Source organism: Bufo bufo, chromosome 3, assembly GCF_905171765.1.
Source record: "Bufo bufo chromosome 3, aBufBuf1.1, whole genome shotgun sequence".
Taxonomy (NCBI): domain Eukaryota; kingdom Metazoa; phylum Chordata; class Amphibia; order Anura; family Bufonidae; genus Bufo; species Bufo bufo.
In genome coordinates this window covers 118,032,207-118,176,385 of record NC_053391.1, presented here as the reverse complement: position 1 = coordinate 118,176,385, position 144,179 = coordinate 118,032,207, and the positions used below count along the sequence as shown (strand labels likewise).

The following is a 144,179-nucleotide window of genomic DNA, read 5'->3' as shown; positions in this document are numbered from 1 at the left end:
TCATTCTCTGCACACCTAGTTTAAATGACAAGCTCCTAACAGAGTATTTCATTCCCTGATGTCTCACAATGTTCAGTACAATCTGCAACTTGTCAGTAAGGCTAGGTGGATAAAAATTTTGTTTAGCTTATGAATACACTTAGACTCATAAAATGCTCATCTTAATATTAGGTGGGAAAGCTTTCAAAAAGGATTATAGATCCATTCTGACATGGATTATTAAGGTAAGTACACCTGCCTCATTAGGTTTAAGGCTGAGTTCATATCAGCGTTCAGCCTTATAGGAGCGTTATAGAAGCAGGAGAACGGAAAGGACGGAGCCGACCGGAGTCCATGGGCTCCATAAAGTATAATGGGGTTAGGTTTCTGCTCGGAGGAAGATTTTTGAAGCAGAGACAAGTCGTGTATGCAGGACTTTTGTCTCCGCTTCAAAAATCTTCCTCTGAGCGGAAACCTAACAGACTCCATTATAGTCTATGGGGCCCGTAGGCTCCGTTCGGCTCAGTTATTTGTCGAATCAGTCCTTTCCGTTCTCCTGCTCTTATAGTGGAGCAGAAGAACAGAAAGGCTGAATGCTGGTGTCATGGATGTTCTCGCAACAGGTGGCAGGAGATCGAAAGACTGGCAACACGTGTTTGATCTGACAGGTTTTCCGTTTGGATCAAATGATGTCTGTGTTGTTTCTGGTGCTTGCCACACCTTCTTTCCCCAGGTGTGGTTATTAGGGTCATTTAACCTTCTCTATTTATAGTTGCTTCTCCCACAATGCTGTGCGGTTTATAGCTTCTTTTTGGAGCTTTGGATAGATTGTGGTTGGATCTTGGCTGAGTTCCTGGTGCTTCCATTGCTACTTTGAAGTTAAGTCTTTCCTTTCCCTTTTGTATTTTGTTTGGGTTCTGTGTGTTGCATTTCCCTAATGTTTGTATTAGGCCTGAAGGAGACTCCTATTTGTCCTTTGTTTTGGAGGAACAAGTAGTCTCATCCCTGCCATTAGTACCAGGGTCCTATAGGGCTTGATATGACTCTAGATATTCCTGCGTATGACCTCACCTACCCTTGGGGTCGGTTCATACTGGTAGTCAGTTAGTATTTTGGTTAGGGTTTTCACTAGCAGGTGTCCATTTTCCTTCCCTAGTTCTCAGGCCTGATTCCCTGTTACCCCCTTCCCTCCTATGCTTCCCTCTCACACCAAAGAGTGACAGCTGGTGTGAACTCAGCCTAAGAGATGTATATCTGTCTGAGCTCTGTCGTGTCATACACCTGTGTGACTGTCACTTTGGACTATGGATAGTGTTTTATCTACTGGAAGCTAACAATGAAGGTTTTTATTCAATGCCTATGGAAGCCATGAGGAATTGATACGGAATGTACAGTATATTAGAAAATTTAACTTTTCTTTATAAATTTCATTAAAATAGCATTTATGTTCCTAAAACCTTCTAAGTGTCTAGAGCTAAATTTGACCTTTCATACATAAATATCTCGTTACACAAAATTCGAGTGTTTCGATTGTGGTTATATCTTTTGGATACTTAGTACCAGCACATTGACCAATATTTTGGCCGATAATTGCTAACAAGCGTTTACATGACAGTATGGGGATGAGCGATGGCTCCTCCTCATGCTGCAGAGCAAATCGCTGCATGTAACAGCAGCAGTCTCCTCCTCTAGCTAGAAAGCGATTCCCTCCCGTCAATCGCTTGCGGATCTGCCTGTCTAATACAGGCTTAAGTGCGAAACTAGTTCACAAGTTAATACCCGGTCTCTTACATAGATATCTCCGTATAAAGGTATTTAATATCAGTGATCAGTGGACTGAGAAACAATACTGCAGATTATACTGGCTGCTCCAGTCTTCTGTCTTGCTTAATGGGAAGCGCTCCTTGCTCTTTCTTGTAAGTGTGGAGAGAATTATCCAAGTCAGTGCACTTGTCTGCCTCACACATGTCCACAGGGATTGTCCTTCCCTCCAGGCTTAGACGGCTATTATATTTGCTCACTTTCCTTTCTTTAGATTTCCTTGCCAATATTTCCTGATTTATGACCCACAGTTCACTTTCATCTTTTCACACTCTTATCTGTAAAAATTACCAAGAATTTTGTGGAACTCATTCAATATATGTCAAGGATGCATCAAATGAATCCCCAAAAGATCTGACAAAGGTTGTTTTGGTGTAAATGTATCTAATTAGAGATAAGCGAATCGATTCATCTCATCAACGAGGGTTCTTCAGCTGTGAGAAGCTGTCCCCACTGCTTAAGAAGCTCCCCCTGACCCTTGATTGACAGGGCCAAACATCTCGCCCGGCCTTAAAAATCTTGGGCCTGCACCGCTACTCCGAGTTGAAGAGCAAACACAGTAGCTCTGTTTCCGCTTACGAATCAATAACTCTTCATGAACCACTACATTGAAGTGTAACAGTGCATGCACAGTCGCTGCTCCAGAAGAAGAAGAAGAGCATCTGCCATGGGCGGACTGGGAAATTAAAGTGGCCCTGGAAAAAAACCTAAAAGTGGCCCCATGCTGATGCGACCCAAATTGACAGAAGATGGGGCAATACAAGTAGGCGAGGTCAGGAATACCATAATGCAAAATACATTCCTGTTAGAACCACAGTGCATAACAATATATTGCTCCAAAAATTGTCCCTCTGTGGTGGCCATCAAGTGCTGCCATTTACTGTCCTTCTCCTCCTCCTCCTCCTCCTCCAGTTGTCTCTGAGATATTGAGCAGGGGGCTTACAAGATAAAGATATATGGAAGGATTGCGCTGCAGGAGAGAAATCTTTTCTGTGAATAAAAGTTCCTTTTATAGATCTTCAACTAATGTGATCACATGCCCACCTCACAATCCGACACTGGTATGGAAACCTGTAATGTAATGAAAAAGCGCACTATTGTGTAGCAAGTTCCAGGCACTTAACGCACCATGTGAATAGATTATACTCACAGGATTTCTGATTAGTGAATGCGTGTAGAAAACTGGATGGTATCTTCAATAGGACTCTACTTCTCGTCTCTTCTCCTGTCAGCGCCGCTCACACGCTGACAGGAGAAGAGACGGGAAGTAGAGTCCTATCGAAGATACCATCCAGTTTTCTACACGCATTCACTAATCAGAAATCCTGTGAGTATAATCTATTCACATGGTGCGTTAAGTGCCTGGAACTTGCTACACCATAGTGCGCTTTTTAATTACATTACAGGTTTCCATACCAGTGTCGGATTGTGAGGTGGGCATGTGATCACATTAGTTGAAGATCTATAAAAGGAACTTTTATTCACAGAAAAGATTTCTCTCCTGCAGCGCAATCCTTCCATATATCTTTATACAGCGGACTTTTCCCACATTGTCTTTGGATTTGCAGCGCTAGAGAGGACAAGTATTTTTAACAGAGACTTTATTTTATTTTATTTCTGGCTTACAAGATAAGATGTGGGCAACAGCAGTTAAATTCAGGAGGGCATGTGTGGTCGCTGGGTGGGTACACGAGAACCTGATTCTCACAGCCAGCGACAGATGAGGGATTGGTTTGCCCTCTGGGCATTGGCCCACCGGGAAATTTCCCTATTGGGTCTATGGCCAATCCACCCCTGGCAACTGCGCTTGCGCTGCTACTCGGAGAACACATATCAGATCTGAATAGCACATTGGTGCAGAGTGGGGCAAAGACAGGCAGCAGCTGGTGTAGCACATCGCTGCTCCTGCCTGCTCTTGCTCCACTAAAGTCTGGCATAGCACATATGTGCAGGGTATCTTCCACCAATGTTCTGTGCAGAGCTTTCCGCTGAGCGATCACAGGCAGAACTGTGCTCCTGCTGCGCTGCAGTGAAAAGTGCTGCAGAAAGGCCCGAACTTTGGGGGCTTGTTTTGCCAGTTAAAAAAATTAAATCAAATAATAAAATATATTCAAAAAAATATTTTAGGGTATTTGTAACAGTTTAAAAACAACTAACAAACTTTAAAAAAGTTCGGGTACACTTTAAAGATGAGCCAAATATAACAACCACTGTGCAATGTTAGCCTCAGCATAGATAAAACTGACTTCAAATATTACCCTCATTTTAAACTCTCCCAGAAGTACCTGTCCATGTGCAGGTCAACACTGAAAGGAAAGAAAGAAGAATGAGGATAAGATACTAGAGAATAAAGAAGAGAAAGGTGAGTAGTGATTGAGTTACTCACCACCTCCAGGGAAATCAGAGTTCTGAAAGTCCACTAGATATATCTGTACCTAGATTAACCTGATTAAAACCCACAATAGGTGAACTCCATAAACTAAGAACTGTTATGTCAGTGCCATCGGCTTACATTGGAGAACCGTATTGAGGACAGGAACCAATAGAAATTCATCTGTAAATTGCTTTGGCATATGATGATGCTATATAAATAACAGGAAATAAATGGATTAAAAAAATATACCACTTCTGAGAGACATTAAGGCCCCTTTCACACGGGCGAGAATTCCGCGCGGGTACAATGCGTGAGGGGAACGCATTGCACCTGCACTGAATGCGGACCCATTCACTTCAATGGGGCTGTTCAGAAGAGCGATGATTTTCACGCATCATTTGTGCGCTGCATGAAAATCGCAGCAGGCTCTATATTCCGTTTTTCACGCAACGCAGGCCCCATAGAAATGAATGGACATGCATGAAAATCGCTAGCATCCGCAAGCAAGTGCGGATGCGGTGCGATTTTCACGCATGGTTGCTAGGAGATAATAGGAATGAAAGCAACCCCGAACCCCATTAACCCCTTAGGGACGCATGACGTACCAGTACGGCATGTTTCCCGAGTCCTTAAGGACCCATGACGTACCGGTACGTCATGAGTTTAAAATGAGATTGCGGCGCTGACAGGGTTAATCCGAACAGGATGCTGGCTGAAATCATTCAGCCGGCATCCTGTCACAACGCCGTATCGGCATCCTGTCACAACCCCCCGTATCGGCGATCGCAGCAAACCGCAGGTCAATTCAGACCTGCGGTTTACTGCGCTTTCTGCTGATTCTGATCAAACTTTAAAATGCCCCATATAAAGTTTTTTTTCAACCCCCCCTGAACCCCTGAATGATTTTTTGGTGGCGGGTGGTGCAGGGGGGGTGTTGCAGGTGGTGTGGGCGGTGCAGGAGGCGGGCGGTGCAGCAGGAGGGATCGCGATCCTCCGCCTGCCTCCTCTTGAATAATCATTTGTGTTCAGTGGGTATACCAGAGTGTCAGCACATTGCTGACACTCTGGTATAAACGGCTGACATCTGTGATGCGATGTCAGCCGTTTAACCCTTTCCATACCACGGTCCGTACGGACCGCTGTATGGGAAAGGTTAACAGTAAGAGGGGGCTCCCTCCCTCTCCCATCGGGGGGCTGCTGTGCCTTTGCAGCCCCCAGACAGTATGGGGTGACAGAGGGAGGGAGCCCCCCTCCTTACCCTTCCCCGTCTGCGAAGCTGTGGCCACAACTGAGCAGACAGGGAAGGTTCCCATGGCAACAGGACGCCTTCTCAGGCATCCTGCTGTCCATGGTGCTGAACAGATCTGTGCTAAAGGCAGAGATCTGTTCAGACAAAGTGTAAGTAAAATACAGTACAATACCCTATATAGTGTACTGTACTGTATTATACAGACATCAGACCCACTGGATCTTCAAGAACCAAGTGGGTCTGGGTCAAAAAAATGTAAAAAAAAAGTGAAAAAAGTTAAGATAAAAAAAAAAACATTTATCACTGAATAAAAATTAAAAAAATTAAATACACTACACATATTAGGTATCGCCGTGTCTGTAACGACCCTTCCCCGTCTGCGAAGCTGTGGCCACAACTGAGCAGACAGGGAAGGTTCCCATGGCAACTGGACGCCTTCTCAGGCATCCTGCTGTCCATGGTGCTGAACAGATCTGTGCTAAAGGCAGAGATCTGTTCAGACAAAGTGTAAGTAAAATACAGTACAATACCCTATATAGTGTACTGTACTGTATTATACAGACATCAGACCCACTGGATCTTCAAGAACCAAGTGGGTCTGGGTCAAAAAAATGTAAAAAAAAAAGTGAAAAAAGTTAAGATAAAAAAAACACATTTATCACTGAATAAAAATTTAAAAAATTAAATACACTACACATATTAGGTATCGCCGCGTCTGTAACGACCTGATATATAAAATGGTCATGTAACTTTCCCCGCACAGTGAACGCCATAAAAATAAAAAAATAAAAACTATGAGGAAATTGAAATTATGCCCACCTTACTTCCCAAGAAAGGTAATAAAAGTGATAAAAAAAGTTGCATGTACGCCAAAATAGTACCAATCAAACCGTCATCTCATCCTGCAAAAATCATACCCTACCCAAGATAATCGCCCAAAAACTGAAAAAACTATGGCTCTAAAACATGATTGGAAACACTAAAACATGATTTTTTTTGTTTCAAAAATGAAATCATTGTGTAAAACTTACATAAATAAAAAAAAGTATACATATTAGGTATCGCCACATCCGTATCAACAGGCTCTATAAAAATATCACATGACCTAACCCCTCAGGTGACCACCGTAAAAAAATAAAAATAAAAACGGTGTAAAAAAAGACATTTTTTGTAATCTTACGTCACAAAAAGTGTAATAGCAAGCGATCAAAAAGTCATATGCACCCCAAAATAGTGCCAATAAAACCATCATCTCATCCCACAAAAAATGAGACCCTACCTAAGATAATCGCCCAAAAACTGAAAAAACTATGGCTCTCAGACTATGGAGACACTAAAACATGATTTTTTTTGTTTCAAAAATGAAATCATTGTGTAAAACTTACATAAATAATTTTTTTTTATAAATATTAGGTATCGCCGCATCCGTGACAACCTGCTCTATAAAAATACCACATGATCTAGCCTGTCAGATGTATGTTGTAAATAACAAAAAAAAAAACGGTGCCAAAAAAGCTATTTCTTGTTACCTTGCCTCACAAAAAGTGTAATATAGAGCAACCAAAAATCATATGTACCCTAAACTAGTACCAATAAAAACTTCCACCCTATCCCGTAGTTTCTAAAATGGGGTCGCTTTTTTGGAGTTTCTACTCTAGGGGTGCATCAGGGGGGCTTCAAATGGGACATGGTGTCCAAAAAAACTGTCTAGCAAAATCTGCCTTCCAAAAACCGTATGGCATTCCTTTCCTTCTGCGCCCTGCCGTGTGCCCGTACAGCAGTTTACAACCACATATGGGGTGTTTCTGTAAACTACAGAATCAGGGCCATAAATAATAAGTTTTGTTTGGCTGTCAACCCTTGCTTTGTAACTGGAAAAAAAATATTAAAATGGAAAATCTGCCAAAAAAGTGAAATTTTGAAATTGTATCTCTATTTTCCATTAAATCTTGTGCAACACCTAAAGGGTTAACAAAGTTTGTAAAATCAGTTTTGAATACCTTGAGGGGTGTAGTTTCTTAGATGGGGTCACTTTTATGGAGTTTCTACTCTAGGGGTGCATCAGGGGGGCTTCAAATGGGACATGGTGTCATAAAACCAGTCCAGCAAAATCTGCCTTCCAAAAACCATACGGCGCACCTTTCCCTCTACGCCCTACTGTGTGCCCGTACAGTAGTTTACAGCCACATATGGGGTGTTTCTGCAAACTACAGAATCGTGGCTTTAATATAGCATTTTGTTTGGCTGTTAACCCTTGCTTTGTTACTGGAAAAAATGGATTAAAATGGAAAATTTGCCCAAAAATTGAAATTCGCAAATTTCATCTCCATTTGCCAATAACTCTTGTGCAACACCTAAAGGGTTAACAAAGTTTGTAAAATCTGTTTTGAATACCTTGAGGGGTGTAGTTTCTAGAATGCGGTCATTTTTGGGTGGTTTCTATTATGTAAGCCTCACAAAGTGACTTCAGACCTGAACTGGTCCCTAAAAAGTGGGTTTTTGAAAATTTCTGAAAAATTTCAAGATTTTCTTCTAAACTTCTAAGCCTTGTAACATCCCCCCAAAATAAAATATCATTCCCAAATTGATCCAAACATGAAGTAGAAATATGGGGAATGTAAAGTAATAACTATTTTTGGAAGTATTAGTATGTATTATAAAAGTAGAGAAATTGAAACTTGGAAATTTGCAATTTTTTACAAATTTTTAGTAAATTAGATTTTTTTTTCTAAATAAAAAAAAATAATTTGACTTCATTTTACCAGTGTCATGAAGTACAATATGTGACAAAAAAAACAATCTTAGAATGGCCTGGATAAGTCAAAGCGTTTTAAAGTTATCAGCACTTAAATTGACACTGGTCAGATTTGCAAAAAATTGCCAAGTCCTTAAGGTGAAATAGGGCTGAGTCCTTAAGGGGTTAAAGTGTATTCCCTGTATTATTTTCTCTTATAACATGGCTATAAGGGAAAATAATAGCATTCTTAACACAGAATACTTAGTAAAATGTAGATTGAGGTGTTAAAAAATAAAAATAATTAACTTACTTGTTCCAATTGATCGCGCAGCCGGCATCCTCTTCTTGCTTCTTCTTTCAGGACCTGCAAAAGGACCTTTGGTGACGTAATCACGCTTACCACGTGGTGAGCGCGGTGACGTCAGCGCAGGTCCTGCTGAATGAAGATAGAAGATTACGTCACCAAAGGTCCGTTTGCAGGTCCTAAAAGAAGAAGCAAGAACAGGATGCCGGCTGCGCGATCAATTGGAACAGGTAAGTTATTTATTTATTTTTTTAACACCTCGATCTACATTGTACTTTGCATTCTGTATTAAAGAGGACCTTTCACCAAAACACATGTATAGAAACAACTACATTACCTAACAGTGCGGTCCCCAGTGATGTATTTCCGATTATTATTTCAGAGGACCCCCCCTTTCATCCGCTGTGGTCCCCGGTAGTTCTGGCGCATCCAATCAGAGCACCCTTTTTGTTTCCTCATAGGGAACTATAACAATCAATCATCTCATTGCATTGGAGTCTATGATGACTTTACTACTTTCCTATGGAGCCTTATTACAGGCAAGGGCTCCATAGGAAATACTATGCAGCAGCCTCCTGTCATTCACAAAGACAGGGGCTGCTGCATACAAGCTCCGGCTCCTCCAATCGCTGCATGGGGGAGCCGGAGCACCACCGAAAGCGAGGTGTCTGCTATAAGAAGCAAACGGCTACCCGCGGCTATGGCGCCCAATCCTGAGCGCTGCGGGCTCTTAAAAGACCCGGCCAGCGCCGTAATAGAAAGGGTTAATGCACATCTCACTCCAGCACACAGGGAATCACTACAGGCATATGGGAATACTAGTCTTGATAAATGTCCCTCAAAGTGTTAGAAAATGTTAGTGCTATATCAACAATATCAAACACATGGACGTATAAAGAGGTGACATCAGGGAGAGGAGTCACTGAGAAGACAGGCCCATTTATATAGGGCACACCCTAACCTATTTTAAATTGAATTTACATAGTTCATATGGCCCCCCAAAATGAAGACCCCAAACTAGACCCCTAAATAAATAAAGACCCCAGACCAAACCGGAAAAAACAGACCCAGACCAGACCCAATAAGCAAATACAGATTGCAGACTGATGACCTTTAAAGGGCATCTGTCAGCAGATTTGTACCTATGACACTGACTGACCCGTTACATGTGCACTTGGCAGCTGAAAGCATCTGTGTTGGTTTCATGTTCATATGTGCCTGCATTGCTGAGAAATATGATGTTTTAATATATGCAAATGAGCCTCTAGGAGCAACAGGGGCATTGCCATTGCTCCTAGAGGCTCATTTGAATATATTAAAGGGGTTGTCCGAGTTATATTTTTGTTCTTTCTATGTTCCTAACTAAGCAAATGTAACAGCTTTCCAATTAACTCACTTTATCTGCAGTGCCTGGTTTATCAGATTTGACTGAGGGTCACATGACCTGGTATGTCAGCTTCTCTCTCTGCTCTGATAAAGTTCGTTTACAAGCCTGTAAACGAGTCACTGTGCTGGCCACGCCCTCCCTTCACTGCCGTCTGCTCTGTCCTAGGATTCTTAAAGGGGTATTCTCATCTTTAAGATCATATCTAAAAAAATTCCCCTAGTGCCATAGACTATTTTTGCAATTAGGTTCTATTATTTATAATGCAGCCATTCTGAAAAATTCTTTCCCTTTTACAGCATTGTTTACATTTGGAAACCCATAGATACGGCCACCGCTCCACGGCCGCATCTATGGGCCGCGCTTGCGCAGACCGCACTTACTGTTCACCCAGGCGGCCAGCCATTCTCACAGGAACGCGCACGCTAGCCGCGCATGCGCTGATCTCATTTCTTCTCTGCCGTGTCTGATACAGAGCCGCTTGCTCTGTATGCAGCGCGTCCTTCCAGGCGAGCGGCGGAGAGAGAGAGAGGATGTGCCCATAGGAGCGAGCGGCAGTACCAAGGAGGTCCACAGACAGCATATGTAAGTGCCAGGAGAACCTCAACCACTTATCCACCAACGATTTTATTTATTAGAACCATCAAAGGGGGTAAAATATATAGACCAGGGAAGCTGGGCACAATGTTATTTATTGCAGGGACGCTGGGGCCAATGTAATTTAGTTTAGGGACGCTGGGCACAATGTGATTTATTGCAGGGACGCTGGGCACAATGTGATTTATTACAGGGACGCTGGGCACAATGTGATTTATTGCAGGGATGCCGTGCACAATTTCATTTTTTGCAGGGACGCTGGGCACAATGTTATGTAGTGCAGGGACACTGGGGACAATACTATACTATCCACATGAACGAGCTCTCGGTGTGAGGTAATAAGGAGGCGTGGCCGGCCTTCACTCTAGCTGCCTAAGCCAGCCCAGCTTTAGAAGCCTCAAACCAGGAAGTGAGTTCTGCTGTAACTGCAACTCTGGCTGATTTAGCAGGATGAGAATACCCCTTTAACCCCTTCAGCTGCACAGACTGGCTAGCTGCACCAGTGACAATTCTGGGCACAGAAGCTGACAGACTAGAGAGAGCATTGCACAAGAAGGTAGGGGGAAGATCCTGTGTGTATTAGCAGTGTCATTATACAGCTGGGACTTGTAGTTCTGCACTTACAAGTTGCTGTTGATTCTCCCAGCACTCAGGGCAGCTCTTGTATTCACTCCCTTAGCAGTGTCATTATACTACTGGGACTTGTAGTCCTACACATACAACATGGTGCTGATTCTCCCAGCAGGCAGACATGTCACTCAGGGCAGCACTTGTATTCACTCCCTTAGCAGTGCATGGGGAGGGGCAGAGATTGTTTTTATTGCATGTAAACAAAGGGCCAGAAAAGAACCAGGGAAATTAGGAAACATATATATTTGTTTTTGCATAAAACTTGCTTAGCTTAGTTATATATTGCTGCCCATCAGATTTTCAGTGCTATATACAGTACAGACCAAAAGTTTGGACACACCTTCTCATTCAAAGAGTTTTCTTTATTTTCATGACTATGAAGGCATCAAAACTATGAATTAACACATGTGGAATTATATACATAACAAACAAGTGTGAAACAGCAGAAAATATGTCATATTCTAGGTTCTTCAAAGTAGCCACCTTTTGCTTTGATTACTGCTTTGCACACTCTTGGCATTCTCTTGATGAGCTTCAAGAGGTAGTCCCCTGAAATGGTTTTCACTTCATAGATGTGCCCTGTCAGGTTTAATAAGTGGGATTTCTTGCCTTATAAATGGGGTTGGGACCATCAGTTGCGTTGAGGAGAAGTCAGGTGGATACACAGCTGATAGTCCTACTGAATAGACTGTTAGAATTTGTATTATGGCAAGAAAAAAGCAGCTAAGTAAAGAAAAACGAGTGGTCATCATTACTTTAAGAAATGAAGGTCAGTCAGTCAGCTGAAAAATTGGGAAAACTTTGAAAGTAAGGGCTATTTGACCATGAAGGAGAGTGATGGGGTGCTGCGCCAGATGACCTGGCCTCCACAGTCACCGGACCTGAACCCAATCGAGATGGTTTGGGGTGAGCTGGACCGCAGAGTGAAGGCAAAAGGGCCAACAAGTGCTAAGCATCTCTGGGAACTCCTTCAAGACTGTTGGAAGACCATTTCAGGGGACTACCTCTTGAAGCTCATCAAGAGAATGCCAAGAGTGTGCAAAGCAGTAATCAAAGCAAAAGGTGGCTACTTTGAAGAACCTAGAATATGACATATTTTCTGTTTCACACTTGTTTGTTTTGTATATAATTCCACATGTGTTAATTCATAGTTTTGATGCCTTCATAGTCATGAAAATAAAGAAAACTCTTTGAATGAGAAGGTGTGTCCAAACTTTTGGTCTGTACTGTATATTTTTTTCATAACTTGGACAACCCCTTTAAAAATTTATTTTTCTCAGCAATGAAGGAACATATGAAGATGGAACAACAGAGATGCCTTCAGCTGCCAAGAGCACATGTAACAGGTCAGCCAGTTTCATAGGTACAAATCTGCTGACAGATGCCCTTTAGGGTACTTTCACACTTGCAGCAGAGGATTCCGGCAGGCAGTTCGGGTCCGGCAATCCGGACGCATTCGGGTGGCATCGGGCTGCCTTGTGTCGCATCGGGTCCCCGCCACAGCAGTGCAGGGACTCGATGCGATCGTTCACCTGACACAAACCTCTTCTATTTCGCGGTCAGCGCGGACCGTGGCATAGAAGGGGTTAATCTGCTGGCATCGGCTTTTACAGCGATGCCGGCGGATACAGCAGGGGCCAGGCTACCACTGACTGCCGGGCCCCTGCAGTGATCGCGCGGGCACCGCTCCGGTGTCCGCGCGATCACTATGACGTACTATTACGTCCAATTGCGGGAACTCAGTGGTTCCCATGACGTAACAGTACGTCAAAGGTCAGGAAGGGGTTAATCCTTTTAAGAGAAATAAAGTAAGAAGTTTTAACTTTGGATAGAGGATTGTAATGGGGAGCCGGCAATGCGCTTCCTCCTTGCGGCGGCGGCGCCGGCATCCCACATCTGTACAGGAGCGAGGACGCGGCCTGCGTCCTCGTCTCCTTAGGGACCAGGGGGCGGGGAGGACCCAGCCGCGCACGCCTCCTCAGCGCGTCAGGCATCCTCCTAGCTGAAAGAGGTGCTGAGTGCCTATCACAATTTATCGGCGCTCATATGGTTTGGGCTGGACTTGGGTCATGTGACGCTGGCCACATCGTTTGACCCACTTGTTCTGCTATTCAAACAGGCAGCCTGCTGGCCACAGGTTGCCTGTGAATGGTCTTGCTACCCTCACCAGCATTTTCATATTGTGCCTTCTGTGTGTTCTGGACCTCGGCTCTGTTTTTGACCTCGACCTTGTGACCTCCCTGGTATTGACGTGACCTCTTAGCTTCTGACTCTGAATTGTGTTTTGAATTCGTCATCGGATTGCTCCCTGTGTACCTGCGTGACCTCCTGGCTTTGACTTTGGCTTGTCTGACTCTATTACAGTACTTCTGTTATTCTCTTAGGCCACTGTACATATCTAAGCGAGGGACTGCCGCCAAGTTGTACGCCGTTAGTTAGGACGGGCTGTGCAAGTAGGCAGGGACAGAGGTGGGGTGGAGTTTAGAGCTGCACTTATCCCTAACCTGTGTCGTGACAGATTCACAGGCCTTTCCTATATCATGGACCCTATACAAGTCCTCACAGACCAGGTGCATAGTCTCGCCCAAATGGTGCAGGATTTTGGCGGAGAGGCTACAGCAGCAGGAATTGCACCAGGCCCCACATGTAGTGGCCTCCTCCGCTCAAAATCTTGAACCTCATGTCAAGCTGCCCGACTGTTTTTCAGGGGATAAGAAGTATTTCCTAACATTTAAAGAAAGCTGCAAGCTTTATTTTAGTTTACATCCACATTCTTCGGGTTCCAAACAGCAAAGGGTAGGCATTATCATCTCTTTGCTGCAGGGAGATCCGCAAGAATGGGCCTACTTCCTCCCCGTGGACTCTCCCTGCCTAACTACTGTTAAAGCATTTTTTCAGGCCTTAGGGGTACTCTATGACGAACCCTATAGGTCGATAGTGGCAGAGTCCCAATTAAAGTCGCTTTGCCAGGGGAACAGACCTGTTGAGGAGTACTGCTCCCAATTCCGGAAATAGTGTGTTTCCTCTGGCTGGAATGACCCAGCACTTAGGTGTCAATTCAGGACTGGACTCTCCGATAAACTGAAGGATCTGTTGGTCTGTTATCCCACCCCTGACACTTTAGAACAGACTATGACCCTAGCTATCAGACTAGATCGACGTATTAGGGAAAGACGGCGAGAACTTCTGACTTTTCCACAGGTGGTGGTCAAACCGGACTCTTCACCCTTGAGAGTCAAGTTGGAAAGTAACCCGGAAGAACCCATGCAACTTGGATTGACCAGGAGGGATCTTAGACGTCAAAAGGGTGCCTGTTTCTACTGCGGAGAATCTGATTACTGGGAACGTCTTTGCCCCAAAATTCCTCTCTCCAAGAGATACTCCAGGCCTGATGATCAGAAGGATAAGGTTCTCCCAAAGGTAGTAAAAGAAAAAGTATTATTGCCGGTGATTATTTCTTTGGGCATGTGTAAAGGGCCTGGTAAGGCGTTCATTGATTCTGGGTCCACCTCTAATTTTATCGACTATAATTTTGCCTTGTCATTGGGATTATGTCACAACCAGACAGCTGAGAAGCTCTGACAGGAGCCGTCCAGAACCTCCTCCTTGAGTTTCTTTGTTTTGGTTTTCAGTTCCTCATCTCGTTAGCCTATCTCAGCTGTCATGCAGTTGGACTGATTGCTTCCCTTTAAGTTCCTCCCCATAATGCATTAGGTTGCGGCTTATACAACTTCCTGGAGTGTGTGTGCATGCCTTTCCTAGTTCCCAGTCGTCTGCAAGATAAGTACTGTTTATGTATTTGTGATTTTCTGTTTGCTGGATCCAGGTGACCCTGGCTCCCTGTCATGGTCTTACCTTCTTGCTGTTCCCCTTCGTTTGACATGTGCTGGCGGCCATCTTGGTTTCTGGGTTTCTTGTAGCCTTCCACCCTGCGGCTCCTCCTTCCCTCTGGGAGGAGCTGGATGCCTAGCTCATATTATATAGGAGGTCTGTGGCTTCAGTTCCTTGCTTGGTCCTCCTGTGTTCACATGCTTCTAAGACTGCTGCTGCTTCTGGTTCCTGATCCTGGCTTCGTCTGACTACCCTGCTGGTTCCTGATCCTGGCTTCGTCTGACTACCCTGCTGGTTCCTGATCCTGGCTTCGTCTGACTACCCTTCTGGTTCCTGATCTCTGGCCTCTCAAAGACTCTGCTTCGGTTTCACCATTCGTTTGGACTTTTGCTTTACAGCTTTATTTTCAATAAAGCCTTCTTATTTTCACTTATCTCTTGTTGTACGTCTGGTTCATGGTTCCGTGACATTAGGACCAAGCCATGAGTTCTGACGGTACAGGGCCATCCTCGCTACCCATGCTGGTTGCCAGACTTGATCAGCAGGATCACCTGTTGGGTCGGTTCGCTGTGGCGTTGTAAACCCTGCTTGAACGCACGGCTCATTTCGCTCCCGTTGCCGATGGGTCGGTTGTCGCTCCTACTGCCGCTCCGGTTGTTGCGCCAGAGTCTACCCCGACACCTGTTGTTGCGCCTGCGGTGTTTCGGGGTATGACCGGTTCTGCCCCTCTTCCACAGCGCTTTGGGGGAGAGCCAACTCAGTGCCGAGGTTTCCTTAACCAGGTGGGCATTTATTTCGAGTTGCTGCCACATGCCTTTCCTACTGAGAGATCAAAGGTGGGCTTCTTGATCTCGCTGCTCTCGGACAAGGCCTTGGCCTGGGCCAGCCCTTTATGGGAGAACAACAATCCGGTGGTTGCCGAGTTTTCCGGTTTTGTTGCTTCTCTTCGGAAGGTATTCGATGTGCCGGCTCGTGCTGCCTCTGCCGCGAAGCTCCTTATGTCCATCAGACAGGGTTCACGATCCGTAGCTGAATACGCCATTGAGTTTCGTACCCTGGCAGCAGAGGTGGGCTGGAATAATGAGGCTCTGGTCGCTGCTTTCTCTCATGGTCTCTCGGATGCCTTGAAGGATGAGGTTGCAGCTAAGGACCTACCAGTGGAGCTCGAGTCTCTTATTTCTTTCCTGATTTTGATTGACACCAGACTCAGGGAGAGACCTTCCTTTAAGGAGAGCCTGCGGAGGTCTTCTAACAGATTGGCGCCTACGTTTGCTGTCCCACCCGTGCCTCCCTCTCCTCCCACGTCTCCTGGGGATGACTTGTCTGGGGGTGAACCCATGCAGCTGGGGTTTGCTCGCCTGTCCGAGGGGGAGAGGGTACTCCGGAGACGCGAGGGTCGATGCATGTACTGTGGTCTCGGTGGGCATTTTCGGTTGGCATGTCCGAACCATCCGGGAAACGCTCGTACCTGAGATCCTGTCGGGGGCAGATCTTGGGTGGAGTCTCCTCGTCCCCGGTTTCCCGTGTTGACAAACCACTGATCACTGTTGTCCTCTCCTGGGTCGGGGGCTCGGTGACGACCCAGGCGTTGGTGGACTCTGGTGCTGGTGGTTTGTTCATTGATAGTGTGTTCGCTGCCGCCAATTCCATTCCTCTGCAGGCTCGAGGTTCCCCACTGGCTCTTGAGGCGATAGACGGCAGACCCCTTCTGTCGTCACACGTGACTCATGAGACCCTTCCAGTGGGGATAGCCATTGGTGCCGTTCACAGAGAGTCGGTCTGCCTCCAGGTTATTTCGTCTCCACACTACTCGGTGGTCTTGGGGTACCCCTGGCTCCAGAAGCATAATCCGACTTTCGATTGGAGATCGGCCGAGATCCTCTCGTGGTCACCGCAGTGTGGGGCTAGTTGCATCCATGGGTCTGTCAAGTTGCTGTGTACTTCCTCGGACTCTCTGTTGCCTCCTGAATACGAGGAGTACCGGGATGTATTCGATAAGGTGCGCGCGGTTGCCCTACCTCCGCACCGCCCATACGATTGTGCCATAGAGTTACAACCTGGTGCCGTTCCTCCTCGTGGCAAAGTCTATCCACTGTCGGTGTCTGGATTTTTCTTTGTGAAAAAGAAGGGCGGTGAGTTGAGGCCTTGCATCGATTACAGGGGTCTCAATCGCATCACGATCAAGAACGCTTACCCGATACCCTTGATTTCCGAGCTGTTCGATCGCCTTAAAGGGGCCACGGTCTTTACCAAACTCGACCTGAGGGCGGCATATAACCTGGTAAGGATCAAGGCGGGCGATGAGTGGAAGACCGCGTTTAACACCAGGACCGGTCATTATGAATCCTTGGTTATGCCCTTTGGGTTGTGCAATGCGCCCGCAGTCTTTCAGGAATTCATCAACGATGTTTTCCGTGACCTGTTGCAGCAGTGTGTGGTGGTCTATTTGGATGACATCTTGGTATATTCTGAATCCATGGAGGCCCACATTCTGGATGTCAGACGAGTGTGGCAACGGTTACGAGAGAACAAGCTGTTCGGTAAGCTTGAGAAATGCGAATTTCACCGATCCCAGGTAACCTTCTTAGGTTACATCATTTCCGCTGAGGGGTTCTCCATGGATCCTGAGAAGGTTTCGGCTGTCTTACAGTGGCCCCAGCCCAGTGGTCTTCGTTCCCTGCAGCGCTTTTTGGGCTTCGCCAATTATTATCGGAAGTTCATCAGGGACTTTTCCCTGCTGGCCAAGCCTCTCACGGATCTGACCAGGAAGGGCAGTAATTCCCAGGTCTGGCCGCTCGAGGCCATCCGAGCTTTTGAGGCCCTAAAGTCCGCTTTTGTGACGGCTCCGATTCTGTCGCATCCCAACCCTGGGTTGCCCTTTGTCCTCGAGGTGGACGCGTCTGAGACGGGAGTAGGCGCCCTTCTGTCTCAGCGTAGAACACCAGAGGGTCCTCTGCTTCCTTGTGGGTTTAACTCCCGGAAACTGTCTTCCGCGGAGTGCAACTATCAGATTGGTGACAGGGAGTTATTGGCCATCGTGCAGGCCCTTAAAGAATGGAGGCACTTGCTCGAGGGTTCGGTGGTTCCGGTTCTCAATCTGACGGACCATAAGAATCTGACCTACCTTTCTGAGGCCAAGAGATTGACACCACGTCAGGCCAGATGGGCTCTGTTCTTGTCACGTTTTAATTACGTGGTCTCCTACCTACCCGGTTCCAAGAACATCAGGGCGGATGCCCTATCACGGCAGTACTCCGAGCTGTCCAGGGAGGAGTCGATTCCGACTTCGGTCATACCTCCGAATCAGATCCTGGCCGCCATTCGTACCAGCCTGACCTCTCCCCTGGGTGAGCAGATTTTGGCGGCTCAATCTGGTGCTCCCTCTGGGAGACCCAACGGCAGATGTTTTGTGCCTGAGGAGTTGCGCACTCGGTTGTTGCGAACCTACCATAACTCCAAGACCGCGGGGCATCCTGGAAAGAATCAGCTGTCCTGGGCTGTTTCACGTCTGTTCTGGTGGCCTTCCCTACGTTCCGACATCGCCGCATATGTAGCGGCATGCTCCGTTTGTGCCCAGAGTAAGTCCCCTCGGCACCTTCCGTTGGGCCTTCTGCAACCCATAGCCACCGGGGAGCGCCCATGGTCACACCTGGGGATAGATTTCATTGTGGACCTCCCTGCATCCCGAGGCCATACGGTCATTCTCATGATTGTGGATCGGTTTTCCAAAATGTGCCACTGTGTTCCTCTCAAGAAGTTACCCTCTGCACAAGAGTTGGCCACGATTTTTGCCAGGGAGGTCTTCCGGTTGCACGGTTTGCCCAAGGAGATTGTGTCGGATCGGGGGAGTCAGTTTGTGTCCAGGTTCTGGCGCGCCTTTTGCTCCCAGTTGGGGATTCATCTCTCCTTCTCCTCGGCCTACCACCCTCAGTCCAATGGGGCCGCAGAACGATCCAATCAGGCCTTGGAGCAATTCCTTCGTTGCTATGTCTCCGATCACCAAGACAATTGGGTTGACCTTCTGCCTTGGGCTGAGTTTGCCAGGAACACGGCGGTGAACTCTTCCTCTGGGACGTCTCCCTTCATGGCCAATTATGGGTTCCAACCTGCCGTGTTACCGGAGGTATTCTCTCCCCAGGATATTCCGGCTGTGGAGGATCACCTTTCCGTCCTACGTGCTTCTTGGGTACAGATCCAGAAGTCCCTTGAGGCCTCTGCGCAGCGCCAGAGACTCCAGGCTGATCGCAGACGAGCGCCTGCTCCTTCCTACCAGGTCGGAGACCGTGTATGGTTGTCCACCCGCAACCTCAACCTTCGAGTGCCCACTCCCAAGCTGGGGCCTCGCTTTGTTGGTCCCTTCCGAGTGCTTCGCAGGGTAAACCCGGTAGCCTATGCCCTTGCGCTTCCTCCTGGCATGCGGATCTCTAACGTGTTTCATGTCTCCCTGTTGAAGCCACTGGTGTGTAATCGTTTCACTTCCTCGGTTCCTCGGCCTCGTCCGGTCCGAGTGGGCAATCATGAGGAGTATGAGGTTAGCAATATCCTGGACTCACGCCTGGTCCGCGGTCGGGTGCAGTTTTTGGTCCATTGGCGTGGTTATGGTCCAGAGGAGCGTTCCTGGGTTTCCTCCGCAGATGTCCATGCTCCTGCCTTGCTCCGAGCCTTCCACGCACGCTTCCCTCAGAAACCGTTTTTTGCTCCGCGGAGGAGGGGCCCTTGAGGGGGAGGTACTGTCATGGTCTTACCTTCTTGCTGTTCTCCTTCGTTTGACATGTGCTGGCGGCCATCTTGGTTTCTGGGTTTCTTGTAGCCTTCCACCCTGCGGCTCCTCCTTCCCTCTGGGAGGAGCTGGATGCCTAGCTCATATATATAGGAGGTCTGTGGCTTCAGTTCCTTGCTTGGTCCTCCTGTGTTCACATGCTTCTAAGACTGCTGCTGCTTCTGGTTCCTGATCCTGGCTTCGTCTGACTACCCTGCTGGTTCCTGATCCTGGCTTCGTCTGACTACCCTGCTGGTTCCTGATCCTGGCTTCATCTGACTACCCTTCTGGTTCCTGATCTCTGGCCTCTCAAAGACTCTGCTTCGGTTTCACCATTCGTTTGGACTTTTGCTTTACAGCTTTATTTTCAATAAAGCCTTCTTATTTTCACTTATCTCTTGTTGTACGTCTGGTTCATGGTTCCGTGACACTCCCTCCGTGTCTGTGTAGGGGGCCGGTGGTCTTGTCCCCTCACTATTGTAGGGTCTTCAGGTGTAAGAGATAGTCGAGGTACGTGGATATGCGCCCATCCACCTTTGGGGTGTTCGCATAGGCTGAGCAGTCAGGGAGAGTGGCAGGTCTCATGCAGGGGTCTCCCTTTTGTTCCTTAGTTGTGGATCCAGTGACTCATAGATTATATTGTATTGTCTTGTTGCCCTGTACACCATCCGTGACAGATTACCTATTTTGTCTCTTCCCAAGCCCATACACATTATAGATATTGATTTAACTCCTTTCGTGGGCGTTACTGTGGAATACTGTACGCCTGAGGTAACCTTGACTCTGGGGGTTAGTCATATGGAGAGTTGTTCCTTTTTTATATTAAAAAATTTACCCGAAGTAGTTTTGGGTATGCCCTGGCTTCAAACTCATAATCCAATTATCAACTGGTCCATGGGTGAATTAGAGAAATGGGGGCAAAAGCGTGAGTCATGCTGTTTATCAGTTCTTCAAGCTGGAATCGCTTCTGAATCAAATAACCTGCCCCCTTACATCAGTGACTTCGGTGATGTGTTTTTCCAAGTCTGATGCCGAGTTCCTTCCCCCTCATAGACCGAATGATTGTGCTATCAAACTTTTTCCAGGATCCAAGTACCCTAAGGGTCGTATTCATAATCTATCTGGCCCTGAACGGAGGTCTATGAGGGACTATTTGAAGAAAAGTTTACAAAAAGGTCATATTAGACCTTTGGTTTCCCCTAAGGCTTTTTCTTTGTTGAAAAAAAAGATGGTGGATTAGGACCTTGTATTAATTATCTAAAGTTAAACAAAATTACTATAAAAAATCAATACCCTTTGCCATTAATTCCAGACCTGTTTAATCAGGTCCTTGGAGCTTAATGGTTCACTAAACTCGACCTCAGGGGAGCATAAATCTCATTCGTATCAAGGAGGGGGATGAGTGGAAAACTGCTTTTAATACCCCTGAGGGGCATTATGAATATCTAGTGATGCCATTTGGTTTAAGCAATACCCCAGCGATTTTCCAGAATTTTGTCAATAATAATTTTTTCAGGCAATTTATTGGAAAATTCTTGATCGTTTATTTAGACAATATATTTATTTATTAACCTGGATTAGGATTCTCATGTTAGCCACTGTAGACAGGTACTAGAGGTTCTTCGAGAAAATCAACTGTTTGCTAAAGGTGAAAAATGTATATTTGGGGTACAGGAAATTTTGTTTTTGGGGTATGTTCTCACTCCCCAATCCTTTAAGATGGATCCAGGGAAGGTGCAGGCGATTTTGGAATGGGTGAGGCCCTCCTCGCTAAAAGCATTACAACGTTTTTGGGGTTTTTCCAATTACTACTGGAAATTTATTAAAAAGATTTCGGTTGACCTAACTAGAAAGGGAGCGGATTTAGTGAATTGGTCGCCAGAAGCCACTTAGGTCGACGCCTCCGAGGATGGAGTAGGAACAGTACTCTCCCAAGGGTCATCAACTTTAACGAACCTGAGCCCGTGCCCATTTTTCTCTCGTACGTTCTCTCCTACCGAGAGAAATTATGATATTGGGAACCGAGAATTGCTTGCTATTAAGTGGGCCTTTGAGGAGTGGCGTCATTTTTTGGAGGGGGCCCTACATTGTGTTACAGTTCTTACCGACCATAAAAATCTCATGTTTTTGGAGTCTGCTAAATGTTTAAATCTCAGTCAGGCTAGATGGGCATTGTTCTTTAGATGTTTTAATTTCTGTATTACTTTCAGGCCAGGAATTAAAAATATTAAAGCTGATGCCCTGTCCCGAAGTTTCTGTGCTTTCCAACCTCCTGACACTCCACCTGAACCTATATCGCCGGCAGGAGTCATTGTGGCTTCGGTCTCCGCTGATTTGAGGACTGAAATTTCTTGGCTCCGGTACAATTTCCTAGTGATAAATTATTTGTCCCTGGTAGAGTTGAGCGGACACCTGGATGTTCTGGTTCGACGGGTTCGGCCGAACTTCACAAAAAAGTTTGAGTTCGGGACCCGAACTTAACCCCGAACCCGAACCTCATTGAAGTCAATGGGGACCAGAACTTTGGAGCACTAAAAGGGCTCTAAAAAATTCATGGAAAGTGCTAGAGGGCTGCAAATGGCATCAAAATGTGGTTAAGAGCATGGCTAATGCTCTGTAAACAAATGTGGATAGGGAAATGAATTAAAATAACATAAAAAAATATATATATTATCTTGATCTAGGAGGACGAGGACCATATGGAGTATGAGGTTCAGGAGGCGGTGGATGTGGCGGTGTAGGTGGAAGGGGCGGTGGAGAAGGAGGAGGTAGCCAACACAGTTTTTTGGTTTACATATTTATTTATTTTTTTAATTAGGGTACACCCCAAAACATTGGGAAATATAACCAGTGATAACCCCCTCCAGCCGTGCTAAACAAACATTCAGACAATACACTAGCTGCAGGGCAGGCCAGCACCTCCAAGACGTAAAGGGCAAGCTCAGGCCATGTGCCCAATTTGGAGACCCAGAAGTTGAAGTGGGCAGACCCATCAGTCAGTACGTGTAGGCGTGTGCACACATACTGCTCCACCATGTCGCAGGTCCCCGTGATGTCCACGATCCAATTGGATATCTGCTCTATCAACTTTCGATGTTCTTTTCTGCGCCTACCATGTTTATCACGGTTAGCTGCGAATCAGGATTCCACGCCGGAGAGGGAGCGTGAGAAAGGGACACCACATCCAAGAGAGGTCAATGGCTGCAATGTAATCGAGCTGAAATGTGGGACAAGTTATTAAAGTGAAAGGATCGAATGAAAGGGCCAATTAAAGACGAATTTTAGAGATTTAAGTCCCTGTCACCTATGCAGAGCAGGGGTTTTTCATCTGCAAAAATGGGTTAATGTCCCCCACCAATGAAACAGACGATTTTAAAAAATTTTGGGCCCTGTCAACTATGTAGAGCAGGGGTTTATTCACTGCAAAACTGTGTTCATGTCACCCACCAATTGAACAGACGATTTTACAAAAATTAGGTCCCTGTCACCTATGCAGAGCAGGGGTTTGTATACTGCAAAATTGGTAAAATGTCACCTGACAATGTAACAGACGTTTTTTTAAATTTAGGTCCCTGTCACCTATGCAGAGCAGGGATTTATTCATGACAAAAATGGTAAAATGTCACCCAAGAATGTAACAGACGAATTAGTGAAATGTATTTCCTTGTCCACTAGGTAGAGCAGGGAAATATCAAAGCCAAAAATTGGTAAATGTCACCCAACTATGTAACAGAGAAATTAGTGAAATTTATTAACCCGTCCACAAGGTAGAGCAGGGGTATATCACAGCCAAAAATTGGTGAATTTCACCTGACAATGTGTAACGCACCAAGTTGATCAGTTAGGATCTCAACTGCGGAGTCAATGGACATCCACTTTTACCACACTGCTTGAGTGTTGGCTGTGAGGTTTGCGGCTGCTCAGTATGAACCCCAGGCGGCTCTCTCAGTCTTAAGCGGAGAGTTTGGGGTTAGCAAAATCATTTACCGCGAACCAACTAAATAGAAATACTAATGGGAAGGAAGATCTCCCAATACTTGAAGGGGTTACGGGTTAGTATATAGCATGTCCTCAGTTCAGGGTTAATACTGCAATACCAACTCTCACCTCCTGGAGATCCCTCCACTCTGCATTCCAGATCAATAGACAAGCCAGTTAACAGGCATATACTTGCGGTTAGTAGTCCCTGGCGAGCGAGCCAGCAGCGGGGGAGCCAGTGGCTGAAGGGTGGAAGTCCTCCACAGCGTTTTAGGGTTCCAGTCCGGATTTAGGGACAGAGTCCTCTGGTTGAATGGAGCTGGCAGGGTGCGCACTCCATTAGTGGAACACCCTGTACAGCCCCTGTCTCCTATTTATCGGCCGGAGCGTGAGTGGGCGGAGCCACAAGATGGCCCGGCGGCCGCTGCGTTCCACGCTGGAGCGCAAGCCAGCGTATCATTACAGGCAGCCGCTGCATTCCACGCTGGAGCGCAACCCAGCGTATCATTATAGGCGGTGGTTGCGTTCCACGCTGGAGCGCAATCCAGCGTACCCTTACAGTACCCCCCCCTAAGGGGACCACTCCGGGGTACCCCACTAGGGGAGGGTCGGTTGGGAAATCTTCGGTGGAACAATTTTTGGAGTCTAGGAGCATGAACGTCTTGCACATCTTCCCAAGAGTCATCCTGGGGGCCATACCCCTTCCATCTAACGAGATACTGGATCCTCCCGCGTCTTCTCCTGGAATCGAGGAGCTGCTCGACTTCAAATTCCTCTTCTCCTTGGACATCTATCGGGGGCAAGGGTCGAGGATCCCTTGATGGGAAAGGCCTAGGTCTAAACGGCTTCAGTAGTGACACATGGAATGTGGGATGTACCTGTAATCGAGGAGGAAGGGTGAGTCTCACCGTGTTGGGGTTAATAACCCTTTCTATCGGAAAAGGACCCAAGAATTGTCTTCCCAATTTCTTGGAAGGTACCCCCAACCGAAGGTTTCTCGTTGATAACCAAACAGAGTCCCCGACCTGGTAGGGAGGATTTTCTCTTCTACGACGGTCGTAGTAAATCTTTTGTCTTTCCTTTGCCCGTTGAAGGTTGTCTTTCAGCGTCTTGAGGGTAGTTTGCAAAGTAGTCAGATAATCGTCTGTGGCTGGAACGTTTGTGGGAAGGCTGGTTTGAGGGAGAGACCTAGGGTGAAATCCATAATTAGCAAAGAATGGACTATGTAAAGTGGAGGAATTCGTGGAATTATTATAGGCGAATTCAGCGAGAGGAAGTAGGCCTTCCCAGTCATCTTGAAGAAATGAGCAGTGACATCTGAGAAACTGTTCCAGACACTGATTCACCCTTTCAGTCTGCCCATTAGTTTGGGGGTGATAGGCGCTAGACATTCTGTGGTCGATTTGGAGTCTGGAACAAAGCGCTCTCCAGAATTTGGATATAAATTGCGAACCCCTGTCTGATATGACCTGGCTAGGAACTCCATGTAGCTTTATGATGTTGGACAGGAATACCTCGGCTGTTTCCTTGGAGGAGGGTAACTTCTTGAGGGCCACGAAGTGTGCCATCTTAGTCAGCAAATCTACTACCACCATGATGGTGTTGTTTCCTCTGGAAAGGGGGAGTTCAACAATGAAGTCCATCGAGACCCATTCCCAGGGTCTGTTGGCGATGGGAAGACTCATTAGGAGACCATAAGGTCGGTTCCTGTCACTTTTACATGAGGCACAGGTCTCGCACGTGGAAACGTATTCCTCAATTTCTTTGGTCATTCTTGGCCACCAGAAGTTCCTGCGTATCAGGGTTGTGGTTTTGGCAATGCCAGGGTGCCCCGCGAGGGGTGACTCATGGCAGAGTTTGATCACCTGGGTGGTGAGGGAGGGTGGTATATACAGTTGACTGTCCTTGTAAAGGAGACCCTGTTGGTTCTGCAAAAGACCTGGGGGTGTGTTGGCATGGTCATTAATCAGAGCATCCTTGAGCTGGGTTTCCAACCCAATGGTGGCGAGGACGAGTTTCTTCGGTGGTATGATCCATGTGGGGGCCGTGTCTGCGCGGACTTCAGCCAGTCGTGATAGGGCGTCGGCCTTCCCATTTTTCAAGCCTGGTCGGTATGTAATTTGGAAGTTAAATCTGTCAAAAAGGAAGCTCCACCGTACTTGACAGGCTGACAGTGTTTTACTAGTCTTCAGATACTGTAGGTTACGGTGATCCGTATATATTGTGATGGGGTGTGTTGAACCTTCAAGTAAATGCCTCCAGTTTTCCAAGGAACATTTTATGGCAAGGAGTTCCTTTTCCCCTATGGGGTAATTGAATTCGGCGGTATTTAGCGTCCGGGAGTAGAACCCGATAGGATGTAACGGGGTTGAAAAGGAGCTTCGCTGGGACAGGACAGCTCCTATGGCTGCCTGGGATGCGTCTACTTCCAGCACGTAGTGATGGTTCGGATTCGGGAGGGTCAGTATCGGTGCCGAAGTGAATCTGTTCTTTAGTAACTCAAACGCTGATTGGGCCTCCTTGGACCAAACGAACTTCGTCTTGACACTAGTTAACTGGGTTAGTGGTTTAGTGGTAGCGGAGAAGTCCTTGATAAATTTCCTATAGAAGTTTGAGAACCCCAGGAATCGCTGAAGAGCTTTCCTGGAATCCGGAATCGGCCAATTTTGGATGCAAGTGATTTTTGAGTGATCCATCTGGATACCCTTGGGTGAGATTATGTATCCGAGGAAGGGAAGAGAGGCAGTCTCAAATATACATTTTTCCTGTTTGACGTATAACCGATGGACGCTTAACCGTGCAAGAACCCAACGGACGTGTTTCCTGTGATCGTGTAAGGTATCAGAATACACCAGTATGTCATCAAGATAGATGATTACACATACGTCCAGTAGGTCCCTAAAGATGTCGTTAATAAAGTTTTGGAATGTAGCAGGGGCGTTGCACAACCCGAAGGGCATCACGGTATACTCGAAGAGTCCGTACCGAGTGCGGAAAGCTGTCTTCCATTCATCACCCTGTCTGATCCTAATCAAGTTGTATGCGCCTCTCAAGTCCAGCTTGGTGTAGATTGTCGATGTTTGCAGTCTTTCTATGAGTTCGGATATTAGCGGCAGGGGGTACCGATTTTTGATTGTTACTTTGTTCAAGGCTCTGTAGTCAATGATAGGCCTTAGGCTTGAGTCTTTGTTTCTTACGAAGAACATCCCTGCTGCTGCCGGGGAGGTTGAAGGCCGAATAAAACCTTTCCGTAAGTTCTCTTCCAGGTACTGTTTGAGGTGAACAAGTTCTGGTTGTGCCAATAGGTAAATTCTTCCAGTGGGTATCTCACTACCCGGCAACAAATCTATGGGGCAATCGTAAGATCTATGAGGCGGAAGAGATTCCGCCTTCTTTGCGCTGAATACCTCAGCGAACTCTGCGTATTGGCTGGGGACCTGGTTCACTCCCACGTGCATGAGAGTCTTGAGAGGGAAGCAGGTCTCCATACAATAAGGTGAGGTAAACTGAACTCTCCCCTGTTCCCATAGGAGGGTCGGCTGATGTAATCGCAGCCATGGCAACCCAAGAATCACGGGAAACAAGGGGGAGTGTATGATATCAAGGGATAAGAATTCTGTGTGGTTATTTTCGCATGTCACCAGGAGGGGTTGAGTCTGGCTGTGGATAGGTCTAGAAGTGGTACCGTCAATGAAACTCACGGATATCGGAACGTTTTTTCTCGTGTGGGGAATTTTATTTCGCTCTATCAGATGCATGTCGATAAAATTCCCCGAAGCTCCCGTGTCCACCATGGCTTCAACGATGGTTCGGTTTTGGTCCCACTGTAAGGTGAGAGACGTGTATATGTAACCACCAGTGGTATTATTTCTATTGCCTAAGGTACAAGACGTCCTGCTCTTACCTTCATGCTTCTTTCGTATGGCGGGACATCCATCAACTGTATGGTCGGCAGACGCACAGTATAAACAGAGATTGAGGTTACGTCTCCTGGCTTTCTCCCTCTCAGTCAGAGGTCCTCGAATCGCCCCAATCTCCATCATCTCTACTGCAGGACCCGGGCTGGACGGTCTTGGGTTGGGCATGAAGCCTGAGACTCTCTCGGCTCGGCGTTCCCTCAATCGTCTGTCAATGGTGGTGGCCTTCTGCATCAAGGCATCAAGTGTATGTGGTAACTCTCCTCGGGCTAATTCGTCCTTCAGGGCCTCGGAAAGACCGAGACGGAACTGATTCCTAAGGGTGAGATCATTCCATTCAGTCTCCCGAGCCCAACGAGTGTATTCCGCAATTAAGTCCTCTACAGGTCGTCTCCCTTGCTTTAGGCTGCGGATGGCGGTCTCAGCGGTCAGTTGTTTGCTATGGTCCTCGTAGAGGAGGGCCATTGTTTCAAGGAACAGGGGGAAAGATTCCAGGACCGGGTCTTCCTTTTCTAAATATGTATTGGCCCATGCTCTGGGCTCCCCCCTGAGTTACGAGATCATGGTAAGTACTTTTGTTCTGTCGGTTGGGTAGGTCCGGGGCCGTAGTTCAAACATTAGTTTGCACGCATTCAGGAATTCCCGGAACTGCTTCCGGTCTCCTGAGAATAACTCAGGTGGGCTGACCTTGGGTTCTGGTCCATCACGGGGGTGTCCTGGGCCCTGATTGACAAGTTCCCGTAGGGTCTGATTTTCTAACTGGAGATGTTGTACGGTCACATTGAGAGTCTCCACCCTCTTGGTGAGGGTGACGAGGTGTCCTGCAATCTCCGCTGGATCCATGTGGGTTCCACTAATATATAACGCACCAAGTTGATCAGTTAGGATCTCAACTGCGGAGTCAATGGACATCCACTTTTACCACACTGCTTGAGTGTTGGCTGTGAGGTTTGCGGCTGCTCAGTATGAACCCCAGGCGGCTCTCTCAGTCTTAAGCGGAGAGTTTGGGGTTAGCAAAATCATTTACCGCGAACCAACTAAATAGAAATACTAATGGGGAGGAAGATCTCCCAATACTTGAAGGGGTTACGGGTTAGTATATAGCATGTCCTCAGTTCAGGGTTAATACTGCAGTGGCTGAAGGGTGGAAGTCCTCCACGGCGTTTTAGGGTTCCAGTCCGGATTTAGGGACAGAGTCCTCTGGTTGAATGGAGCTGGCAGGGTGCGCACTCCATTAGTGGAACACCCTGTACAGCCCCTGTCTCCTATTTATCGGCCGGAGCGTGAGTGGGCGGAGCCACAAGACGGCCCGGCGGCCGCTGCGTTCCACGCTGGAGCGCAAGCCAGCGTATCATTACAGGCGGCCGCTGCGTTCCACGCTGGAGCGCAACCCAGCGTATTATTATAGGCGGCGGTTGCGTTCCACGCTGGAGCGCAATCCAGCGTACCCTTACACAATGTAACAGACAAATTAGTGAAATTTATTAACCTGTCCACTAGGTAGAGCAGGGGTATATCACAGACCAAAATTGGTGAATGTCACCCGAAAATGTAACAGACAAATTAATGAAATTTATTAACCTGTCCAGTAGGTAGAGCAGGGGTATATCACAGCCAAAAAGTGGTTAATTTCACCCGACAATGTAACAGACAAATAAGTGAAATTTATTAACCTGTCCACTAGGTAGAGCAGGGGTATATCACAGCTAAGAATTGGTGAATGTCACCCAACTATGTAACAGACAAATTAGTGAAATTTATTAACCTGTCTACTAGGTAGAGCAGGGGTATATCACAGCCAAAAATTTGTGAATTTCACTTCACAAAGTAACAGACAAATTAGTGAAATTTATTAACCTGTCTACTAGGTAGAGCAGGGGTATATCACAGCCAAAAATTGGTGAATTTCACTTCACAAAGTAACAGACAAATTAGTGAAATATATTAACCTGTCCACTAGGTAGAGCAGGGGTATATCACAGCCAAAAATTGGTGAATGTCACCCAATTATGTAACAGACAAATTAGTGAAATTTATTAACCTGTCTACTAGGTAGAGCAGGGGAATATCACAGCCAAAAAGTGGTGAATTTCACCCGATAACGTAACAGACAAATTAGCGAAATTTATTAACCTGTCTACTAGGTAGAGCAGGGGTATATCGCAGCCAATAATTTGGGATATGTAACCCAACAATGTATTAGACAAATTAGTGAAATGAAAATAATCTTGATCTATGAGGTGGAGGTCCATATGGAGTAAGAGGTTGAGGAGGCGGTGGACGTAGCGGTGTAGGTGGAAGTGGCGGTGGAGGAGGTAGCCAACACTGGTTTTTGGTTTTATTTTTTTGTTTAAATTAGGGTACACCCCAAAAGAGTCGGAAATATCAAAAATATAACAATTAGCAATTGCGCTGTAGTATAACAATGGCTGGGGAAGGCTGATATACATGTCTATTCTGCACAAGGTACGGACAAGTCCTGTGGGATCCATGCCTGGTTCATTTTAATGAACGTGAGCTTGTCCACATTGGCTGTGGACAGGTGGCTGCGCTTGTCTGTGATAACGCCCCCAGCCATGCTAAACACACCTTCAGACAATACACTGGCTGCAGGGAAGGCCAGCACCTCCAAGGCAAAAAGGGCAAGTTCAGGCCATGTGCCCAATTTGGAGACGCAGAAGTTAAAGGGGCAGACCCATCATTCAGTACGTGTAGGCATGTGCACACATACTGCTCCACCGTGTTGCTGAAATGCTACCTCCTGCTAAGACGTTCCATATCAGCTGGTGGTGCTGGTTGTTGTGGCATGCTGACAAAGCTTTTCCACATTTCGGCCATGCTAACCCTGCCTTTTGAGGTGCTGGTGGTGCCCCAGCTGCGTTGGCAACCTCTTCCTCCTCCTTGTGCTTCCACTGTGCCCCCGCTGTCAGGTGGGAATGCCACCAGCAGCGCGTCTACCAGCGTGCACTTGTACTCGCGCATCTTACGATCACGCTCCAGTGACGGAATTAAGGACGGTACGTTGTCCTTGTAACGGGGATCCAGCAGCGTGGCCATCCAGTAATCAGCACAAGTTAGAATGTGGGCAACTTGTCGGTCGTTGCGGAAACACTGCAGCATGTTGTTAAAGATGTGTGAATTTTATTCTATATTTTGTATCTCTAGGACTCTAATGAGTTAACTTTTTCTTCTTCAAGTGCCTCCCACCCCCCTCTTTGTTTCAAGACTGGAGAAGAGAGGTGGGGGCAAAGAGCTGTGCTGTGAGAAGTGTCTGTTTTCTCATCTTTGTATAGGTGTATAGATTGTGGAGGAATACATAAGCCAATCATATGACTTGATGATATGTATACACTGCCTATAGAGAAGCACCTCCTTGAAGTGTCACATATGACGTATGCAGTATTAGTGTTAGGATAAACGCCATTGGTCCGGATGGCTTCCCAGTGGAATGGTATAGATTAGATGCTGAGTTACATTCTGCACGTTTGCTAAAATTGTTTAACTAAGCCTATGAATCCGGTGGGCTGCCTTTATCCTTTGGAGAGGCTACCATTGTGGTTATTCATAAAGCTGGGAAGTCTCCGGACCACTGTGCGTCGTATAGGCCTATTTCCCTACTGAATACTGACGCCAAAATTTTAGCCAAAGTTTTGGCCAAGCGGCTTAGTGGAGTAATCTTATCTATCATTGATCCTGACTAATCTGGTTTTATGCCTGGGAAGACAACGGATATTAACCTTAGAAGGCTATTTACAAACTTGCAGGTCAGGCATGATAATGCGGGCTCAAGGGTCCTGGCGTCTCTCGATAATGAGAAAGCCTTTGACTCGGTAGAATGGCATTTTATTTGGGAGACAATGTCCCGTCTTCATTTCCCTCTCTCCTTTATTAAATGGGTCCAACTACTGTATCAGGCGCCCACAGCGCGCATTAGAGTAAATGGATTTACTTCCCGATCTTTTAGACTGTATAGGGGCACAAGGCAGGGTTGTCCCATGTCACCGCTGTTGTTTGCCCTGATAATGGAACCCCTTACACAATTAATCAATAATAGCTCCTTGATAGAGGGGTGGTCGATAGCCGGGATACAAGAGAAGGTGTCGCTATATGCGGATGACCTGTTGGTGTACTTAGCTGACCCTGGCCCTTCCTTAGAAACCCTGCTAGACGTGGTAAATGGATATGGGAGATATTCTGGCCTGCGAGTGAACTGGGCTAAATCCAGTCTTTGCATAGTGGATGTAGATGAAGGGGTAGATATTTCTCCGGTGTCTCCCCTGAGAGTGGTAGACAGCTTTATTTATTTAGGGATTCATATTCATAGAGACCCTCGGCAATTCTGTCTTTTGAATCTGAGGCCCACTATGGAATACGTTACACGTAAACTGGAAGCCTGGGAAAATTTACCATTGACCTTAATAGGCAGAATTAACATTATTAAAATGGTGTTGTTGCCGAAGTTATTATACGTGTATAGAGCAGCTCCAGTAAAGATTCCTAAGTCCCATTTTGATGTTTTAGACAAAGTCATGTCTCGATTCCTATGGGGTCATCAGTCCCCAAGAATAGCAAGAAAGACGTTGAAAGCCTCCTACTTACAAGGGGGTTTGCAACTTCCAGACATGTATATTTACTATATAGCGACGCGCCTAATGTATGCATCCTGGTGGATTAGAGCGGATGCCAATAATCCAGCGGTAGTGTTGGAGGCGGCGCTAGTTGGGTCATATGAGGCTCTAACGAACCTGGTTTATAGGGGAGGCGGAACTCTGCTTTGTGGGAGATATACGGAGGCCATGGTGACGGTTATAGAGGCCTGGGCGAGATTTGTGAACACACACATGGATACCCAAGTAGGAGAAACCTGGTCTCCATATATCCCACTATGGCGTAATAGGCACCTCCCTGAGCTTTTACACCTATCAGATTTTGAATTTTGGCCTAAGAAAGGGCTTAAATATTTGACGCAGTTGTTCCAAGATGGGGCCTTTCGCTCCTTTGGAAGTCTACAGTCAGAGTTCCTATTACCTCGGACGAGTTTTTACCGGTTCCTCCAATTGAGACACGCCTATGAGAAGCAGTTCCAATCTTTGACTTTAAGCTTAAAGTGTGGTCTTCTTGAATCTATAGCCAGGAGAGTACAACCACACAAGCCAATTTCTTCCTTTTATGTTGAAATTATTAAAATGCAAGAATCCCCAATCCAGCGATCATTCGTTAGATGGTCGGCGGATATCCCAGAACTAGAAGACTCTCACTTGGAGGAATGGCGTCTAGGGTGGAGGAAGTCTGTTATAAGCGCTCGGGACCAACTCATTCAGGTCAAGTGGATACATAGGGTATATCTGACCCCGATGCGTTGTGCCAGATGCGGCAGTTATTGAGTCCTGGATGTGACAGATGTGGAGGGGACAGAGGTTCCTTTTTTCACATGGTTTGGAGGTGTCCTACAATGCAGATATACTGGAAGGGAGTGTGCAATTTTATTAGTGCTAAGTTGGGGCTTCCCGGGATCTGTGATCCAATAATATGCGTTATGGGGCTGGTTTCTGATGTGACCCCATGCAAGTATAGTAGAATCTTGCTACGGTTACTAATGTTTTATGGTAGGAAGAACATATTGTTGAACTGGAAACCGCCTAAATGCCCCACAGTGGATCAGTGGGTGCAACTCATTAATAAAGACCTCCAGATGTACAAATTGACATACGAAGCTAGAGGGGTGCCTGATCGATTTGACAAAATCTGGGGAATATGGGTACAAGCGGAGGGCACAGTTTGAGATTCATTGCTGATTGGGTCTGCACTACCCAAGCGTGTGAGTGTGTGTGTGGATGAGGTGTGAGCAAGTGCAGAATTCTTTTTGTGATGACAGTGATATTCTGTAATAAAGATACATTGCTGTTTTTTACTGTTGCGCAATATGATAATGACGGATTTATCTGCACCTGCTTATGTGTATGATTGTCATGCTGATTGTTTTTCCCTTTGGGATTGTTGTATTAACTGTTTTTAAAAATTAAATAAATAAAGGCTATTAAAAAAAAGGATAAACGCCATTACAAAATGGCGACGATAACCAGATGTTTACATTAGTTCACATTCCAAAGTAGTGCCCAGTGCGCAGAAGCCAGGGTGTTATCTCCTTTCTCTTATCTCTTCTTCCCTTTGAGCCAATGAAATAATGCCTGGGCCTCAGAAAGTACTACCCTTTTCTGAAGATACATATACAACTTACTTTCTGTAATAAATTAGAGATTGCTTTGACCAGCTTCTGTGTCAGTGTCCAGTCTCTCAACCATGCGTGGATATTAAAGAGGACCTTTCACCTGTATAAACTATGTGAACTTAGTATGCTGCCATATAGAGCGGCGCCCGGGGATCTCAGTGCACTTACTATTATCCCCGGGCGCCTCTCCGTTCTCCCGTTATAGGCTCCGGTACCTTTGCTTTTTAAGTTATAGTAGGCGGGTTTTCCCTTGTCCTGTGGGCGTCTCCTTCTCCTAGGCTGCAGCGCTGGCCAATCGCAGCGCACAGCTCACAGCCTGGGAGGTTTTTTTCTCCCAGGCTGTGAGCTGTGCGCTGCGATTGGCCAGTGCTGCAGCCTAGGAGAAGGAGACGCCCACAGGACAAGGGAAAACCCGCCTACTATAACTTAAAAAGCAAAGGTACCGGAGCCTATAACGGGAGAACGGAGCGGCGCCCGGGGATAATAGTAAGTGCACAGAGATCCCCGGGCGCCGCTCTATATGGCAGCATACTCAGTTCACATAGTTTATACAGGTGAAAGGTCCTCTTTAACCCCCTGGGGGTACATTGATTTGGAGCACCAGAGTGCATCTCAAATGCTCTAATTTAGGGCTACTTTATCAGATGGCACCCCAGATGGGACTCTGAGCGAAGGTAGCATCCAACAGCTGACCAGACGAGCCCTGAGCTTGACGAACGGCAGAGGGGAGAGGACTGTAGCCTCAAAAGAAAGGTGAGAAAACTTTTTTATCTCCTCTGCCTTTCTGCTATTTACTTCGTCATGCTCAGATAGCTCAGTCTGCTGTGAGGTGGTACCGATGTAAGTATAGTAGTTGGCTGTAATGCTGAAAGCTTGGAGTCTATAGAACCAATAGTCTGAATTTATAGATCACTCTGGTGTGTATATGTTTTGTGTGTGTCTGTGATTTATCTGAGGAGTGAGTTGAGCACAGACGGTAAAACCACAGACAAAGGGAGGGGACAGTAACCTCCTGGTTTGGAAGGGGGCGCTGTAGCGCCGAGGTGTGGAACAAAGTAAACTCCGGCTGACCTGGCCAGGGAGTCGCGTGGAGCCACATGACCCTTAGATAAGGGAAGACTGCGGAGATATTCTCCACCTGACCTGACCCCCATGAAGATGCGTCCGGAGCCCGCCTGACCCCTGGAGAGGGGAAGACGTGCGAGGAGTCCCAGCTGACTAGTCAGAAGTGATAGTCAGATTTGAGCCAACCAGAGGGGAGGGTGAATCCTTTGTCTGTGGAGGAAAGGGTTAAAGGTGCCTCTTTACTCCTCTGTTTTGTGTGTGTCAGTCTGAAATACTGTTGTTGAAATGGGTCAGTCCCAGTATTATGAAGAAGGAGAAAATACAGCCCCTAGCTAGTAGCGAGGGAAGAGGGAGATTATAGGATGTGATATTAATGGAGAATTGAAAGTTAAAATGTGAAAAAGAATGTTACAGAACAGTGTCAGGATGTTAATTGATGGCAGAAACAAGAAAGAAAGTGCCCCAATGTCTGCAATCAGAAAGGCGCTTGTGTTAAATGTTCAGAAATGAACTGGTTAAGTTTTGTTACCCTAATGATAATTGTGTGTTTAAATAGGGAAGATCCTAGCACTAGCATTAGAGATTACAGCAGTAAAAGATGGTCAGTTAATGGATAAGTATTGTATGTATCTAGTGTGAGCTACAGAGATTCACTTCCGCCGCCTTCACACAAAAACATTCCTGAGATAAGGGAATCATGCAGAGTAAGTGATGTGTAATATATTATACAAGACGAAGAATTGTTCAATAATTTTCTTTCTTCTTTCCCAAACAGTGTAATGTGGGAATCCATCTTTTAACAAAATTACTGTATGATTATAACATGTATATTGTCTTCTTATAAGAGTTGATTAATCACAGAGTGAAGACCAGAAGACATTGGAAAACACAGCACTACAGCGATATAGACCATCAGGAATTCTGGGTGTGGTGTGGCTATCTGTTTCCAGGAAAGCTGTGTTTGTCTGTGCTGCAAGTTTTGGGATGAAACAAAGTAAACTGTGTGGCTGGGTTGGAAGACATAAATGATTCAGTGGAATGTGAATGGGTGTGGCTTTGAGTTGTAGTTGAGGCGAATATGTGTGAAGACTGATGGATGTTTTTAGCAGTGCTGTGAATGCAATTCATATTTTATGTATAAGGGCATGGTTATGAGCTGTTTGTGAAAATAAGTACATGAAAATGTGAATGCATATGGAGTACGATATTTGTTTTTAAATAATATGCGCATTGAGAATTTTATTTTCTTTTTCTTGGAATATTTTTTGTTTTTTATTGGTGCCAACAGTTTTGATTGAGCTGTACATTTTTTTAAATTGAAGTCAATGAAAAGTTTCTTATGGGCCCTTTGTGTGTTCATGTCTGTATTGTCAGATCTGTTTGTTTCAATGTTTGAAGTTACGTGTTACATGTTAAGTGTTGTGCTTCACATCAGAGCTCTGTTCTTATGGACAGCTGGCACACTACTGACGGACAAAAGGAGGACCACAGCGTCCGACTGAAAAGGGTGGACTTAGATGACTCCGAGCGGAGGGAGGAGGATAGGGGTGGACGTTACAGACAACGGCAGCCCTTGTGACCATCCCCTAGTTATAAGAAACTCCCATGGAAGATGAGAAGTCCTGTTTTCCAGTCTATTAATTCCGCGATAGGAAAAGTTGGATACTTCTGTAAGCCAAAATGCAGAGTAACATCAAGCAGCATTGGGTGGTTCAGTGGTGCCAACCATAGGTAGTGTTCCTTTGGCATTGCTTCAGCCCTGATGTCAAACGCCTCATTGAAGTGAGGAAAAAGTAAGTCTGCCACCCTATAATGGTCCTGGGAGATGGGCCTGCAGAGTCTGTGGGACCCAGATCCCAGAAGAGAGAGTGTTGTGCTGTGTGTGGTACTCCTCGACCACACCACATGAGAGGATTGTATTCTATTATTCTATGTTGACCATGCCCGGATCACTGTCCGTCCCCACAGACACCCATGTTTTTTTTGTCATAAGGAGAACACAAAGACAGGTGAGGGGGAAGGGGGAGTTAGATCAAGATTAGGAAACAGGAAATCCAGTATCGGCTCTACTTTTAAACATTTTTAGCAGATTCAGTCTGGCCCAATGATATCCCTCACTCTGGGTGATAAAGAAGTAGTCCCGTTTTTGATTGATACTGGAGCAGCCAAGACAGTTGTGCATAGCAAACATGGCCTCCCCTGATTTACTCTCCAAGGGCACCAGTCTTTGGGTAGAAGTGGATGGGAAAGTAGTACGCTCCCTTTTCAACAGAAACCATCCATGTTAGATTTTCCCCTAACCAAGATGCGCTTGCCCGTTTGCTGGTCAGTGGTAATGCCCCTTGTTGCCTCCTGGGTGCAGATTTGCTTGCAAAAGTACATGCTGGTATCTCATATCAGGAGGACGGCACTGTGAAGCTTACAGGTGCCCTCAATGACCAGGAACTTTGTTTGTTGGCCATTAGTGATAAAATTCCCTGGTTCCATGTTTGTATCAGTACTCCCAGAAGCTGAGAAAAGCAAAACCACTCACCATTGGATGGTACATGACCTACATGCCGTTAATGAAGCCACAGTTTCTAACACCCACATCGTGCCCAATACAATCACCTTGTTGGCTCAGGTTCCCATTACCCCTACTCACTCCACTGTGATTGATTTGTCCTTTAGTCCCTACCGCCTTACAGATGAGGTGGTAGATGCTTTTTATGCCTAGAGCTGGCAATTTTGTGTTCCCCCACACTGGGCCTATCAGATTATTACATTTAGATTGTATTGTTATGAAGTGAGTGGCCATGACTCAGCTGTCCTCACCCAACTGCATGGCCAGCAATAACGCCCCGTAGTATATTATTCAGCCAGACTTTATCCCGTGGCCAGAGGTGCCCCTTTCTGCATCAGAGCTGTAGTAGTTGTACTAGCTATGCTTGATGAAAGCTCTGAGATAGTTCTGAACCACAAAGTGATGGTGATATTACATCTATCCTCATGAACATACAATCCAAATGATTATTTTGTTGCCCGTGATTTGAGAATGCAGTGTTCCATTTTGTTGCCTGACAATGTTGCTCTCCAAAGGTGTAATACTTTGGACCCAGCCACCTTGTTGCCTCTGGATCAAGGGGGGAGGGAAGAGTTAGGGCACCACACTTTAAACTTTTCTTCCAGATTCAAAGGAAGAGGCTCCTGACTGTTTGCCAATGATGTCACAAGAGGTAGTGGGATTTGGTAAATCAGCCATTAGGTAATCTACAGGGTGGGCCATTTATATGGATACACCTTAATAAAATGGGAATGGTTGGTGATATTAACTTCCTGTTTGTGGCACATTAGTATATGTGAGGGGGGAAACTTTTCAAGATGGGTGGTGACCATGGCGGCCATTTTGAAGTCGGACATTTTGAATCCAACTTTTGTTTTTTCAATAGGAAGAGGGTCATTTGACACATCAAACTTATTGGGAATTTCACAAGAAAAACAATGGTGTGCTTGGTTTTAACGTAACTTTATTCTTTTATGAGTTATTTACAAGTTTATGACCACTTACAAAATGTGTTCAATGTGCTGCCCATTGTGTTGGATTGTCAATGCAACCCTTTTCTCCCACTCTTCACACACTGATAGCAACACCGCAGGAGAAATGCTAGCACAGGCTTCCAGTATCCGTAGTTTCAGGTGCTGCACATCTCGTATCATCTGAAGGCAATCGTCTATGCTGTGAAGATACGAGATGTGCAGCACCTGAAACTACGGATACTGGAAGCCTGTGCTAGCATTTCTCCTGCGGTGTTGCTATCAGTGTGTGAAGAGTGGGAGAAGAGGGTTGCATTGACAATCCAACACAATGGGCAGCACATTGAACACATTTTATAAGTGGTCAGAAACTTGTAAATAACTCATGAAAGAATAAAGTTACGTTAAAACCAAATACACCCTTTTCTGTTTTTCTTGTGAAATTTCCAATAAGTTTGATGTGTCACATGACCCTCTTCCTATTGAAAAAACTAAAGTTGGATTCAAAATGGCCGACTTCAAAATGGCCGCCATGGTCACCACCCATCTTGAAAGGTTTCCCCCCTCACATATACTAATGTGCCACAAACAGGAAGTTAATATCACCAACCATTCCCATTTTATTAAGGTGTATCCATATAAATGGCCCACCCTGTAGATCATGTGCTCTTTGTGGATGGATCGAGGTATGGCCAGGATGGCAGGTACTACACAGGTTGGGCAGTGGTGAATAAACGTGAACTACCACACATGTCTGCTCAAGAAGTGGAGCTAAAAGACTCTGAAGATGGCTTGCAGAGATGCAGATGGAAAAACAGCCAACATTTACACTGATTCCAACTGTGCTTTTGGGATAGCCCATGACTATGGGCCCATATGGAAAGCCAGAGACTCCTTGATCGCTTCAGGTAAACCCATCGAAAATGGGGAAGCAGTGAGGTCTCTGATGGAAGCCCTCTTGTCACTAACATGAGGGGTGATGATAGCAACGAAAGGCCACTGTAAACAGATGCAGAGGAGGCAAAGGGGAAAGCCACGGCAGATCAGGCGGCAAAAATGGCTGCCAAATTACCTAAGCAGACCCCTGTCTTAAGTGGCCACAGTTCAGGTCCCTGAAATAACTCCTCCTGTCTCCCGAAAGTTCTTAAGACCTTACAGAACCAGATGGGGAAGGAGGAAAGGGACTGGTGGATGGAAAAGGGGGGACTACAAATAAGAAGGGAAACTTTGCCTTCCCAGGTCCCTCTACTCCACGATGGCACAGGCAACCCATGGAGTGATGCACCAGACAAAAACTGCTATGTGTGATTTAGTACGGAGCATATGGTACGCCCCAGGGTTCAGCACTGTAACAGTCAGACATACTCAAGGATAAATGATTTGTGCCCAGAACAACGTGGGCAAGGTGGTTAAGATACCCAAGAAACACGTCTTGCTTTTTGTATCTGTTTCAATGTTTGCAGACTACCTTCAACTACCCAAGGTGGGCATGTATGAGTATGTATTGATATGTGATGACTTGTTTTCAGGATGGCCAAAACCGTACCCAAAGAAGTAAAGAAGATTATGGTTGAAGTTTTGGGCAGGTATGGGGTACTTTAGATCATTGAAAGTGACAAAGGTGTTCACTTCACAGGTGAAGTGATGCAGGAGATGATGAAGGTTTTGGGTGTAGGACAGGCCTTACATGCTTCGTACCATCCACAAAGCAGCAGTAGAGTATGAAAAAGGAACTGAACGGGGCACTAAGTTAAAGATTCAAAAGCCTTAATAGAGTGCCTGCTGGTAGCCCTCTTTTAGTAAGGTATACGCCTAACCGTGAGACAGGCCTTTGTCCCTATAAGGTCCTTTTTGGGTCAGCCCCTAGGATAGGATTTTATTTCCCACAGCAGCTCCAGATGCAACATGGTTGTCTGACAGATTATGTGATCAGTTTTGTACAAGCATTTGACTAAAGTACATTTTCGAGTTTTTGCTTCACTTCCAGGTTTTGATAAAGTATCAGGAACCCACCCACTTGTGTCTGGAGATTGGGTGGTAGTAAAAGACACGTTAGAAAAGTCCTAAAACCCTGGTTTGATGGTCCATTCCGAGTGTTGTTGACCACAAGCACAGTGAAGCTCAAAGAAAAGCATAATTGGATTGATTTCAAGGAAGTGTTGAGACTGGTTTTCCCTTGTGTGACTGTTGATCATGACTCAAAGAATATGGAAAATTGTATGAAAACTTCAATCCAGACAAATCAGAAGCACTGATGACCTCCAGTCTCCCCCATGTGATGTAAACGCCAGTTAGGGAAAGATCATCTAACTTCCCCATGCTCAAATCCAGTGTCACGGGAGGCTGTTCGCTAGGAATAGCTTGTCGTGGAAGCTGGTGAAGAGGATGTCAGAGCATTGGGACAGATGTTTAGGTTTAGGGAGAGAATGAAATTCAAGGGGGGACTGTTAAAGATGTGTGAATTTTATTCTATATTTTGTATCTCTAGGACTGTAATGAGTTAACTTTTTCTTCTTCAAGTGCCTCCCACCCCCCTCTTTGTTTCAAGACTGGAGAAGAGAGGTGGGGGCAAAGAGTTGTGCTGTGAGAAGTGTCTGTTTTCTCATCTTTGTATAGGTGTATAGATTGTGGAGGAATGCATAAGCCAATCATATGACTTGATGATATGTATATACTGCCTATAGAGAAGCACCTCCTTGAAGGGTCACATATGACGTATGCAGTATTAGTGTTAGGATAAACGCCATTACAAAATGGCAACGATAACCAGATGTTTACATTAGTTCACATTCCAAAGTAGTGCCCAGTGCGCAGAAGCCAGGGTGTTATCTCCTCTTTCTTATCTCTTCTTCCTTTTGAGCCAATAAAATAATGCCTGGGCCTCAGAAAGTACTGCCCTTTTCTGAAGATACAGATACGACTTACTTTCTGTAATAAATTAGAGATTGCTTTGACCAGCTTCTGTGTCAGTGTCCAGTCTCTCAACCACGCGTGGATATTAACCCCCTGGGGGTAAATTGATTTGGAGCACCAGAGTGCATCTCAAATGCTCTAATTTAGGGCTACTTTATCAATGTAATCGCTCATGTCTGCCAGGCTACCAGAGGCAACAAAAACCTGTCCTCTGTGGGAGGTGTACCGTCTGTGTCCTCAGTATCCCCCAGCCACGCACCATGATGGCCATGAGCTGGTTTGGGTGCCACCCTGCTGTGAACACGGTTCCTCCTCCTCCATCTTCTCCACCTCGTCATCCTCCAGAACTTTGCCCTGGCTGGACAATTGTGTACCTGGCGTTTGTGGGTGCAGGAACCCACCCTCGGAGACACTTGTGAAGGACTGGCCTGAAACCCTATGAAATGATCCCTCTTCCTCCTCCTGTGCCACATGCTCTTCCATCATCGCCAGCAGCGTTTTTTCAAGGAGGCATAGAAGTGGAATAGTAACGTTGAGAACGGCGTCATCGGCACTGGTCATGTTGGTGGAGTACTCGAAACAGCGCAACAAGGCACACAGGTCTCGCATGGAGGCCCAGTCATTGGTGGTGAAGTGGTGCTGTTCCGTAGAGCAACTCACCCGTGCGTGCTGCAGCTGAAACTCCACTATCGCCTGCTGCTGCTCACACAGTCTGGCCAGCATGTGCAAGGTGGAGTTCCACCTTGTGGGCACGTCGCATATGAGGCAGTGAGCGGGTAGGGCGAAGTTACGCTGCAGCGCTGACAGGCGAGCAGCAGGGTGAGAACGCCGAAAGCTCGCACAGACGGCCCGAACTTTCTGCCGCAGCTCTGACATGTCGGGGTAATTTAAAGAAACCCTTGCACCACCAAATTCAGCACATGCGCCAGGCAAGGGATGTGCGTCAAACTGGCTAGTCCCAGAGCTGCTACGAGATTTCGCCCATTATTGCGCAACACCAGGCCGGGCTTGAGTCTCACTGGCACCAACCACTCATCGGTCTGTTGTTCCATGCCCGTCCACAGCACCTGCGCGGTGTGGGGTTTGTCCCCCAAACAGATAGGTTTTAAAACTGCCTGCTGTCATTTACCCCTGGCTGTGCTGAAGTTGGTGGTGAAGGTGTTACTCTGACCGGATAAGGAGGCGGTAGAGGATGAGGAAGCGGAGTAGGAGGAGTAAGCAAACTGAAGCGCCCTGCAATCCTCGGTGGTAGAAAGACATGCGCCAAACTGCTATCTGCCTCAGGCCCAGCCGCCACTGCATATACCCAGTGTGCTGTTAGAGAGATATAACGTCCCTGACCGTGCTTACTGGTCCACGTATCCGTAGTTAGGTGGGCCTTGACACAGATGGCGTTGTGCAATGCACACCTGATTTTGTCCCCCACTTGGTTGTGCAGGGAAGGGATGGCTCGCCTGGAAAAGTAGTGGCGGCTGGGCACGACGTTCTGTGGGACAGCCACCGCCATAAGGCTTTTAAAACTCTCCGTCTCCACCAGACGGAATGACAGCATTTCAAAGTCCAGTAATTTTGAAATGCTGGCATTATGGGCCAGGGATTGCGGGTGGGTAGGGTGGTACTTCCTCTTCCGCTCCAGTGTTTGGGAGATAGAGAGCTGAACGCTTCCATGGGACATTGTGGAGATGCTTGGTGACCCAGGTGGTGGCATTGCTGGCAGATCCTCTGTTTGCGGGGTGGCAGGTGCCACTGTCACTCCAGAGGTGGATGAAGAGGCCGCAACTGCAGCAGAAGAGGAAGCAGGAGGAGCCAGATACCTTTCTTTGTTTTTGGGGTATCTACTCCACTGCAGCTCATGCCTTGCACTTAGATGCCTGGTCATGCAGGTTGTGCTCAGGTTGAGAACGTTTATGCCTCGCTTCAGGCTCTGATTGTCCAGCATGCAAACCACTTGTGTCGTCAGCACACTGTCTGAAGAACTGCCATGCCAGGGAACTCCTTGGTGCTGGCTTTGGTGTGCTCGGTCCCTTGCTGCGGTGGGCAGTAGCAGGCGTACTGTTTAGGGGACGGCCGCTCCGCTTTTGCACCCTGCTCCCTCTTCTGCTGTGTTGGTGGCTCTGTGCGACCACCACCTCTTCCTCCGAAATACACAGGTCACTCGCATGACCTTGATTCCATGTGGGGTCGAGGACCTCATCGTCCTCCACATCATCTTCCACCCAGTCTTCACCCCTGCCCTCCTTGTCGGTCTGCACACTGCAGAAAGCCACAGCAGTTGGCACCTGTGTTTCGTCATCATCCGAGACGTGCTACGGTGGTCCTCCCATGTACTCATCCTAAAAACATAAGTGGTTGGGCATCGGTGCACTCAATCTCTTCCACTTCTGGGGCAGGGCTATGTGGATGGCCCTGGAAAACCCTGCTAACAGAGTCATCAAAAAGCAGAAGAGACTGCTCCATGACTTGGGGCTCAGACTGTTTGGCTGATTTGCAAGGGGGTGAGGTGAAAGACTGATGGCCATGGGCTGCATGTGGCAACTCTGATCTTTCAGCAGGAGACTGGGTGGGAGACAATGTGAAGGAACTGGACGCACTGTCAGCCACCCAATCTACTATCGCCTGTACTTGTTCTGGCCTCACCATTCATAGAGCCGCATTCGGCCCTACCAAATAACGCTGAAGGTTCTGTCGCCTACTCTCACCTGAGGAAGGTGTTTCACTTGTGCATGTAGCTGGCACAGATCGACCATGTCCTCTCCCTGTAACAGGAGCTCCACCAGAAGCATCACGACCGGGGCCACGTCCCTTATTTAACGCTCTCCTCATTCTTTGCGTATACCCACCAAACTACCAGATTTGGGTTTATGTCAGGCAAAAAATTGAACTGCCAATAGTCAACAATTAAGTTTACTGAGAGTAAGGCAGTGCCGGTGTCATAAAGAAGAAACATTTCTTGAGGTCACACAATAGTGTGACAGGCAAATTTTATACAATTACTTTATGGTCACAAAAAAATTTAATTTATCAACCAACAATGTAACTTCAGTATTCAATGGTTGTATTTCACTGTGACAAATGCAGCAAAAGCCACAAATTTAGTATCTTGCCCAAAATGGGTGTTTTTTTAATAGCAGAATATAACAGCAGTATCTAACGCTTGTATTTCACTGTGACAAATGCAGCAAAGGCCCCAAATGTAGGGTATTGCCAAAAATTGGTGTTTTTTTGAACCCAGAATATTATTGCAGTATTTCAAGCTTGTATTTGGCCTCATGCACACGACCGTGCCGTTTTTTGCGGTCCGCAAACCGCGGATCCGCAAAAAATGGAAGCCGCCCGTGTGCCTTCCGCAATTTGCGGAACGGAACGGGTGGCCAATTGTAGAAATGCCTATTCTTGTCCGCAAAACGGACAAGAATAGGACATGCTATATTTTTTTTGCGGGGCCATGGAACGGTGCAACAGATGTGGACAGCACACGGAGTGCTGTCCGCATCTTTTGCGGCCCCATTGAAGTGAATGGGTCCGCACCCGAGCCGCAAAAAATGCGGCTCGGATGCGCACCACAAAAATGGTCGTGTGCATGAGGCCTTTCACTGTGAAAAATGCAGCAAAGGCCGCAAATATAGTATCTTGCCCAAAATTGGTGTTTTTTTAATAACAGAATATAACAGCAGTATCTAACGCTTGTATTTCACTGTGACAAATGCAGCAAAGGCCCCAGATGTAAGGTATTGCCAAAAATGGGTGTTTTTTTAAACCCAGGATATTATTGTAGTATTTCAAGCTTGTATTTCACAGTGACAAATGCAGCAAAGGCCCCAGATGTAGGGTATTGCCAAAAATGGGTGTTTTTTTAAACCCAGAATGTTATTGCAGTATTTCAAGCTTGTATTTCACTGTGACAAATGCAGCAAAGGCCCCAGATGTAGGGTATTTTCCAAAAATGGGTGTTTTTTAAACCCAGAATATAATTGCAGTATTTTAAGCTTGTATTTCACTGTGACAAATGCAGCAAAGGCCCCAGATGTAGGGTCTTGCCAAAAATTTGTGTTTTTTTAAACCCAGAATATTATTGCAGTATTTCAAGCTTGTATTTCACAGTGACAAATGCAGCAAAGGCCCCAGATGTAGGATATTGCCAAAAATGGGTGTTTTTTTAAACCCAGAATATTATTGCAGTATTTCAAGCTTGTATTACTCAGTGACAAATGCAGCAAAGGCCCCAGATGTAGGGTATTGCCAAAAATTGGTGTTTTTTTAAACCCAGAATATTATTGCAGTATTTCAAGCTTGTATTTCACAGTGACAAATGCAGCAAAGGCCCCAGATGTAGGGTCTAGCAAAAAATGGGTGATTTTTTTAAACCCAGAATATAATTGCAGTATTTAAAGCTTGTATTTGGACTGTCACAAATGCACATATGCTGTGCTGGTGCACTAAACTTGCATAAAATGGCCACCGACACCCACCTAACAGACGGATAAAAGTTATTTTTCTGTGTCACTTGGCTCAGGGCAGGGTAAAAAATTGTGCACTGCACCCACAAAAAAAAATTGCTGTAGATCGCTGAGTTAACAAGCACTTCTGATAAGAGATTCTTTCCTATTCTCTCCCTCACAGCAGCAGCATCCTATCCCTACACTAATAAGAGCAGTATGACGTGCAGCGCTACATGACTCCAGCTTATATAGAGGCGGGGTCACATGCTGCACTGGCCAATCACAGTCATGCCATTAGTAGGCATGGCTGTGATGGCTTCTAAGGGCACACAAGTTAAACGCTTGTTGATTGGCTGCTCTGCAGCCTTTCAAAAAGCTCCATTAACTCGCCGAACCCCGAACCCGAACTTTTACTGAAAAGTTCGGGTTCAGGGTCCAAAAATCCGAAAATTTGGAACGAACCCGAACTTTACAGTTCGGGTTCGCTCAACCCTAGTCCCTGATCATTTACGTCTCCGACTGTTGGGTGAGTGCCACAACACTGTTTTTAGTGGACATCCGGGTATTAATGCCACCAAGGAACTTGTTTTTAGGTTTTATTGGTGGCCTTCCTTGTCTAGAGATGTCCACTTTTATGTTTCCGCATGTGAGGTTTGTGCCAGGTCCAAGACACCCCGTCCTGTGGGTGAGTTACGACCACTGCCCTTCCCGAATAGGCCGTGGTCCCATATTTCTATGGATTTCATCACCGGTTTCTGAGGGTAAGTCAGTTGTGTGGGTGGTGGTGGACAGATTTAGTGAAATGGTACACTTCAATCCCTCTGTCAAAATTGCCTAATGCCAAGACTCTGGCTTCCCTGTTTGTTGATCGTGTTATACGTTTACACGGAATCCCAGACAATTTGGTTTCGGATAAAGGTGTCTAATTTGTTTCAAGGTTTTGGAGGGCTTTTTGTCGTAAATGTAACATCTCTATGTCTTTTTCTTTGGCCTTTCATCTGGAAACCAACGGTCAAACTGAACATTTGAACCAATCTCTAGAGCAGTATTTAAGGTGCTATGTCTCTGATAATGTCACAGCCTATGGTGTACACTGTGACACTTTTGCCACACTTGCGGTTGCCTGCGGCAACGTGTTGCTGTGAGAGCATGCGGTGGCAGTATCTCGGCCTTCTGGGTGATTGCCGTGACATGGTTGCCACGCATGGTGTTGCCGGTGGTTATATGTATGGTATGCATGTGTGTGCACTTCCCCTTTAAGTTGTAGCCTCCCTCTGTCTGGTGCTGTAAGGGATAACTCCCTGACTGGGTGTGGTCACTTGGCTTATATCTTCGGTGGTTTCCTGGCTGGAGTGAGTTGTACTTCAGCTGTGGTTGGTGCTGGAGCTCTGCTCCAGTCCAGGGTGTTCCATCTCTCCAGTGAGGGCCCCCCTTGTGGTCATCAATGTCATCCCAGTAATGGAACACCTTGGACTGGAGCAGAGCTCCAGCACCAACCACAGCTGAAGTACAACTCACTCCAGCCAGGAAGTGTCACGGCCCATGGTGTACGCTGTGACACTTTTGCCACACTTGCGGTTGCCCATGGCAACGTGTTTCTGTGAGAGCATGCGGTGGCAGTGTCTCGACCTTCTGGGTGATTGCCGTGACATGGCTGCCACGCATGCTGTTGCCGGTGGTTACGTGTTTGGTATGCTTATGTGTTCCCCTCTCCTGTTCCTCCATTACTGGGATGAACAGGTCGTCTCTTCCCTGCTCCTTGGTGAGGGATTACCAGGGCGACTTAGGGTCTCTAGGAATCCTGAGTATGAGTCGTCCTACCATCAGGGTCCACTTATACGGTGAGGAGTCAGGGAGAGGATTAGGGACGCTTTAGGAGGTGACCTGCTCCCTTATTACTGTCACAGCCAGACAGCTGAGAAGCGCTCACAGGAGCTTCTCAGATCCTCCTCCTTGAATTTCTTTGTTTTGGTTTAGTTTCTCATCTCGTTAGTCTATCTCAGCTGTCATGCAGTTAGACTGATCGCTACCCTTTAAGTTCCTCCCCATAATGCAGTAGTGTGCGGCTGATACAGCTTCCTGGAGTGTGTGTGCATGCAGTTCCCAGTCGTCATTCGTCTGCAAGATAGGTGCTGTTTATGTATTTATGATTTTGTCTTTTCTGGATCCAGGTGACCCTGACTCCCTTCGTGTCAGTGTAGGGAGCCGGTGGTCGTGTCCCTTCACTATTGTAGGGTCTTCAGGTAATAGATAGCCGAGGAACGTGGATATGCGGCCATCCACCTTTGGGGTGTTCGCATAGGCTGAGCAGTGAGGGAGAGCGGCAGGTCTATTGCAGGGGTCTCCCTTTGTTCCTTAGTTGTGGATCCAGAGAGACATTGTTTATATGGTATTGTCTTGTTTCCTGTACACCATCCGTGACATTATCAGCCGCCAAAACCGTCTCAAGCATGGATCCGGTTTCACTTTTGGCTGAACGCTTTCAGGGTCTTTCTTTGGAGGTAGCTGATCTCCGTAAGACTTTTTCTCAGTTTCAAGTGACCGGTTCAGCTTGCGTTCATGGAGTTTGTGCTGAGCCTAAGATCTCGCTCCCGGATACGTTCTCCGGGGGTAGTGAGAATTTTGTGCGTTTTAGAGAGGCTTGCAAACTCCATTTTCGCCTTCTTCCCTATTCTTCTGGTGATGAAGAACGGAGGGTGGGGATCATTATATCGCTGCTCAGGGGTAACGCGCAGTCCTGGGCCTTTTCGCTGCCGGAGGGGGCACGGCCCCTTCGTTCAGTGGATGAATTCTTTTTAGCCCTGGGTCAGATATATGATGATCCGGATCGTATTGCTCTGGCTGAGTCTAGACTACGTCTGTTATGCCAGGGTAAACAATCCGCAGAGATATACTGTTCAGAATTTCGGAGATGGGCAGCAGATACGGGTTGGAATGATGCTGCACTCCGAAGTCAATTTTGCTATGGTCTTTCAGAGGGATTGAAAGATGCATTTGCCTTTCATGAAAGACCTACCTCCTTGGATTCTGCTATGTCTCAGGCTGTTCGTATTGACAGGCGTCTTAGAGAGAGAGGAGAGATCTCTCCTTCCTGTCATACTCAGTCCCGGGACAGTGCAGCGGTCTCATACTGCAATAGATAGCCGAGGAACGTGGATATGCGGCCATCCACCTTTGGGGTGTTCGCATAGGCTGAGCAGTGAGGGAGAGCGGCAGGTCTATTGCAGGGGTCTCCCTTTGTTCCTTAGTTGTGGATCCAGAGAGACATTGTTTATATGGTATTGTCTTGTTTCCTGTACACCATCCGTGACAATTACTCTTTTTGGCCAGGCTGATTCCCTTTTACCCTTTGACACCGCCAGGTGGGGGTTTTCCCCACTCCCCACCGTGACAGATAACCAACAGCTGTGGGTGAATCATCTGCCTCTAGCTGACTTTGCCATTAACAACCAGGTGAATTCATCTACTGGTATGTCTCCATTTTACTGTAATCTTGGTTTTCATCCGCGATTTAGTTATTTTTCGCCGTCCTCTTCGCAAATTCCAGAGGCTGATGTAATGGCTAGAGAACTGTGCACAGTCTGGGCCCAGGTTCAGTCGAACCTGAGAAAAGCCCAGGAGATTCAGAAAAGTAACGCAGATAAAAAGCGCTCTCGAGATTTTGGGTTGGGTGAAAAAGTGTGGTTGTCCACCAAGAATTTGTCTTTGAAGGTACCTTCGAATAAGTTTGCACCACGATTCATTGGGCCTTATGAGATTGTGAGCATTATTAATCCTGTATCTTTTAAGTTAGGATAATCCGACTCCTTTTGTATCCATAATGCTTTTCACAAGTCTTTACTTAAAAAGTATGCGTCGCCTGTATCCCCTTCACAGGAAGCTCCACCACCAGTGGAGGTGATTGGTCAACCAGAATTCGAGATCTGTAGGATTATTGATGAGAGAAAGGTCCGGAACTCTCTGCAATATTTGGTCCATTGGAAGACCTTTGCTCCTGAGAAGAGGTTTTAGGTGCCCGCTAGTAAGATGCATGTTGCTAGGCTGGTGAGAAGATTCCATCTTACTCACCTGGAAAAACCTGCTCCAGTAATTATGGCTGGCCCCTCATCAAAGGAAGGGTACTGTAACGGGGAGCCGGCGAAGCACTTCCTCCTTGCGGCGCCACTGGCATCCCATATCTGTGCAGGAGCAAGGACGCGGCCTGCGTCCTCGTCTACATGGGGACCAGGGGGTGGGGAGGACCGCAGCGCAGCCGGCATCCTCCTAGCTGAAAGAGGTGCCGAGCGCCGATCACAATTTATCGGCGCTCAGATGGTTTGGGCTGGACTTGGGTCACGTGACACTGGCCACATCATGTGACCCACTTGTTCTGCTATTTAAACAGGCAGCCTGCTGGCCACAGGTTGCATGTGAATGGTCTTGCTACCCTCACCAGCATTTTCATATTGTGCCTTCTGTGTGTTCTGGACCTCGGCTCTGTTTTTTACCTCAACCTTGTGACCTCCCTGGTATTGACGTGACCACTTGGCTTCTGACTCCAGATTGTGTTTTGACTTCATTATCAGATTGCTCCCTGTGTACCTGCGTGACCTCCTGGCTTTGACTTTGGCTTCTCTGACTCTGTTACGGTACTTCTGTTATCTTCTTAGGCCCCTGCACATATCTAAGCGAGGGACTGCTGCCAAGTTGTACGCCGTCTGTTAGGACGGGCCGTGCAAGTAGGCAGGGACAGAGGTGGGGTGGAGTTTAGGGCTTTTCAATTATCCCTACCCTCTGTCATGGCAAGGATATAGGCAAATGTCCAGAAATGTCCTGCTCTAGGGCACTACATAATCCCTTACATATATTATCATTACAGTCACACATACAAAGATGCATTCAATTCCAATAGCTCCTTCTTGGGGCGGTATTTTTGTTGTCCATGTGTATGTATATATGAATACATTCATTATATTCCAAGTTGTGGAATCTCACATATATCATACAAAATTCAAATAGAGTCCATACAGTATTACCAGTGGCTCTGTCACACATCTCCTGCAGAACTATTTCACAAATGTGTGCGGAGAGTGTAGAGGACACTGCCTCTGTCCATCACTTGTGCTCATGTAGTTTCCATGTCTGCTCTGAGTCAGACTGAGATCTCATGGGATGTCTGTGCACATCACATGGTCAACCACTGATGTCACTGCATGCATAAACTTCTAGGTTAATAGCAGGGCGTATAGCTCTGCGGCTCCAGGGTCTACACGCTGTAGTGTACTCAGACAAGGGGATGCATTTATTACAGCTTGGTCTCTACATTTACTATCACAGTTCACTGCAAATAAGAGGAGCGCTTTAATGTTTTATATTTTTTTTAAAGTACTTAACCCCTTAAGTACTTAACACAGTCTATTTTGACCTTTAGGATACGGTTATTTTTTTCTCTTCATCCCCAGGAGCCATGACTTACTTTTTTTTTATGGAATCATGCTGAGTACATACAACACACTTTTATTATTTTTTGGAGGGTGGGGGTTAATAGGAAAAAATAGTAATTCTGTACATTTTTTTTTTTTCATTTTTGGGTTGCATTTTTATTACATCAACCATACAGCACAAATGACATGTTACATATTACATGACACACTATGTGCATATATATATATATATATATATATATATTTATGTTTTCCTGCTTTTGCACAATAACACTTAATAAACATCATATTTGTGTCATATTCTGAGAGCCACAATTTAAAAAAAAATTTCCCTCGACAGGGTTGCTTAATTGCTTATTTTTTTGCGGGATGAGTCAATCTTTTCATTAGTACAATTGTGGGGCACATTCGACTTTTTATTTTATTTCATAGTTCAGGTTGTTGCAGACATGGCAATACTTCTGAACTTCAGTTTTAGATTATGCCAGACTCATAGGGCTGTTTGTAGATTGGCCTTCTGCGGTTTACAAGAGCATGGCTGGACACGTAGGAAGTGTCTTGCACAATGTGCATTGGGTAGTCCGAGAAGCGGCCCGGCCATTTTGGATGACCAAAGAGGAGCCCAGGAATCTGCGCATCAGCAGCTGAAAAGTGATCACCATGTAATTATTGTGTTCGTTCCTCAGTTAAAGTGGATCTTTTTTTCTTGAACCGACGCTTGAAAACACAAAATACATGTAAAAAATTATAAACTACAAATGTCATAAAAAAGAAAAACATTAAAAAAAAAAAGTTGTAGCAGCTTTACTCCTATGTCCTCATGAAAACACTTCCTGAGTGTGCTCTGGCTTTGTCCTGAACTATCTTAGAGACATTGTGTGGATCCATCCTCATTCATGTTCACATCCTAATTATTTTAGAGATTAATTTTATAACAAATATTATTATGATATGCTAGAGGTGGGTTTCCCATTTTTCATGCAAGGAAAAGGTCTTTAATGTATTGGGCAGTCTAAAATCAGTTTGGCATCCCTTTTATAACAGCTCCTGCTGCTTCTGTCTTCTAGGAGCCCCTGACTAGGTTTCAAGGGATCTTCTAGGTCAAGGGTAGGCAACCTCCGGCACGCCAGCTGTTGTGAAACTACAACTCCCAGCATACATACTTGCTCTGCTCTTCTAAGAACTCACATAGATAATAATGGAGCATACTGGGAATTGTAGTTTCACAACAGCTGTAGTGCCAAAGGTTGCTGATCCATGTTCTAGGTCTTTTGGAACCCTGGTTGGAAATTTTGACTACACTAGAAGCAGGTGGCAAATTAGCATCTTGCACTGTTTAAAAGTAGATACCACTACCCCTGCCTGAAGTCCCAGTGGAAACAGGAGCATTATATGTGGAAACTTCTTCAGTCACTTAACTGGTATTTATAATACTTGCCTAGTATTGTCATGTCCACTTTGTTCCAGACACATCACAACATGCATAACACCCTTATGCCAGAGAAGAGCTGGGGACGTTTCACTCTTGGAAAAGTGGGTAATTGCAGCATATGATCAACTACAAAAATCATCACAACCATGATTACATATTAACCTATACAAAATGCTGCAATAAGACCCTTAGTAGAGAGCAGAATAAAAAAGCAAATAGATGTTGCCCTGGACAGACAACAGCCAAGTCAGAAACACCAGCACAGCTAGCTATGTACAGCAATGGCACAGACTGTATATAAGCAAAACAGTAGGCAAAAGATTCATTCTCACGCATGCACAGTGAGGACTAACCAGATTAGGATCACGTGCCCAATGTATGACACGTCATTCCGAAGTGTCTGCTGCACGGAAGCACAGCGCAATTCAGATAACCCCTTTAAGTTGTAAGGCTCTGCTACATAAAGTCTCATGTATCTCCAGCACAACAAAATTTAGGGAACTAATTTGACAATTGCTGTTGAAACTGAAATGCCAGCTGTTCGTCCTAATTACAAAACAGTATTAAAATCTGCTAAAAAACAATTATATTTTTCTATGTTTTGTATCATATCTGGCTGTCAGAATGACATATGTCTTTTTTAGGATTCTGTGGTTATGATTAGCATCTCGGTTGTTCATAATAACCACACTGTTTTCTCTGTGTACAAACAATCTGAGAGATTAGAAATGTAACATCCCAGAGTTATGTTACGAAACTCTTTTACCCCGCTACAACCTGTTAAGTGTATCTGCATTGTCATCCTGTGTAATTTAACATCACATTCCTCACAAATGTGCATTTTCTAAGCCTGTTACATGTATTTGCTGTAATTTTCATGTACACCAGCAGGTGGCAGCAATGTGTTACCAGAAACTTAGTGTCAGTTTAGCATATCTAGACTGGAATAGTACATTCCAGTTTAGCTCCCCCCTCTTTGAGGAGGTGTGGAATGTTCCCACATCCTGCCTCATGGGGAGGAAAGGAAGTTACAGTTAGTGTGCCAGCCACCCCAGCTAGGGGAAGGCTGTGCTGGTAGGAGCTCCCAGTTCTAGGGATCCCAACCTAGAATATTGTCTCAGCTGAGACCAAAGATCACCATTCCCAGCCTGAGCCTTCAGCCTCAGCCGGTTAACAAGCAAGCAGCACCTCCAGAACTCCAGGACGAACCATTCCCTGTGAGCATAACTGTGAGTAACATCCAGAGACCAGGAGAAGGCAAATTCCTCCTCAGCTAGTCAGTCCCATACACAGCAGAAGATAGACAGAGCAGAAGATATAGATTCCTGCCATATTCTCCAGGCATATGATAGAAGCAGAAGAGATATTGATCCCTGACATACATTGCCAATACCTGCTGGGACCCAAGACTATTGCTGCATGTGGATTAATGCTGCCTCCAGTAAAGACAAGTTGAATTATATTCCAAGTCTGGATCTCATTTACTGCTACCAAAACCCTTAATTACTCCTACTAGCAACACACTAATTTATTGCAAGTGAGCCAGGATCCAGGTGTCCAGCCGTACCCAGGTAGGAGACACCGTTGACACTATACCTACTACTACACAGAGACATTACACCACTCTGGCATTCCTAACCTGGTACGTGAGTTGCAACACCTTAAAGGGCCCTGAGACTGTACCCTGCGCACGCTGCAATTGGCGTCACGAACAAAAACTATAGACTTATATATCCATATCCGGACCCACTGCATAATTTTGGCGTCCGCCTAAACGTACCACAGTCCGGCTCATTGCAGAAATGTATGCTACCTGACTGAGATTACGGAAGAATTACTTTGGGAACTAAATAAGGAGCTGTTCACACAGCGCCTTCTGCAGACTGAATTGGCGCTGACTCTGCACCAAAGAGCTACCGGGCAGCTGCACAAGAACCTGTCTTTCATTCTTTTCATGTCCTTACTTGGCGAGTAATAAACTGCAAGAACGGCAGTGTGGCCTCCCACTTAAAACAAAGGGAGGTGGCTTCTGTGCGCCATCAGGAAATCCATGACAAATTCAGCCTGCAAAAGACACTGTATGAAAGACCCGTTAGAGAAATATAGAGGTTTTCTGGTTTTATAAATATAGGGCACTCAGCTGAGCCTTAGGCCTCTTGCACACGAACGATTGCGCCCCGTTGCCGTATTGCGGACCGCATTTGCGTATCCGCAATACACGGGTGCCGTTCCGTGGGCATTCCGCATCACGGATGCGGACCCATTAACTTCAATGGTGCAGAATGGAAGCACGGAACGGAACCCTATGGAAGCACTACGGAGTGCCTCGTGGGGTTTCGTCCCTTACTTCCGTTCCGCAAAAAGATAGAACATGCCCTATCTTTTTGCAGAATGGCCGGATCGTGGACCCATTAAAGTAAATGGGTCCGCGATCCGCTGTGGCTGCCCCACGGACTGTGCTCGTGCATTGCGGCCCGCATTTTGCGGGCCACAGCACGACCACAGGGCGCACACGTTCGTGTGCAAGAGGCCTTAATATCTAACTGTTGTGCCCATGCAATCACTAACAAAAACTGTGATAGCAGTTGTTTAAAGGGGTTATACAATGACACCATCCCCAATGCCTGGGCCCTTCGTATACATTATACTTACCTGCTCCCTGGCACCCATGTCACTCTGGATCCCTGCACGGCTGCCACTGCATCTCCCCCATGGCGCGGATCAAAACATCTGGCAAAGGGGGGGGGGGGTTGGGTGGATTTAGGGAGCACCCAATAGCAGGCCAAGACGGTGACAAGCCTCACTAGCAGGTGATGCAAGGGAGGCTCGTCCCTGTTGCGGCCTGTTATTGGCTGCTCCCCCCCATCGCCGGATGTTTTGTTCCACGTCATAGGGAGATGCAGTGGCAGCTGTGCAGGGATCCAGAGCAACATGGGTGCCGGGGAGAAGGTAAGTATAATGTATACCAGGGGCCCGGGAATTGGAGGGGGGGGGTTATTATAGGGTTTGGATAACCCCTTTAACCATTGTAATGCTGCAATCCCTTTGCCCATCAATTGTAAGCCCCAGCAATAGCTATAATCAGGACTGGAGGGTATAAAGGCCCTTTTACACTGCCTGATTGTTGGGCAGGTTATTGGGGACCAACGCTCATAGGAACGCTCGTTCCTGATAATCTGCCTGTGTAAAGTTGCTGCTAATCACCTGATGACGGAGTGAAACAATTGTTCATTGGATGAAACACTCATTCATGCGGACACCTAAATCATCGTTTGTAAGCATGAGATCATGCTGTCTAAACAGCACTCTCATCTCTGTATGAGGACCAACGAGCGCACTAGCGATCGCTTGTCCCCATAAAGTGGAGGGGATCTCTGCATGTAAATGCAGCTTTCTCCTCCACTTACAAGTAGGCAGTTGTTGGGAAGGAACGCTTCCTTCCCAGCAATTGCCTGCTCCATTGGGCAGTGTAAACCCGCCTAACAAAAGCCCCAAGGGCTGTCCTAAGATCGTGACTGCTATGACATACCTGAGATATACATGCACAGGCAGTAAGGCATTGAATTACATAGGTATTTCCATTCATTATAATAAAAATGTTAAGGCTGGGATTACACACCAACTATTGGGAAGGGGGGGGGGGGAACAAAGATCGCAGCATCATAAAAGTAAATGGGGTCATACTGCAACCTGCTAATTGTTGCAACCTAGCAGTCACAAGAAGTCCAATTTCTGCTGGATTTCTTGCAATTGTTGGGTCGTGGCAGCTTACCTGTTACACTGTGAACCCATATACTTTCATGATGCTGCCACGCACAGTACAGTTGTATCGTGATGCTGTCATCTTTGGCTGCACAATACATGTCATGGGCAAAGTCAATGTGTAGCCCCGGCCTGAAGGGCTCTTGGTGGAATTAAAAAGTAATAAACAGTAAAAAAGAAAATCTACAGGCTAAAATAAACATGAATATATTACAAAAAACAACCTATTTTTATCAATTGAGATCTCCGGGACGTTCTTAGGATAGATCATCAATTCCAGATTGGTGGGGCTGACTCCCGACACCCCCTTCGATTATCTGATAAAAGGAGCAGCACTGCTCTGGAAATAGTACAGCTTTGTACGCTGTGTAGTGGTTGGGAAAAGTACCGCAAGCACAGGTACAGTCACTTGAACCCTCATTGAACTTACATTAATGACCACTCCTAAGAATAGCTCATCAATATTTAAAAGGGTTTTCCGAGATTTTAAAACTGATGACCTATAGGATAGGTGATCAGTATCTGATCTGTGGAGGTCTGACCCCCGACGATCAGCTGTTTGAGAAGGCATCGGCGCTCGCAGTAAAGCTGCGGCCTTCTCACAGCTTTGCCTAGGCCATGTGACGTCGCGATCATTGTCACATGTCTTAGGAGCAGCTCCGCCCCAATGAAGTAAATAGGGGTGAGCTGTGATACCTAACACAGCCGCTATACAATGTACAGTGCTGTGCTGGGTGAGCTGAGAGAAGACTGCAACGCTACTGCAAGCGCCGATGCCTTCTCAAACAGCTGATCGACAGGGGTCCCGGGTGTCGAAATGATCAGATTCTGATGACCTATCCAGAGTCCAAAACATCCTTTTTAAAAGTCATAAAACAAAATATACATATTGGGTATCCCAATTGTTACAACCTGTACAACAAAGTTAAAATGTAATTTGGAGTTTATAAAATTAAAAGGCAAATTCTGGTCTATGTATCAAGAAATTATATCATTACAAAAAATTGCATTTTATGGTTTTCCAGGGGAGGATTAAAAGTCATGTGAGTACTGACATGGACAATATTTGAGTTTTTACAGATGACATTAGTGCGTTTTATTCATGTGTCATTCTAACAAGCTCAAAGGGTTATACCCATTATATACAATGGGGGCATATCGCTAGGATATGCCCCCTTGCCTGATAGGTTCAGGTCCCTACAAGGAGAACGGAGCGGGGAGAGCTGTGGCTGGAGGACCCCGGGTTTCCCGGGGTCCGTCCACCACCAAGCGCTGCTCCCATACATGCGCGGCCCCCGCTCCCATTCATTTCTATGGAGCAGACAGAAATAGCCGAGCCAGCGCTCGGCTATTTTTAGCAGCCTCATTGAAATGAATGGAGGGCGGCTGCGCATGCGCAGTGCGCCCTCTATTAATTTCCCCACTCCGCTCTCGTTGTAGCTGTGGGTCCCAGAGGTGGGACCCGCACCTATCAGACAATAGGGGCATATCCTAGAGATATGCCCCCATTGTATATGATGGCAAAACCCCTTTAAAGATTTCTCCAATTAAGTGATTAAAGAAACTGCAAGAGTTAAAGTGAACGATTTACTTCATCGCGTAGATTTAATTTATTCCATGCTTGAATCACAAGCCTTATAATGAAAACAAAGGGATGGATTCACGTTCTATGTACTATGAATTGTTCTATGAAAATACACCCACTTCATTGCCAGTAACATTGAGAATGACGACTAATGGGCCGAGACAACTCTGTAAAAAAAACTTGTATGCAAAAGAGACAATCTAGTAACCAAAAGAACCATGAAATGATGATGCATAAAAACAGTTAAGTTTAAATGATCTTCAGACAGTAGAAAGTTAATGGGATTGTCTGCTATAGAAAACCCCTTCCTTTGTTATGGGTCCACTGATGCTGCTTGGGAAATGAAGCATTAAATGGTGCCCATCGAAATCAATGGGCCCTTATCAGGTCCTCTAGAGAGATAGCTGTTCTTCATTTTGGGTAATAGACTCATCCGTACGCCCTAATGCATGTACAAAGGGGTTTTCCAATGCAGATAATAAGTGTTGTGCCACTAATAGACATTAATGTTGGCAGACTTTATTGTTATTTGTAAGATCCGCCAAAATCTAATCTCAGACCTCTTCAGGGGTCCACTCCCACAGGGTAGGAAATGTTTCAGGATAGGCAGGTGAGTGTGTGAGGAATAAGACTTTGGCCTCATGCACACGAGCGTATTTTGTTTCTGTGTCTGATCCGTTTTTTTTTTGCGGATAGGATGCGGACCCATTTATTTCAATGGGTCCGCAAAAAAACGCGGACAGCACACAGTGTGCTGTCCGCATCAGTATGTCCGTTCCGTTGCTCCGCAAAAAAAATAGTGCATGTCCTATTTTTTTCTAGTTTGCGGACAAGAATAGGCATTATTACAATGGATCCGCAAAAAAAAATGGATCCGCAAAAAAAAAATGGATGCCATACGGAACATCATCCGTTTTTTTTGCAGATCCGCAATTTGTGGACCGCAAAACACATACGGTCGTGTGCATGTAGCCACTATATGTGACCATAATATGACTTGCATCCTGCAGTTATTTTAGCAGTTTCCCTTCTGCAGGCTCTCTTATTCTGTTCTTCTTGAGCTAGTGGTTGGAGACTAAAGGCCATGATGTCTGCCTTAGAAAGCACATGGAGAAAACATGAGATTCTGCTTTCTAACACTGACTCAGGAACAGCAGGACCATATAGGATTTTGCAGAGAAGTACTGAACAGTATTGATGCAAATAAAGCACTTGGCATATGAGATAAAATACCTCTTTCTCCACTTATCATGCTCCTTTCCTCCACCTCCCCCTTTTACGTAGTTTACTCACTTTGAATTTTCTGCTAAACCCATCTTGGTTTACCAAGATGGGCTGTCCACTCACTGAGGGATTTGAATGTGTCCTGCTTATGGAGGGACTGCAGAGAAACACACACAGACATGCTACCCAGAGGGAAGGAGAAAGATAAGTGGGAGAGAGGCAGAGACACATAAACAGTGGCTGCTGCAGCTACAGGGAAAGTTATTTTTATCTTAAGAGATCTTACAATGTTTCTTATATTCGACTGTACTTTTAATTTATGCAAATATTGTTGAGGGTAGTACTTATAGAAATGTTCCCTCTATAGCAGGGGTGCACAACGTTTCCTGGTTGGGGGCCACATTGCCAGAATGAACCAATGACGAGGGCCGAAATTAAAATTTAAAGGTGTATTAACAACTGAAATATTGTACTTATGGCATATTGAACACACATTATATACCATTAATGTCTAGTTACACTTCCAGGACTCCCATCTAATGGCAGAAATATATGTAAGCAGCCACAAGACATAGGCATACATGTCTGTTACCAGATGGTTGGGGGCCGCACAGAATGGTATCAAGGGCCGCATGTGGCCCCGGGGCCGCAGGTTGTGCACCCCTGCTCTATAGTGTATCAGAATTTGCTCTTTAAGATTTGATTTTGAGGCCTATAGCTATAGATGGATCACATGTATCCGAAGCTATAGCTTTATCGATTATGGTGAAGAGCCAAAGGTACAGGAATATTACAGGAAAGGGCACAGGAGAGGCTGCGACCTGTACCCTGCTCAGTAGCATGCGTCTCACATGCCGTTTTAAAGCTCCCAATTGATTGCAGACAGGAGCAGAGATGAGTGGTTAGGATACTTTCACACTTGGGGCAGAGGATTCCGGCAGGCAGTTCCGTCGCAATCTGGACGCAAACGGATGCATTTGTGAGACGGATCCGGATCCGTCTTACAAATGCATTGCAATACCGGATCCGTCTTTCCGGTTGTAAAAACGGATCTGGTATTTATTTTTTTCACAGATTTAATGGTCGGCGCATGCGCGGACGGAAAGAACGGATCTGTTTTGCCGGAACACTTGGGGCTGGATCCGGCATTAATACATTTCAATGGAAATTAATGCCGGATCCTGCATTCCGGCAAGTGTTCAGGATTTTTGTCCGGAGAGAAAAATACAGCATGCTGCAGTATTTTCTCCGGCCAAAAAAACGTAAGAGGGACTGAACTGATGCATTCTGATGCATACTGAACGGAATGTTCTCCATTCAGAATGCATTAGGATAAAACGAATCAGTTTTTTTCCGGTATTGAGCCCCTAGGACGGAACTCAATACCGTAAAAGAAAAACGCTAGTGTGAAAGTACCCTTAGCCTTACATTCTCAACAGAAAGCAGCCAGAAGAAGAATCAGTGACAATTGCTGAACACACAGAGTTATACAAATTTGCACTTGTTATCCTGTGAACTCTTAGGCTGTTGCTAGGCAATGGCCCCCGTATATTATTCTATCGGATATTTTATTAATCAGAAGCCTACAAAGGCAGCAGCGACATCAGACATATGACAAGTGTGAATTCACATAAGAAACAATAGTTTTCAACACAGTTCTCCTAAAGTGAATATATTCTGAATATATTCTGAGCACTTTTCATGTGATTTATGAAGTTATTTTTTATTATATATTTATTATATTTTTTATTATTATATTTTTTATTATATTCAGAATGGTGGACATCTGTCACAGGCATCTTCTGGCACTCCAGGCAGCAATGTAAAATAATAAGTCCATCTTAGTTTTAAGTGGAAATTTTCAAAGTGGCTATTTTTTCTGTCGGTCCTGGAATAGACAAGTAAAACTCATCCAGAAGACTATATGTAATATCTGCATGTATTAAAGGGAACCTGTCATCTGGATTTTGGGTATAGAGCTGAGGGGATGGGCTGCTAGATCGCCGCTAGCACATCCGCAATACCCAGTCCCCATAGCTCTGTGTGCTTTCATTGTGTCAAAAAAACAATTTTATAGATATGTAAATTAACCTGAGATGAGTCCTGTCTCCTCCATGCTTGAGAGATGGGTCCAGCGTTCTCTGACTCTGAGCCCAGCACCGCCCCGCATCCTCCGAATCTCCTCCTTGCTCCCCGATGTCACAAAGCTAGAGCGCCGTTATCTTGCAATGTGCGAGCTAGCGCATGTGCAGTTCATTCCCTGAGGCTGATGCCAGCACAGGGAAGGAACACTATGCCGACACTGCGCATGCAATAGCTCGCGCATCGCGAGATTACGACGCTTTAGCTTTGTGACGTCGGGGAGCAAGGAGGAGATTCGGAGTATGTGGGGCGGTGCTGGGCTCCTTCACAGTTGGCGTGGCTGGGCTCTGGAAACGTTAGTAGCCTCATTTACATATATATAAAATCGTTTTTTTTTACATAAAAAAAAACACACAGAGCTATGGGGACTGGATATTGTGGATGTGCTAGCGGCGATCTAGCAGCCCATGTCCTCAGCTCTATATCCAAAATCCAGGTGACAGGTTCCCTTTAATAGGGCAGGATAAAAAGGAATATCTATCTTGAAAAATGGCACAATGATAAGCATTACATTTTAAACCGTCTGCCTCTGAGAGATGGAAATGCTTTATCTAATTCTGCATTGGTATACCATCATTACTGGACAGCCACTGGCGCATTTGGAGCTTTAAAGGCTATGTACACCTTTGGGGGCAATTCTTTTATGATTGCATTTTACTCATTTTGGGATAAAAATCATATTTTTTATCCCACAAAGGGTTAAATTGTGTTCTAGCTGTCTGAATCCTACTTTCACTTAGGGCCCTATTACGCTGGCAGATAATCGCTAAGATCATCGCTAACAAGCATTCGTATGAATGCTCGTTCGCGATGAACTGGCAGTGTAATACTGCCGCAGATTACCTGATGAACGAGCAAACGCTTGTTCATCGGATAATCAGAGTCTTTCAACACGTTTAAAAATAATTGTTTGCCGGTGGCAGATCGTGCCATGTAATCAGCACTCTGCTGCAGGCACACACAGATCTTTTGTTATACACACCAACTATTGGTCTGATTGGAGAGAAATTGGTCAGATAATCTGTTGGTGTAATACAGGCCTAAAATAAGAATTAAGCTATAATGAGTGTTTATAAGGTCAGAGATCAGAGATAAGGAGCCATCAGCTGAGCTGCCTGATGGAACAGAGTGAAAATTCAGATCCTGCTACTAGAGAAAAAATTATTTTTAGCTCAAAAAATGAGTACAATGCAATAATTAAAAAAAAATGGTGTTCATAGCCTTAATGATTGTATACCAATGCAAAATTAAAGCATTTAAGCTTGCTTTTTGCAGTAAGCTCAGCAACAATGGTTTCTATATATGCAAACTAGGGCTGCACGATATGGGAATTTTGTGCGATTGCGATTAGGGCCCTAAAAATTGCGATAACGATATGCGATGCGATATTTTAAGGGAATTGTGCTAGAGGTCTATTTGCTTGGATTTTCCCATATGAGCCGCTGACGCGGCTGGGTATGACATAGTTATGTGGGGGATCTGTGGAGGACGCTGTTATGGGGGATCTGTGGATGGCGCTGTTATGTGGGGGATCTGTGGAGGTGTAGATCTGTGGATGACGCTGTTATGTGGGGGATCTGTGGAGGACGCTGTTATGGGGGATCTGTGGAGGACGCCGTTATGTGGGGGATCTGTGGATGGCGCTGTTATGTGGGGAATCTGTGGATGACGCTGTTATGTGGGGGATCTGTGGATGGCACTGTTATGTGGGGGATCTGTGGATGACGCTGTTATGTGGGGGATCTGTGGATGATGCTGTTATGTGGGGGATCTGTGGATGACGCTGTTATGTGGGAGATCTGTGGATGGCGCTGTTATGTGGGGGATCTGTGGATGATGCTGTTATGTGGGGGATCTGTGGACGGCGCTGTTATGTGGGGGATCTGTGGACGGCGCTGTTATGTGGGGGATCTGTGGATGGCGCTGTTATGTGGGGGATCTGTGGATGACGCTGTTATGTGGGGGATCTGTGGATGACGCTGTTATGTGGGGGATCTGTGGATGACGCTGTTATGTGGGGGATCTGTGGATGATGCTGTTATGTGGGGGATCTGTGGACGGCGCTGTTATGTGGGGGATCTGTGGACGGCGCTGTTATGTGGGGGATCTGTGGATGGCGCTGTTATGTGGGGGATCTGTGGATGACGCTGTTATGTGGGGGATCTGTGGATGACGCTGTTATGTGGGGGATCTGTGGATGACGCTGTTATGTGGGGGATCTGTGGATGACGCTGTTATGTGGGGGATCTGTGGATGACGCTGTTATGTGGGGGATCTGTGGATGACGCTGTTATGGGGGGATCTGTGGATGACGCTGTTATGTGGGGGATCTGTGGATGACGCTGTTATGTGGGGGACCTGTGGATGACGCTGTTATGTGGGGGATCTGTGGAGGACACTGTTATCTGTGGAGGACACTGTTATGGGGGATCTGTGGAGGACACTGTTATGGGGGATCTGGGGAGGACACTTATGGGGGACCTGTGGATGGCACTGTTATAGGGGATGTGTGCTATGACACATGGGGCCACGAGGGGGGCCAGCATAAGACACACATATAGCATCTTATGCTGGTCCCCCCATGGCCCTATGTGTCCCCTCATGTGTCCTAAACTGCGCACATAACTCTCCTATTCATAAAATGGCCAGCCTCTGTACTTTCACTATGAATGCACTGCAGAGAGCGACAGCGAGCGAGCCGGCCGGCGCGTGACTGACGTCACTGTCACGCTCCTCCCTTAATTCAGGAAGCAGGAGCGTGACTAAGTGACGTCAGTCACGCGCCGGCCGGCCGCCTCGCTCGCTCCCGCTCTCTGCAGTGCATTCATCGTGAAAGTAAGTACAGAGGCTGGCCATTTTATCAATAGGACAGAGGACATTTTATCAATAGGGGTCCCTTCATATATAATCGCTGCATTTTCGGGTCGGCCGAATCGCCATATCGCATTTGCCGATTATCGCGATTCGATTATTTTTGCGATATATCCTGCAGCCCTAATGCAAACGTGAATGTTTGAATAGGCACTGTACTTACATCCAGCTTTGCATAAATCAATATAAAAAAAAACAAATATAATAAACTTATCAGACAAAGATGTCTCTTTCTCCACTTATGAGATGCTTCTGCTCTCCCCTACCTCCTGCACTAATCATTCATCCTTAATTCACATATACAATCTGTCTTGAGAGACGGATCATTAGCTCACTGGGAGATAAGGTTGATGATACCCATTGAAATCTATGGAGAGTTTAGAAGGAGGGTTGAGTGCTGGGGGGGGGGGGGGGGGGGGAGACAGAGCCACAAACGCTCACTGTGCCTTCTAGTAATTTTTCTATCTCAATCCAGTGCTGGATTCACAACTACACTGCTCAGTACTGCTGTGTAATATCCTCAATGATGTTTTTTGAGGGTGTACTAGAAAGAGATGGGGGAACAGGATCTCCTCTTCTCTGTGTTCTATTTAACAGAGACATTAGAATGACTAGTCCCTGACCACTCTGGAGCCGAGCTGATGGAATAGATGTAGCCTGCAAAGGTTAAAGCAATGCAAGTGAAATCATGGCCAGACATAGTGTTATTTCTCAAGGACACACACAATAGCTTATTCTGAAAAGTGTCCTGAAAGGACAGGTAAGCTTTAAGCGGAGAACAAAAGCAACAGCTGAAGGACAGTACTGCTGTATGTGTCATTAGATGTTATTGACAATAACTATAAACCAGGGCTTGACAAAGACTGATGTTGTCATTGACTACATTCAGCGCCATCTTTACCTGAAGAAGCAGAGGTCACTCCTGCCAGGCAAGTGACAGCTGTCATGTAATGACAATAGCACAGGGCACATTGGTACTGCAAAGTTATCATATTGTATTTCGTGTCATATTTCCTATTATGTCATGCTGTATTTCATTTTATGTGAAATCCCTGTTAACAGGCTGTTAGGTGCACTACATCACATCCAACACTAGATGGGGATAGCACCATAGGTTATATAAGGAAGTTCAGGCCTAGTGTTAGGGGGAAGAAGTTAGCAGAGAGGAGAGGCGACAAGTAGTAGCTGGAGTGATGAGCAGGGGGAAGGACAGAGGCCCCCCTCCTCTCAGCTCCCGCTCTGAGGCCCCGCGGTCCAGAGGAGCCAAGTGATCTTTTCTCAAGTTTTAGGCCAAAAAGCAAGGCTGAGCTGAGACCTCCTTCTGCAGTCTATCCCTCCGGGAGGACAAGTGGAAAATTGTGTTTTGACTACAGAAAAGACAAAGGAAGATAACAGCCATCTCATCAGGCTTATGGGCACCTTTGAATTCGGTGTAGGACAATCTAGCTACAGGCAGCCTCACCGGTATATAGAAGACAGAAAGGCCAATCTGTTGTGTCACTTATGTGGAAGGAAGGATCAGAAACCACCGTTACTGGGATTAGAATAAGGCAAGGAGCTAGATACCAGCCAGTTAGATTTTCGCTAAGATAACTGAACTTTAATCTGAAGTTTTTATCTACAAGAAGCCTGTTACCTTGGATTACAATTTATTACCTCTGCATACAAGAGACTGTGTTATCTGTGAATGTCATTGCTACTGAGAACCAGCAAAACAGTAAAAGTTGTGAGTTGGATTCAACTGCTGTAGAGGACCTTTCACCTGTATAAACGATGTTAACTGGGTATGCTGCCATATAGAGCGGCGCCCGGGGATCTCACTGCACTTACTATTATCCCCGGGCGCCGCTCCGTTCTCCCGTTATAGGCTCTGGTACCTTTGCTTCTTAAGTTTTAGTAGGCGGGTCTTCTCTTGTCCTGTGGGCGTCTCCTTCTCCTAGGCTGCAGCGCTGGCCAATCGCAGCGCACAGCTCACAGCCTGGGAGAAAAAAACCTCCCAGGCTGTGAGCTGTGTGCGCTGCGATTGGCCAGCGCTGCAGCCTAGGAGAAGGAGACGCCCACAGGACAAGAGAAGACCCGCCTACTATAACTTAAGAAGCAAAGGTACCGGAGCCTATAACGGGAGAACGGAGCGGCGCCCGGGGATAATAGTAGGTGCAGTGAGATCCCCGGGCGCCGCTCTATATGGCAGCATACTCAGTTAACATCGTTTATACAGGTGAAAGGTCCTCTTTAAGCCGAATGCACACGACCGTGAGCGGTCCGTGGTAACACGGCCTGGATTCCTGCTGAGAGCAGGAGCGCACTGCATCATTGGTTGCTATGACGCCGTGCGCTTCATGCCGCCGCTGCACTATAGTAATACACTCGTATGATCTATAGGAGTGTATTACTGTAGTGCAGTGGCGGCATGAAGCTCACGGCGTCATAGCAACCAATAACGCAGTGCGCTCCTGCTCTCAGCAGGAATCCAGGCCGTGTTACCACGGACCGCTCACGGTCGTGTGCATTCGGCTTTACTCCTTAATTCAACTACTACTCTCATCATTGTTGTACCATAACGGTACTGGCGTCGCGTCTAAAGGGACCTGGCTATAAGCACATAAAGCCAAGTTACCACCAAGAGGGCACCTTAGCCTCCATCTGGCCTGTGTCCCTCATATCAGTGTGTGCCCTGGAGAATTCCTGCGCTGTTCTCCCCTTCACTGCACTGCTGGCCCAGGGAGGCATCTGCTAACCGTGAGTACCCGATGAACTGTTGTACCCTTTCGGCCCACCGTGAACCTCACGTGTTCTCCCCTGCGGACCGGCATGTTGCAGGAGGTAAGTATATAGAAGATGGGCTAGGGAGGCCTTGACTTCTGAAAAGTTACTAGGGGAGGAGTTCTGTTGTGACTACTATTTGAGGGTAGGTGTATATGGAGTGGTAAGTAGCTGCACAATTACGGCACCATGGTAAAACTGCATGTAGTACATCAGGCCAGGATCCCACATCCCTGGCTGCAGTGCAGTGTCTTTGCTGGCTCTTAAAGGGGTTGCCCCACGGAAAATATTCTACTGTTTTCAAGCCAGTACCTGAATCTGAATACTTTTGTAATTGTATGTAATTAAAAATGTAAAATGAGTTATTTAATGAAAGCTATCTGTATAGCGCCACCTGCTGTTTGTTCTTTTTCTAACTTCTATGTCCTGCTTATTGAGATGGAAGCACATGCTCAGTTCCATCCTTCAACTGCCACCAGATGCAGAAGAAATGGCACACCCTCTGAGAAAGGACAAGTTCCCTAAGCTAACAGCTTGAAATAAATCTAAAAGAGCAATGAATGGGGAGATCTCTGGACCCATGTGAGGTACACGGCTTTTGTTAGAAAGAGGTTGCCATGTACTAGGCTAAGATTTTCCTATGCCTGCTCTAAAAATGCATCATATCCCATTGTGATGTATTTACAATTTTTTTCAATATAAAAAATTTCAGGAGACATTCCAATTTCTGCTCTTCTTTTACAAGTGTGGGCTAAAAGAGCAAGAACACGTTCTCATTACCTATGTAGTCCATAGCGGGCAGGAAAGGTTCAGCATATGCGGCCATTATAAGGAGGTCTCAGGAAATGCAAACTGCCTTTCCAGCTCTTCAAGAATTTACTTCCACAAGTCACGTCAGCTTTAAAACCATTGTCTATTTACAGCACATGGTCGGCTTCAGACCTCCTTCTCTGTGCACACAGAGCAGCACATTACTCTTGTGGGAAACTCGCCCTGACTTATAGGACTCTGTCCCATAACAGAGGACCATGCAGGAAAGGGTAGCTGGCATTTAGATATGGTGATATATGTAAATGAAGGATTTTAGGCATTCTCCCAGCATGGGGCAGAGGGCTAACCATTACAAATGCCACATAAAGGTAGGGCTAGATGATGACTACTGCTGTATGCTGATAAAATGCTAAAATTGATGCTCAACACAGACTAGAAATGGGTTACATAAAATGGTCAATCCATAGAAACCAATGGAAATCCTTTAGCATTTCTAATCCTTTCTATGGATAGAAAAAGACAGGTTCAGCAGAGCCAACCCTTTCAGGGGTATAAGTAAAATCCAATGGGCAAATTCTGGACCTGTACCACCCACCTAGCTTGTAGAGGCCACTGTGGCATCGCTACTGTCCATAAAGATATATGTTTTAAAATACTGACCAAAATGACTACAAATTATATAGCTATAAGACAATATACTTATAAATAATACTGACATATAATTACCATATAGTAAAGCACCACTATACAGGTAAAAAATAACATCACCATACTGTTACTACAGCAAGACCAACATTACTAATAATACCACTATGAGAGACAAATACCACTAACATTACCACTACATAGTGTATGAATACCACCACACAAGAGGCGAACATTAACACTACCTAATGTCCACCATAGTTACTGAATAAAACCACTATACAAAGACCAATATTTCCTCCATACAGTGAAGATATAGAGCTAGATACCAGTTCTCCACAGGTGCATACCATGTAACTGAATACAGAACAGATAAATCCACTGACTCACAGGTGGTGTCTTCTCTGATTGGGGTCATTCACTTTTCCATTTCTTCTCCATCCAGCCCTGACCACAATCAGGACGTGTTCTAGGCTCAACTCATCTGTGCAGAATTTTCAGCACTGTCATCTTTGACTCCTCGCTTTTCCTGCACCCTCTTCACCTTTCCCCAATTCTACACAAATCCATAGCACAGTGCCCCATAGATGCCTCAACTCTCAGTGAACAGACATAAAGCAGCCTGGGACTTACCTATACGGTTTAAAGAGGCACTTGTCTGGCACTAACAACACAATTGGCAAGCTTGTTGGTTGGCTGATCACAAGCCCATTTACACAGGCTAATTATTAGCTATGGGTGTTTGTACAAACATGGCCCATGTAGAAGGATAGATACATTTCCCCAGGACATTAAAATCACCTTTTTTTCTTTTGTATTATTTGTACACTAGAGAGAAAGATGGGCAAGCAACAGTAAGTAACATAAAAAAAGAAAGGTGAGAGTTTCTCTTTAAAAGCCATCACCTCTGCATAAGTTTGTAAGTCTGTTAATTGACAGAAAACAGAGATTTTGAAAATGGTGAAGAAGCCCGTCCCTTTGACGAGAAGCAACCCTCACATGAATGGTCTCAGGATGCTTTACTTTTTGCAGGCAAAGTAAGGGGAAGGCATTTGGAGGATGGTCTGGTGTCATGAAGGGCAGTAAAGAAGCTCCTTCTCTCCAAGAAAAACATCAGGGACAGACTGATGTTCTGCAGGAAGTACAGGGGTTGAACTACAGAGGAGTGGGGTAAAGTTATTCTCTCTGATGAAGCCCCTTAGACTATTTGGGGCATCTGGTAAAAATGATTGAGAAGAAAAGGTGAGCGCTACCATGAGTCCTGTGTCATGCCAACAGTAATGCATCCTGAGACCATTCATGTGTGGACTCACTCCCAATTTTGCCCAAGAACATTGCCATGAATAAAGAATAGTATCAAAACATCCTCCAAGAGCAACTTCTCCTAGCCATCCAGGAGCAATTTGGTGATTAACAAATGTTTTTCCAGCATGATGGAGTACCTTGTCACAAGACAAAAAGTGATATTGAAATTTTGGGTCTATGACCTGGAAATTCCCCAGATTTCAATCCCATTGAGAACCTGTGCTCAATCCTCAAAAAGCGGATGGACAAACAAAAACACTGATTAGGCAAGAATGGGTTACCATCAGTCAGTATTTGACCCAGAAGCTGATGTCCAGCATGCCAGGGAGGATTGCAGAAGTCTTAAAAAAGAAGGGTCAACATGGGACAAATTGAGTCTTTGCATGAAGTTGATACAGTATATTTGTGAATAAAAGTTAAAAAACTTTCAAAATGTTTATAATGGTTCTTTAGTATACCAAAAAGAAATCTGACAAAAAGATCGAAAAACACTGAAGCAAATAATAACTTTGTGAAAGCCACAATTTGTGTCAGTCTCAAAACTTTTGGCCACGACTACATACTGAGGTAAGTGAAATAATTGTAGACAGAACTTTCTATGAAATGCTTACTGTATATAGAGCCTGCACAGTGAATAGTCATCAGACACAACACCATGTGAGGTAGGGGGTGGTGGTGGTCCAAACATTGCCCTATAGCCCAGGAGCTATATTTCTGCCAATTAGGATTAGGGATAATCAGCGAATTAAATAGAACCTGTTGGCTCTACAGTAGGGTATCTCATTATTTTTAAAAAAGTTTTCCAAGGCTTAGATATCGATGGACTATCTTCAGGACCGGTTGCACCCCAACTAATCTGCTATTTTGGGAAGATGCTGGCAACTATGTGGTGGCAATGTAGGGTACTGAAGCTCAGCTCCCATTCAAGTGAATGGGCGCTGAGCTCCAGTACGGCCACTCTGGAAACTACACAGTGGACGGAGCATTTTGTCTGCTGCATAGATTCTGCTGCTGGCAGGTGCCTGAAACACCCGATACTGATGACCCACTCTAACGATAGGTCATCAGTATCTAAGTACCTGGTGCTACGACATCCACTGATTACTCAAATGGGGGTCCCGGCCCCCTTTTCACTGGAATATGAATAAAGAGCAGTGATGTGCCCTTTTAATCCATTCAATGTCTATGGAGCTAGCAGAGTTGCGAGCGCTGTACTCAACCTTCCTGTGGATAGATGATGTTTTGTTGCCTCATCAGCTATAAGAGAAAACATCATTTATGCTGCTGGATTTATATTAAAAGTGGTAATGGTTAAAGGGGTTCTGTCATCTGAAACATTGGTGGCACATTGCTAGGATATGCCACCTCTGGGACCCGCAGCTATCTCTAAAACTGAGCTCCCATGGGAGTGCCAAAAGTAGCTGAGTGCTGATACGGCTATTTCCGTCAGCCCCACAGAAGTGAGAGGAGCTTTGGCCACGCTTGCGCAGTGCACTTCCCATTCATTTCTTTGGGACTTCCAAAAATAACGGAGCGGGCTACATAGCTTTTTTGGCACTCCCATAGAAATGAATGGAGCGTGGCTGATCATGCGCGGTCCGCACTCCTTCACTTTAGAGATTGCTGTGGGTCCCAGAAGTGGGTACTAGCGATATGTCGCCAATGTTTGAGATGACACAACCCCTTTAAGCCCATGCACACAGCTGTGTTCTTTGGGTGCATTATACCTCTAATTTTACACAGTTTTTTTGCTATTCTCCGAGAATGCATGAGAAGTGTGGTGTGCTCCAACACCTGCTGTATTATGCAGGCATTTACCCCTAGAAGCAAGACTTAAAGGGGCTTTCTGGTATTAGAAATATAACTACAGACAACTTGATTTTAAAGGGGTTGTCCAAGTTATATTTATTGATGACCTAACCTCTATCAGATCGGCGGGGCCCGGCAGCCCTGCTGATCAGCTGTTTGAAGAAAAGGTGCACGCCGTGCCAGCGCTGCCTCGTCTCCATTGCTTACCTGCTCGCCGTTGCATCCACAGCTAAGCCATCCCATTCATTTTAATGGGACAGATCTTTCCTATACAAGTGTATACTACAGAGCCGTCCCATTGAAATGAACACCGCGCAGTAGCAAGCTTACCATGGCAGGCCTGGTAAGCTTCAGAAGTGTCCAGACTGCCATGGTAGCCGATCGGAGCTCTGTGATTTCACAGCGGGGGCTCCGAACAGAAGGCAGCTGCATCCCTCTGACTTACCTCACAGATGCTGCGATTGGTGTTGATAGCGGCACTTGAGGGGTAAATGATGGGGTTCAGTGTGATCACCTTTTCCCGTCGTTGTGGCTGGGTGTCTGCTGTATGATACAGCTTGCATCCCCTGCGTATGAAGTGGGCTCCCCGAAGCAGCCCGCTCCATACAACTGAGGGCACATAATGCCGTATGGCATTATGAATTAAGGGGCCCCGACACAGTATACAGTAATGTCTCCTTGTGGCCCCTATAGTATGAAACATTACTGTATACTGTATGGATACAACAAGGAGACATAATGTATGGGGGCAAAAAGTATTATACTGCATTGGAGCAAGAAGTATAATGTCTCCTTGTGGCCCACCGCCCCATAGAGTATAATGTCTCCTTGTGGCCCACCACCGTATATAGTATAATGTCTCCTTGTGGCCCGCCACCGTATAGAGCATAATGTCTCCTTGTGGCCCGCTGCCCCATAAAGTATAATGTCTCCTTGTGGCCCGCTGCCCCATAGAGTATAATGTCTCCGATATTGATAGCCTATGCTGAGGATAGCCCATCATTATTAACGCAATAAGGACCGGGCCCATTTTCATTTATTTCCTCCCCACAATCTGAGAGCCATAACTTTGTAAATTTTCCATTCATGTAGCCGTATGAGAGCTTATTTTATCAGGACAAGTTTTATTGTTTAATGGCACTATTTAATGTACCGTGTCTTGTATTGGAAAAAGGGGAAAAAAATATTCTGAGGCGAAACAAAAAACCATATAAACATATATTTTGATGTACGTTGTGCTCTCTTTTCTAGCCCTTAACATATATGGGATGCTATGGATTATCCATATTTCTTTATCACATGCAAGCCATTTACCTCTGCCGGACTCTGTCTCATGATGGACTATTTCATGAACGTCGGAAGAAATGGACGGACGAAGAGTTATGACAAAAAATGTATTTTTTTATTCTGCCAAAGATTTTTAGGTTTTGATATTAGAGAGCACTGTGTGTGAAAAATTACATGACTTCCTTATTCTGCAGGTCAATATGATACCACATACAGTCATGTGAAAAAATTAGGACACCCTTTGAAAGCATGTGGTTTTTTGTAACATTTTTAATAAATTGTTATTTCATCTCCGTTTCAACAATACAGAGAGATTAAAGTAATCCAACTAAACAAAGAAAACTGAAGAAAAGTATTTTCAAGATCTTCTGTAAATGTCATTCTACAAAAATGCCTATTCTAACTGAGGAAAAAGATAGGACACCCTCACATGTATTCCCTCTTAAATTGGCTCAGATCTCACACAGGTATATCACACCAGGTGCACATAATTAGTAGATCGTTACTCTGCATGTTGAATGAGGCTTGCCCTATTTAAACCTCAGACATTTAGTTTGGTGTGCTCCTGACTGTTGAAGTGAGAGTGAGCACCATGGTGAGAGCAAAAGAGCTGTCAGAGGACTTCAGAAAAAAGATTGTAGCAGCCTATGAGTCTGGGAAGGGATTTAAAAAGATCTCAAAAGATTTTGAAATCAGCCATTCCACTGTCCGGAAGATAGTCTACAAGTGGAGGGCTTTCAAAACAACTGCCAACATGCCCAGGACTGGTCGCCCCAGCAAGTTCACCCCAAGAGCAGACCGCAAGATGCTAAAAGAGGTATCCAAAAACCCTAAAGTGTCATCTCGAGAACTACAGCAGGCTCTGGCTACTGTTGATGTAGAAGTACATGCCTCTACAATCAGAAAGAGACTGTACAAGTTTAACTTGCATGGGAGGTGTGCAAGGAGGAAACCTTTGCTTTCCAAGAGAAACATCGAGGCCAGACTGACATTTGCCAGCGATAAAGTTGACAAAGACCAGGACTTCTGGAATAATGTTCTTTGGACAGATGAGTCCAAAATTGAATTATTTGGACACAACAGCAGAGGACATGTTTGGCGTAAACCAAACACAGCATTCCAAGAAAAGAACCTCATACCAACTGTGAAGCATGGAGGTGGAAGTGTCATGGTTTGGGGCTGCTTTGCTGCAGCAGGACCTGGTCAGCTCACCATCATAGAATCCACGATGAATTCTACTGTGTATCAGAAGGTGCTTGAAGAACATGTGAGACCATCAGTTAGAAAATTAAAGCTGAAGCGGAACTGGACCATGCAACATGACAATGACCCAAAACATACTAGTAAATCAACCAAAGATTGGCTAAAAAAGAAGAAATGGAGAGTCCTGGAATGGCCAAGTCAAAGTCCAGATTTGAATCCCATTGAGATGCTGTGGGGTGACTTGAAAAGGGCTGTACGTGCAAGAAACCCCTCAAACATCTCACAGCTGAAAAAGTTCTGCATTGAGGAGTGGGGTAAAATTTCCTCAGACCGATGTCGAAGACTGGTAGATGGCTACAAGAACCGTCTCACTGCAGTTATTTCAGCCAAAGGAGGTAACACTCGCTATTAGGGGCAAGGGTGTCCTATCTTTTTCCTCAGTTAGAATAGGCATTTTTGTAGAATGACATTTACAGAAGATCTTGAAAAGACTTTTCTTCAGTTTTCTTTGTTTAGTCGGATTACTTTAATCTCTCTGTATTGTTGAAACGGAGATGAAATAACCATTTATTAAAAATGTTACAAAAAACCACATGCTTTCAAAGGGTGTCCTAATTTTTTCACATGACTGTATGTATTGTTTTTATTTTATTTTGTATAGTTTTTATTACTTATTTTTATACGTAAAATTGGGGTTGATTTGAGTTTTTTATTATTATATTTTTTTTACTTTTTCCAAAGTAACTTTTAGTCTTCTGATCTCTTGTCCCCGAGACCACAATAGAATATTTAGACACTGCCTGCTGAGCCGTGGCTCGTACACAGCTTTACAGGCAGTTACCCGTGACAGGCCTGGGAACCTTCAGAAGGCACCAGAAAGTCATGGTAACCAATCGGAGCCCAGTTGGGGCTCTGATCTGGAGGCAGAGGGAGGCCGCCCCAACCCCACAAATGCCATGATTGCCATTGACAGTGGCATCTGAGGGTTAAATGAGCAGCTATGACAGCCCCCTCCATACATCCCTGCTGTATGAGCGCACCCTGTCGGGAGTGTTTAGTTCCTGTGGCTCGTGCAGGGACTTTTTTCAGGGAGTAAAATTGCCTGTACAGTTGCCTGACGCTTGTACAGGTGTTATTGCTCAATCATTGGCTTCAGCAGTCACGTGTGCAAAAATGACACTCTATTCTTGTACCCATGACTACTGAGGCCATTGTTGGGCTGCTGCAGTCACTTGACCACAAATTTGTTCCCTGTCACTTGCAATTTGAAGGGGACTGTTGAAAGCCATGGTGCTGTCCAAGGTGTTTTTGAAAAGTGAGTGAGGGTTTTTCTTTGATTTGAACTCACTGCTGCATGTCATTCATTTTATAACTGGGCTGGACAACCCATTAAAGGGTTATTCCCAACTCAGATACTGGGAGCATATCTCTGAGACCCGCACCCATACTTAGAATAGAGTCCAAAAAATCCTGGCCGCCCTCCATTCATTCCTATAGGGGAGCCAATTTTCGGAAGTCCCATTGAAATGAATGGGAGGCACACCGTGCAAGCGTGGCTACCGCTCCATTCACTTCAACAGGGCCGAGCGCGACACCAAGCACAGCGGCTGTACATGTATGGAGCTGTGCTTGGTGAGCATGAAGAAGGCTGCGGCGCTCACAGTAGTGCCGGTACCGTCTCAAACAGCTGATCGGCGGGGGTCCCGGATGTCAGACCTCCACCGATAAGATACTGACGACCTATCCTGAGGACAGGTCATCAGTAAAAAAAAAAAAAAAATCCCAGAAAACCCCTATGGTCCAGTCACACGTCCGTTGTTTCTTTCCTGATCTGTTCCGTTTTTTGCGGAACAGATCTGGACCCATTCATTTTCAATGGGTCCTGAAAAAAAATCTGACATTGAGCTGTCCGATTTTTTTCAGGACCCATTGAAAATGAATGGGTCCAGATCTGTTCCGCAAAAAACGGAACAGATCAGGAAAGAAACAACGGACGTGTGAATGGACCCTAAAGGTGTGGTCCGCTTTATTTCAATTGATGACCTATCCTCAGGATGGGTCATCAATATCAGATCTGCGGGGCCTGCCTCCCGGCACCCCCACCGATCAGCTGTTTCGTGAGAAGGCCGCCCTCATAAAGTGCTGCCTCCTCTTCATTGTTTACCTGCTTGTCGTAGCAACTGCAGCGGTGAGCAGGTGTAATTACAAGTAAGCCGTCCCAGTTACTTCAATGGGACGACGAAATGACTGGGACGGCTGAGATGTAATTACACTGCTCACCGCTGCAGTTGCGACGGCGAGCAGGTGAACAATGAAGAGAAGGCAGTGCTTGTACGAGTGCATCCTTACCTGATCTGATATTGATTACCTATCCTGAGGATAGAGCATCAATATAAAGAAAGTGGACAACCCCTTTAACGATACAGTATTAGGCCTCATGCACACGGCCGTGTTCCGCGGCCGAGAGCAGTCCGTGGTAACCCGGCCAGGATTCCTTCTGACAGCAGGAGCGCCCGGCGTCATTGGTTGCTATGACGCCGTGCGCTTCATGCCGCCGCTGCTGTACAGCGGAAAGGTCCACCACCAAATCCGCATGTTTTAGCCACAGAAAAGCCGGTGGACTTCACCCTCTCCATTGCAGATGGTGGAGCCCGCTGGAAAGATCCGCAGCATAAACGGACACGTTGCAGACTTCAAATCCGCACCGCAGGTCAATCTGCAGTGTAAGGCCTCATGCACACGACTGTTATTTTGCGCTGCATTTTTTGCAGCTCGGACGCAGACCCATTCAGTTTAACAGGGCCGCAAAAGATGCGGACAGCACTCCATGTGCTGCCCGCATCCATTGCTCTGTTCCGCGGCCCCACAAAAAAAATAATAACAGAACACGTCCTATTCTTGTCCGTTTTGCAGACAAGAATAGGCATTTCCATAATGGGCGGCCCGCACACAGCCGGCATCCGTGTTTGACAATTTGCGGACCACAAAACAGCGCAGTCGTGTGCACGTAGCCTAATACAGTACCAGCAAAGTGAATGCGATTTGTGTATTTTATATGCACGATATTGACACTTTTATAATCCAAAACGCTGTTGTTTGTGCGTATCCGCGGCTGATGTATTCTGTTTTCCACATAGACTTCATTGGTGTTGTTAAAACACACAAAAAAATCCAAACCAAAAAACGCACTGAAAACTGCAAACAAACCCATGCTATGTGAAGGTAGCCAGAGGTCCCTGACTGATCCCCCTCTAGGTAAGCAGCCCTTCATCACGTGACATGAGCACAGCTGCTCTGCACAACAACTAGCCTATATAGATTACCTAAACCTTGTTTTGAAGGCAGCCACATACGCGCATGCGCCTCTCTCCTTCCCTGCGTCACTGCCTATTGTCAGCCCTCCCTCCTCAAGTTCTCTCCCGCCGTCCACGCCTAGACACAGCAGCAGACCCCGGCGCGCCTGCGCGCCTCACTAGCCCCGCCTACCCTTTCTCCCATCCCTTGGAGCCGGCCGGTCGCTCCCTCCTCCCCTACAGCGGTTGATATGACGTCACCGCGCTGCTGAGCTCCGTTTCGTTGACAGCGCGGCGGCGGCTGCCCTGAGTGCCCGGCGGAAGGGACAGTCTGAAAAAGGAGGCGGAAGATACCGACTCGGGCGTTCCGTGCTGGAGGGTTTATCGCTTGAGGAAAATAACGAGCTGAGGGTCTTGTTTGGCGCCTCGCCGCCCCCCTCCCCTTCGTGCCCAACCCTTTTATCGCCGTTTTTTCCCACACATCTGTATCTGCTTGCTGGTTGTGTACAGACGAGGCCGCCGCTCCCCCGCCTTTCCGAAGACCTTTCCTGAGGAGGAGTCCCTGGCCCGGCAGAGGCCGCCGCTCGTCGCCGCGCTGTGTGCTCGGATGACTCCCCCCGGTAAGTGCCTGGCTCGGTCTATGTAACGTGCATGTCACCGTGAAGGACGGAGAGGGCAGGCCGGGCCTGCTCCTGACGATGTGAGCGCCGCCGCCGCCTCCCCTCCTTCATCTTCTTCTCTCCTCTCTTCCTCTCAAAATGGCGGCCAGCCGTTACTGCTTACACACCGCAGGGGGCTGCTGGGAAGGAGGCTGGGGGGCTCTCCGCTGCTCTGGGGCGAGGCACTGCCCGGGGTGTGGGAAGCCGCATCTGCAGTGTGAACAGGGCACATCCCTGCTGGTGAGCCAGCCTCCGGCCCGGGCTGACAGGGTTGTCATTGACAGGGCATTGGGGGGACTGTCAGATTGTGTCCTCTGTAACATATGTTACCTGGGGAGGGGCACCTCCACCCCCCTCCGGATTCTCATCTCTCATTGTTAATGGCAACATTTCATGACAAATCTCTGCCCTGATGTGTGAGGCGTCTTCTGTACTGCGCTGCAGTCTGTGCAGGTGCCATATTGCTAGCAATGACTCTGCTTATTGAGGGACATTTGTGGGGGCGCTCTACCCTTACTGGGATTATCTGACGTGGGTGGGTTTACCGAACAATAACACCGGTGCCTGGCTTCGGGCCTCACGTGGGGGGCGACCTCAGAGTATTGGGGATCAGACAGGTTTTAGGAGGCCACCCATGCAGTGCTTGTGTGCCCCCATACATCAGCGCTTGCCGTAATCCACGCTGTTGCTTGTCCTGGAGATGTCAGAGGCGGGGGGTGGGAGATGGCTGAATCACAGCTAGGTGTGTGGCTGTGCACACCCTTGTTTTATACAGGGCTTCTAGCCTCTCTTCATGGGGGCGATGCTGGGAATCTACCCAGGGGCTGGACTGCTTCCCCACTGGGGTTGGGGGACGCCCCCCTTTTAGAGGGATGAATTGAATAAACCAGTCCTGGTAACGAATACTGCTGGTGGGATAGCAGGATGGATGCTGCACAGACTGGGTGGAGTAGCTGAGGCTCACCGAGGACTATTATCTGCTAGGACACGCTCCCGGTGCACCCACGGACGCGAGATTAACGGCACCTACCAAACAACCTTGTTTTTTGCATGTTGCATCCCATATGGCCACTTGTTGGCAATGCCATGGCACATCTCCTCCATCCTATACTTGATATAATAATAAAATGTATTTATATAGCGCCACCATATTCCGCAGCGCTTTACAAATTCATAGGGTTCATGGACAAAACAAAAGTAACTGGCTAATATGCAACCGAAACACTAGGAGTCAGGGCCCTGCTCGCAAGAGCTTACAATCTATAAGGATATCCCTATGCCCACCTGTTCAGTGGCCGTAGAAGTGAACTTGGAGGTTAGTTTTTCGTGGCCGGTTCTGCCAGGAGATAGACTTTCTGGCGGTGTGACGTGCCCTCTTTTGTGAGTAGTCTGTACAGAGGTGGCACTCCTCCGAGGTGGGTTCTATGCCATGTGTCCGTCTTCCAGGCTCTGCAGCACCATGTGACAATGACAGTCCATTGTTGCGGTGCCTTGAAGAATTCCCAGGGCATTTTTTTCCCCTCCCCTTTTGTTTTGCCCGGTGTTGCGGTATGTCTGCGTGCAGCATTTTCCGGGGGTAACATCTGCCGGGGGGCCGCTCGCCTCATTCTTTGTCTTATTGCTTGCCACTCCTACAATGCAGTGCTTGTGGAAGGCTTTGAAACTTCTCTATTGCATCGTTCTGGGTCTGTGGTGGACCCTGGCAGGTTGGCATCTGATAAGTTTCTTTACTCCTTCCATCTTGCTTTTTGCTGTTAGACTGTGATTTCTCTTGTGCCAGACACAAAGGAAGTTTGACACCTGCTGTAGTGGGGTGTGATGTTCTCCTCCAGCATCTGGGCCGCCGCCTGTCCAGTAATCTAATACACCTGACATTTGTTATACAGTGTGGTCCTTGTTTTCTGCCCTCTTTGATACAGTTTATTTCTAGCAAAGTATGTGTCTTTTATTATCTTCTTAAAACTTCATTACTTTGTTGCTTCTCAGTTTGTCAGATGTCTCTGCCTAGCTTTTTTTTTGTTTAGGGAGAGTTCACATCACCGTTTATTGTTCTGTATTTCTTATCCGTTAGAAGAACAGAAAAAAAAGAGAAAATATCCTTAAAAAAAATAAACTTGGGCATCAGTTATGCACATTTGGCATCCGTTAAGCCTTACTGCTGAAAGTAGTACGTTCCCCTCCGTCGTGCTAGAGGGTCTCGGTTGCGCTCACGTGACCGCCTGGACTGGCTGCGGATCGTCTACTGTGGTCCTGACCGGATGTGCTCCTGAGTCTCCCCGTCCAGCCACATAATGTAAAATGAACTTTAAAGGGCTTCTGTCATCAGGAATGTGGTTATTACACTGGCTGAATTTAGACAAGTACTAATGTCGGCTGAGGCCAACAGTCTTTGTCACTTCTGAATCTAGGTGCCTCTGGTTTTGTGAAAAAGGAACTTTTATTTTATGCAAATGTACCTCTAGGAGCAATGGGGGTGTTGCCCCTAACTCCTAGAGGCACCCTTCTCCCTCCTTTGGCCACACCCTCATTACGTTGATTGACAGGGCCAGGCAGGATGATGCCTCTAGGAGTTAGGGGCAACACCCCCATTGCTCCTAGAAGCTAATTTGCATATTTTTTTCCCACAAAAACAGAGGCACCTAGAGAGAAGGGACAAAGACTATCTGCTTCAGCTGACGTTGGCACTTGTCTAATGTCATCCAGTTTAAAGGGAATGTGTCACCGGCATTTTGGGTATAGAGCTGAGGACATGGGTTGCTAGATGGCCGCTAGCACATCCGCAATACCCAGTCCCCATAGCTCTGTGTGCTTTTATTGTGTAAAAAAAACCGATTTGATACATATGCAAATTAACCTGAGATGAGTCCTGTACTGAGATGAGTCAGGGACAGGACTCATCTCGGGTTAATTTGCATATGTATCAAATAGTTTTTTTTTTTTACACAATAAAAGCACACAGAGCTATGGGGACTGGATATTGCGGATGGGCTAGCGGCGATCTAGCTACCCATGTCCTCAGCTCTATACACAAAATCCCGGAGACAGGTTCCCTTTAAGGCTCCATTCACACGTCCGCATCCGTTCCGCAAATTGCGGAACGGGTGCGGACCCATTCATTATCTATGGACAATAGGCAGTTCTGGGTGTATTGTGGATCCGCAATGCCCTACGGACGTGTGAATGGAGCCTAATAACCATGTTCCTGGTGACAGAAGCCCTTTAGGACATCAGAGGCTGAAGGGGTCGGCCGGTTATTTCACGTGCTGTCGTGGCACAGCCTGGAAATTCCATGGCTTCAGTGGCCTGCCAGTCGTCTAATGTTACCGTGGATCATCCATCACTATAGCAGTGTATGCGGACGTGCAGTGTGAAGGGACTATGTGAGGCAGGGATTATGTGATATGGATGGACACCTAGCCCAGGAATTTTAAGGCAGATTTGTGAAGACTGTTTTGGTCGCCCATAGCAACCAAGCACCGCTTTCGAATTTCCAGAGCGGAATATGAAATGAAAGCTGTGATTGGTTGCTATAGGCTGAGACTGCTCCATTCACCATACTGGATGTCTGGCTGTTCTGGGGTCTTACTTCTAAGTTGCCTGTTGCAGTTTTGTGCAACTTTTAGTTTTGAAGGTTGAGCTGCGTCTGAGCGTGAAGCCGACACTAGACCCTGCTCACTGATACGTTCTGGAATCATGGAGTCTTTGTGAATACTGTCTTATAGAATAAGAATGCCCCAGCATCTTTTGTTCCCGTTCCCCTTCTCATCAGGGCCCATTCACACGACCATATGTTTACTGTCCAGTGTCCACAAAATGCGGGTCTATTCTGCAAATATCTCTAAAATCTATTCCGTGATACTTCCGCATTCATTCTGTCCACAAAATACAGACTGTCTTCTGTTTTTTTTGGGGGTCCGCAAAAAAACTGAAACTATCATTTTTAATAAAGGTGAAATGACGGGACCTTTAAAGTTTGCAGACACAGATCTGCAAAATATGGTTTGTAGATGAAACACATTCTGTGTGCAATCCGCATTTTTGCAGATCCATAGACTTGAATGGAGCCACAGACCACATTTTGCGGACAAGTATATAGGACATGTTCTATCTTTTATGCGGACATATGGTAGCAGATGGCACACAGTGTTCCTCTGTGCACCCTACAATCTTTCAGCGGCGGTCGTGCTTGCACATTATTGGAGAAAGAGCTGGGCTCTCTGGTGGCCAGGACCGTGGAAGTGCACATAGGCCGGTGCTTTCTCCTATAGTGTGCAAGCACAGCCACAGCTTATGGATTGCAGGGTGGTTGTAACCATGGAAACGAGCAGTGTATAATGTGATGGAAAAAATTAATCCAGCCAGCAAAAGGAAGCAATATGGGCAATCACAATACATTAGTCATTACCTTTCTCTACATAATAAATGCTGTTTGCTGAAGTGAGACAGCCCCTTTAATTTCCAAAGCATCTCATATCAGTCAGTGGAAAACGAACCAAACCTGGAAGCAACACGGAAGCCATCTCTGTAAGGGGTTCTCCGGAACAGAGGTCGCAATAACGCATGTACAAGCGTCATAGACGCTTGTTCAGGCCATTTTACTCCCTGGAAAAAGTCTAAGGCGTACCAATACCCCCACATTGATCAGTGCAGTGAGCGCTGTTTTGGGCAGCGCAGCGAAATGCCTGAAATAACCAATAACAAAGCTCCTTGCAGCATGGAGCTTTGTTATTGGTTGCTATAGGCGCGCGCCTGAGCTATACAGGTCCTGCAGTACGGGAGCTCGAAGGAGGGGCCCTCTCCCAGGGTGGCTGTAGTAAGGAGAGCGGGGCCAGCTGCCCAAGGACCTTGGGAAACATGACAGGGCTGCTGGAGGGGTAAGGAGACGTGGACTCATGTGACTGGTCCATGGTGACCCTGCCCCCCCCCTCCTCCCGTCTCCCCACTAGTGACCCTGCTCCTCCCTCGTCTCCCCACTAGTGACCCTGCTCCTCCCTCGTCTCCCCACTAGTGACCCTGCTCCTCCCTCGTCTCCCCACTAGTGACCCTGCTCCCCCCTCGTCTCCCCACTAGTGACCCTGCTCCCCCCTCGTCTCCCCACTAGTGACCCTGCTCCCCCCTCGTCTCCCCACTAGTGACCCTGCTCCCCCTCTTTGTGTGGTTGTTTTAAATGGATTTCATCCAAAAACCTCAAGTAATGTTCTTTTTTTTTTTTTTTTTTAGATGAACCACTTGACCACCCACTCATTGTCCCTGTACTACCCATCAGTCTATACACAATGCTGAAGGAGGTCAGGAAGTGCCAATGCCGCTTCCTACTCTGGTCCCAGCTGTCATGTGATCCCCGGGAGTCTGCGGGAGCTGCTGGGTCTTGGCAGACCCTCCTGAACAATCTCTCAGATCTATGTATTTCCTCTGTAACTGGGGTAGTATATCCATCCCAGTTACAGAAGAAATTGGCAATAAAGAAAAAATAAAAAAGTTAAAGGGTTTGTGCTAGGGATCGACCGATTATCGGTTTGGCCGATATTATCGGCCGATATTGAGGATTTTGAATGTTATCGGTATCGGCATCTATTTTGCCGATATACCGATAACGTATTGGGAACACAGAACGCGCTGCTGTCAGCGCTCTCTGTGTTCCCTCCGCATCACAGGGGAGAAGGAAGCGTGTCTCCCTCCCCCTGTGCTGCTGCTGCCGCCAATGAGAGGAGAGAACATAAGAGGAGGGGAGGGGCTGTGGCCACTGCGCCACCAATGAAGATAAGCCTTTCATTCATTCATATACAGGAGGCGGGAGCTGGCTGCAGCATCACCTAGCCGGCTCCCGACCTCTGACAAGTAGCTGCGATCTGCGGTAGTTAACTCCTCAGGTGCCGCGGATCGCAGCTACCGCTCATAGAGGTCGGGAGCCGGCTATGTGATTCTGCAGCCAGCTCCCGCCTCCTGTATATGAATGATTGAGAGACTTATCTTCATTGGTGGCGCAGTGCGCCCCCCCAAGCCCCCCAGTATTAATCATTGGTGGCGCAGTGCGCTCCCCACCCCCATCCCAATCCCGGCCAATAGTAAAAACATTGGTGGGCCAGTGCGCCCCCCCCACACCCAGTATTACTCATTGGTGGCAGTGGCCACAGGATCCCCTCTCCCCTGCTCCTCTGATCGGAGCCCCAGCTGTGTAATCCTGGGGCGCCGATCGGTTACCATGGCAGCCAGAATATCGGTATAAATTATCGGCTATCGGCCTGAAAGTTCGCAAATTATCGGTATCGGCCCTAAAAAATCAATATCGGTCGATCCCTAGTTTGTGCAAGTGTTTTATATTGATGACCTATCCTCAGGAATAGGTCATCAATATCAGATCGGAGTGGGTCTGATGGCCTGCTCCCCAGCTGGTCAGCTGTTTGAAGAGGAGGTGGTGCTCCAAGTACTCGGTCCGTTTATGTGAATTGTAATTACATTCTCTTCTGGGACGGTGTGCAGTGTAATGAATGGGAAGCAGTGCTCGCATGAAGCTCCGCCTCCTCTTCAAACAGCTGACCGGTGGGAAGCCGCTACACGCCGCACCGCAGCTTCTAGCCACTCCCCCAGTGGCCTTAACCCATTCATCTCATATTTTAAATTGACTGTTATGGAAAGGAAACATAATTAAAAAAAATATTTTAGCTGCAGTTGTGCTATTAACAAAACGCCAGAAACAGGCTTTCGCCTTTTTCTACGGTTTCCTGGTTATAAAAAAAGATAAATAAAAATAAAGCCCTATTTATCACGGGAATAAAAAGGCTTAAATGGTTATGGCTTTTAAAGATGCTTGTGTTAAAAAATGGAAATGTGCCTGGTCAGCAAGGGCCCTGGCATTGAAATGGTTAAAGAAAATAAGGATGTCTGCTTTTGTAATTGACATAAATTATCAAAGAATAAGCAAGGCCCAGAGTAAGGCTACTTTCACACTTGCGGCTGGACTGATCCGACAGGCTGTTCACCCTGTCGGATCCGTCCTTCCGCTATTTCGCTGTACCGCCGCTCCGTCCCCATTGACTATAATTGGGACGGGGGCGGAGCTCCTGAGCAGCTCGACAGTGCACGGCGAAAGGCCGCCGGACTAAAAGTCCTGCATGTCCGACTTTTTAGTCCGGCGGCCTCTCACCGCGAACTGCCGTACTGCTCCGCTCTGTCCCCATTATAGTCAATGGTGACGGAGCGGCGAAATAGCGGAAGGACGGATCCGACAGAGTGAACAGCCTGTCGCATCCGTCCTGCCGCAAGTGTGAAAGTACCCTACATTTGAACACTGTAATGGATGTGTGACTGGTTTCCTGCACATCACTTATTCCTCAGCAACAGGCTGCAAACTGGAGCGTTGTTGATGACAACTTAAAGATAGAGGGCGGGTTTACGTGATAAGGAGCAACAAAAAAAAGTTGAGTAAAATTGTGAGTACAGTACGATAGACCCACATTTTGATAGGAACAGACTTCATGATAAATCACTATGATGCAGTCAGGGGAGCTGTGGTCGGTGGATCAACCCTTAGACTACTTTCACGTGTCCATGATGACTTCCATGACGAGATGGTCAGTGTTTCACCTGTGAAGAATCCATGTCTGATCCGTGTGTTCATTTTTTGCCCTCTGTGTGTCATCCGTATCCCACATACGCTACTAGGCTCAACGTTTACAGAGTGTCTCCTGCCAATGGGCCATGATAATCACTGCAGCAATTTATGTTGTCAGTGGTTTTTTTTTTTTTTTTTTTGGACCCATAGACTTCAGTGAGTGTTTGGTCCATATCACAAGAAAAGTGTCAAATCTCTCATGTGCAAATGAACACATTAACATCCGTGGGTACATGTACTGTACGTGATTCACTGTCATGTGAAAGAAGCCTAACAGGCATTGCTTTTATATGTCTCCATAGGGTTCAGTTCACCGGATGGATGCTGAGTGTTCTTTTGACATCCATTGGTCATCTGTAGACGCTTGTATTCCCCTTTTCTGGCTGTCCAAAAATGCCTTCTTTTGAGGATTACCTTCATTAAGGCAGGAAACTGTTCATTTAGTGCATGGTAATAATTTATGTGCCTAAAAATATTGTTTAGCGTAGGGGTGCACAGCCTTTTCTGATCTGAGGGCCACTTTGTCAGCTGAAACCAATCCCAAGGGCCACATATATGACTTATCAAGAGTATGTTTGCCAGTTGAAGTTTCTACTTCCAGGACGCGGACTCCCCTATTCTCCCAATCAGCACATCAGAAAGGAGAAGACCATGCATATGGCTCTCTCCATTGTAGGTTATGGGTGTTGTAGTAACAGCCTTGCATTTCACAACTTCTATAAACTGCAATGCAGAGAGTAGGGTTGTTTCGGGTATCGAACTTTCAATACCCAATCGATACAATACCGGGATTTGCCTTTTATCGATACTAGGCTGTGCTACTGCACAACCCACTATCTGAGAACATGAGCGCGCTGCTCTCAGCCCGGCCATGTTCCCTCAGCAGCACGGGGAGAAGGAAGCATTCTCTTCCTCCCCCTGTGCTGCCGCTGCCACCAATGAGAGTGCGGAGGAGGGGAGCGGCTGTAGCCACTGCGCCACCAATGATAACTAACGTTTAATACATTACAAATGTGGTCGGTGGCAGAAACACATTGCCGGCACCCTGCCTCTGACAGGGCGCTGCGATCAGTGGCAATTAACCCCTCAGGTTAATTATTATTGGTGGCGCAGTGTGCCCTCCCCATCCCCAGTATTAAAATCATTGGTGGCAGTGGCCACAGGGTCCCGTCCCCTCCTCATTGGTGGTGCAGTGGCAGCTTCTGATCGGAGCCCCAGCTGTGTAATCCTGGGGCTCCGATCAGTTACCATGCCAGCCAGGACGCTACTGAAGCCCTGGCTGTCTGCCATGGTAAGCTCCCTGCTGCTGTGTGCACAGGGCAGGAGGGAGAGTGTAAGATCCTAGTCACCCTAATAGAGCTCTACAAGGGTGAATAGGACAAGGGATTAAGGCTAGGTCTACACGGCGACATGTGTCGCGCGACATTTTATTACAATTTTTATAATAATAGTCTATGGTGTCGCACTGCGACGCGTCAGTCGCAGAAAGATCCATTTCAAATGGATTTTTTGCGACTCTCGCGTCGCAGTTCAACACCATAGACTATTATAAAAACTGTCGTGCTACAAATGTCGTTGTGTAGACCCTAGCCTAAAAGGTTCCAGGTTCTAGCCCCTAAGGGAGGAAATGGTTATTAAATTAACAGTAAAAAAAATAAAGTAAAAAAAAACCACCAAAATATTAAGTATAAATCACCCCCTTTCCTAATTTTACATATAAAATTATATAAACAATAAAGAAATAAAATATTACATATCGCCATGTCCGAAAAGTCCAAACTATTAAAATATGAAAAAATATATCCTATGCGTTAAACGCCATAAAAAAAAAACTGTGCGATTCGCTTTTTTTTTTTTTGGTCACCTTGTCCCCCCAAAAATAGGATAGGACTGTTTGATTATGGGCCGAACGTTCCATAAAATGCAGAATGCACGTGGCGCTTTTTTGGCATTTAATTTTTTTTGCGTGGTTTTGAGTATCACAATACTTTTATATGGTATCAAAACCGAACCAAAATTTTGGTTATCGAAACAACCCTAGCAGAGAGTCTCATGTGCGTGACCTCCCTCTTCACCAACTTATATACTCCTTTTCTAGAGTGCCAAGCAGACGTCAGAGGACCCCATTCCCCTTATGGGATATATGGGAGACCCAGAGATGGCTGCTCATTGCACCATTTAGTTCATGCCTGTCCCTGTTCTTGAGGCCACTCCTCTCCCACATGGGAACTACACGTGTACACACACATGTACATAACATACATACATGCACACAAACATTTCTGTGTCCAGATGGTTGAGGGCTGCATAGAATAATATTGTGGGTGACAGGCTGTGCACCCCCTGCTTTAGAGCCTCTTGAAGGAATATTTTGTTACAGGAAATGCTTCCTTTAGCTGCAGGAACATTCTTAAGATACAGAGAGCCCAGACTCCAGATCGGGTTACTCTGTGGCTTCTTATTTTATTGAGGATTCCAGTTCAGTGACTACAAACAGGATTGTACAGAGCGCTGTTACACTGGGGAAAGTATCACCACAGGCTTTCACACGTGCAGCACGGCCTACTTGTTTTGGATTTTTTCTACTGCAATGAATGCAGATTTCAGGCCACTTCTGCAGCAAAACCGTTTAGTTTAAGCAATCCTGCAGTGTATCCACAGTATTTTCAGGTGACTTTTTAGAATAAGCAGTAATGTGTGTACATAGTCACTATTTCTGGCCATTATGTGACTTGTGTTGGGGATTTTGCCTTCTGCAGTTGCCATCTCTGATGGTCCTTTCAGCTCCAGAGTGGCTGGTGACCAGCTGCCATGATGTCTCGTTCACAGCACACACATGAGGAGTTCCTGCTCCCCTTTTTCTGTAGAACTACCTCAGAAGCAGCAGCATGAAGGAGAATATTAATGCACTTGAGCAGTGTAGCTTTGAATCCAGGACTGGGGTGAGAGAGAACATGGAAACATGTTTGAAGGACGCTATTTAGACTGTTGGGCCCATGGAATGGGGCAGTATTCTTATGGGGTAAACACTGAGGACCTGTAGCTTTATTAAAATTAAATATTTATAATATTATAAAACAATCCAAAGTGTTAGGTACCAGCTTCAAATTTCTTAGTACATCGGCTGCTTGATTCCTTGGATTTTGTTCCTAGGGCTTCTTCTTCATATAAGAATTAATCACTTCTGATCTGCATGAATGGAGCAGAACAGCAGCACCTGACAGACCCCCATTGACCATGGTGGTATAGTCCTGCATTTTACCGCTCCACTTATTGCCAGAGACTTGGGGATCGCTGTTTCGGTGAAAGAGGTCAGACCCCTATCGATCATATGTTTATCACCTTTAATGTGGATAGGCGATAAATGTTTATGGGAAAACCCCTTTTAATGCAACAGCTGGGTCAGGTTGGATGAATGCTACCATACTCTATGTATTGGCAAGGAGTCACTCAACTTAAAAATAAAAATAAAATAACTATTGCTTTTGATTGAATGTCACCCCGTTTTGTTGGCTTTGGTCATGTGCAGGGCTCCAACAGATATCTTTAGCATTAAAGGGGCAGTCTAATCTGCTGGTTTCATGAAGGTAATTTCTTCCAGTAAACCAAGGACTCTGACCAAGAGATAATATGCAATAAAAGAGGTGCTATCAGTATTGATAGCCATGAATGAACATCACAGCACAAAATGTGGAAGGACAGGTCAATGGGGCCCTATGAGTCACTTCTGTAATGTTACACGGAAATCTGCACCGATGTATCTTTATGTGAAGTCTGCCCCCTTGCCCATTACAGTCTCCACTAACTGTCCCACCTGGAGCATGGCTGCTGATAGAGGGGCACGGGACCTGTTCACCAGCAGCCTCCACTGAATAAGATCTTCCGGTCTGCGGCTCTGGAAAAAAAATAGAACATGTCTTATTCTTGTCCCCAATTGCGGGAGCCAAAACCAGGAGTGGAGGTTACACAGAGATGAGGTGTAATGGAAAGATCTGCACCTGTTCTGTGTTAACTCGCACCTGGTTTTGTCTCACGATCCTTTTTATTTTGAGCATCAATTGGGCTCAGTTTGTGTCAGTTGTCAGACATCTTTTACTTGTGATGAGAGTAAAATTCCTACCTGCAGTAGATTGGGGCAGGGGACAGCAGGAGTAGAGCTTTTCTCATCAGGAGTAGTGTGAATATGAAGTTATATTCTGACAGATTCAGCTCTTACAAGTGCCTAGGGCGGAGCCTCACTGAAGTGCTCTCTGCATTGAGCTGTAGCATCCAGCCAGGAGACCACTACAGCTGTCACTGAAAGCAGAGGGCACTTTACAGCGAAGCTCCGCCTCCAGTGCACTTGCAGGATTGGAATCTGTCAGAGAAAAATTTCACATCACACTACTTCTTAGTTTACTTTCACACTGGCGTTTTGGTTTCCGTTTGTGAGATCCATTCAGGGCTCTCACAAGTGGTCCAAAACGGATCAGTTTGCATTCTAATGCATTCTGAATGGAAAAGGATCCGCTCAGAATGCATCAGTTGCAGCATTTTAGTGTCCATCTGATGAAACTGAGCCAAACTGATCCGTTCTGGCACACAATGTAAGTCAATGGGGACAGATCCGATTTCAATGACACAATCTGGCACAATAGAAAACGGATCCGTCCTCCATTGACTTGATGGTGTTCAAGACGGATCCGTTTTGACTATGTTAAAGATAATACAAATGGATCCGTTCTGAACGTATGCAGACGATTGTATTATTGGTGCAGATCCGTCTGTGCAGATCCATGACGGATCGGCACTAAACGAGAGTGTGAAAGTAGCCTTAAAAGCTCCACAAAGAACCAGTCCTCTCAATTTAGTCCACCCTTTGTGCTCCCTACCTGGGTTTACGTCCGGTTTCTCTGGGTGTTCACGCACCGCCCATAAAACATATGAGGAACACCGCTCTGTAGAATGACCCCCGGGTTAATATATAAAGAAGTGTTTATAAGTAGGTTCCTATATTGAACCCACATGTTTTGCGCATACATGTCTGGGATCCTGCAGCTCCCCTCACGTCAACCCTTTGTGTTCTGTACGCCTTGTACAGACCTGTCATAGGGACATATGCATTAGGGTTACTAGACTCTTGTATCTCAGTAGGTTTTAAACATTGCTCTGAACTGCATTTTGCATCCGCTCAATATAGCGGTTAAAATGTGCCTCCTTGGCAATCCTCCCTCTGGGCTCCTAAGAAAGTGTTCTTAAGGGAGACTCTCCTGTGACTACCAGGACATTCAGTATGTATACCAGAAGGGTACAGAGAGCCTCAGGAGTCTGTGAAAACTGAATTATGGCCCCATTTCACAGCCAGAATATAATTATGTGCATGAACCCTTTGGCTGACTCCCCTCTAAGCTTGCCTCATGCACACGACTCTACCTGTATTGCACTGTACACAATACACGTGCCTTCTGTGTGCTTTCTGCATTTTTCTTTTTCGCATTGATAGAAATGGCTGTTCTCATCCGCAATGTGGACCAGGATAGTACATTTGCAGAATGGACATAAAGATGTGGGCAACACAGAGGAGGTCCGTTTTGTGTACAATGCCCAGTCCACCTCCCCCCTGGCAGGACAGTTGGGGTACACTCGCTGAGCCCACTGAAGTCTGCAGAGGTGTATGGTGATCACAGTTTGGTTGGTAGACCAGTGCTTAGTCACTAGGACGCTTAGACAGCTGTTGGCTTCCCCTGCATTACTAGTTGAATCTGAATTTATTGCTTTGCAGCCAGACTTCCCTTTTTTTTTTTTTTGCTGGAAACATGAGAGATCGGACACCTGTGCCAAGAGGGTTTTCATGAGGCCCGAGGATTAGTTGGTGCCCTAGAGGTATTCTTATGTTTGGCTGCCCTACTCTAAGACACCATGCACTTCATACTATTCTTGAGTCCTGGCTATTGTAGTTGTATTTTGCTCGGCTGGTTTCAGATCTGTAGTTGGACTACCTGCAGCGCCAGCTCCTTCCAAGCATACAACGCAGATGGGAGGCCGGAGAGCATTACCGGCAGGAGATGTTGGATCATCTGGTCACATCTGCACACAGGACAACTTTTGTGCTATTTACCCATGTAACTTTAAAGGGGTTCTGCACTTTGTTTTAACTGATGATCTATCCTCTGGATAGATCACCAGCTTCTGATTGGCGGGGGTCCGACACCCGGGACCCCCGCCGATCAGCTGTTTGAGAGGGCAGCGGCACTTCAGGAGCGACGCGGCCTTCTCACTGTTTACTGCTGGCCCAGTGACGTCACGAGTAGTATTAACTAGCGTGGGCGTGGCTAAGCTCTGTTCACCTTGAATGGAGCTTAGCCCCGCCCACACTAGTTGATACTAGTCGTGACGTCAGTGGGCCGGCGGTAAACAGTGAGAAGGCTGCGACGCTCCTGAAGTGCCGCTGCCTTCTCAAACAGCTGATCGGCGGGGGTCCCGGGTGTCGGACCCCTGCCGATCAGAAGCTGATGATCTATGCAGAGGATAAATCATTAGTTAAAACAAAGTGCAGAACCCCTTTAACTGAAGAAGTCAATCTGCAGCCTTTGTTATACCTGCATAGTGCTCGAATATGTAGGGCTAATGTTTCACATCTGTCTTTATAAATGAGTTTATTTTTACACTATAAAAATTATAAGTAAGGCTACTTTCACACTCGCTATTGGTGCCAATCCGTCATGGATCTGCAGACGGATCCTTTCAGATTATACAACCGTCTGCATCTGTTCAGAACGGATCCATTTGTATTATCTGTAACATAGCCAAAACAGATCTATCTTGAACACCATTGAAAGTCAATGGAGGACGGATCAGTTTTCTAGTGTGCAAGCAGCGTTTTGGTGTCCGCCTCCAAAGCGGAATGAAGGCGGAACAGAGGGAAACTGATGAATTCTGTGCGGATCCTTTATCATTCCGAATGCATTAGGGCAAAATTGATCCGTTTTGGACCGCTTGTGAGAGCCCTGAATGGATCTCGCAAATGGAAAGCCAAAACTCCAGTGTGAAAGTAGACTAACTTGGTGCCTTTCAGTTTCAATCATATAACAAAATCTTTTTATTTTCCATTAAAAAATTCGGAACTTAACCGCTTTACGTCCGCCCATAGGATATAAACGTCCTATGGGTGGACGTCTATTTCTGAACGGACGTTCCAGAACGTCTTTTCAGAAATAGCAGCTGCACGCTAATCGTGCAGCTGCTGATCGGGTTGCCCGCTGTCAGTGACAGCAGGGCAACCCAGAGAGGAGGCAGGGACAGTGCCCAGGTGTCCCTGCCTTCACGATCGCTGCAGACACAGCGCTCACCGAGCGCTGTGTCTGCAGAGAAGGAAGCGCTGTGCGCTTCCTGTTCCGGCCCGGCGGTCATGTGACCGGAGAGTGCAGGGGCTGTGTGAGGTCTCTCAGAGACCTCGATCAGCCCTGCTGTGAGGCTGTACAGCGCTGGATTGCTGCTGTACAGCCTCTGTAGGGGTGTATTTGTCCTGTAACTGGGGCTACTATGTCAGCCCCAGTTACAGGAGAAATCAACAGTGAAAAAAAAAAAGAAAAAGTGAAGTAAATGTCCCCCAGAGGTCTTGTATGACCTTATGGGGGACGAAAAGTGTAAAAAAAAATTAAAAAAAATAAAGTGTTGAAAAAATAAAATAAAGTTTCACATGTAAAAAAAAAAGAAGTTCCCAAGTAAGGAATAAAAAATTAAAAATAGAAAAAATAAAATAGACATATTTGGTATTGCCGCGTCCGTAAAAACCAGCTCTATAAAAATATCACATGACCTAACCCCTCGGGTGAACACCGTAAAAAAAAAAAAACTTTCAAAACAAGCAATTTTTGTCACCTTGCATCACAAAAGGTGCAACACCAAGTGATCAAAAACGCGTATGTCCCACAAAATGGTACCAATAAAACCGTCACCTCATCCCGCAAAAAATGAGCCCCTACATAAGAAAATCTCTCAAAAAATAAAAAAACTATAGCTCTCAGAACATGGACACATTAAAACATAATTTTTTTGTTTCAAAAATGCTATTATTGTGTAAAACTTTAATAAATGAGAAAAAGTATACATATTAGGTATCGCCACGTCCGTAACAATCTGCTCTATAAAAATGTCACTTGACTGAACCCCTCAGGTGAACGCTGTAAAAATAAATAGAAACTGTGCTAAAACAACCAATTTTTTGGTCACCTTGCCCCATAAAGTGTTATAATGAATGATCAAAAAATCATATGTACCCAAAAATAGTACTAATAAAACTGGCACCTTATCCCCTAGTTTCCAAAATGGGGTCACTTCTTGGGAGTTTCTACTGTAAGGGTGCATCAGGGGGCTTCAAATGGGACATGGCATCTAAAAACCATGTGGAGTTCCTTTTCTTCTGCGCCCTGCCGTGTGCCCATACAGCAGTTTATGACCACATGTGGGGTGTTTCTGTAAACCGCAGAATCTGGGTAATAAATATTGAGTTTTGTTTGGCTGTTAACCATCTGTGTTAAAGAAAAAAATTGATTAAAATGGAAAATCTGCCAAAAAAGTGAAATTTAAAAATTTGATCTCCATTTTCCTTTAATTCTTGTGGAACGCCTAAAGGGTTAACAAAGTTTGTAAAATCGGTTTTGAATATCTTGAGGGGTGTAGTTTCTACAATGGGGTCATTTATGGGGGTATCCACTATGTAGGCCCCACAAAGTGACTTCATACCTGAACTGGTCCTTAAAAAGTGGGTTTTGGCAATTTTCTTAAAAATTTGAAGAATTGCTTCTAAACTTCTAAGCCTTCTAACGTCCTAAAAAAATAAAATGACATTTCCAAAATGATGCCAACATAAAGTAGACATATGGGGAATGTTAAATAATAAATATTTTATGAGGTATCACTTTCTGTTTTAAAAGCAGAGAAATTAAAATTTAGAAAATTGCGAATTTTTTAAATTTTGGGGTAAATTTGGGATTTTTTCATAAATAAAGGTGAAATATTTTGACTCAAATATATGACTGTCATGAAGTACAATGTGTCACGAGAAAACAATCTCTGAATGACTTGGATAAATAAAGGCGTTCCAAAGTTATTACCACATAAAGTGAGATATGTCAGTTTTGCAAAATTTGGCCTGGTCAGGAAGGGGGCAAATGGCCCAGATGGCAAGTGGTTAAAGGGGTTGTCTCCTTACAGTAAATGGCATTTATCATGTAGGCAATATGCCAGCAGTGGTGCCTTTGCTTGCACACTATAGGAAAAGGTGCCGGCCTCTCTTTTGGCTGGGACTGTGGCAGTACGCTTAGGCAGTAGCTATAATTTTGCTGTATCAAAACGGGACTTCAGAAATGTGTGCCAAAGGTAGGACATGCATGTGTGAAATATGTATGTCACTCTAGTACTATTACACCAATGTCCCCAATCCCGGACAACCCCTTTAACTTTCTCTGCATGATAAATGCCATTGATTGAAGTGACACAACCCCTTTAAGCACTGAAGGAGCTTTCCTTTCATTGTTTGCACAGGGGCTCCAGTACCAGGTACAGCTGCCCATAAGGACAAGCCTCTGCGCCTGTGTAAACACTGATGGGCCCCTTCATACTGCTGATCGGTGGGGGTCCAAGATGTCCATTTCCTATCAATCACCTCTCTTCAGTGCTTTGTTTTATGGTTCCTTTGTACATAGTGCTAATATGGACACTTGACAGCAGCATGATTGTAAAGCTATTCCTCAGCAGGATAACAATATAGTGTTGCTTTACAGGCCAAAAATCTAATAATGGGCTCCTGTTATTGGCCGCTTGATGTGCACACTGCGGGTGCATTAACTTCGTGTTCATATCCCAAGGATACTGCATGCATTTTCATTTTTCCTGATTCCCCCCCCCCCCCCCCATCTGTCAACTCTTGCACGAATGGGGCTTTGACCTCAGCGAGGGTGGTACCCCCAAGTGGCCTGTTACTGCTGTCATGTGTCACTAGGGGGACACGTCACTCTTATAGCCAGTCATTGGCTGCAGACCCCCATCTTAACATATTTAAGGTCTAGTGGCCAGTGTGTGAAAACGTGAGGATTTTTGTTTAGAGTTGTGACATGGGGGAAAATAAATAAATAAAATGATTACACTTACCGTTAATCAGATTTTCCAGATCCCACGACAGCACCACAGAGAGAGGGAGGATCTGCCCCCAGGGACAGGAAACCCACAGAATAAAAGGCAGAGCCTCTCTTCCTTCAGTGGATTTCAGAGCAAGAGAGAGACTCCTACCCTAGTTAATCAAGTTGATCATATACCAATCAACCAACATTTTTTTTTTGCCATACCCAGTGCTTATAAGAAGGAATAAAAGGAAGCACCCAGGGAGGGAATAAGGAAGGGTGCTGTCGTTGGGTCTGGAAAATCCGATTACCGGTAAGGCTACTTTCACACTGGCGTTTTGACTCCCCGTTTGTGAGATTCGTTCAGGGCTCTCACAAGCGGTCCAAAACGGATCAGTTTTGCCCTAATGTATTCTGAATGGAAAAGGATCTGCTCAGAATGCCTCCGTTCCGTCTCCATTTAGCTTTGGAGGCTGACACCAAAACACTGCTTGCAGCGTTTTGGTGTCAGTCTGACAAAACTGAGCCAAACGGATCCGACCTGACATGTAAGTCAATGGGGACGGATCCGTTTTCACTGACACATTCTGGCGCAATAGAAAACGGATCTGTCCTCCATTGGCTATGTTAAAGATAATATAAACGGATGCAGATGATTGTATTATCCGAACGAATCAGTCTGTGCAGATCCATGACGTATCCGCACCAAACGAGAGTGTGAAAGTAGCCTAAGTGTTATCATTTTTCCCTTCTCCCAAGACAGCACCACAGAGAGAATTACAGAGAAGAGCATCCTTCCCTAGGGAGGGACCCCCGCTTGTAAGACCTTTCTACCAAAGGATAGACCAGAGGAAGAGTTGAGGTCCAAATCGATGGTGCCGAAAAAAAGTACAGGGAGAGGACCACGTGGCAGCTCTACATATTTGTTCAATAGTAAGCTTGAGATATACCAAGTCTAATCCATCTAGACAAGGAAACCTTGTCTTACCCTTATTTGGCCCAGAGAATAGGACAAACAAGGCTGAAGACTTTCGCCAACCCTCCATAGATTTAAGATAAGGCAATAAACATTGTCTCGCATCCAATGTTTGAAATTCTTTCTTTTGGGGTTTTAGGATTGGCACAAAAAGAGGGAAGAATTATCTCCTGCGACCTGGGACGTGTTGAATGGATTAGGCAGTGGCTGAGGGACCGACAACAGAGGGTTGTAGTCAATGGAGTATATTCAGACTAAGGTCTTGTTACCAGTGGGTACCTCAGGGATCTGTTCTGGGACCCATATTGTTTAATATCTTTATCAGCGAAATTGCAGAAGGCCTCGATGGTAAGGTGTGTCTTTTTGCTGATGACACAAAGATTTGTAACAGGGTTGATCCTGGAGGGATATACCGAATGGAAAAGGATTTAAGAAAACTAGAGGAATGGTCAAAAATCTGGCAACTAAAATTTAATGTTGATAAGTGCAAGATAATGCACCTGGGACGTAAAAACCCAAGTGCAGAATCTAAAATCAGTGATGCAATCCTAACCTCAGTATCTGAGGAAAGGGATTTAGGGGTCATTATTTCAGAAGACTTAAAGGTAGGCAGACAATGTCATAGAGCAGCAGGAAATACTAGCAGAATACTTGGGTGTATAGGGAGAGGCTCTACCAGTAGAAAGAGGGAGGTGCTCATGCCACTCTACAGAACACTAGTGAGACCTCACTTGGAGTATTGTGCTCAGTACTGGAGACCATATCTCCAGAAGGATATTGATACTTTGGAGAGAGTTCAGAGAAGAGCTACTAAACTAGTACATGGATTGCAGGATAAAACTTACCAGGAAAGATTAAAGAACCTTCACATGTATAGCTTGGAAGAAAGACAAGACAGAGGGGATATGATAGAAACTTTTACATACATAAAGGGAATCAACAAGGTAAAAGAGGAGGAGGGAATATTTAAAAGAAAAACTGCTACAAGAGGACATAGTTTTAAATTAGAGGGGCAAAGGTTTAAAAGTAATATCAGGAAGTATTACGTTACTGAGAGAGTAGTGGATGCATGGAATAGCCTTCCTGCAGAAGTGGTAGCTTAAGCATGCATAGGATAGGCATAAGGCCATCCTTCATATAAGATAGGGCCAGGGGCTATCCATAGTATTCAGTATATTGGGCAGACTAGATGGGCCAAATGGTTCTTATCTGCCGACACATTCTATGTTTCTATGACCTATGAAATTGGGAAGAGACTTAGGTAAGAAGGCCGGGTCAGGTGGGATAACGACTCTGTCCTTCAAAATAGTAGTGAAAGGGGGATTTTTGGAAATGGCATGTAACTCGCTAACTCTCCTGGCTGTGGTTAGTGCTACCAAAGTCATTTTATAGGTAAGATGTTTGATATTAGACAACTCAATGGGCTCAAATGGTGACTGTGTGAGAGCTTTTAAATTCAAATCCCAAGAAGGAACTTTTGGGGTAGGATAGGAGGCAAAGTTTCTCTCAAAAAGCACCGAAAGGGCCGAAACCTGCACCTTTAATGTACTTTTATCTAATCCTAAATTCAGCCCTTTTTGAAGAAATTCCAGAATATGGGAAGTAGGTACAAAATCAGGCAGGTTGTCAGGATTAATTTTACAAAATTCTATAAATTTCCTCCATGCCCTAGCATAAATAGAGATCATCACCGTTTTTTTTACTCTTACGAAGTGTCCCCACCAGCTCCTGTGAAAAACCAATTTTTGCTAATAGGTTCCTTTTCAAATTCCATGCTGTTAAATGCAGACCAGTTACTGCTGGATGGTAAACAGGACCCTGGGGACAGCAGATCCGGGGTCTCCGGAAGTATCCAAGGATCTGACACTGAAATTATTCTGAGAGGAGTAAACCATGCTCTCTTCGGCCAGAAGGGAGCAATTAGAATTACTCGCCCTGTCCTTCCTGATCTTCAGTACTAATGGAAGTAACTGGAATGGGGGAAAGGCATAAGCTAGAGTGAAGTCCCATTTCAGGAGAAGGGCGTCCACCCCAAAAGGGGATTCCCTTGGATTCAAGGAACAAAATAGATCTACTTTCTTGTTTTGACTGGAGGCAAACAGGTCTATCACAGGAATACCCCATAATTTTGTGATCATGGAGAAACGGATTTGTTTAAAGATCATTCCCCTTGCTTTAGAGGATACCTGCTCAGGAAGTCTGACTGAATATTTTCTTTTCCTTTTATTTGTAGTGCCGAAATGTGACTGATCTGCCCCTCCAATTTATAAAAAAAAAAAACTATTTGCTTCCAACCAGAGGGAGACTGACTTTGTGTCCCCCCCCCCCCCTGGTGGTTTACATAGGCTACTGTCGTCTGATAGGTTCAGACCATGTCAGAGTCCTATTAAGGGACTGAGAAGCGTCTATCGCCAGTCTTAAAGCCAAAAGCTCTTTCCTGTTGAAGGAAAAGCGCCTTTGATTCTGTGACCCTGGACATGAGCCCCCCACCCCCAGGGGCTTGCATCCGTAGTTAGACCAAATCCGGATCGGTCCTTGGGACACCCTGTATCAAATTTTGTCTGTCCTTCCACCAGGCTGGACTTCTCATAGTATTTTTTGAGATTTGCAGCCTGACCTCTACGACTTTTTGAAGGCCGTCAATACTTCCATCTGTAATTGTCAAGAATGCAGTTTAGCCCATTCGACAGCTGGAATGCAGGATACTACATTCCCCAGGACCGATATCGATTTCCGAATCGGCAGAGTGGGAGATGCTAAGGATTTATTTGACTGAAAATTTTGCTTATCTTTTCCTCCGGCAAAAATGCCTTCTGAGATTCGGAGTCTAGAATTAGGCCAAGAAATCTGCCTTTTCCGGCTTTGATCTGGACTTTTTGTCGTTGACAACCCAACCCAATTCCTGAAAAGTGTTTACGACCATCTGAACTGCTTCCCTGCAACTGCGATGGGATTTTGCAATTAAGAAGTCGCCCAGATACGGTATTAACATCAAGTTTTTCAGTCTTATAAAGGACACCATTTCCGCTACCACTTTGGTAAAGATCCTTGGGGCCGTGGACAGACCAAAAGGTAATGCCTGAAATTGGAATTGCTGTAGTTGACCCTCCATAAAAACTGCAACTTTGAGAAACTTCTGAAACTCCGGGTGTATTGGGATGTGAAAAAAGGTTTTCAGATCTATCAGTGCCATAAAACAATGTGGAAACGGAAGCTGTATCGTAGTTTTCATAGTTTCCATCTTTAATTTCCTGAACACTAGAAATTTGTTTAATTTCCTCAGATTGATGATGGTCCTGAAAAAGCCATCCGGCTTTGGAACTAAAAAGAGAGGGGAGAAATAGCCTTTTGATTTGTTCCTTCTGAGAGATGGGAATTAAGAATTCTTTGTCTATCAATTCTTGAATTTCCTTAATTTTGGGGAAGGACCCTTTTTATAGCACAATTTTTTTGTAGTTACAAATCTTTGAGGAAGTAAGGTGCGAAATTCTGGTTTCAGGCCATGATGGATAACTTCCAAGACCCATGGCCCTGCTAGCTTTTCCCAAGCGGAGAGGAAAAACCTTAGTCTTCCTCCCACCTTTGGCTTGGCGTCATTGTTGGGACTGTTTTTTTTTTTATTTGACGAGGAAGAGTTTCCAAAGAGGAAACCTTCCCCTGCCAAATTTCTGGACCTATATCTCTGGTCTTTATCTCTAAACTGCCTCCTTCCTATATTTCTTTGAGGACCGAAAGGATCGTCTAGGCCTAAAAGTGGAAAACACGGAAGGGTTTGGGGGGGGGGGGGGGGCTTCTCTAACAAATCATCTATATCTGGGCCAAAAAGAAATTCAGGCCACATCTCCTCCACTCCAATTCTTAAGCCAAACAGCTCTATGAGCGAAGTTGGTGAGATATGAAGCCTGAGCGCCATGCCTAACCGCATCTACCGAGGCACCTGCCAGAAGGTCAGCAGATTTTTGTAAGGTGGGCAGGGAAGATGAAATTTGCTCCCTACTCTCCTTCAACTGAACCTCTAATTGTTGCAGCTAGAAAGCGAAGGTTCTAGCTGATACCGTGGCCGCTATGTTGGGACGAAATGAGGAAGTGGACTCTTCCCAAGCACCCTTTAGGAGCTACTCAGCCTTCTTATCTAAAGGGTCCCTAAGAACACCCGTGTCCTCAAAGGGAAGAGATGATTTTTTTTTTTTTTTTTTTTAGAAACCTTAGAAATTGCCACATCTATCTTGGGAGCCTTGCGCAAGAAGATAAAGCCTCTTCTTCATAGGGCTATTTACGTTTAAAGGGTTTTGGAAATAAATGCCCTCCTATCTGGCTCTGTAACCTTTTTGTCAATACAGTGCAGACATAAGTTTTTGTCTCATGATGATGAAAGAGTTGTCCTACATAAGGCACATTCTTTTTTAGTCAGCATTTTCTTAGGTTTACACTAAAATACAATCATACAAAAAAACCTATAGTGAGGAAAAATGACACAGCAATATAACTCACCCAGAAAAAACGGTGTCCTAAGTACTGGAATCGGTGCTACAATCTCAGCAGATTCTTGTGTCTTGTCTTCTATAATAGCTGGTGACAGCAAGGAAAGCCTGCTTATGGGGCAGCAAATATAACAATCCAGACCATCATTGAGCTTGGGCTACATGCACACGACCGTATGTGTTTTGCGGCCCACAAATTCTGGATCCGCAAAAAACTGATGACATCCGTATGCCATCCAAGAATAGGACATGTTCTATTTTTTTTTTTTTTGTGGGGCTATGTAATGGACATACTGATACATGGTGTGCTGTCTGCAATTTTTGCAGACCCATTGACATGTATGGGTCTGCATCCTATTCCCCCCCCCGGGAAATCCTAGAGTCCTGTCAGCCTGCACCCGCTGCGCGATAGACCCTGGCAGGATACCGCAAGCCCTCTAGGGACCCCCTAGGATATACAGACTGGCAGTAAGTACCTGAAAAAGAACTGTAGGTCCTGCTACTCCAGGGACAGGAAACCACTGAAGGGGAAGAGAGGCTCCACCTTCTTATTCTGTAGGTTTCCCTATCCTCTCTGGGGTGCTGTCATGGGGGAAAGGAAAAAAGGGATTTAAACAATAGGTCATTTTCTGATGGCACATTGAGTGATTTGAAGCATCTGTGGCCATTACATGATGCTCTTTCATGGGTATCCTCTCTTCTCTCCTAGGGTAAGGGGACTAAATGAATGATACTTTCAACAGTCTAGGTAGATAAACCATTGGTGTATGTGATTTCTGTCCTGTCTCCATTCTGCATTTGAGGTCCCTAACGAAGCCTTCAGTGCAGATGTGAATAGGACCTAAGGTACATGTTCTTCACTGTGTTTAGCCCATTAGACTGGGCACCAAATTGGGTTAGCAATGACTAATGAGCAAGGAGCTCAAAAGATGCATAATCCTGATATAGAAAATGCATGTAAGTCATGTACTGCCGCACAGAGTACCTCCGTAATAATGCTTCCAATGTCATGGACGCCGTATACATTGTAATATGGATTCCTACATTCCTAATGTGGTACTTCCAAAAATACACCTGTTTTTACTTTTCATTGTACTTTCAGAATGCTCAGAATATTTTTTTTTTCAGGGATTTTAATGAATTGGCATAAAGGCAGACAATTTATGGAAAAAGAAATCCTTACCTGTTAAATTTCATGCCGCCACTCTAGTGATCCCTGCTGTTCTTACACGTTGTTCATATATCTACTGCCACCGGCCTCTGTCTGGCGTCATTGGTCACGTGCAGTATATACATGGCAGCATGGCCAGTGACTGGCTACAGCGGAGATGTGAATGGGGTATGACAACATTGCTGCAGGACTTGCAAGGACTACTGAAGCATCTGGGATTTGAACGGCATTAATGGCGTTAATGTAGCAATTTATTTATTTTTTATTTGGAAGAAGCTACGGTATTTCTCATACTTACCTCTCTTTAGAAAGTGTTGGAATGGTAGGCCTTAAAGGGTTAAAGCGATGTTCCAAATTTAGCAAATAATCTATCCTCTCTTCAATGCAGCATTTATCCCACAAATTATTTCTTTTCTTATCCACAAGTAGTGCTCATGTTGGACCCTGCCCCATTGAGGTCAGATAACTTTAGTGGTTTAGAGCATGGATGTCAAAACTGTGGTCCTCCAGCTGTTTCAAAACTACAAGTCCTAGCATGTCCTGATGGCTGTAGACTGTCTGGGCATGATGGAAGTTGTAGATTTGCAACAGCTGGAGGGCCGCAAGTCTCATCCCTGGTTTAATGGCACCTAAATATCAAGTGTCTAACAATACCCCCCCCCCCCCCCCCCCCCCCCCCCCCCCCCCCCCCCCTGTTCCCTGCCAATGAAAGACTGCTGCTCTCCTTGCGCATGAAAAGGAGCTACATACACAGTACTGATTAGCTGCTGTTTTTGTGGACTATGCTGGGGACACGGTGCAAACATTGAAGGCCAATCCTACGGAAACTTGCAGTACTACCCACAACCTCCGTCATAGAAGCAGGCTATGAAATTAATGGCAGTGCTGGGTCAGTCGTATGACTGTCAGAGGTTAAAAAGGGCTAAGTGGCCCTTACAGACTTGGGTAGCACAGAGAAAGGTACAGGGGAGGTGACAGAGGGCTCTTACCATCCCGTTCACTGTAGTCACCCACCTAATACCCAACCGCCAGCATCATTACTCCTGTGTATTTCAGCACTAGAGGCGCATCCTCAGTGGTATAGAGCAGGGATGGCCAACCTGAGGCTCTCCAGCTGTTGCAAAACTACAACGCCCAGACTGCCTTCAGTTATCAGCCTACAGCAAAGCATGGTGGGAGTTGTAGTTTTACAACAGCTGGAGAGCCACAGGTTGGCCAGCCCTGGTATAGAGGAACATTGCAAGGGCCGTCTTTAAACATCTTCAGCACTTTCTCCATTTGTGAAATATATATTGCAGAGGTGATAAAGAAGAACTTTGATCTTTTACGGAAGGGCTCATGTATGCATTCGTTTTACTGGGCAGAAAAGGCAAAGTATACGCTGTACACGGTGCAGACTTGTATCACTAGTTACAGGTTTCTGTACAAATACATACAGATCAAAGTGGTAGCCATCATTGATGACTGTATTGTATTTTACTGCTGCATGCATTGATGGTATATTGGTGGGAGAGGTCCAATCGTTGCTCCCGCTATTTACTAGTGTTCCTCAGCTCCAGTCCTCAGACTCGCCTGCCTTTCATGATTTCAGAATATCCCCAGAATGAATACCTGTGGTAAATCCTGATGTGTTGACACTAATTATATTGCCTGCTCCATACTAAGGAAATCCTGAAAACATGACTGGTAGTTGGTCCCTGAGGACTGTCTGGAGGTGAGGAACGCTGTACTACACAATGGCTGTCGATGCGGCTGCCTAGTCAAAGCCAAGAGGAGTCGTCAAAGTGGAATGGCTCTTCCAGCCCTTTGTTCTAGAGCTGATTGGGAATATGCCGCCAGTGTTTGATCATCGAGGGTCCGACTGCTGCTCCCACTGGTTACTAGACTGGTTGTCCGTCCATGTGGCTGCTTTACATAGGGGTACTCCACCAACGTCTGTGGGGAGCCCTGTTCTAGAGTGCTGTGTGCATGTTTAGCTAAACACTTGTACAGTAGTTGAGTTTTGTGACGCTTAATTATTATTTTTTTTTTTTACCCTTGTACAGCTATTTTGCTGTGAGACATTGGTGCCAGCGAGTTACTGTAGACTTTAGGGACTGTTCCCAGGTGGGATTAAAATCTGCGACATAATCCTGAGGCCGTGCCCTCCAGTTTCTATCAAGGATTTCCGTGGGGTTTCTAGTCCTCTGCGTTTACCGCCTCTGGAATATGTATACTATGAGCTTGGAAATCCATGTGAAAATGTTCCAATGCAGTTAAATGTGTTTGCTGAAACCTTGTTCACATGCATGGGATGCTGGTTACACGTATTTAGGGGCAGACTGAGCACCAAAATCTGACACCTGAACATACCCTCAGGAGACTCTACTCCTTGTACCTATTTTTAATATTTCTTCTTAATAGTTTGTTAGATTGATCACTATAGAAATAGAAGTATGCAGAAAACTTCACCGGATTACTTGCCCGCCCCAGATTTTTAGGTTCATTGCCTGTCTGGCTCCACAGATTTGGTCCACCCTTGTCCATTTTTAGACTTCACCAGTCATGTGGCCATGTCTGTAGTCCCGGGCTCTGGTATCTGCCTAGTTTTGCTGGTTTTATCCATGCTCTACATGTGGAGTGACGTTGAATGTGCAGTTATTTTCAAGTCTGTCTGGATTCGGGGGGAAAAAATGTATTTGACAACCTCCTGAAGAATGCAATAGACTCTTCCCAGACCTATGCACTTCTTTACAGCCTACTAAGTATCAGCAGCTTGTTTTTGTCTAGGCTAGGCCTCGTGCACACGACCATGTCCAATCTGCATTTTATCCAGACTGCGTGAGGACCTATTCTTTTCTATTAGTCCGGAAAAAATAAAAAAGGACCGCACATGGATGTCATCCATGTGCCGTCCGCATTCGTGTATCCATTCCACTAAAAGGTAGAACACGTCTTATTCTTGCCCGCAAAATGTGGACCACGAACCATTAAGTCAATGGGTCCACGTAAAAATGGACGTCGCCCAGATGTCGTGCGAATTTTGTCTGTGAAAGAATCTGGACCCATAGACTTCAATGGGTGTGTTTTGTTCACATAACGGACCAAAGTGGTGCACGTCTCGGATCTTTTCCCTGACCCATGGTCCGTAAAAAAAAAAAAAAATACTGATACATGGACACGCATTAAAATCAATTAGTATGTGTACTGTCTGCAGAAAATGCGCCAGCACGTCAGAGGAAAATGGAGATGAGAACAGTCCTGACAGATTGGGAGATTAGGATTTATGTTTGCACTTTGGCTGCCTCGTGTGGTGCCATCTTTAGTCCCTTGCCTTCTTTTCCATGGTTCTCAGATGATCAGAACAGCTGTTCTCAGAAATAAATGTATCCCTTAGGCCTCATGCACATGGCCGTTGTTTTGTTCCGCATCCGAGCTGCAGTTTTGGCGGCTTGGATGCGGACCCATTCACTTCAATGGGACCGCAAAAGATGCGGACAGCACTCCGTGTGCTGTCCGCATCCGTTGCTCCGTTGCGTGGCCCCGCAAGAAAGAAAAAAAAAAAACAGTTCCTGTTCTTGTCCGCACTTTGCGGACAAGAATAGGCAGTTATATTAAAGGCTGTCTGTGCCGTTCCGCAAATTGCAGAACGCGCTCGGACGCAGTCGGCGTTTTGCGGATCAGTGACTTCCGGACTGCAAAACACAACAGCCGCGTGCATGAGGCCTTATCCAGAGGATGGGCGCACAGGTCAGCTGTTCTTGTAATTGCTGGGGTCCCAGTGGTTAAACCCCACCAGTCAGTATTCATGGTACCGCTCCTTCATACACGTTTTCTCGTTAGCAGCATTTATCTATCCACTGCTCCCACGAATAGGTGATCAGTTTTATGTCAGTCTTTAAAGGGAACCTGTCACCTGGATTTTGGGTATAGAGCTGAGGACATGGGTTGCTAGATGGCCGCTAGCACATCCGCAATAATACCCAGTCCCCATAGCTCTGTGTGCTTTTATTGTGTAAAAAAAAAACCTCATATCTTTCTTGTGTGACCAGAGAAGAGTCATATTTTCAAGCTCTGACTCATCTCAGGTTAATTTGCATATGTATCAAATCGGTTTTTATACACAATAAAAGCACATAGAGCTATGGGGACTGGGTATTGCGGATGTGCTAGCAGCCATCTAGCAACCCATGTCCTCGACTATACCCAAAATCCCGGTGACAGGTTCCCTTTAACGTACAGAAATATAGCCAAAATTGTGAATCTGAAGTGTACACAGAGAGGACATCATATGTGCCAAATATGACCCCCTCTGAGGTGTACAACACAGGCCGCACATCCCTTCCATGGGAGCAGCGCTGTAATTACCCGCTCTGTCCACTACAGCTGTGTGGTGTCTGACCCCTGCTATCTAAAATTAAGGGGCTATCCTAGAAATAGGCCATTAGTTGCTGAATTCTGGAGAACCCTTGTAAGGCTTGTTTCACACCTGTCTGAAACAAATTTGGCAGACCGGTCCGCCTGGGAACAACCTGTCGGATCCGTCTTTGCCGTGTGCTGCCTTCATTCCGTCCAGCCCCATTCACTATAATGGAGGTCAGCGTAGGTGCATGCAGCAGTTTTCGTCCGCCTGCTCCTCGGCGCATTTGCTGGGTTGTGGCTGTATCTCCGCTGGGCTGGACGTAAGCCTGATCAGATAGACTGTTTCCAGCCAGACCAGTCTGCCGAATCTATTTAGCCCAAGTATGAAACGAGTCTTAGTCATTCATATTCTTAAAATGTTAACGCCTGCATTTCTCCAGGTTAATTGATGTGGTGTACGCTGATTTTTATTTTATCCCCCCCCTCTCCCCTAGAAGCTGGTTAAAATTGTAATTCAGAAATGCCAAGTGCCAGTCTTTATCTAGTTGATTTGCATTCCACGGAGAAGTGATTACTGGTGCGCGGCGTTTCTCACAATGAGACGTAGGAACGCTCCTGAGATTCTGCTGACACAGGACCTGAAATTCAAGTGTCAGCAAAAACCTTCTCAGTTACTGTATATGTGAAAGTGGATGATATCTTATTCATTGTCCACAGTGCGTTCATCTTCTACTTGATGGTGGACAGTGTGTTAACTCTTCATAATCCAAAAATAAAACTTGTATACAGTTGTGTTATACGGTGCCTCTAGAGCAGTAGTTCTCAACTTTTTAATGCCAAGTGCCCCCTAGTGACAAGAAGTTGGAATTGAGTACCTCAAGGAAGTGAACAGTTAATGTTAACAAAATAAGGCTATTCTCACGCCGCTGTCCTAGGCTGTGTTGTAAACCTGTATCTGCACTTTCAGATTTGACAGAAAGAATAGCGCAGCTTGCATCGCTAATCTTTGTCAAAACAGGCACCACATTAGGACCCATAATGGATAAGTATTACTTTTTAAATTACATTCCGTGCTACAGTACAGGAGAATACAGCATTATATACCTATGACATCCAATGACTTCTCCTCTGGTATAGATGTTCTCTTTACCCTTCTCCGTTCAGACCAGACCGCCATGATGACTACTTTCAGCCATATCTTGTCTCTGCAGAGTTTGTCACAGAAATATCTGAGGGTCCTATTTGTCAATCATCCTCCCTGCCTTCTGAATACCGCGTCATGCCATAACAATACTGTACCCGCTGTGCTCTACAGTACTGCAGAGACAGTTTCCCCCTGAAAATGCTGGTACTGCACAGATTGTGACCACTTGAATAATCTACCCAAGTGTGTCCCAAAATAAGCAAATGGTGCCCCTGACAGTAATGGTGGCATAAATCGTGTCCGCCCCCCCCCCCCCCCCCCCCCCAAAAAAAAATACACCACGGACGTGTGAATGGACCCTTAATGGCACATTGCTCCCAGAAGTAATAATGCCCACCACCGTGCCCTTCAGTAGTTTTAAAACGCACCATAATTGCTCCCCATAGTATTAAAGTTCCCTCAATGTTATGTGCCCCAGTAGTAAATATGCCTTCTTATAGTGCTTCAGTAATAATAAAGCCCCCATAGTGTGTCCGTTATGGAGCTGCCAGTAGTTCTAATGTTCCCATTGTGCGCCCCCAGTAATGATGACCTTCCTGTAGTGCTGCCCAAAGAAAAATAGCATTGTGAGCTTTCTGCATCTTGGCACAGGCGGTCACGATGATGGAGGCATCGGCCCCTGTGGCCTGCCACAAAATGCTACTGTATTGCTGTGCTCACAGAAGAGATACAGTTGAACGTGACCTAGCGGCCACCAATGAAACATTGCGGGGTGTTTGGGCAGTCCCGTGTGCCACCTCACCTTACAGAGTGTATCCTTTGGGGTACTTGTGCTGCAGATGGAGCACCATTTCTCTAAAGGGAAGGTCCCCAAACTTTTCTATGCTGTGAGCCCTATTTCAGAGATGGCCGGGAGCAGCAGGCAGTTGAAAAATAGGCGACATTTTAAATGTGGAGTAACAAAAATGACATTGTAAACATTTGCTGCAAAACTTTTTAGTGTAAACTTAAAAAAAATTGTTTTTTTCTGCTTGAATGAACAGAACCGGGGCTCCTCAGACATTTGATTAGTATGTAGCAGTATTTGCCTGCTTTCTGTGGTTTTCCTTAGAACCGTGTCATGTAGGCCCTGTACTTGACATAAGTTTTTAGTTTTTCCTGTCCTGTTCTTTTAAATGAGGCTTTCTTCACGTTGGCATCATGGCTTCCCTTAGGCGTGATGGATCTGTCATTTGGTCCAAGCAGTGTCTGACTAACCCAGTTGACATAGTGGGCCCTTAAGTTTTCTGTCCTCTTTGGGCAGCACATACGGCAGAGGATGCAATGCTGTTCTCGCTGTGAAGTGACGAAGCCCTGCTGGAATGTCCTGGCACGGATATGAACAGCGACAACTGATGCACACCCGTGTCATCACACTTGAAAATTTCTGCATTTCCATTGCACAGCTATGTATCCTAGACGACACGTGTTTTCTTTAAAATTTGTGATCCAAGAAGTTTCTTTGTGCTTAAGACTTCTGTTTTGTTTTCTAGGTGGAATGAACCTGCCGCGTTGAATGACTCAAGTTTTCTTTGGGAGTCCTCTTGTGGTTTCTTGCAGCTGAAGCCACTCTGTGGCCATATTCATCGTAGACTCGGAGTTCCTTAGGATTAGTGAACTCCTGAAGGTCTCCACCACTGTATTGTTTCTGGGACTGAATTCATCATGGTCCTGTCACAGAGGCAACGAGATGAGCTGTAAGTTACTTACAAGAATTTTTTTTTAAAGTGTTTTTGCCTGTGCTTTCAATTGCAGACCTATAAAGCATGTTGGGTTGGTTTACAGACTTGTTTTTCCTTATTAAGACTGCTCGGCTCTGGTGTATGGCTCATAAATGTAAGACTAATGTAAGGTGCTGTGCCCTGCCCATGGCCTTCAGCTGAGTTTGGGTGTAGTAGACGTGATACAGAAATTAAACAGGCTCAACTGGTTTAGGCCTCGTGCACACGGCCGTTGTTTTGGCGTCTCAGATGCGGACCCATTCACTTCAATAGGGCCGCAAAAGATGCAGACAGCACTCAGTGTGCTGTCCGCATCCGTTGCTCCGTTCCATGGCCCCGCAAAAAAAAATAACCTGTCCTATTCTTGTCCGTGCTTTGCGGACAAGAATAGGCAGTTATATTAAAGGCTGTCCGTGCAAATTGTAGAACGCGCACGGACGCCTTCCGTGTTTTGTGGATCCGCGATTTGTGGACAGCAGAACACACGCTGGTCGTGTGCATGTAGCCTTAGGCCTCATGCACGCGGCCGAGAGCGGTCCGTGTAAACCCGGCCGGATTCCTTCTGACAGCTGGAGCGCACGGAGTCATTGGTTGCTATGGCGGCGTGCGCTTCATGCCGCTGCTGCTGTACAGTGATACACTCGTATGATCTATACGAGTGTATCACTGTACAGCAGCGGCGGCATGAAGCGCACGCCGTCATAGCAACCAATGACGCCGTGCGCTCCTGCTGTCAGAAGGAATCCCGGCCGGGTTACCACGGACCGCTCTCGGCCGCGGAACACGGCCGTGTGCATGAGGCCTTACTCTGTGAAAATGCAGCTTGTGCTGTTAATTCCCTTTTTATAAAGGAAGAAAATCAAAGGTGGTACTGTACTAGAAACCTATCCACTGGAATGAGCGAGTAAGGCTAGTTTCAGAGAACATCCTGTCAGATCTGTCACTGCCGGTTGCTGCCAGAATGCCGTCCGACCCCATAAACTATAATGGGGTCCAGCGGAGATCTGCCCGAAACCCTGCAAATATGCAGAGAATTGGCCGGACAAATACTGCTACACGCGTTTTGTGTATGAAGAAATAGCCTGCCAGAAAGCGGTGTCGGCAGTGTGAAACTAACTTAAAATTCTTTAGCTTCCAGTTTTAATGTTTATATTTGTTTGAAGAATAGGAAACCATACAGTCTTCTAATATACATCATACATGTATTTAAAATTTTGCTTGCAGACATTTGTTATATCCACACTGTAACCTCTAAAGAAAAAAAATGGTGCTGCCCACTTTAGCCCTGTGTAATGCATGCATAGAAGAGCTAAATAGGACTAAACATGGCATCAGTCATGACTTCTGTGAGGGTCACGTGACCTTTGGCATTCAGTTACCTGTCCAGTTATCCAACAGGTAATAAATAGCTTGGGGAGCAGATTATATATATATATATATATATATATATATATATATATATATATATATATATATATATATATATATATATATATATATATAATACACTGCTCAAAAAAATAAAGGGAACACTTAAACAACACAATGTAACTCCAAGTCAATCACACTTCTGTGAAATCAAACTGTCCACTTAGGAAGCAACACTGAGTGACAATCAATTTCACATGCTGTTGTGCAAATGGGATAGACAACAGGTGGAAATTATAGGCAATTAGCAAGACACCCCCAATAAAGGAGTGGTTCTGCAGGTGGTAACCACAGACCACTTCTCAGTTCCTATGCTTCCTGGCTGATGTTTTGGTCACTTTTGAATGCTGCCGGTGCTTTCACTCTAGTGGTAGCATGAGACGGAGTCTACAACCACACAAGTGGCTCAGGTAGTGCAGCTTATCCAGGATGGCACATCAATGCGAGCTGTGGCAAGAAGGTTTGCTGTGTCTGTCAGCGTAGTGTCCAGAGCATGGAGGCGCTACCAAGAGACAGGCCAGTACATCAGGAGACGCGGAGGAGGCCGTAGGAGGGCAACAACCCAGCAGCAGGACCCGCTACCTCCGCCTTTGTGCAAGGGAGGAACAGGAGGAGCACTGCCAGAGCCCTGCAAAATGACCTCCAGCAGGCCACAAATGTGCATGTGTCTGCTCAAACGGTCAGAAACAGACTCCATGAGGGTGATATGAGGGCCCGACGTCCACAGGTGGGGGTTGTGCTTACAGCCCAACACCGTGCAGGACGTTTGGCATTTGCCAGAGAACACCAAGATTGGCAAATTCGCCACTGGCGCCCTGTGCTCTTCACAGATGAAAGCAGGTTCACACTGAGCATGTGACAGTCTGGAGACGCCGTGGAGAACGTTCTGCTGCCTGCAACATCCTCCAGCATGACCGGTTTGGCATTGGGTCAGTAATGGTGTGGGATGGCATTTCTTTGGAGGGCCGCACAGCCCTCCATGTGCTCGCCAGAGGTAGCCTGACTGCCATTAGGTACCGAGATGAAATCCTCAGACCCCTTGTGAGACCATATGCTGGTGCGGTTGGCCCTGGGTTCCTCCTAATGCAAGACAATGCTAGACCTCATGTGGCTGGAGTGTGTCAGCAGTTCCTGCAAGTCTAAGGCCTTGATGCTATGGACTGGCCCGCCCGTTCCCCAGACCTGAATCCAATTGAGCACATCTGGGACATCATGTCTCGCTCTATCCACCAACGTCGCGTTGCACCACAGACTGTCCAGGAGTTGGCAGATGCTTTAGTCCAGGTCTGGGAGGAGATCCCTCAGGAGACCGTCCGCCACCTCATCAGGAGCATGCACAGGCGTTGTAGGGAGGTCATACAGGCACGTGGAGGCCACACACACTGAGCTTCATTTTGACTTGTTTTAAGGACATTACATCAAAGTTGGATCAGCCTGTAGTGTGTTTTTTCCACTTTAATTTTGTGTGTGACTCCTAATCCAGACCTCCATGGGATAAAAAATTTGATTTCCATTTTTTTATTTTTGTGTGATTTTGTTGTCAGCACATTCAACTATGTAAAGAACAAAGTATTTCAGAAGAATATTTAATTCAGATCTAGGATGTTATTTTTGTGTTCCCTTTATTTTTTTGAGCAGTGTATATTCAGTGTTGTCTGTGTAGAAGAATCTCACATTGCTCTCCGTGTCTTGTCTATTTATTTTCTTCTTTAAACGTAACTTTGACAACATCACTTAGAAACAGGTGGCCATTTTACAGATCATCTGGAGACAGACATGTAAATACACACACAATGAAATGGTTATTGTCATAACCACAATAATTGTTTCCACAATTGGTTCTAGTTGGTTATCCAGAGAAGTGTCCTGTGTGCTGACCCAGCACATGTATGCCATGTAACTGTTACCTAATGAATGTTATCACGTGACTGATGCCATGGGTTATAGCATTCTATTGTGCGGAGAGGGGTCAGCTGCCTGATATATGGGAAGGTATGAAAGCAGAATTTTAAATGTGTATTTAAAAAATAATAGTACAAAAATTGATTATATATAACAAAAAAAGTGGAACACCCCTTTGTTAGGTTTTTCCTGGAGAACTTGCGTGGATTAGGTGACCAGATGCAGGAATATCCACATCCTGGCTTCAATAGCAGCAGACATGGGGTCATTTTGTTTGAGTTCACTGAAGGTTCCTATGACAGCACTGACGGGACAGAACAGGGAATGTTGTGAACCTGCAACTGGCGGTTTTACAACACAGGCCTGTAACCTCTGGATCTGACCATAAAAGTAATCTATTAAAGGGAAAGCATTACCATTACAACTAGACAGTCAACTAATATATATATATATATATATATTACACTCACCTAAAGAATTATTAGGAACACCTGTTCTATTTCTCATTAATGCAACTATCTAGTCAACCAATCACATGGCAGTTGCTTCAATGCATTTAGGGGGGTGGTCCTGGTCAAGACAATCTCCTGAACTCCAAACTGAATGTCAGAATGGGAAAGAAAGGTATTTCACAATCTGCTCAGTTACTGGGATTTTCACGCACAACCATTTCTAGGGTTTACAAAGAATGGTGTGAAAAGGGAAAAACATCCAGTATGCGGCAGTCCTGTGGGCAAAAATGCCTTGTGGATGCTAGAGGTCAGAGGAGAATGGCCGACTGATTCAAGCTGATAGAAGAGCAACGTTGACTGAAATAACCACTCGTTACAACCGAGGTATGCAGCAAAGCATTTGTGAAGCCACAACATGCACAACCTTGAGGCGGATGGGCTACAACAGCAGAAGACCCCACCGGGGTACCACTCATCTCCACTACAAATAGGAAAAAGAGGCTACAATTTGCACGAGCTCACCAAAATTGGACTGTTGAAGACTGGAAAAATGTTGCCTGGTCTGATGAGTCTCGATTTCTGTTGAGACATTCAAATGGTAGAGTCTGAATTTGGCGTAAACAGAATGAGAACATGTATCCATCCTCTGATGGCTACTTCCAGCAAAATAATGCACCATGTCACAAAGCTCGAATCATTTCAAATTGGTTTCTTGAACATGACAATGAGTTCACTGTACTAAAATGCCCCCCACAGTCACCAGATCTCAACCCAATAGAGCATCTTTGGGATGTGGTGGAACGGGAGCTTCGTGCCCTGGATGTGCATCCCTCAAATCTCCATCAACTGCAAGATGCTATCCTATCAATATGGGCCAACATTTCTAAAGAATGCTATCAGCACCTTGTGAATCAATGCCACGTAGAATTAAGGCAGTTCTGAAGGCAAAAGGGGGTCCAACACCGTATTAGTATGGTGTTCCTAATAATTCTTTAGGTGAGTGTATATACACTGCTCAAAAAAATAAAGGGAACACTTAAACAACACAATGTAACTCCAAGTCAATCACACTTCTGTGTAATCAAACTGTCCACTTAAAAAGCAACACTGAGTGACAATCAATTTCACATGCTGTTGTGCAAATGGGATAGGCAACAGGTGGAAATCATAGGCAATTAGCAAGACACCCCCAATAAAGGAGTGGTTCTGCAGGTGGTGACCACAGACCACTTCTCAGTTCCTATGCTTCCTGGCTGATGTTTTGGTCACTTTTGAATGCTGGCGGTGCTTTCACTCTAGTGGTAGCATGAGACGGAGTCTACAAACCACACAAGTGGCTCAGGTAGTGCAGCTTATCCAGGATGGCACATTAATGTGAGCTGTGGCAAGAAGGTTTGCTGTGTCTGTCAGCGTAGTGTCCAGAGCATGGAGGCGCTACCAGGAGACAGGCCAGTACATCAGGAGACGCGGAGGAGGCCGTAGGAGGGCAACAACCCAGCAGCAGGACTGCTACCTCCGCCTTTGGGCAAGGAGGAACAGGAGGAGCACTGCCAGAGCCCTGCAAAATGACCTCCAGCAGGTCACAAATGTGCATGTGTCTGCTCAAACGGTCAGAAACAGACTCTATGAGGGCCTGACGTCCACAGGTGGGGGTTGTGCTTACAGCCCAACACCGTGCAGGACGTTTGGCATTTGCCAGAGAACACCAAGATTGGCAAATTCGCCACTGGCGCCCTGTGCTCTTCACAGATGAAAGCAGGTTCACACTGAGCACATGTGACAAACGTGACCGTCTGGAGACGCCGTGGAGAACGTTCTGCTGCCTGCAATATCCTCCAGCATGACCGGTTTGGCATTGGGTCAGTAATGGTGTGGGGTGGCATTTCTTTGGAGGGCCGCACAGCCCTCCATGTGCTCGCCAGAGGTAGCCTGACTGCCATTAGGTACCGAGATGAGATCCTCAGACCCCTTGTGAGACCATATGCTGGTGCGGTTGGCCCTGGGTTCCTCCTAATGCAAGACAATGCTAGACCTCATGTGGCTGGAGTGTGTCAGCAGTTCCTGCAAGACGAAGGCATTGATGCTATGGACTGGCCCGCCCGTTCCCAAGACCTGAATCCAATTGAGCACATCTGGGACATAATGTCTCGCTCTATACACCAACGTCACGTTGCACCACAGACTGTCCAGGAGTTGGCAGATGCTTTAGTCCAGTTCTGGGAGGAGATCCCTCAGGAGACCGTCCGCCACCTCATCAGGAGCATGCACAGGCGTTGTAGGGAGGTCATACAGGCACGTGGAGGCCACACACTAGGGATCGACCGATTATCGGTTTTACCGATATTATCGGCCGATATTCAGGATTTTGACCGTTATCGGTATCGGCATCTATTTTGCAGATATACCGATAACGTATTGGGAACACAGAACACGCTGCTGTCAGTGCTCTCCGTGTTTCCTCAGAAGCACAAGGGAGAAGGAAGCAGTGTCTCCCTCTACCTGTGATGCCGCTGCCGCCAATTAGAGGAGAGAAGACAAGAGAAGGGGAGGAGCTGCGGCCACCGCTCCACCAATGAAGAGAAGTTTCATTAATTCATATACAGGAGGCGGGAGCTGGCTGCAGAATCACATAGCCGGCTCCCGATCTCTATGAGCGGTAGTTGCGGTGCGCAGTAGTTAACCCCTTAGGTGCCGCGGATATCAGCTATCGCTCATAGAGGTCGGGAGCCGGCTATGTGATTCTGCAGCCAGCTCACGCCTCCTGTATATGAATTAATGAAAGACTTATCTTGGTGGCGCAGTGCGCTCCCCCCAATCACCCCAGTATTAATTATTGGCGGTGCAGTGGGCCCCCTCCACCCAAGCCCCCCCCCCAGTATTAATCATTGGTGGCAGTGGCCACAGGATCTCCTCTCCCCTGCTCCTCCGATAGGAGCCCCAGCAGTGTAAGCCTGGGGCTCCGATCGGTTACCATGGCAGCCAGGACGCTACTGAAGCCCTGGCTGCCATGTTCAGCTCCATGCTGCTGTGTGCACAAAGCACAGAGCAGCAGGGACAGTGTGAGATCCTATTCACCCTGATAGATCTCTATCAGGGTGAATAGGACAAGGGTTCTAGTCCCTAAGGGGGCTAAAAGTTAGTAAAAAAAAAATATTAAAGCGATCCGCTAGTGTCTGCTCTGCCCAACCATCCTAATATAATTGCTTTTGGTGCAGCCGTTTTGCCAAAAAAAGAACTTTTATTAATATGCTAATGAGCCTCTAGGTGCTATGGGGGCGTCATTAGCACCTAGAGGCTCCGTCTACCTTCAGAAACTGCCGCCGCCCAGCGCGTCCATCTCCTCCTGAATGCGATCCTCCCTGTGAGCGCCTGTATTCGGCGCATGCGCAGTGAATGTCTGACCGCTTCCCTGCTCAGACATCTCCACTGCGCCTGCGCGATGACATCATAGTGCTCTGAGGAACAGGCGCAGTGGAGATGTCTGAGCAGGGAAGCTGTCAGACATTCACTGCGCATGCGCTGAATACAGGCGCTCACAGGGAGGATCGCATTCATTAGGAGATGGGCGGGCTGGAGGGACGCGCTGGGCGGTGGCAGTTTCTGAAGGTAGACGGAGCCTCTAGGTGCTAATGACGCCCCCATAGCACCTAGAGGCTCATTAGCATATTAATAAAAGTTCTTTTTTTTAGCAAATCGGCTGCCCCAAAAGCAATTATATTAGGATGGTTGGGCAGAGCAGACACTAGCGGATCGCTAGTGTCTGGCAGCTAAATATGTGCAACGAAGTGATAGAAACCCTTAAGTATAAATGAAAAAGAAAGATTTACAAAAGAAAATTAAAATACACGTTAAATATAAATTTTCTGCAGATTTGTGTAGGATTTTTTTTTAAAAAAAATGAAAATTCCCAGAATATCGGTATAAGCTATTGGCCTGAAAGTTCACAAATTATCGGTATCGGCCCTAAAAAATCAATATCTGTCGATCCCTACCACACACACTACTGAGCCTCATTTTGACTTGTTTTAAGGACGTTACATCAAAGTTGGATCAGCCTGTAGTGTGTTTTCCACTTTAATTTTGTGTGACTCCAAATCCAGACCTCCATGGGTTGAAAAATTTGATTTCCATTTTTTTTATTTTTGTGTGATTGTTGTCAGCACATTCAACTATGTAAAGAACAAAGTATTTCAGCAGAATATTTAATTAAAGGGAACCTGTCATCGGGATTTTGTGTATAGAGCTGAGGACATGGGTTGCTAGATGACCGCTAGCACATCCGCAATACCCAGTCCCTATAGCTCTGTGTGCTTTTATTGTGTAAAAAAACGATTTGATACATATGCAAATTAACCTGAGATGAGTCCTGTATGTGAGATCAGTTGGGGACAGGACTCATCTCAGGTTAATTTGCATATGTATCAAATCGTTTTCTTTTACGCAATAAAAGCACACAGAGCTATCGGGACTGGGTATTGCGGATGTGCTAGCGGTCATCTAGCAACCCATGTCCTCAGCTCTATAAACAAAATCCCGGTGACAGGTTCCCTTTAACTCAGATCTAGGATGTTATTTTTGTGTTCCCTTTACTTTTCTAATCTGCTTTACTGCTCCTCCTCTTATATATGTGGTGGAATGCAATTGCAGAAAAATCTGCATTATGAATAGTTCTGCGTGTATTGCTATGGAGTTTAAATGTGTCGTCTTCAAAGGTGATGTGCAGTGACTTAACATTGATGACCAATCTTCAGGACTGGTCCGAGTCCCACCCCTGCCGCCCGATCAGCTTATGTGAGCACTGTCTCCTCTTCAATATTACCTGTTCGTTGTCTGCTTTTTCACGGGAGATAAGTGAATGGGACGACCAGTTGTAATTGCACTGCAAAGGAAGCGGTGCACATAGGCAGTGCTCACAATAGTTGATCGGCGGTGGGGGAGTCGGATCACCACTAATCGGATACTGATTAACTGAGGATAGGTCATTAATATTTAAAAATATTTAGGCTTTAAAAATTTGCTGATTTTTGTAAAAGCCAATTTCTCCAGTGAATTCATTGGGAAATTATAATCCGCCTCAAAAAGCACATGAACTACAAAATCTGCACATTTGGATTTGTGTAAATTTTTTTATGCCGTGGGTAAAGGCCCCCCAAGAATATAAAATTAGAAGTATGTGCATGGTTTATTCATATGCAGAAATTGACATTTTCATAATTCTGGACATGTCTCAACAACGCAGCACAAGGTGCAGCTCTATAGAATGTAAGCGGGCAGACTCTCTGTGCCATATGTCCATGAACTCTATTATTGGTTTCATTAGGATGCACTGCTGGCATAGGTAGCAGGACATGGGACCTTGTAGTAGGAATAATGTAGCATTATGATTGGGAAATGCAACCTGAGTGGCTGACATGGAGGCAGAAGTGATGTGCAGAATATTCTGTACAGTACAGGTAGCTCAGGTAGGTGGTGGAGCATGTCTTACGTGAAAAATGACTTAAGGCACCAATACACCTTCGTGAGCTGTCTCTTCCTATTCTGTACACTCTTGTTTCGACCAACTGAGCCAGACAGACCCCATTGTAAGGCTTGCTTCACACATCACTGTTTTGGTCAGTGTTTGGTTGCACCTCTGATTTTGGCTTGAAATCACTGATTAAACAGTGCTGTGTCAGTAAGGCATAAGTCATCAGATTCTATTGTCTGAGGAATCCATCTGTCATAGTTTCCATTATAAAAGAAAGCTATAATGCTGGTGTGAGCTTAGTGTTACTACAAATTAATAAACCTGCAGTAAAGAGATCCTTAATTAAAGGTGTTGTCCGAGTTATGGAAGAAAGATATAGTACTGTAAATCTGATGGTCAGCAATATATAGCTAAGCAAGTTTTAGGCAAAAAAATATCTATTTCATCATTTCCCTGGTTCTCTTCTGGCCCTTTTGTTTACTTGCAATAAAAACAACCTCTGCCCCTCCCCCTGCACTGCTAAGGGAGTGAATACAAGTACTGCCCTGAGTGACAGGTCTGCCTGCTGGGAGACTCAGCAGCATGTTGTATGTGTAGAACTACAAGTCCTAGCTGTATAATGACACTGCTAATACACACAGAATCTTCCCCCTACCTGCAATGCTCTGCAGAACTTCTCTTTCAGCTCCTGTGCCCAGCCCTGAGTCTGTGCAGCTGAAGGGGTTAATAATCTTGGGAGAGAGCAATAAGCAGTCGGCAGTGCAGGGGGGCGTGGCCAGTACAGATCTTTCAGGCTTGTGCAGGTACATTATCAGAGCAGGGAGAGAAGCTGACATCACAGGTCATGTGACCCTCAGTGAAATCTGAGAAACCAGCCACTGGAGATAAAGTGAGTTAATTGTAAAGCTGTTACATTTGCCTAGTTAGAAACATAGAAAGAACAGAACAAAACAATAACTGACAAGCCTTTTAACAGCCAGTTTTAAAGGGAAGTTTAGTTTAGGTTTACTACAGGGCCATGTATAATTCTGTTGGGCTACTTTCACACCGGCAGGCTCTTCTGGCATAGAATCAGCCAGACAAAAACCGTTGCAAACAGCAGTTTATGCCCGGCCAATTTCCAGCATATTTGCTGGGCTGCGACCGGACCCCACTATAGTCAGTGGGGTCCGGCAGGTGGAAGTATCTGGCATTGCTGGACCTGGAGAACTCCAGCAGGCTGTCTGCCACAGATTTGAAGCTAGCCTTAGGTGCTGTACAGCAAGTACATGCTGATGAAGTGGCATTTCCTCCATGTTGGTGAATGTGTTGCAGATGGTATGTGAACTTTGGGATTGGCCATCACTAGCTGATCGTGGGGGTCTGCACGCTGCCAAACAGCTGTTCGGGTGTAGCTCCATGGCTGAAAGTTATCTCCCAGACTGCACAGCTCGGTCAGTGCTGTAGTAATGTGCTCCCTCCACTACATGGGCGGCCATGCTGTTTATTTTCGGTGACAGCTTCCAGCGACAGCCACACTCAAGTAACTGGTCGGCTGGGGGGAGTGGTTTCATGTTCCTGCTGATCAGCTACTGATGGCCTTTCCAGTGGATAGACCTTCACTTTAATAAAGGCTGGACAACACCTTTGACATCAGTCCAGAATCGGAGGTTTGGGAATATTTTTATTCCTCATTTTGGGGACTGAAGTTGAGGACTGACTCCTGACTCCATTTCTTCTTTCTGGGGCAGTCATAGGTGTTGCAGAAATTACAAATTTAGTAAATTTCACTGTATGCCTGTATATATTAGCTTATTGCAGATGTGTTTTATGGGTCATTTAGCTCAGGTCAAGATTAGTTCTGTGGGTCAAATGTGCTCTGCAAATTTATTTATTTTTGTGCATTTGGTACTTGGGTGGTTGGTTATTGCATCAGATTGCCCTATCCACTCTTGGAGGAGAAGACCGTCCTGTAATGGAAACCAGCACCGTGACCTCCTGACAGAACTAAAATCAGTTATACCAGCAGATGTCTGGTCTAAATTTTCTTTAGCTATTTGTGATACAGTAGTTATTACCAGCATGCATGTTTCAGCTTTTTATTTTACCATGTTTCCATAGTATTAAAAATATATTAAGAGTTCTTCATAGTGGCCTTCACCTGCAAGAGGTGGTAAAAGACCTGTTCAAATAGCATCATGCACTTCTTGATGATAAATTATATTTGGGCATGTAATGGAGTGATGTTCTTCATCATCCTTCTTTTTTTTTTTTGTGATATCTGTGTGAGCATAGCTTACATGTTAAAGGTGTTGTCCAGGATTATCCTAGCCTCCAGATAGGCCATCAGTATCTGATAAACAGAGGTCAGACACCCTACACTCACCCCCCCGATCAGCTGTTTTGGGGTGCCGCCAGAACTACATAGCTTTGAGCTGGTTACTGCAGTGCTGCCCCCATTGCTGTGAATGGGAGCAGTGCTGCAGTAAGAAGCCCCATCAGCCACACAGTAGGCCGACCTGTGTAGTTCATGCTCTGACTTCCAACACCCAAGCTAACCTGAAACAGCTGATTAGAAAAGATGTGTCCCCCTGCTGATGAGATATTGGAGGCTTATTCTGAAGGCAGGCCATCAGTCATAACATCTAGGACAACTCTTACAACCTTTTGTTGTGCCAGCACTGCATCTCTTTCATCCTTAGACTTGTTGGAGGCCCAGAGGTCACGTTACATAAGGTATTAAAGGGTAGTTCCCGTCTCGTACTGATAAACCTGACGTAAAAGAGGCTTTTAAAGTGCACTGGTGTAACCTTGCACTATTTGAAATGCAACCCTACTGAATTGTGTGCTGTGTGTCTGGAGCCCAGACCATTAACACCCAGTATTGATTTTACTCTTCTACTGGATTTGTAAAGCTCCTTTTTGCCATCTAGAGGTGACTGCGCATTGTATAAATGTCAGCCTTTCTGTGTAGGACAATCCAGTCTTCCGGGAAGCTGCACATCAGCATGCAGGAGACGGGCCACCTCTACCCGACCTTGTCAGCTTCTCCTCAGATGTTGGGGGTCTTGTGCATCTGTCGGTAAGATTGCTCAGGCCTAGACCTAAACCACAGAGACACAATATGGATACCGGCCATGTTCATCCCACACTTTCCTTGGTCCCTTCTATAGATATGCCTATTCTTGTCTCAGAAAGAACAATAATAGGATATTTTGAAGACTGGCCGCACGGATGCAGACCACATACAGATGACATCCGTGTGCTGTCCACATTTTTTGTGGGACAATCTAGTTTTTATTGAAATCATTTTGGAGTGTGTTAGACTTTTGATCACATTTTATTAATTTTTTTTTTTTTTGTAAGTAGTAATGAGAAAATTGCAAATGGCAAATTTTTAGCCTATTTTAATGGGGGGTGTCTGTGGCTGACACTGTTATGGGGGGAGGGGGTGTCTGTGGCTGACACTGTTATAGGGGGGGGGTGTCTGTGGCTGACACTGTTATAGGGGGGGGGGTGTCTGTGGCTGACACTGTTATGGGGGGGGGGGTGTCTGTGGCTGGCACTGTTATGGGGGGGTGCCTGGGGGCTGGCACAACACTGATATGGGGGTCTACAGTAGTTTTGTAATGGCAGCGGGAACCGGTGCAGTCACTGTACTAATCGTATCGAACTGCAGGCAATGTTTAACTATAGAATATCTTCAATCCAGCAGCCTGTACTTGCGTCCATAGCTGGCAGGAGACTGTGTGGGCGGGCACTGGCAGCGTAACTCAAAACATCACACGCCACCTGCTTAATAGATAAAGTGGGTGGAGCAGGCGCGTGACGTAGTGAGTTACGCTGCCCGTGCCCGCCCAGCCTCCTGCCTGCTATAGACGCAAGTACAGGCTATAGATATTCTATAGTTAAACATTACCTGCAGTTGGATACGATTTAGTACAGTGAGCGGGACCCGGTGTAACAGGATACAGTGACTGCACTGGGCCCTGCTGCCATTACAAAACAAGATGCCGGCCCCCTCCTCGCTGATACACCTCCGACTGCGCTGTGCAGCATGCGGTCGGCGGTGTATCAGTGTAAACTGCAGCATTCACCTTTTTTTTTTTTTTTTCTTTTTTTTTTTTTGTAATGTTTTTTTAAGCTCGTATTTGAGCGTACAAAATCTATTTTTTATTCTGGACAATCGTGGATTTTTAAAATCCCTTTATTATGTTGGCCTTCCGAAATTATGTTTTGGCCTCGTTCTGGGTTTTTCACCCTTTAGATGCTGTGATCTCGCTTGATCATGGCATATAAAGGCTTTATTTAACACTGTCGGCATTATTGCAAGTCGCGGTAATTAGCCGAGGTCTCTGCTGTTTGAAACAGCGGAGACCTGCTGAACGTGCAAGGGGGCGCCATATTTGCCTATCGGTCCATCGCCGTGCATGTTCGGCGCTGGTATCGGAAGGGTTAAAAAAAAAAAAAAAAGTTATAATGGCAAAGAGAAAAAAACAGCTAGTCTTCACTTCCTGGTCACTTGCAACACACAGGAAATGGCTGCTCAGCCAATCACTGGCCTTGGTATTGACCCACCTTATCCAGTAACTGGCTGAGTGGTCCTTTCCTGTGTGTCAAGATGGCCAAGGAAGTTACTCATCATAGACTATAATCTCACATCTTTCCTTTCTTTGGATAGAAGATTATGTGAAAAACAACTGACTTTGTGGCTTTGAATGATTTTATTTGATGTGTGGTTATAGCCGCTCTATGCTCCATATTTGCTATGCAGATGTAAAAAAAAAAAAAAGTAGAAATCGGCTGTAAATCTGTATTGCAGTTCCTACATTGATCTGTTAAAGCATGTGAATATCAGATTTGTAGCATAAGTGGGATTTCTCTGAAAAGTTTATTTAGAAGTTTTATCTTTTATCATTTTGGCGTTTATTCTGATACAGATTAATGAAAAAAACAAATATGGAATTGTTTTTAAAATTGGAAGCCAAGTCCATAGTTGTGTCATTTTATTTTGCACACTGCTGTCAAATTGACCATTTTGATATCTCTTCCTTCCACCCCTCCCCATACACATGACTGGTCAGTAGAGAGGAATACACGGCTGCCATTCACCTGTCCCATGAGCACAAATGATGGGGCATGATAAAATCCAAGAGTCTGGGGACATTCAGGTCTATGGCTTCTTTTGGGAATTCCTCGACTATTATTGGGGTTGTAGTAAATGTGACTTCAGTGGTTGTCGCCACAACCAGGAAAATCTATGTATAACTGTGTCATAGGATTTGCATCTGGTCACTGCCGCACCAGTCCAGCTCTTGTCTTATGGCTGGTCTGCGGACAGGGTCATGTGCTCCACTGCAGCCAATCATAGGCCTGTCACTGCTGGCTCACTTACTGCTTGGGGATCAGCTTATGACTGGAGCTGCGGAAACTTGAAAATCTCTAGAGTTTAAGGGTCCATTCACACGTCCGTATGTGTTTTGCGGATCTGCAAAACACGGACACCGGCAATGTGCGTTCAGCATTTTGCGGATCGCACATCGACGGCACTCTTATAGAAAATGCCTTTTCTTGTCCGCAATTGCGGACAAGAATAGGACATGTTCTATTTCTTTTCGGAACGGGAGTGCGGATGCGGACAGCATATTCCGGCCTCATTGAAAATGAATGGGTCTGCCCCTGTTCCACAAAATTGCGGACCCATTTAGCGGATGTGTGAATGGACCCTTAGCCTTACAACATGGTAAATTGGTGGCTAGCTGTAAATTAGCATATGTATGGTTTAACGTAAAAGGCAAAGTAAAACCAAAAATTGCTATCTTGAAGTTGTCCAGAACTGGGTAACACGGTTTCTAGTCTTTGCATGTTTCCTCAGCAAGAATCTAGTTCTACAATTATGTTTCACTTTTATTTCAGAAATCGAGCTATAGCAGACTATCTTCGTTCTAATGGCTATGAAGAGGCATACTCCGTTTTTAAGAAGGAGGCAGAGCTAGATATGGTAAGGTACTCAACACTTCAGTATATCTGTATTAGATGTGTGTACAGTGGGGTCCTGGACAAGTGTAAGTTGAAAATATTGTAACTTGAGACCATAACTCTTTGGAAAACTGGTTATTGTTGCCAAAAGCTGAAATGTTATCCTAAAAGAAGAGAAAATGAAGATAAAGTAAACTAAGCAGCAAACTAATACACATCAAGTAAGGGGGGATTTATCAAACTGGTATAAAGTAGAACTGGCTTTAGTTGCCCATAACAACCAATAGGATTCCGCCTTTCATTTTCCAAAGGAGCTGTGAAAAATGAAAGGTGGAATCTGGTTGGTTGCTGTGGGCAACTAAGCCAGTTCTACTTTATACCAGTTTGAGAAGTCTTCACATCTAGAAGCCAGAAAGCTTCCTGAAGCTGTAAATCGCATATTCAGGGTCTTGTCCATTACCCACTGATTACCAAATATATAACATGGAGCCGTTCTCGGATGGTGTCCAAAGGAGCAGCTCATCCTGACACCGTTAAAGAGCAGTACAGAATGAGGCGCTAGGAAGTCTAATACTGGTCTTCTACCAGTGAGGTGCCCACATTGGTTGGACCTTCCAGTCCAGTTAGCCACGTGCCACAGATCAGCAGTGTTTGGCATGGAGTCTGGTTTTATGTTACGGTGGGACAGGAAAGCACTTTGTTGAAAATATTGTATCCTGAGGGCATCGTGACTTGACGGACCCCTGTATTTGTGTGTGTGTATGGATATATTTTAATGTTAGTGTCATTGACGTGCTAATCTGCCTATTATACCAGATTAATTTTCAGAAAAATAATCTTTACATCAGTATTATGTTTTCTGTCTGTTGAAACAAATGATTTTTATGCGTCATTTATTCACTTCAGTGTTTAAAAAATAAATAAAAAATAAACTCCTTTTTACAGTTTTTTTTATCTTGTGGATGGAAAGCAGCATGTTTTCTCCCTTCAAAAATAGCACAAACTGATGCTCAAAATAATCAAATCAATGGGTGATGGTGAATTTTTTTAATTTCTTTTCCTCTGATGGAGCATTGTCCACATCCGATCTGCATTTTTTTGCAGATCATATTCAGACCCATTCACTTCATTGGGGCCACAAAAGATGTGGACAGAACACTGTGTGCCGGCAGCATCCTTAAGTCCGTTCCGCCGCCCTGCAAAAATAGAACATGCCCTATTCTTGTCCGTTCTTTGCGAACAAGGATAGGACAGTTCTATGGACGACATCAGTGTTTTTGTGGATCTGCAAAAACTGCAACGACCACGTGCACGAGCCCTTACAGTTCAGAATTGTGAGCCAGTGTCTCATTGTGTATGGTGACATGCATGATGCATAATGATTTCATATGGTATCTAGAAAGGACGTTTCTCTACATTGAGCTTTTTTCTATTTCAGAATGAAGAGCTAGATAAGAAGTATGCCGGCCTGCTGGAGAAGAAATGGACATCAGTTATCAGATTACAGAAGAAGGTAACAGCCCGGTGTTGCTGTATATGTTTTAACAGGGTGAAAATGGCTGTTTCAGGAGGAGTGTATCATTATCAAAATATAAGGCTTAGTATGTATTTTTTTAAATCTTTGTTGCTCCCCCAAGAGAGAAATGGGAGGAAACGGCGTATTGTATGGACCGTGCAGATAAAATGAATTTCTAGGGGAACACTCAATCCAAAGGGGTTGTCCCAATAGAAACAGTTTAATCCACAGCTGTCAAATGAGTGAGTCTCTGACCCCTGGGCTCCACGTCCCTCGTGAGAAGAGGTCCCATGTTCTCCTGTTGTAATGGAGATAGCAGAGTAAATCACTTTTTTTGTTTTTATTGCATTTTTATATCTTGACCATGGTTCTTTGGTTGCACAGTGCAGTAAACTAAGTTTATGCACACAAACTAGAATTGTAACTTTAGGATTTATGACTGAAATGCCAAAATCCTCATGTTGAACAGACAGACTACTTTTAGAGACTTGACGAGCTCTTTAATGGTAGACAACCATTGTACCAGTCCTTTTGAGGGGTTCTATTCAGTGAGCAGTCTCTTGGATTTGAGTATAGTGGCATGATGTGCCTTTCTTATTAAATGTATTTAAAGCGGCTCCGTCACCGGGATCACCCCTGGGTTTGATTCTGCTGTTTAAAATGACACCTTCCTCCTTCCATCTCAAGCACCAGGAGGCAGGCGCTTTCAGTATGAGCACTACTATGCAATCCCTTACCACATCTAAACACATCCCCCTCCCCTTAATTGACTGCTCTAGACCAAGTCCTAGTCGTACTCTAAAGCTGTCAATCAAGAGGAGGGGGCGGTAGGAGTTGCATAGCTATGCTCGTACTGAAAAAGCCCGACTCCTGGTGCTCGAAATTGCCTGCCAGCAAAGGAATGGAAGTATGATTTTTATCAACAACCATGGTGCCGGCAGCGAGGAGGAAGGTGTTATTTTATGCTGCAGGATTACCGACACCAGGCTATGTGCTTGGTTTAATAGGGGTCATCTGGTGCCAAGACATACCTGAGGAGTCGGTGCTGGGTAAATCCTTTGTGGTCGTGACCTAGCACAAGATGTCAGTGAATGAATGTAGTTCATTTTTAACCCTGACAGGTAATGGAATTAGAATCAAAGCTGAATGAAGCGAAAGAAGAGTTTACATCTGGCGGACCAATTGGTCAGAAGAGAGACCCCAAAGAATGGATACCACGCCCTCCTGAAAAATATGCACTTAGTGGTCATCGAAGTCCGGTCACTCGCGTCATTTTCCATCCAGTTTTTAGTGTTATGGTCACTGCTTCAGAGGATGCAACAATTAAGGTATTCTTGCTCTGTATACTTTTTTGTAAATTAGAAGAATGGTCATTATAGTGTTTCAAAAATAAGATAATGGGGGAGATTTATCAGATCCATCCAACCAATCGACAAACCTTGTTGCCTATAACGACTAATTGCAGTCAGCCTTCATTTTCCACAGCAGTCTTCAGAAATATAAGCTCAACATTGATTGGATGTTATGGTTAGTAAGGCCTGTATATATGTAAGGGTAGGTTCACATCTCCACTAATTTAATCCGTCAGAGGAACAGACTATCTGAGTTTCCACATTCAGCGGACACCGCCGCTCCCCCGCTGCATCCCCGTTAGCTATAGTTGGATCCGGAGGCTTTCCGGCCTAAATGACTGCTTTCTTCCGGAAAAATACCTCCTTACAATAGCTGAGATGTGAACCTTTCCGTAAGGGAGTTTTAATAAGTTTCCCTATTGTATTTATTGGCCCATGCATTCATGCAGAACTTCACTATACAATGAAGTAAGCTGAATTTGGAATCCTGTTCCCTTTACTATAGGTTTGTGTACAGAGGTGTGGTGTAATATTTACAGCATTCCCCTTGTGGTTCTTTATTTGTGTAAGGCATGAAGTAAGTGACAGAAGATCCCGATCAAATGTCAGTGCAAGTCCAAGCCTCCGATGTTCAGCATGAAACTCTAAACTCTTGACTTCCACTAAGTGTTTACCTTTGTCCTTGCCAAAACGCCGTCACTAATACCTACACTCTAGCAACCGCTCATCTCTATGCAGAGGCGGTGACTGCTGCTTGTAAATGCAGCTCTCACCTTCTGTAACTACCAGACAGTAATTGGGAACGAATGGTTCATTCCCTACAATATCCTGCTCTGTTGGTCCATGTAAAGTGGCCTTCAGGGCTCATGCATACGAATGTATTTTTTTATGGGACATACGTGGACTTATTCACTTCAGTGGGGCAGAAAAAGATGTGGACAGCACACCGTGTACTGTCTGAATCCGTATGTCCGTTCTGCGGCCACCCAAAAATATAGAACATGTCCTATTATTGTCTTGGTTACGGACAAAGATAGGACAGTTCTCTTATGGCCTGGACGTTCTGTTCCACAGAATGCAGAACATACGTGACCGGTATCCTAGTTTTGCTGAACTATGATTTGCCGAATGCAAAAATGGCTACAGCCATGTGCATGAGCCCTTACAGGCAATAAATCTTCAAGGGTATCTGTGAGATCCAGTCTTCCTTTGTCTGATTGACAGCCTATGGCCCCATTCACACGACCGTACTTTTGCTCCACGTCCGATCTACATTTTTGCGAATCGCACATACACTAGCACTTCCATAGTCACATCCATTGTTGCAATGCAAGTTGATCCAGAGGAACGAAAAAAAAAAAAAAAAAAATAAACCTGTGAGGTAGAAGCCAATTTTCCTCACTTTAGGGGAAAAAACTCCCGACTCCAATTTGTACAAATGCTAGTTTCTGATGATTGACCTATGTAAAGGTGCCACTGATCACCTGATTAACAAGCAAATGCGCATTCGTTGGGTGAAACCATTGTTGTTGCGGACCCCAAAGTCATCTGTGGGCATCAGATTGCTCGTCTCCTCACAGAGGAAATGATTGTTTAATGTAAGTGCAGCTTTCTCTTCCTGACAAGCATTTACAGTAATTATTGGGAGCAAACAGGTTTGTTGCTGATAATTGCCTGCACAGTTGGCCCATGTAAAGGGGCCTTTTTTGATTGAAGCTGAAAAGAAATAAAGTGAAGATTTATATTTTTTTTAAAGCAGAGTTTCCATCATGGATTTTGCGTCAAAATCTGCATGTTAGGGTACTTTCACACCTGCGTTAAACTTTTCCGGTATTGAGTTCTGTCCTAGGGGCTCAATACTGGAAAAAAACGGATTAATTTTATCCTAATGCATTCTGAATAAGGAGGAATCCGTTCAGGATGTCTTCAGTTCAGTCAGTGTATGGTTTTTGGACGGAGAAAATACCGCAATGCATTTGTAAGACTGATCCACAGCCGTATCGGTCTACAAATGCATTCCGTTTGCATGCAGATTGCCGGATCACTCTGCCGCAAGGCTGAAAGTACCCCAACACGTGGCTTTGTCATTGATGTTGCTGCAGATTTGCCTTGGAATTCACCCCATGCAGTGCCCTCTGCAGTCCCCATGAGTTGATAAGCTGCAGTGGATTTTAAATGATTTTGAAGTGGGAAATATGCAGCCTATATATGTCACGTGTAGATGGAAAAAATAAATTGAGAACTACTTGGCTCTGTTTTCCAGTCACTAGAATTTTTTTTTTTTCTCCGATTCTGAATGACTGTATTATCTGCAGGTTGTGTAAACTACATTTCTAAATGGAAGAAGCTCTGCCTGATTTCTTTCATCTGAATGTTTGGAGCTTTTGTTTCTTCAGTTCATTATTCATTTTCTGGTGTAGAATTAGTTTGTCGCTAATTGAAAGGGGTGTTAAATCAGCGTCTCCATAATAATTACTTGTCATCACCTTTTTATGTGTCAGATAGCCAACCTGACAAGTCTTGAAATGCGCTGTCATGGGTAATTAGGATGTGAATGCGCTTGCAAGGCCATGCGTCTCCAGTCTAATACTGGAGGTTAGACAAAGGGTCTCCTCCTTTCTCCATGACTTTTGTATATGTTGACTCCCCTCACTCCCTTCTTCTTTTATTAGGTTATCATGTAATAGAGCTAATCTACTTTATGATTCTTCATGTTGGATTAGCTTGGCTGATGATGTGAGTAGTTCATCCTGGGTGCCACCTCCCTATGGTCCTAACGTTTGGCCCAGTAAATAATAATAAAAAATCTTGGGACCGCGAGTAGGTGAATTTAAAATCCCAGTTCAGGGGAGCAAGTCCGGACGATAGGGGTTGTCTTTTCCAATGCCTGGCGACCACTTTAAAGAGGGTTGTCTGGGCTTTTACTATCGATCCTGAGGATAGGTCATCAATATCAGTCTGGCAGGGGTCCGACACCTGACATCCGATCAGCTGTATGAGGAGATGGCGCGTGCAGTCCACACATGTCGTCTCTCTTCCTGTCCACTGCTACTAGGTCTATGGCAGAGACCATAGACCGCAGCGGTGAACAGGAAGAAAGAAGGTAGATGGCACCTGCACGCGCCGTCTGCTCATACAGCTGATCAGTGTGGGGTCGGGCCCCCGCTGATCTGATATTTATGACCTATCCTGAGGATAGGTCATCGATAATAAAAGCCCGGGCAACACTTAAGGTTTCTCTTTAGTTTATTATATATTTTTCTTGAGCTCGTGCTTTTGCTGACTTTTTGATAATGAAACAGCGATTAAATTGGGTGAACACCTCCTTCCTCCATCTACCACAGCGTGTAGTGGTATTTGTTTTTCTGGTTGTTACTTGTGTGTTCTGGTTGTGATTTTTCATGTTTGTTTGACAATTAATTGTGTAGGAAAACCCCAGCGCTGAATGGCTAATCCAAAGCAAGCTTTCTTTGTGTGCCTTGCTAATTATACGGAGAGGTGCCAGACTGCCCTGCCGAGTGCAAATGGAAGCCTCCACAAGCTGTCAAGCCACGGCCTGGTGCTAACAGTTTCCTCTCTCCATGTTAGGTGTGGGACTACGAGACAGGAGACTTTGAACGCACACTCAAGGGACACACGGACTCTGTACAAGATATTTCATTTGATCATTCTGGCAAGTTTCTGGCCTCCTGCTCAGCCGACATGACTATCAAGCTATGGGATTTCCAAGGATTTGAGTGCATTAGGACCATGCATGGTATGTGCCAGTGCTCCTTGTCTGCCGGAATGTAAATTCATATCCCAGTGAAACATGTTTGGCTACACAGATGCGTGTTTCGCACCCACGCGTATGCTGGCTTCCACGCCAGGATGTATAAAATACACTTTTGTGTAGATATGCCTTGTATTGTGTGGGTTGAACAAAGCCAAAAGCTTCATAGCTCTATGCAGTTTTTTCCTTATAAAACATAATTTTTTCAAACAGATCTTAACTTACAACTTAAAGGGAACCTGTCACCCCCCAAAAACCGTCCCAAGCCGCCAGCAGTACCTGACAGTAGCCAGCAGTGTGTTTCTGATGATGCCTTTCTTTCTGAAGGCTGATTCAGCAAAAGTACTGAAAACGTTGTTTTATCCCCTGCCCGGCACGCTTCTCCCTACATGCTTGAAGTCAAGGGGGCAGCGGCCTCCTTGCTTCAAGTCACGGTAACCACGCCCCCTTCCCTGCCCATTCGCTTTGACGGACAGCGTTTATGCAGAGAGTTCGGCAAAGCCCGCCAAACTGCCGGCTGTCAGTCGCAGCGAAGGGGCAGGGAAGGGGGCGTGGTTATCTTGACTTGAAGCAAGCAGGCCGCTGCCCCCTTGCCTTCAAGCAGGACTAGAGAAGCGCGCCGGGCAGGGGATAAAAGAACGTTTTCTGAGCTTTAGCCGCATCTGCCTTCAGGAAGAAAATTATCGTCAAACACGCTGCAGGCTACTGTGAGGTACTGCTGGCGGCTTGGGATAGTTTTTGGAGGTGACCGGTTCCCTTTAAGAGCACGTAACTTTGTCAAACTAAAATAGGGATGACCTATAATATTTTAAGTTTCCCCTAATTAACAGTGCACCCCCATCTGTCAAACAAGGGGACTGAAAAGAAATGACTTCCATGTTGTGTGCAATCATTGCAGATATTGTATGCACTATGGGATGCAGTCTGTGTGTCACATATACCTCCGAACAGCTGACTGGCAGAGGAATCTTCTGACACCCTATGTCACTACAGAATGTGGAAGTGTTTACTTTTCAGACCCTCTCGTTTGGCACTTTAGTGGGCTCGGATTCAATTAGACTGACTAGCATAGCTCTGTAAGGAAGTCGTGCTGATGCTCGCATTTAAAGAGGTCTTGTGAAATCATATGGGATATTGCAGATGACCACATCCCCACAATATACAAACAAAGCTGTTAAATGGCTTCTAGTTTTAATACTGATTCTTTACTGTATATTATTTATTCATCTGTTTTTTACTTCAGAGAAGTGTAAATTACGCTCTGTTCACATCTGCATCTCGGTTTCCTGTAAAAACTTGAACCCACGTCACGCAGTGCCGGATTTGTTGCATGGCTGACACTAGGGCTGGGCAATTAAAATTTTGTTAGGCTACTTTCACACTCGCGTTTTGGGCGGATACATCATGGATCTGCAAAAACAGATCTGTTGCAATAATACAACCGCATGCATCCGTCCTAAACAGATCCATTTTGTATTATCTGTACCATAGCCAAGACGGAGCCGTCATGAACTCTATTGAAAGTCAATGGGAGACGGATCCGTTTTCGATTGTGTCAGAGAAAACTGATCCGTCCCCATTGACTTACATTGTGTGCCAGGACGGATCAGTTTCGTCAAGCGCACAGCAAAACGCTGCAGGCAGTGTTTTGGTGTCCACCTCCAGAGACAAACTGTTGCATTCTGAGCGGATCCTTTTCCATTCAGAATGTATTAGGGCTAAACGTATCTGTTTTGGACCGCTTCTGAGAGCCCATGACGGAGCTCACTAACGGAAAGCCAAAACGCGAGTGTGAAAGTAGCCTTAGTGCTATTAATGTCTGGCTTTTTTTTTTTTTTTTTTTTGTTAAATCGTCATATCAAAAAAATATTTTAATTTTTTTCTGGACTGATGTATCAGTGGAGCCCCTATACTCCAGTCCCTGGAGCAGGTGGAAGGGGCTGAAGGTACCCCACACAGGCTGTGCTGATGCAGCATTTGAGATAATCACAGGAGTCAGGCCCCTGCTAGAACAGTCAGTAGCGACAGTGGCATCTAGGCAGTTATACATAGGCTCCCTGTCACCATCAACCCCCTTCCCCATGAGCACAATTGCTGTGTGCTGATGCGTTTCCTTGGCAGCCTAAAAAGACCGCCTGTTGCTGTTAGCGATTAAACTATAAAGCATTGGTATACCTTGTATACCAGTGCATTTTAAAAGCCATGTCTCCTAGTTACAGTAAAAACAAAAAATAATTGAAGGTTAATATAGTTTATAAAAAACTTTTTTCCATAAAAATGGTTTTCTCATAAGTGGGGAAAAAAAAACCATACATATGTTATTGCTTAGTTGGGGCTCATTCACACGACTGTATATTTCTGTCCGCATCTGTTCCGCTATTTTGTGCATCGGATGCAGGCCCATTCATTTCAACGGGGCCGCAAAAGATGCGTACAGCACTCGGTGTGCATCCGCACATCCGTTCCATGGCCCTACAAAAAGAAGGCACATTGCCAGTATCCGTGTTTTGTGGATCCACAATATGCGATCTGCAAAAAGATATGGTCTTGTTAATGAGCTCTTAACCACATTACATATAATAAAGATAACAACATGGTAACCTGCCCTGTGAACAATGTGAAAATAAAATTAAAATAAAAATGCTTTTTTCCTTATCTTCCCCCTCCCCCCCAATTTTTTTTTATATAAATATTTATTAAGAAGCTGTGTACCCCAAAATAGTGCCAATAAAAACTACATCTCACCCTGCAAAAAAAGACCGCATAAAGCTACAGCTACATCTGCACAAAAACAAATGAGTTCTGGCTCTTGAAAGTTGATATAAAATACTGTTTTTATATGAGACGTGCTAGTACTGTGCAAAATTGTTTTAAAAAAAATCACATCAACAGAAAAAATATAAAAATTATGGGCAGAAAAAAATACGAAAAATCGGTAATCCTCGAAGGGGTTCTGCAGTTTTTTTTAAACTGATGATCTATCCTCTGGATAGATCATCAGCATCTGATCGGCGGAGGTCCAAAACCCGGGACCCTTGCCGATCAGCTGTTTGAGAAGGCAGCGGCACTACTGCCAGCACCGCTGCCTTCTCAAACAGCTGATCGGCAAGGGTCCCGGGTGTCGGACCCCCGCCGATCAGATGCTGATGATCTATCCAGAGGATAGATCATCAGTTTAAAAAAAACTGCAGAACCCCTTTAAATTATACTTTTTTTTATTTTTTACAAAATCACCCAGCCCTAGCTGACACAATCAGTGCCTAACAGACCCCATTAACCTGTAATGTGAAAAATCATTTTCCCATGTGATATCTGTACTTTTATCCCGACTTTATATTGTGCCAAATGACTATTAAAGGGAACCTGTCTGGAGGATTTAGGCCCCTAAAACCACCATCAGCCTGTTATCCTGGATCGTGACAGGTCCCCAGTGATCTCCTCCCATGTTCTTGAAGATTTGACTTCCTGTATCCTGTCAGGAGTCATTGGGTTGGAGAAGCTCCTCACTAGTCACAGTGGCGCATGCGTGGATGAAGCCAAGGCCAGTATGCCCTTTATTGTGGCGGAGGCGACTTGAAATTACATACTTGGCCTGTGAGACGTCAGTCAAGCAACGAGGAGGGCTTATCGGTGTGACCGTACTGCACAAATTGATAATCTGGGTCAAGCTTGGTAATAAGCCCTTGTGGCTGGTTGTTTGGTTTTACTAATATACCTTCACCCAGATAATGTCCTTTTTTTTTGTCACATGACTGTTCTGAGGGGCAGCTCCAGCCTAATGACCCCTTACAGGTCATTGGAATAAAACATTCAAAGTTATTTTGTTGCTTTTATGCCAACTCTCCAAAAATATGAGATCATTGTGAACCTGGTGGTGGTTTTGTGCCTAAATGTTCCTGACAAGTTCCCTTTAAAGCTTAAACTGGAGTCTTGATTCTGTTGTAGACCATTGAGTATTTTGAGAGCTTTGTCAGTTTTCAGTGTCCTCCGACAAAAACTTACCCAGAGAGAATGCAAAGTGTTACTTACTGGAAGGAAATGAGAAGACCCACAGGTCCAGTCTGGGAAAAATTGAATGGACTATTAGACCCGGTGGGAAAAAGGGTGACCCATACATTGTGGGAACTATTCAATGTCTTTTGTTGTGGTATAAACTCTGTATCTCATCTGTAGGTCACGATCACAATGTTTCCTCGGTAGCGATAATGCCTAATGGAGATCATATAGTGTCTGCTTCAAGAGACAAAACAATTAAAATGTGGGAAGTTCAGACTGGGTAAGCTCTCCTTCTCCCCGTGTCTGCAGTTTTGTTGTTCACTTGTGTTTTCTTCCTTACAGGTATGGTGTGTAATTGTAATGTTGTTGTAGGTATTGTGTGAAGACTTTCACAGGCCACAGGGAGTGGGTCCGCATGGTGAGGCCCAACCAAGATGGTACACTGATTGCAAGTTGTTCTAATGATCAAACTGTTCGCGTTTGGGTGGTAGCAACGAAAGAATGCAAAGCAGAGCTAAGAGAGCATGAGCATGTTGTAGAGTGCATCTCCTGGGCTCCAGAGAGCTCCTATTCAACTGTACTGGATGCCACAGGATCTGAGGTATGCGCTGGAGGGGCGAGGAGGCTAAATTATCAATGACTGAGATTTCTAAAGTCAAATCTAGCAAATGTCACATGATGCTTAATAAACTAATAGCCTTGATGTTGCTCCACTTTCACTGGAATAAGATTGAGATAATTTTTACGACTCATCACAGTTGACAAATCTGGCTTCAATCCGCTCAACAGCCTAACCATGACCACTTTTTAAAGGGAGCCTGTCACAAAGAGCTATGGGAACTGGGTATTGCGGATGTGCTAGCGGCCATCTAGGAACCCGTGTCCTCAGCTCTATACCCAAAATCCCGATGACAGGTTCCCTTTAAAACAGGAGGGAGTGGTGTAAAAACATAACATGTTGCACAATTTAAGTGCAGATTAGCCGAAAATGTGACACAGCCCTATTTTGTGAGTTTTAGTGTTCATGGCGTGATGAATCCCCCTCTTGGTTCATAGTGAATGTAAACACTCCTCTAACTGTTGGATTGTATCCTTGGTGCGCTGTGTCGGTGCTTGTTGGTGAACTTGTGGTAAAACCTCTTTTCCAGACTAAGAAGAGTGGTAAACCTGGACCATTTCTGCTATCCGGATCCAGAGATAAGACTATTAAGATGTGGGACATCAGCATTGGCATTTGCCTAATGACACTTGTGAGTAACAAAAGAAAGTCTTATTACTTTGCCCTGCTGTTACTAGTCCATTAATTTGAAGGGGGACATATAAGATCAGAAAAAAAACATGGTTGCTCTCTTTAATCTACGGGTTGTGTCTCGTACTGCAGCTCTGTCCCATTCACTTCAGTGTACACAAAGTAACCAAATGATGTTCTGGGGTCTGTTTCACAATGCTAGCTACCATAATGGTAAACTGTAGTCTCTGCACATTGGTTCTTAAGAGAATCTTTATTTCCATGCCAATCGTTTTTTTTTTTCTACTGTAGGTTGGCCATGATAACTGGGTACGTGGAGTTCAGTTCCACCCTGGAGGTAAATTTATATTGAGTTGTGCCGATGATAAGACTCTTCGTATTTGGGACTATAAAAATAAGCGCTGCATGAAGACTCTAAATGCGCACGAACATTTCGTTACCTCTTTGGGTAAGTAGGCTTTTTTTTTTTTTTTTTTTTTTATAAAATATTGTTTTTTTTAATATCTGTTTAAATGTTAAATGCATTTATGTTGCAATATGGGTTAGATGGCGGTCTAGGCTAACAGCAAGCTATCACAGATGGTTATAAACATTATACCTTCACGTCGTGCAGAACGTTACCCCAAGTGTACAGAAATTAGTCATGGTCACTGGATGATATCGCCCATTTGTTAGATGCCATGTGTGAAACGAAGGGAGATGCTTAAAAAAGCTAGAATGTGGCCTTTGTTCTCAGTGCTATGGCGACGTTGTAAATTACATTGGGGACATATTTAGTATCATTATGCACACCTTCATTAAAAAAAAAAAATTGTACAATGAAAACATTCAAGAAGAAGAAATTTCATTTTTGGCATCAAGGTCCAAACCACCTCTAGTTAATGTAAGAAAATACTTATGTCTAGGTGGTGTCAGCAAGCAGAGTCAATTTAAAGGCTATGGACACCTTTTGGGGGCATTTTTTTTTATCAATGCGTTTAACTTATGTTAGGCTAAAAATCATTTTTTTCAGTTTGGTCAGTATTAAACATTTTCAACCATTTTTCCTCTACAAATTTCAGTTTCACTTCATCTGCAGATTTATTGCCTGCTGTTCTGACATCTGGGTGGAAAGTGTTGAAAATTTAAATAATGACTTGAATATTGATGACCTATCTATATGACAGGCCATCAATATCAGATCAGTGTAGTGTTGACGCGAGTCAGCCCCGTATCAGCTGATTGAAGGGCCCTGTGAGCCGTGCATCCCTGGCATTGTGTACCAGGCACAGGACCATGTTACTGCAGCTCAGTCCTATTCACTTGAATGGGATCAGCTGACATTGGTGTATCCTAAGGTTAGGCCATCAGTACTAATGGGAATCCTGTTTTTATGCTTAACGTATTTTTAAAGAAACCTTAAATCCTGCTGTTTTCTCACTGGCCATTAAGCCTAATAGGCGCCACTTCTTGGTCTGTACAGATCACTTTACTGCAGTTACCTGCTTATCTCTCCTTCTAATCCTGCCTGTAATGATATCACTTCTGTGTATAGATAAGACTGGATCCACCAATTACAGTAGGTGATTGTCACCACTGATCTAGTCTTTCCTTGTACAATGACCTCTGCAGAGGTCACAAAGCTGCCTAGAAAACGCTCCCATAGAAGTCCATGAAGTCTCCTTCAGTCCAGACCTGCTCAGGCAAGATGGCGGCCCCCATAATCCTGTTCAGGACCTAGAATAGAAAAAAAATCTGTAAATAAAAACAGATCAAAATAAAAGGATATGTGTTCTCGTTTCAACTGGCAGATAACATTTTTTGTCCTGACTTAAGGGACCTTTACACGGGCCGAAAATTGAACAGGTCATCGCTAATGAGCGTTCATAGTAACACTCATTAGTGGTGATCTGGTGGTGTAAATGCTCTGCCGATTACCCGATGAATGAGCAAAAAGTCCTTGTTGGTGTGAAATGGTTCTGTGTAAACACAATCTGCTGTGGGGTCTGTTTGGGGATGAGCGATGGCATTAGTGATCACCCCTCCCCTTACTCTGGAGGAGATCGCTGCATGTTTTATGAATTTTCCTTAGAAGTAGCAGTTGTACATTTCCTTTATTAACAAGTATTAATTTCCATTGCAGATTTCCACAAGACTGCACCCTATGTGGTCACTGGAAGTGTAGATCAAACAGTAAAAGTGTGGGAGTGCCGTTGATTTAAGTTCACCTTGGATCCCATTGCCTCTCCCCTTCCTCTGGATGCACTCAGATACCATGGTTACCCATTGAGCTCTGTTAAATACCTATTGTCCTTTCATGTAAATTATTCTGGATGTAGATTGAGCTTATTAAATGTTACACAAAGTATTCATGCATGGTGAATCCAAATTGTATACTGTAAATTTACATACGTTGTCTAGAAGTACCATAGTTTAAGAACATGGGCAGGCATTGGTCACATCAGACCTAAGAGGCAAGAACTGGGTCATTCTGGGGTGTCCCTGGCTCTACCTGCAGAATCATGCCTGTCACTCTTTGTCTTCGGTTGTGGTTTCCTGGATCGGTTGGCTCACTTCAGAAGCACATCATTGTGGGGCTTTTTGAAAAGTAATGTGGATCTACTACACTATTTTTTAGTGTGCTTTAAAATTGTACACTTCGTGTTGGAGTGTCTACAAAATTGGAGTTTGTGTAGCAGCAGCACTTGTCTTTTATGTATGTAAAGATTACTGCAAAACATGGCACTAAATACTTTGTTGCAGGTATTAAACTTCCCATTACACCTGCTTTGTTTCCCTTTTTATTTAAGTTGTCTTTGAGGATTTTGGATGTTCTACTGTTTGATTAGTGTCTAATAATCGCCACCTAGGGTACTTTCAGGGGCATTACACACTCGATGGCCTTTTTAAGGAGATTGTTGGATGGTAACCAAAGACTTCACATCAGTGGTAAAGTAAGAATTATGCAACAAAATTGTCCAATGTACCTAAACTTGTTTTTCTAACAACCCTCTGCAACTGTTACCTCTTCATTTTTTTTTTTTACGTCAGTCCACCATTGTGTGCCTCTGGATTAGCTACCACCATGCCTTCATCTAGAGCAGAGGTTTGTTTTTGTTTTATGAATATGTCCACAGGAAACCTTTGTATGGACTGAATTTCTGAAATATATTTGCATGTGAAATGAGGACCATTAAAAAAAAAAGAAAAAAAGCAAAAAAAAAAAAAGCTGTAGGTACAAAAAGCCACTTGCAAAAAATGTCATCAGAGGGGCGACCGTGTATAGACTTGTTTGCCCTTAGAATTTGGGGTAGCTTTACTGGCACCTTATTTCCTCAGGGTGGATATCTTGAAATTTCACTTTACTACCTTATTTTATTTCTTCTCTCACTAAATGTTACCTAAATCATTAGCCGGAACAGAGACTTCTGAAGGGCTTGTAGATGGCTGGTGTGAGGATGGACATACTAGTCCTGGAAACTGCAGGAATCTTCTGCGTCAGGCTTGGGTATACTGATCCATGGGGTGGATCGTGCGTGCTCCAGACTATACTAGTGGTATGGCTTAACCACACAGATTAGACACTATGGTTAATATTTATCTGTTTCATTGCAAAAAGATACAGAAGAAAAAGCAGTTGTCTCGTGTGTCCTCTTACTGAGGTCTCCTGTCTCTTAAACAAAGCACCTATTTCAGGGAAGTAAATGCACGTTGTAAGAAAATCCTAGTATCTGATGCAACATCTAGACATTGCTTTTCAAAAAGTACATCCTGAGTCTGTCCTCCTGTAGTGACACTGACTGCATTCATCCATCTAGTCCATCTACCATGGCCATGTATATGAAATGCTTTGTGTAGAAGTCCCATTTGAGGATTTAAAAAAAAACAAGAAAAAAAAAAACTGTCACACTGACTTTTTATTTTGTTCACCACTGTGTGTAAATGCAACAGCCTGAAAGTTCCAAGTCCTCATTGATTTCAGTGAAGGTCCATGCACTCACTATTTTGTGTTGCAGAAGTACAGCTCGTTGTATGGTCCACCATGTATCCTGGGAAGGGAAAATGCTGTTTAAAAAAATAAAATAAAATAAAAAAATTGACAGAAAATGCACAAAAGCCTTGTGGGTACTTGGCCTGTGGTATCCAGCTATGGTATATGAAGAAAAGTCACCTTTTCACACTACACTAATGTTTTACCTCACGTTAATAGACACTTGTACTGCTTGGTGTGAGCGTGTAGAGCCTGTAATTACCTAACAGTTCTGGACGGTGCTGCACATCTCCTCCAACCATCTCTATTGAAAGAGTGAGGTCCAGTTTTTTTTTTTTTTCCTCCCTCCTATTTTTAAAATGCAGAATGCAATGGACCTTCATGAAGATCTCCATCCATGGCATAGGTCCTTTTTTTGGATGCTTTTCTCTAGGAAGCCTTGAAGTTGTCACAGTGTGGATACTATGTCATGGATTCCTTGGCTGCTGATCCGATATCCAGTCAGCTTTCATGTTGGCTCTTATTTATTAGTCAAGTGTGAGTGTGCCTTATTGCCTCTTGTACTTTGATACCTTTTTGTATAGTATCTCGAAGCATTGATGACCTGCTTTATAGTGCTGCTGTCTTTTAAAGATATTGGAGAGACCGAGACGAAGGCTTGAGCTCACAGAAAGTGACTTTAGAGAATTAGAACCAAAAGGAAATTCCATGTCCTAGATGAAGTCACTCCACGCGTTGCATTGGGTCAAGTGGAAATCTGTCTGCTCCTTGCGTTTTGAACAGCAAATCGGAAATTGAAAAATGGAGGTAAACCATGATGGCAAGTGAAACTGCAGAGTGAAGGGTGACAGTAACCAGTGTACCATAGGTCTGAAAGTCGCCATCAGAGCGTAAAGCTAACTTGAATATCTGCTTATTGGCATCCTCAAGCATCAGCTCCATCTTACTCTGTTCTTGGAGGACTCGTGCTTCTGAGGGATGCCTTGCTTCTCCTATTATCCTGCGGCAGCATTGAACGTCTGCTGTCAGTGCCTCTACAATGACTGTGGAAGAGGGCCAAGACCATACAAACCAACATCAGGCTTCACCTCTATTGTTTTCCTGTCGATGGACGTCTGTTTGCCCTGTGTCGCCTGTAATTGAATTTAGTCCTAGTTATGGCTTGAAGAAGTGCGAATATGTTCTAACAGTAGTAAGCAGAAACGTGGGGACTTTGGATTAAAGTTGTTGCTGTCTAATAGCATTTTGCACTTTAGAAGTATAAGCCGTCCTGCTTTTGTGTGGTGTGACCAATGATGTGCCCAGGCACTAATCAAACAATAGTAACTAGCAAGCAGTCAGGGCCGTGGAGCATTGTAGATAAAGCCCAGTCTACGTATAATTGTCGATTACCCCCCTCCCCCGCTTCTGTTTGCCTCTTCTGCTTTATGTGAACCTCTGGTATTTTAATTCTTTAACCAGCACTCCACCGGTGCCCCCTGCAAGAGATGTGTAAAGCTACTATATTGCTGTTCGGCGGTGACTTGATAATCCTGGAAATGTGTATCTGTGGAAAAATGGGGGCAAAATATAGATCTAACAAAATAACAGGCACTTACATTATTTGTCAAGACCGTAGGTACAGATAATAGTTTAAACTTACGGCTGGAAGTCTGCGGCGAATGTAACTTCTGGGATTGGGGTCAAAATGTTTCTCTTTGTAAATGGGGGTCGTGGATTTACCAGTCACAGCTGCGATGTTTCTCTTCTAACCTGTTTTGTTTTAGCCGTCCCCCCCCCACTATCATGTAAGTGGCTACTTTCTTCTCCTCCAGGCTACCATTGTCCCACACTTCATTGCTCACCTTTCTTCAGTTCCTTCTTTGAAGAACGTTTTGATCTTCATAGTAGTTGACCCTGACACGGACATGAGAGAGTGTCCATTTTCGTAAGAGAAAAAAATAAAAAATAAATGGGAAGGTTTTATTTTGGAGGATTTTTTTTTTTTTTTTTTTTTTTTTAAGACTGTAAGCGTTAACTGAGAAAAAAGTGAGACGAAAGACAAATATAAAAATCAGTAAAGGAATGTATATAATACTGCTCTGTGTTTTACAGTTTAAGATTTGTTGCTATCAGACTGTGTAAAACAAAATTTATTCATGTTTTCTGCATATTAAAAAATCTTATTGTACCAATTGGTAAACTATTAAATGCATATAAAACTAGATGTGTCTGGTGTCTGCTTTTGATACACTGCATTACAAATCTTATCAACACTTAATTTGATGATGATAATGGCCCTCTTTTAGTGGAGTTGCTGTAAGCTTCCCCTTTACATTCAGGCATACATTCTAGACCCTAGATTCTGCAGAAGGATGTGACTTCTAAATGTTTCAGCTCTACATAGTACTGAAATCTTAAAGGGGTATACTGTATGTGAAGTTATCCGCTATCCACACAGGGTGGGGGAAGACTTGGGGGGGGGGGGGGGGGGTCCTGCTGCTGCTGCTGCTGCTGCTGCTGAGACTCCCACTGATCACGAGAAGCCTCCTGAAACGAACGATGCAGCAGATCATCAGGGATGCGAGCTGCCGCTCAATCCATTTCTGTGGGAATTACGGAGACAGCGTTTTAGCTCCAGAGCTCCATAGAAATGAATGGAGCGACAGCGCGCATGCCTGACCGGTTGCTCCATTCATTTCAGGGGTCTCCACTGAGTACGGTGTCCAAGCAGCAGGATCCCCATCAATCTAATAGTTATCCCCTATCCTGTAACTTTTATGAAGTGTTTATAACTTGTCATTTACACATTGTCCAGTAGATGGCAGAATTACACGCTGTAGTATTCACTAGCCGTACACAAGATATTGAGTGCCAATAAGTCACAGAACTTTGAGAAATCCCTTACCATGCAGTGGCTGCTAATAAAATGGCTAAATATAGGTGTCATAATGGTAAGAGTTATTAATAGTTGCCTTTTCAATATGGCACCCTGACTTTTCACCACCTCATGTGAAAGCACATGCTATATCTGTATGTTTGGGATACTGCTTAAAGGGGTTGTCCCTCAAAAGATTGTATATTTTACCAAGCAGCACCTCTAGCTGAATATTTTTGTTATTGCATATAATTAAAAAGTTAGTATAGCCATTGAGGTATTCAATAAAATGTATGTAGCGCCACCTGCTGTTTGTTCTTTTTCTTATTTCTCTGTCCACCTTGTTGGTGGACACATGCTTAGGCCTAGTTCACGCTTCAGTGATTTGGTCCGTGATTTCCATCAGTTATTGTGAGCCAAAGACAGAACAGGTGCAGATCTTGCCTTTTTCTCTTAACTCTGCCTCCACTCCTAGTTTTGGCTCCAAATCACTGAAGTGTAAACTAGGCCTTAGTTCCATCCTTCAACTGCCAACCAGCTATGACATATGACAGTTACAGGGAAAGAGCTAAAGCAGAAAGGGCTCATCCTTGAGAAATGACACGCCCCCTTGAGCTAAATTTCGCAGAGCAACTGGAACAAAGAACGGTGAGATCTCTAGTTCGATGTGAGGTAACAGGGCTGGTTCTAACTTTCTTGGAAAGAAAGATTGTCAATAAAAAGCACACCGAGCTTACCGGGGACTGGTTATTGCGGCTGTGCTAGCGGCCATCTAGCAACCA

The 144,179-nt window shown here is 45.3% G+C and overlaps 1 protein-coding gene across 1 annotated transcript; it reads left to right on the top strand.

Moving 5' to 3' along the window:
- Positions 1-77,426: 77,426 nt before the first annotated feature.
- Positions 77,427-142,744, top strand: PAFAH1B1 (platelet activating factor acetylhydrolase 1b regulatory subunit 1). The gene is made up of 11 exons (XM_040423496.1): positions 77,427-77,854; positions 109,251-109,454; positions 124,623-124,707; positions 126,124-126,198; positions 127,323-127,529; positions 131,142-131,310; positions 135,499-135,601; positions 135,694-135,922; positions 136,470-136,571; positions 136,862-137,018; positions 138,693-142,744. The coding sequence occupies exons 2-11, from the start codon at positions 109,423-109,425 to the stop codon at positions 138,764-138,766; spliced, it is 1,233 nt and encodes a 410-aa protein (XP_040279430.1). The 5' UTR covers positions 77,427-77,854; positions 109,251-109,422; the 3' UTR covers positions 138,767-142,744.
- The last annotated feature ends 1,435 nt before the right edge of the window (positions 142,745-144,179 follow it).

Bases quoted from the DNA above. Each gene is read 5' to 3' on its own strand.
- PAFAH1B1 (XM_040423496.1), top strand. From the start codon at position 109,423: ATGGTCCTGTCACAGAGGCAACGAGATGAGCT. The intron at 109,455-124,622 runs GTAAGTTACTTA...CTTTTATTTCAG, and splicing joins CAGAGGCAACGAGATGAGCT to AAATCGAGCTATAGCAGACT. The intron at 135,602-135,693 runs GTAAGCTCTCCT...ATGTTGTTGTAG, and splicing joins ATGTGGGAAGTTCAGACTGG to GTATTGTGTGAAGACTTTCA.